Source organism: Sceloporus occidentalis, unplaced genomic scaffold (assembly GCF_023333645.1).
Source record: "Sceloporus occidentalis isolate IW3139 unplaced genomic scaffold, rSceOcc1.0.p SCAF_96, whole genome shotgun sequence".
Taxonomy (NCBI): Eukaryota; Metazoa; Chordata; class Lepidosauria; order Squamata; family Phrynosomatidae; genus Sceloporus; species Sceloporus occidentalis.
The window spans coordinates 2,217,988-2,362,166 of record NW_028317076.1 but is presented as its reverse complement, the minus strand read 5'-3'; the positions used below and the strand labels follow the sequence as shown (position 1 = coordinate 2,362,166).

General features: G+C 40.3%; 4 protein-coding genes across 7 annotated transcripts; 3 read left to right on the top strand and 1 right to left on the bottom strand.

The window, feature by feature from the left end:
* The first annotated feature begins 2,216 nt into the window (after positions 1–2,216).
* LOC149284268 (E3 ubiquitin-protein ligase TRIM32-like) lies at positions 2,217–10,414 on the top strand. Its single transcript, XM_089496962.1, has 3 exons — positions 2,217–2,273; positions 5,863–6,402; positions 10,052–10,414. The coding sequence occupies exons 1-3, from the start codon at positions 2,217–2,219 to the stop codon at positions 10,412–10,414; spliced, it is 960 nt and encodes a 319-aa protein (XP_089353088.1).
* An 811-nt stretch (positions 10,415–11,225) lies between these two features.
* Positions 11,226–17,973, top strand: LOC149284267 (protein NipSnap homolog 3A-like). Its single transcript, XM_089496961.1, has 6 exons — positions 11,226–11,234; positions 13,028–13,268; positions 13,687–13,842; positions 14,607–14,756; positions 16,572–16,658; positions 17,897–17,973. Exons 1-6 carry the CDS (start codon positions 11,226–11,228, stop codon positions 17,971–17,973), a joined length of 720 nt encoding a protein of 239 aa, XP_089353087.1.
* A 5,203-nt stretch (positions 17,974–23,176) lies between these two features.
* On the top strand, positions 23,177–29,927 carry LOC149284266 (protein NipSnap homolog 3A-like). Its single transcript, XM_089496960.1, has 6 exons — positions 23,177–23,308; positions 25,206–25,413; positions 25,614–25,769; positions 27,442–27,591; positions 28,141–28,227; positions 29,851–29,927. The coding sequence occupies exons 1-6, from the start codon at positions 23,177–23,179 to the stop codon at positions 29,925–29,927; spliced, it is 810 nt and encodes a 269-aa protein (XP_089353086.1).
* Positions 29,928–34,419: 4,492 nt separating this feature from the next.
* On the bottom strand, positions 34,420–91,447 carry LOC149284265 (phospholipid-transporting ATPase ABCA1-like). Of its 4 annotated transcripts, XM_089496950.1 has the most exons (50): positions 91,382–91,447; positions 87,358–87,451; positions 84,248–84,389; positions 83,195–83,307; positions 79,519–79,524; positions 74,732–74,853; positions 74,211–74,402; positions 70,743–70,826; positions 61,277–61,526; positions 59,905–60,044; positions 58,765–58,881; positions 56,360–56,557; positions 55,825–56,030; positions 55,333–55,509; positions 54,457–54,679; positions 53,967–54,188; positions 52,995–53,199; positions 52,710–52,823; positions 52,429–52,600; positions 52,053–52,184; positions 50,867–51,006; positions 50,489–50,626; positions 49,914–50,134; positions 48,905–48,977; positions 48,522–48,724; positions 47,921–47,969; positions 47,686–47,799; positions 47,280–47,428; positions 46,659–46,783; positions 46,232–46,330; positions 45,433–45,622; positions 45,093–45,187; positions 44,620–44,652; positions 44,299–44,404; positions 43,871–43,945; positions 43,400–43,569; positions 43,036–43,213; positions 42,750–42,865; positions 42,338–42,482; positions 41,866–41,989; positions 41,651–41,780; positions 40,851–40,971; positions 40,207–40,269; positions 39,614–39,720; positions 38,807–38,948; positions 37,278–37,412; positions 36,878–36,981; positions 36,606–36,698; positions 35,288–35,531; positions 34,420–34,554 (listed from the first exon to the last, which is right to left on the bottom strand). In XM_089496950.1, the coding sequence occupies exons 1-50, from the start codon at positions 91,445–91,447 to the stop codon at positions 34,420–34,422; spliced, it is 6,792 nt and encodes a 2,263-aa protein (XP_089353076.1). The 4 variants fall into 4 exon arrangements, with proteins under 4 accessions (XP_089353076.1, XP_089353074.1, XP_089353075.1 ...); XM_089496948.1 differs by lacking the exon at positions 79,519–79,524 and having other exon boundaries at positions 83,174–83,307; XM_089496949.1 differs by lacking the exon at positions 79,519–79,524 and having other exon boundaries at positions 74,732–74,856; positions 83,183–83,307.
* Between the last annotated feature and the right edge of the window lie 52,732 nt (positions 91,448–144,179).

The following is a 144,179-nucleotide window of genomic DNA, read 5'->3' as shown; positions in this document are numbered from 1 at the left end:
AACATTCCTTTGCAATTTCTGTGTTGAAATTTAATCGCATCTCAGTAACTGATTGGACAGATGGTGGCAAAATACACATTGTTGGTGGGGATTGGAGGATGAATGCTGTCCTCAAGACCAACGTTATAGATGGACCTGAGCATTACTGACTAAACCACACTTGGAGATACATACTGCCAGGTTTGTTGGGTGTGTCTATTTACCACATGCACAGTCTAGTAGAATGCATGATCCAGCTACACAAAGCCTTCTTTGGGGTCTACCTGTAGGAGAGGAGTTTCAACACTGTATACCAATGCGACCTGTGGAGGGATCATACATACTGTCTTAGCCTACATGCAAATATGATTTCCCCAAAAATGTTGCCCCAATGTTTCCATTGGAATGGAAATTAGACCTGTGTTCCGAGTATATTACAGAGGCGGGGTGTGTGGAAAGTTCATGTGTTTCACATAATTACATAATTTATATGCTGTGACCTGCAATGCAATTAAAATTTTAAGATTCCAATTGATTAGATCTGTAAGCTATGATTCTCTCAAAAAAGAGTTTTGTATTCTTGAGGGTTATTAATGAAAGCACATTTGGTTTAGAGTTAAAAAATGATGGCCTTGTTCTGTATGTATATGCTGTTTACTAAAACTGCATTAATAAAAAATAATGTAAATGAAAAAAACATTGCGTTATCATGCATGATGGAGGGACCACATCAGATATCAAGTGTTGCCAAAGAGCGCATGTAAAGTGCTGCCCTGATGTACAGTATATGGGATGTATAAGTGAGAAAATCTGTGCGTTTCTACATTACACTTATGCACTGATCAGCAGCATTGGAAATGTATATTTGTCCTGGAAAAAAAACAAATGTGGTCGCTCTTGCTAAAGATTGGATTCAGACCTTCTACTTGTGGTTGTGGCATACAGCCACCAGGAGTCACCACTGCTCATAGTATGATTCAGGTTTTTTTCAGACATCCCTATGATTATTATGCTTGCATTTCTAATAAAGGCATACTGCTCCTAAATTAACAGCCTTTGAAATATCTTCACCCGTATATGAAGTAATGAAGAAACATAAGATATTCCGTACATTTTCATGTGATACATACCTTGCTTTACTCACTACCTTCAATAAAAGATTGCAGGTATTTTCATAATAATAACATAACATTTTATGTTATGGTAGAGCTAATGAATTGAATAAAAGCTTAACAATAATACTAAAATTAGCAATATGTCAAAGAAAAGTAACATGAACAGACCTCAGAGATACCGGTATAGTGTATTCCACGCTCTCATTTATGGAGTGACACATCCACTCATGAATTGAAACATAGTATTTATGTTTATATGTAGTATGTATATCTAGTACATATTCAGTGTGCCCCTCTTTGTATGAAATTATAAGAATTACTAGACAATGTAAAACCATTTCTTCACAACAATATCGCTGAGCATGTTAACAGGCAACAACCAGACTTTGACTTATTATCCTCCAGTAAAAAATAAAAAAGGACTTCAGCTGAATGAACAGCAATTAATACAAATAATTGATGGTTGACATTGCCGGCAGTAAGTCACAATACATTATAGGTTTCCCGGGAGCCTTGTCTTGACGGTAACACAAACAGCTAGCTGCTACTCTGTCACTGGGGAGAAGGTGTGTAACCTGTATTGGAGCCGAGCAGATTAAATATCCTCATATATATCAGCACTGAGGAGAACTACTCCCTCGAAAATCATCCCATGGTAACGGCCAATACATAAAACACTCCAAGTCGCAGCTCTTCAAGGCTCACTTCAGAAGCTCCAAACCATCACAAGTCATTGACAAACATTTGGGGTTAATCTGATGATATCACAATAGGTGAGTAAAATAACCGCATACACATCTTTATATACGTTTATCCCGCTTGCAAATGCATGAGCAATTCTGCAGATCCTGACACACGCTATACTTACTGCCAGTCAGCTCCAGGAGGCTCTGGAGCTGCAGCTTCTCCATAACGTCAATCATTTATTATTTTTTATATTATTTTTATATGTGTTCTTTAGTGAGGCTGTTTGGGGCATCATAATGCTATCTTCATGCACAGATCACACATTTTCGTGAGCATGCTTTTTAAATATCATACAATTGTGTGTATATGATAATCAATGAAATGTGTCATTTCTCATTACTGCTTTCATTGAGGAAGTTGAACTCCATTAAAATCATGCTAGATTCCTATTATTTACAGGATCTGGATGAGGAAGAGGTACGGATTCTCTTTGTAATGAGTGTTTGTGCTTTGTATGGGACTGCTTTATTATTTACTGTATGAGTAGTAAATGTGGACTCTTCACTGCTGCTTTTAATAGAATGCTATGTTAAGCTACATATAGCCATAAATTTAAAACATATAAACTAAGCCTAATGCTGGATTTATATCTCAGAATCCCCTTGGTATAACTAATAAAATACTTTGGAATGTCACCTTGCTAAAAATACATACTTTTGTTTATAGGGGCGCAACTCCCAGAATACCACATTTAAAAAAAATCTTGTTTACAAACAGCGATGCGCATCATGCATATTTATCCCTATAAGTGCCAAAAGAAATTAAAATATCAGGCATATGTGGTGTTTTCAAAATCAGGACAAATACTAACCACACTTTTTTTGCATTTGCACTGCATATATATATATATATATATATATATATATATATATATATATATATATATATATATATATTATAGGTGAACTTATTTCCTTTTTTCCCAAATTTTCCCCACATTTTTATATATTTTTCATACTAAATTATACTTTATATATAATTATTAATTCAAATGAAGCCTATGTGTGCTGAAAAAAACAATATATAATGTGTGGGGGTGCACTAAATGAGTTAGTAGGAAATCAGAGTCGAATAAAGTCAAGCAAAAGCACAAAAAATGCTCTGGTCATTTAGTGCAAACATGGAAAAAAAACAAACCCAAAAAAGGGAAAACGTTCATGAAAGGATTAAAGAAAAAATATGATAGAGCAGTCCTGGAAAGACTGTTTGTAGCAATAATTAGGGGGTAACAAAGTAACTGAGTTTCAGATTGCCTGTGGCATCAAGAATCCTCAAGCTGAATCCAAGTTTTATAATCAAATGTTTTTCACTCTCGTTATGGTTCATACCTGTCAAAAAAGGTATTCATTACTAAAAGTATTAATTATTGACAGTTACTTTAAATATAAATTCAGTTGGTATGACTTAAAACCCCGCCCACAATGACATCTATCACAGCTAGCCTAGTGCTACATCATCAGCTTTGTGATGTCATCAGAAGCTAGTGTGTTTACCAGCTGACATAGGTAGACCAGTGATTTGCTCTGAGGAGCAGGCGATTGTGAAGATGTGGAATACAGAGTTTGACACCCCGCTGTTCTCTCTCTTTGCGTTTGTATGCGTTTGCATTACCATTATATATTGCATTATATCCATCTTTGCACCAGAAAAAGAAGATGAAGCTCATAGTGACATCTTTTCTCTGGCCATCAAGAATTATGTTTCTAATATTCATAATTCATTGCTGCAAATGGAAAATGACCACAGGGCTGCCCTGTCCCATCTGCAAAAAAGAATATCGGCTCTGGAACACAGAATGACATCTGGAGGTGACACTAATGAACATCAGGATTCCAGAAGCGCACCTACCAAACATGTTTTTCCTCAGGAAGATGAGATCAAGAAACTCAAGGCAGTGATTTTGGATCAGAACAAGGAGAAGGAGGTATTAGAACATTCCCTGGAGGAGATGAGAGAAAGACTGTTCCACCTGGAGGAAAACATGGATTCTAAAGATAACATCATACAAACCCTGACAGAAAAACTTCACCGGACGGAAGAAGCTTCTTCAGGGCTGCGTAAGATGGTGAGCAGTCTTAATTTTGAGCTCTCCAACACTGCAAAGGATGCAGACTTTTTGGGTGAAGCCAACACTCAACTAAATGGCCAGTTACTTCGCTGCAGACAGGAGATTCAGGATCTCACTGTCAAGCTGGAAGATTATGAGGATGCCTTTAAAACCATGGAGGTTGAACGTGAAACATTAATTGTTTGTGATGGACAAGTCATGGGGGGAGCTACTCCAAAAATGGAAACTTCTAAAATGAAAGTCATTGTGACCGAAATAAGACACACAAAGTGAAAGACCAATGGAGTGCACTGTGAACCTCTGACTGATGAAGTGGTTGATCTTGGGCATCAGTTTATCATATAGAAAGACCTCACCCACAACAAGACATTGCAGTCTCAACACCTAATCTGCAAACATCAGCTTTTTGATGGACTGTCTTTAATCATTGTAAATAAAGCTTAGAAATAGAGCATTTTGTATTTGTAGTTATTTATATTTTACAATAAGCAAGCGTTTTTATTTATTGCTCTATAAAGTGTAAGAGTCTCTATATTTGTTTACAGCCTCTCCACATTTATTGGATTAATTACTACACTATAATATTTGTCTTGTCACTATAGTCACTATATCTTCTCCAATGTACCCACACTAGTAAATTTACAGTAAAATTCTGCAGTAAAATAAACTATTAATTAGACTTGTGTATTCGTATTTGACGAACATGAAAACGAGCAAGAAGGGTGCGTTTTCATTGTTCAGCCCGAATACCGAAGAAACGAAGATGGCGGCGGCAAAACTTATACAAGGACGAAGACACACAACCCGAAGAATCTTCGTGTTCGTCTTTGTTTACTAATCTCCCTGTGTACACGAATATTCCCCAAACCGAACGCAGGAACAAGCAAATATATTCGTGGAATTGGACAATTTTGTTCCCCAAGTTAAAATGTTGTCAGCACACTTACATATATTTAATGCTTGTCCCTTTCACATGCTGATTGATTAGAGTGAAACAAGTAAGGAAAAACTCCCACAGGTTGTTGGACCCGTCAATCACAGCCATGACCATCAACGAGACCACCTCTAGTTTTTTTGGCTACATCTACGTATTAATCATTTATATGTACCCTCCTACACACAGTCCCTCCCACTTTACCTCATCCACCAGTACCAATACGTCTTGTAATAGACCCAAAACGTCTTGAAATGAAGGCGGCTACGCATTGCAACAAATGGACAAATCCTGACCGACTTTTGCCACCTTCGCAATTTTTTTCATCAGTTTTGTCAGAGATCGCCTTTCTTATCGGAGATTCAGACGAATGAATGAAACAGGCAATTTTCAATGCACAAGTGTAATAATTAGGAGGGGTGCCCACTAGGGTGACCACATGTCCCAGATTGCTCTGTTTGTGTTACTGTGTTTGTGTGACTGTGTGTGTAATGTCTGGTAATAATCCTCTGAATCTGATCATGCCTGGTTAGAGGGGTTAACATGCTATATCTACTCATGTCTGTAATGATTGTATGTATATTATTAAATCTGAAATCAACATGGTTCCCAAGCCTTCTTAATAATTAATATATATAGTATATGTAAATCAGTGTGTATGTGAGATATATATACATATATAATATAAAATGTATTTTATGTGTATGTGATGGTGTGCATATGTGAATCAGTGTATGATTCAGTGTGTCCCTGAATGGCAGAAAAAAAAATGTGGTCACCCTAGTGCCCACGTGGTTTTGGTCATATAGTGTATATGTACTGCAGAGATCACCGCTCCTAGATATAATAAGCTACAATACCTTGTACAGAGTTGCTATTGTTCTATGCATGATGTAAAAATACAGGGGTGGGAATGGGTCATAATTAAGTAAGGTATGGAGTAATATAGTCGTTTTTGGTCCCCTGAAAGTCAAATTACTTTTCCTTGAACACTTTTTTTCTTTTTCTGCTTCTTCTAGAAGGCCATGCATGAATTTAACAAGGATTGGAAACTTTCTGGGATACAAAGACTATTTTACAATAGTTTAGTGAAGCAGGTAGGAGGTTTCGGCTCAGAAGTTGGGAAATTCATATGGCCCACGGGTGTGACAAACACCTTGGAAGGTGATCTTGCCATTAAAGATACTGGCAATCAACAAATTCAGATTTTCTCTCTAGATGGATACCATAAGCAAACATTTTCTTATGGCTCAGAATCTACGAAGCACCTTGGAGATGTGGCATGCACTCAAGAAGGACTTTTTTTAGTGTCTGATGGTTCTAAAGGTATAAAAGTGTTCTCTAAGGAAGGGGAAATGATCCACCTACTCAAGTCATCAAAGGCAGACTGGAAACATTCCTATGGACTTTCTGTGTTGAAATCTAATCGTATTGCAGTAACTGATTGGACAGATGGTGGCAAAATACACATTGTTGGTGTAGATTGGAGGATGAATGCCGTCCTCAAGACTAACGTTATAGATGGACTCCAAAGACCTGAGCATGTTGCTGTGACTGAGGTATTTGCCAGTGAATAACATAACAATGTACATTACTGACTGATCCACATTGGGAGATACATACTTGCCAAATTAATTTTTGTGTTTGTTAAACGTGCACACAAACCCACCTATGTAGGTATGGGTCAACTGGAATTCACATAAAAACTCAGCATTAAATTACAGGCATAAATCACAGGTTGCACAACCCAAAGCCAGCCCTGGGTCCACACTGTCCACATAAAACCTGAGAAGCACCAAGATAACACACATAGGACTCAAACACTCCTGGATGAGTCAACTTTATCCCCAAACAGGTTGTCTTATGCCATCACCCTGCTTGTGCCATCTTTGCCTTTCCACAAATCAATTATACATCTATGACAGTCACTCACTAATTCACACTTTCATCCCCTCCCCCTCTCACTATCTACCCCCTTTCTCATGTTCTACTCCCTCTCCCTGCCTTCTCACTTTCTACCCCCTCTCCCTCCCTTCTCACTATCTACCCCCTCTCCTCACCTTCTCATTATCTACCCCCTCTCCTCACCTTCTCATTATCTACCCTCTCCCCCCTTTGTAGTTCATTTACCTTCCAGAAGTCCTGCGGTGGGAGCGCAAGGCCTCTGTCTCCCTGCTCTGCGACCAAGCTAGAGTCCTTGTGAAGGAGACTAAGGGGGCGCCGAGCGGTTGCTGAAAACTTGAGCGACCGCTCGGCGCCCCTCTCTCTTCTACGGGTAACGAAAAATGAATTCCGGGACAATGCATCCGGGACATGTGGTCACCCTACTCTGGGCATGTGTTCTAGGACTGCCATTAAATGGTGGTCATCTGAAGTAAAAAAAAAGGAGGATGGATAGGTTGATTTTAGTCGATAATTGATAAGGAGTTGAACTTAGGGTGTCTATACCTAGGCCATTGAGGTAGAACAATGAGGAGGTGTACAGGTATAATGCTTTGTGCATTAACACAAACTTATTAGACTGAGCCTTTCTGTTTAGTTTAAATGTGCCTTTAGATCAGTTCTAGGTGCAGGCTGTGAAAGACACATATGGAATAGGAAAATAGGTAGAAAGTGAAGATTTGTACAAGAAGAAGATGACTGGTGGTTATGTTTAAGGATTGTGAGCTTTGTTAAAGCTTACAATTAGGCAATCAAGGTGAAAGCAAATCGATCGAGAATAGGAATGGGGAATAAAGATAAACCTGCAAGTGACATTTTATTGAGACTGTAGAGGGCACAGAGGAAAAACTAGGACATTTAAGGCCGGTATATGGTAATCACCATTAACAATGAAGAATGGATGATTTTAGAATTTTGGCTGTTCTTGTGTCTGTGTAGCAGCATGTGAGTTAAGATCTAGACGTCACAGTATGATCATGATCCAGGAGAGAAGAGAGGGTAAGGCTAGGTTTCCACTTGGTTTTTTTTAGCTAAAAACGCCCATAATAACGCCAATAGCGCCACCTGGCGTTTTTTTAGTGAAAAAACGCAGAAGCCAGATGTTAGCTGTTCTTCAATAGGAAATCGCACAATGCCATATCCACTTGGCGTTTTTCTGTTTGGCGTTTTTTCAGTCCTCTTTGGCGTTTTTCTGCTTTTTTGGGCTCTGTGGCAGTTTTTCAAAATCGCAGCATGTTGACACTCTGGCGTTTTTTGCAAGGAAATCTTGGCGTTTTTCTCCAATAGAAGTCTATGGGAGAGAAAAAACGCCATGAAAAAGCCATGTGGGTTTATTGCCTTGGCGTTTTTTATGGCGTTTTTTCCACAGTTACAATGCAGAGGATGGACCCAGTATCTGTGTGTCCTACGAGAAATAGGCTGGAAACAAACAGTTTCACACAAAACAAAGTTCATATTGAATTCTACACCATTTGGAACAAACATGCCATTACAAACAAACATACGCGACGCATCAACTGGATCCTGCGTGCCAAAAGCAACAGCAAACAATTTGCACCATCATTTGGGGCCAATCTTCCTAGAGGAGCAGACATTCGGAATAAAGCAGGCCTTGCAAACCACAGAAAAGTGACAAAAGGGTCCGCCGGGGCGTTTAAGTAGAACTCTACCAAGTAAATGACATCAGGGGGCAGATACTTGCCATTTATCCTAATCCCTTTTAGCTGGGTGAAACTTCTAACTTGTAAAGGCTGGAAAAACTGCCTAAGGTCAAAAAAAGCAATTTCCACAGAAACGCTAAAACGCCAGAAAAAACTCCAGAAAAAAACGCCAAAACGCAGGAAAATGCAGTGGCAGTTTTCTTGGCGTTTTTCATCAAGAAAAAAAACGCAGGACAAAAACCCAAGTGGAAACCTAGCCTAAAGGTAACACAGCATGTGAAACAGTAGAAGCTGCTTGGTATTTTGTAGGGACATCCCGACGATTATTATGCTTGCACTTCTAATGGGGTCTAATATAGGCTGACTACTACTAAATTAACAATTAACAGCCTTTGAAATAGCTTCACCTGACTCAGAGATTAGGCAATGGTTAATTGCACAAACCTTACTGCTGTTTTACTGGCAGGCATTACCACACATCATACAATTAATTTTCATAGCTTAATGACTACATACTTTTATGGAAATCACATCTCTCGGAAATAGAGGTAGTGGGGTATTTATCAGAAGTTATTTTGTTACTTGAGATTACTGTAAATAAATATGAATATTCTGCCACCTACTGGGGGAACAATTATTTTGCACATGTCACTGGAATTAAACACAACAAAATACAGGACAGACTCATATAATATAAAATCCAAAATTAAATGGACTTAAAATTGCTAGAAAAATATTGTTATTTATTATATTTTATTTATATAGTGCCAACAATTTATGCAGCGCTTAATACAATACATAAATTCAAGGGGTATGACAAGACGAGAATTGACTAAGACAAACCGATACATTAGGTGGAGAGAGCCCTGCTCGCAAGCTTACAATCTTGAGGAAATGGGGTGACAAACATAAGGCACAGAGAAAGGGTGAGAGGTGTGGGGTTGTAACAGTGACAGTTCTAGCACCTAAAATGGTTCTTCTCTGAAGAAGTGATTCCAGAGATATGGGGCAGCCCGAGTGAAATCTTGTAGATGGGAAAATGAAGAGGTGATGCATGAGAGTATCATTCAATTATTTTAAAGGGAAACTCCCAACAAAGATTGTATAACTGGTATCAGATAGAAATATGGTTTCTTTTTTTAAACAGTTCCAGTGTACAGTTTTTCGATATCTATATTAGTTATATATGTATCCTGGCTCAGTACCATCCTGCCTTTTGGTAAATAATAGAATGGTTCAGTCTTAATTACACATGCTGACCAATGAAACTGTACGGAGGAACAGATTTCAATGTAAAACAGGACTTCATTAGCATTGCCATAAATAAATCACCCTCATGTGGTGTTTGAGCAGGAAACCCCATCAAATAACTCGACTTACAACAAATGCAGATAAAGTAAAGTTATTTGGAGCAAAATAAAATAAAACCAAAATTTTAGTCAGGGCTACAAAAATCTCCTATAATCCAAAAACACTATGCATGAACTTTATACTACAGTTTGGTGGCTAGTCCAAGTTGGGTGCAGTAATTATAAATGTGGATGTTTAGTGATTCCAGGATTGAGAGAATTGATTTACAATGCCGTAAAACAAATTTCTTTTGCAGAATGAAGATTTGCTGGTCACAGAGGGGCAGCTGTTTGGACGAAATGCAGGCTGCTGTGTTAAGATTATTGACAGTGAACGAGCACTTAAGAAGACCATAGGTCCTACGTATGGGGACCACTACAGCTTTATGAACCCATCAGGAATCTGCGTGGATACAAGTGGCAATTTTTTTGTAGCAGACAAAGGGAAGAACAACGTCACCCTCTTTAGTCGGGACTCATCCTTATCAGCGCAGGTAGTGACCCAAGACTTGGAGGGACCTAGTGGGATCACTGTAACAAAGAATGGACTTCTTGTTGTGACTGACTGTTATCACCACTGTGTAAAAATGTATAAATACAGACAGGAATTCATGTATTAAAATTATACAAAGAACATACGGTTCTCCACAGCAGAAAGGATCTAACATATTTTATAAAATGCTAAATCATTTGATGACATTGTAACATGCCTTTATAACACTCCCCCAATGGCAGGTTCACTTTAAAATATAAAGGATACATATCCAGTATTAGACCTTCAGCTATGAATATATTTTTATAACAAGTAGAAGTATTGGCGTCCAGAGATAACTGGGCCTGCAGAGGCACAATTTCCTTGTTCCACACATAGTTCATCATGGAAGATGTCCAAGCTTGTACTTTGCTCCCATTGAATTATAATTAGTGTAAAATCATGGATGAGGATGTGGAGTTATATGTATGCTTACTTGGTGGAATTGGTTTAATTGCGGGTAGTTTTAAATCTATAATTAAAAATATATTAAGCTAGTTAATATTAAGTGATCAGTTAAATAGTCATGGTTAGGAGCCCAGAATGTTACGCTGAGATGACATAAAAAAATAATAATGGCAGGAATCTTATATAAACCATCAAGATTAATTAATAATCATAACTCCCAAATGCCTATTTTTAGAAAGGACAGAATATGTGTGCATGATAATATTGTGGTTCTACAGCCCTAAAGGTCAAAATGTGTATATAAACTGCAATGTGTTTGTAACAAATTGTGTGAATAAAATATATGATATATGTATCTTTTTCTAAATGTCTTGCTTAATGACAAGTACAGGTAATATTTTGTCACAAAAACAACATAAAAAGTCTCAATAAAGCCCTACCCATACCTGTTAAAACAAAAGTGTCCCTCTTTGGCCATTTCAAATGTTGGAATGTTGCAGGTGAGTCGACTCTTAAATATAAATATGGAAACATAGGCCAAGTGCTTCTTATCTGTTGTTACAATATATCAAGTCTGTCCATTTTTCCACAATAAAGACTCAGACCTTCATTAGTCCTTGATCTTGTCTTAGATGCACAATAGCTTTATGCCTACCCACAGATGTTTAAATTCACTACTGGGACGCTGTTCTATTTATCTACCACTCTCTCAGTAAGGTAATACAAATGCCATATACAGGATCAGCTAAGCCTTTGTGGTGGAGAAGATCGCTGGCGTTTCAACTGAAGATAACTCATTTTTGTCCCACATAATCACACTTCACTGACAAGATTTCCTCAGTTTTCCTCCATTCGAGCGTCTATCACGACCAACCAGTTACACACCAGAACCATTACAGCAGATAACCAGATTCACACAGTTAATGGTCTACCTTTACATATGTGGTTATAGAGGAAGTTAAAAGACCCATGCAAAGGTTGCACCCCATTTTGTTTTATAAATATTCAGAAAATACAGAGAGTTGACAGCTATGCTTTTTTATAGCATGGTGCCACTTTTGGGTTGCATGATACAGACTACCCGCCCCTTAATTTCACTTCCAGTGGTTTGCCCTAAGGGGGAGGAGGCTGCCCCGGCAGGTAGGATATTTAGTCTGTGCAGCAGCCGACACTGAGCCCTGCGACAGTCACTCACTGATCTGGGTGATCACTGCTATAAACCAAGGTAGCAGCTGACCTGCGCAAAGGGTTAACCGATCTCAACATGATGGCCACTTTAAGGTGCCTTTTTCCAAGGGGCAGGCTGTGTGTACCAGATGCTTCTACCAGGACAAAGCTGCCGGCATGCACACAGGTGAGATTCATGTAGCAAAAGACTTACATGTTCTGTATAGAGTTTTTGATCATTTTATCTTACAATCTAATACATTGACAGAGTCCGCCGTTGAGCTCTATAAGGATAGTAGATATTAACTATTTAGTAACCATCTCACCTGTGTCCTATATGTCATGTTGTTGTATAAGAATGGATACATTTGGTGCCACATTAACACTTTTTATGCTACTACACATATAATAGTATGAATAGTAGAATAATAATTTAAAGCCAGTTTATCAAAGGCTCACTTATTCCTTCTTTTATGTTCATAATATCCAACGATCATATACATACCAACGATGTATGTGCAGCTCTCTGCACACTATATGGATTATGTATGGCAAGACATTATGGCACAAAGTTGTAAAAGTGGAGCTACGGGTCCATTCCATTGGTTGCTATGGTATTTGGATCACATTGCACAAAAACTGCTTTTTAGACGTAGTATCCATGTCTAGAATGTCTGACTATGTATGCCCTGACTATTATAGAGGTAAATATTTATTCTTAAATGTCAATATCTTATTCCGTCTGCACCTAACTGTCTTTATGTATATGTACCTACGTTTGGAAGTTATGGTCCACTTGCATACACTGATCTGCTGTTGCCATAGAAACTGGAAAATATTCTTTAAAGTTTCTATGTTGTTTTTTATCTCATTAAACCTTAAGGGAAAAGACAAATGACAATGAAAAAATGTCTGGAGCACACCTTTAAAGCCATACTGACATCATTCCTTACTGTAGACAACAGGTATCATCATCATCTGTCGATGGAGACAATTCTGTGTTTAGTGTTCTTATAAATCTTAAATAAACACAGCTGCTAAATAAAGAATTGCTCTAATTTAGTCCAAGTTTGTCCAAGTGCTTTGGTGTTGTTGAGATGCTAATGACTTGTTTCCTTACCCCAAGGTCATCTGCACAAGTGCTGTACTACTTGTGCTCTTTTGTGACTGTTTTGCGACTGGCCACTACCAGGCAGACACGACTTTCTATGAATTTCGCACATATACCGTCAAACCATCGATGATGCCCGAGTTCATGAGGCTTGCTAATGAGAACATCTACAGTCGCACTAGGCACTCAGAGCTGATTGGCTACTTCACTATGGAGTTAGGAGGCCTTAATAAGGTGTTGCACATCTGGAAATATGGTATGCATAATTATAATGTGCCTGAGGATCTATCTACTTCGTTTATTTCTAAAGTAATGAGTCTTAAGATGATGATCATCTTTATATGTTGCCAACGTCTTTGGTGGATTTAAAAAAAAAAACACATTATTTTGTGGCAAATTCATCTAATTTGCCATTAGCTTGGTGGGTCACACTTTTTTAAATCTAGGAGCAATTCTATATTAGTTTTAAGATGGAACACTGCCACCTCCTTGAGTTAAAAAAAAGCACACGCTTTCAATAAACTTGCTTTGAGCATTAACCATAAAACTATCTAAATCCATGAAAACCACCTGGGCATTAATGCTCTGGTAAGAGGTAGATTTCTGTACAGTATAACTAAATGCAAATCCTGCACACTGTAAAGTGTTTTGTTTTCGGTTTTTCTTTGCTGAAGACAATTTTACAGAACGGGCAACAGTTCGGGAAAACATTTCTCAAGATGCTGATTTCATGAACTATACTGCTATAGCAGCGCCAATGGTAGACGAACAGTACAATGAAATTGCATACTTATTACCGTGGTGCAAACTACGTCAGCCTGAAAAACAAGGTGAGTGAGTAGTATTGTGACCTGCTGGGCTCACCCAAAAATATATGGACCTTTTGAAAATCCTAGGAACCCAAATTGGCAGGGTGTGTCATTCTGTGATCTCATCTTAGTTTCCCCCAAGCAGGTGTCAAAGTACTTTCAGTTTGAATTTCCTCATATGGGCTTGGTGATATAGTCATGACATAGTTTCCCCAACTGTTACATAACATTGTACATCAGATTTGCATCAGATTTGCATGGAAGCACAGTGGGAGCTGTATTTCCAAATAGAGCTGGATCATATTCAAGGCATCCTAGGCACTGGTGTAGGGCCTGGAGTGCTTAGGGTAGACAACAATTTATATAATGCATATATTGATTGATTTCTTGGGAGTTGGTCGATCTGCCGAGGAGGTTCTGTGTGTGTGTGAGTGATCTACCACCAGTTCAGGCCCCTTATATTGTGTAAATCTGACCTTCTGAACCAAATTCCCTTTGAAGTCATTTGCAACACAACTGGGTAATACTTGGGAATGTAGCTATGAAATTGTGATTTCATAAGCACTGTTTGGAACCTTAGATAATTTCACTAGGAAATGAATAGTTGCCAAAAGGAACAGGCTAAGTTGGTTGAATTCCAGATCAACCCTAAATATTTCTGCTGGCCCACATCAGTCTACCGATATATGTAAAGATGTCTCTATATTTAGGTCCTCTGCAACATACACTTTTAATTTACTATCATAATAATTATATGAAAAACCTTTTTTCCTTTTTTTTGATAGGGGTTTATGAATTGGTGACCTTTCAGCTGAAGCCTGGAGGACTGGCCATTTGGGGGGATGCATTCAGAGCCGCCATCTCTGCTTATGTAAATACCAGCTACAATGAACTTGTTGGTGTCTTCAACACGGAGTATGGATCACTAAACCAAGGTAGTAACCTCTGCTACATTTTTTTGTAAAATGAACTCTATGGAGATGCAAATATGTGAATTTGTCTTGCAAAAAAAAGGGAGGGAGAGGGGGTAGATAGTGAGAAAGGGGGAGGGGTAGATAGTAAGCAAGGGGGAGAGGGGGTAGATAGAAAGAGGGTAGTACGGATATTGAAATAAAGATGAATTGCGTGAATGAGTGAGAGAATTAATGAATTAATGTGTGGATGAGTTGTGAGAATGAGGGAGAGTATGAATTAATGTATGGATGAATTGTGTGAATGAGTGAGAGAATGAATGAATTAATGTGTGGATGAATTGTCTGAATGAGTGAGAGTATGAATTAATGTGTGGAAGAGAATTAATGACTTTGTGAGAATGCATTAATGAATATGTGTAAATTATTTGTGTAAATGAGTAAGAGAATACATGATTGTGTGAATGAATTATGTGAATGAAAACATCATAGATGTATAAATTATTTGTGGGAAGACAAAGGTAGCACAAGCAGGGTGTTTGAGCCCTGGGGACCAAGATGGCACAGGCAGGGTGTTTATGGGACAAAGTTGACTCATGCTGGGCTGTTTACGGACAAAGATGGCAAGTCCTATGTGTGTTATCTGGGTGCTGATTAGGTTCTATGTGGCCAGTGTGGACGCCAGGGATGACTTTGAGGTGTGCAACCTGTGATTGATGCCTGTAATTTAGGGTTTTATCTATACCTTTAATGCTGAATTTGTAGGTGATTTCCAATTGATCTATACCTGCAAAGTTGGGTTTATGTGTTATTCTGTTGATTCATATCTGCTATGCTATGTTTCCTTACATTATTTATGTATACCTGCAAATACAGGTATTCAGTTGATCAATACCTGCTATGCTATTTCCATGTATTTATTTGATCTATACCCTCAGTGCTGAGTTTACATGTAATTTCCAGTTGATCTATACCTGCAATGTTGGGCTTGTGTGTTCTGTTTATCTATACCTGCAATGCTATTATTATTATTTATTATTATTTATTGTTTTATATAGCGCCATCAAGTTCCGTAGTGCTGAATGCTATGTTTCCATACATTATTAATGTACACCTGCAAATACAGGATTTGTGTTTCTGATTATATTACTTCAGTGCCGAGTTCACATGTGAGTTTCAATTGATCTATACATGCAAAGCTGGGTTTGTGTGCTAATGTGTAGATCTCTACCTGCTATGCTATCATACATTATTTATGTATACCTGCAAATATAAGGTTTGTATCGCTTATTCAGTTGATCTATACATCCAAGTGCTGTTTTATGTGTTCTTTATTTGATCTATACCTATTTTTTGGTGCGGGAGTGGAGGGAGTGATTGCATGCTAGGGAGCGTGAGGCTGGGCCCAAGGAAATGCTTACGTAGGGTCCAATCTTTTCAATATAAAATGTATTGGCAGCAGGGTCTAATATTAAATAAACTGCCAGTTCAGCTGTTACTTTAAAATCATATTTCAATCATAGTCTTTACTTCACAAAAAGTACATATTATGTAGTTAAAAATGCATGTCTAAAGCGCATATATATATATATATATATATATATATATATATATATACATATATACACACACATATACACACACCTGTGTGTGATCTCATGCGCTTCATAGTGTGTCCCTGATTGGCAGAAATAAAATGCGGTCACCCTAGTATGAATACATTAGGAAAGGATGCCTCTGACCCATATAGCTTACAGTCTAAGCGTGATTACAGTCTAAGTGTTAGAATGCTTATTACAGGGTACACATATTCAATGTTTTAATGTTTGTTTTTACAAGTCCATGTTTTATGGTGGTACGAGAATGAAGACAGTCGCGCCGCTGGAAGACGTCTATCTTATGAAGATGCAAGGGTGGCTGCAGCGGGTGAGTTAATGCCAGTTGCTTATATATGTTTTTGGTTCTTGTCACATGGACAAATGTTTATGCACGTTGCAATAAAAGGGTGTACCTTCATTATGTTTCATAAGGATTTTACTGTTTCCATCCTCAATGAACTTTACACAGTTGCACTGGATAAGTGTATTTTATGGAATCTGGTGGTCTTCTGTGAGATTATGCCAGGTAACTCAGATGGCAGTATTCATTAGAAAGGCAGTAATTTGGGGTTAAATATATCTGCCAACACCCTTCTAATGGAGGAAAAGTTAAAAATCCTGGTTTACTATACGTATTCCAGATTATGTGAACTAAAGAGGGATTGGGATACAAGGATTGTCTGTTTAAGCCATGAGAGAGAGTGAAATCAGAACTGGAATCTCTGTAAACCAGACTAGGTAGTTGCAGGAGAATAAAGGGGGCATGGTGTAAAAGACAGGTGCACCTATTGTGCCACTACCGGATTCATTTTATAACAGTCTATTCCCATTTGTTACTATACTCCACACAGTTTTAATCTTTGTTCAGTCTGCAAAGCTTTTAATTTTGTTTTTGATACCTCTTTTAATGTGTTTGGTGGAACGAGTAGGTTTTCATTTTTAGAAGTGTCTGAGGTATTTATTGGACTCTTAGTGGTACTGCAATTTTTTGCGCTAGGTGGTCTTTCAGAAAGCAGCAGGGGATCTGCGATCTCACGTGACTTTTCTCTCACCTTGTTCCTGACTACTAGCAAAGGGTAGCCACTCAGACCCAGGGAAGAGCAAAGTATCCTCCAGTATGAGTGAAAAGGCTTGTAGAAGCAATTGGTCTATATGGGGTATTTACTGAAATACATGTCATAAATCCTGTTGGGATCTACCTCCACTCGTGTCTTGAATGGAACCACTCAATATGGCTGTGAAAAGAGATTTGTGTACACATCCGGTGTTCCTCCTAGTCCATCTGCTCCCCAAGTCTCTGACTCCATTGGCATATAACAGCTGTGGCGAGTATAAAAATATAGGAATGCTCTGCATTCACCCCTCAACCCCACCTAGTTTAGCAGCTAAATTCACAGATTGTGCAATTTACCTGGAAAGCTAGACTATTAATATAAATGCAGAACTTGTTCAATCTGGTTCTTAAATAACAGGTAAGATTAAAAGACAGAGTTTTACATGTGCAGCAACTCAGGTATTGTTTTTTGTATATTTGTTGACTAAATTTCCTAATTTCCTTCATTTCAGTGAAAGAAAGCGTGAGATTCCTGGTGTCCCAGAAGAATGTGCTCCTACAGCCCACGGCATTCTCCCCCCTCAAATAACACCAGGGCAGTCTCTCTCTGGATACCAGCACCATATGTTGGGACTCCTAAAGCCTGACTATTAAATTGAATAATATATATATTAATATTCTGTAATTTTTTTCAATGTAAACTTTTTTCTGTCATCCAACGATCGTTATTTATTAAGATACAGTGCCTTTAAGACTGCGCTTCTCTATTAAGTAAATATACACGGCTGAGTATGCAGCCACTGCATTGTTGTTATAGTAGTACGTATCCGCAACAATAGTATGAAGTGTTAACCTCTCCCGCAAACTCCCTCTTCAGTGAATGGATCCCAAAGATCAACACCTTCTTTAAAGATCCAACCAAACAATGCCTGACGCTCATATAATTACTCTTGACAACTCCTGTGTGATTTCTTGTTGGGTTAAAAACTACACATAATTGTAGTAGTAACAAATTTGGATTACCGCACAGATGCAGTAGCTTATTATTATGTTTTATTTATAAATCAACAATTTTGTATTGTAAGAAGCGACTGGTAAATTGTTGGTGTTATATAAATAATAATAATAATTAACAGAAGGGGTGTAGAGAGAGAGAGTGCCGTGGATTAAGGTAGGAGTTGTAGCAGTGGCTTCACAAAGGGGAGATGCAGAGTGTCATGTAAAGAAGTTAAGCCTAGGCGCAGCATTTTGTATAAATTGCAGAGGAGTGAGTTGAGGTATGTCCACCAAAAGGGTGTTGGAATAATTGAGACGGGAGATAATAAGTTTGGTGGCTTCTCGGGTGAGGAAAAAGCACGTATGAGATTACCGAGAGTACGGGTAGAGATAAAAGGAGGGAAAATAATTACTTCAGTTTTCGAGAGATAAGATTTCAGGTAGCGTGGGGACATTCAAGCAGATATTGCAGTCAAGCAGTTGGTAATGCGGGACATGAGAGAAGGAGAGAGATCAGGGAAAGACAGATTTGAGTGTATATCAGTAAAAAAAAACAGACTGACCTTTGAGGGATGCTATCATAAAGTAGAAGATCACAAGCCTGAGAAAGTAAAATAGAATTATAAGAAAGATATGACAAGATACAAGAGAGAGCTGTTTCTCATATACCCATAGAAGAAAGCGAGTCAACAAGGTAGCGGTTCAACAGTATAAAAAGCCGTAAAGAGATCCAGGAGTTTTAGCAGGGAGAAGGGACCTTTGACAGTGAACAAGTCATTGGATTCTTTTGTTAGAGGCGTCACTTTCAGTAGAGTGAAGGGGTGGGAAACCAAACTGAACAATACTGAAGAGGAAATTAGAGGAGAGGATGTTAGGAGGTAAGCGATTGAACACAATCCACTCAAGCAACTTAGAGGCTAAAGGGAGGAGAGAAGATAGTAGTCAGAGAAGTGGGGTAAAGGGTACAAGTCAGCTATGTTGGTGCCCTCTCCTGGTACATGGCTTGATGTGTAATTTGATCAATCAGTTGAGTCTATTAAGTAAAACAGCACAGAGGTGGGGCCTTAGAGCAGAATTATGGAAAGATGGAGGCATGTGTTCCAGGCTTCATGAGAGCTGTATGAGAGTGTTACATGTACTTTTAGAGTGGATGAGGGCAGAGAGAGGGCAGAGAGTAGCATCATACTATGTGATTTTTATGTTTCTTCATTAGCAACAGAGATTAATTCATGCAAATAAAATTACATTTGTTGTTATCTGAGTGTTCGTTTTCCCCTAGAAAACTGCGTGCTACCTTTACTTTATAGGGCTACTACTGAAGACGGGAAGGCCATTATTAGGCTTTGTATTTAATATTTCACTATTGACTTCCACAAGCCGTGCCATGGATACTACTTTAGTTCCTCTGTTTTAAAGGTGCTGCTCCACCTACTCTGGTGAAGAATAGGGCACGGCCCTAGGGGAAGATGCCCTTGGTCATGCTAAGGGCTGCTTCCTACATGAATACTCAACTAACCAGAGTTTTCATTAAACACAGTTTAAAACAATCATGGTTAGGATCCAACCCAATCTAAAACTGATACATTTTAAAATTAGCATCATTAATAATGTCTCTTTAATTACAAAAGTTATTGGCTCTTAGCTTAGAATGTAGTTTAAAATATCCTCACGCCAACACTTGATGTTGTGAACTCAAAAATCAGTGTATAATGCAATGTAATTTATGCTATAAAATGTTTCTTTGGTCAGGGCATTTCATAAAACCATGATAAAGTGTCATGTAGATGTATTATTTGGGTTAGAATAATAGATCCACTATATGGACTGAAGTATTGGGACACCTGACCATTACACTAACAAGGACTTTTATCACATTTCATTCAAAATAGACATTCATTTGTAGTTGGTCCCCCTTTGCAGCTATGAGTTTCCACTATACTGGGAAGACTTTCCAAAATATTTTGGAGTGTTTCTGTTGGAATTTTAGCCCATTCATCCAGCAGAACATTTGTGAGGTCAGGGACTGATGTTGAATGGCCCACACAGAGCCCTGACTGTCCAAGTTCTTCCACTCCAAACTCATCCAACCATGTCTTGCTTAGTGCACTGGGGCACAGTCATCCTGGAATAAACAAGGGCCTTCCCCAAACGGTTCCCACAAAGTTGAAAGCGTAGCATTGTCTAAAATCTCTTGGTCTGTCTCCTTCACCATACCCAAACATTTTGGACGCTTTGTGTGAGCAGTTAGGGCAAGGGCCTTATCTATCCCTGCATGACATGTCAGGCACTGGCCCACTGGGCATTTGATCAGACTCATCTCCTGCAATGCAAAAAGGGGCATGGAAAGAGAGAAACGCATAGAGAGAATTCTAATGAATCAACCTATGTATTTGAATGCAAAACACATGAACTGCAACCTTCTCTGGAGTGGCACCCTTGGATAAAAAGATGTAGGCATGTGCCTTGCATGCCTTATTTCAAACATGACCATGTAAATTTGGCCAACTCAAAAGCCAACACACCAAGAATTTAAAGAGCCACATCAACCATCACATACATATGACAGTTCCTAACTCCCTTTCCGTTTCTGCAGGCATTTGGCAGAATCCTCCCATATGTATTTCCACCTCCCCTATTTAATTTCCACGCGAGTGATGTGTCAACCAAGTCTAGCACTGACTTGGAGAACCCCTGTGTGCATGGATGGAAAGTGCCACCATTGCTTTCAACGTATTGGCTAAAATAGTCACACCACATAGGAGGGCAGCGGCAGGGCTGCTGTTGTTAAACTGACCTGTGTAACTAAAGTCATCCTACTCCTTCTGGGAGCCTTACTGAGTTATCAGTAGATAGCAGTCACAGAAAATGTCTAAAGCATTAGCCCTCTGGGCCCAGCACCTGTAACCAGATCATTTCCAGCACTGGGACTGTATGTATCCACCAGTGCTGCTGGGGTAGAAGCGGTGACTACAATGCACTGCATTCCCACTAAACCACTAACCAATACCAATTTAAATAAATAGTAGCCCCTGGGCGCCATTTTCCTTTATAAATAATTCTAAAATACGGAAAGAGAGTCCCCACTTCCGTTTACAATGCCAGTTTATGCAATTCCATGGAACAGTCCGCGCTCCCCCTCACTTTCACTTTCAGTTGGTTTGCTCTGAGGGGGGGAGGTGGCTGCCCTGGCTGTAGTCGGTGGGGCAGAGGACGTTGACCTCTGTGACTGTCACTCGCTGATCTGGGACCGCAAACATTCTCACTTAGTAAATGATCGACCGTCTGCGTTAACGGTAAAGAGAGTGCACGGAAATCACTGCCATAAGCCAAGGTAGCAGCTGACCTGCGCAAAGGGCTAGCTGATCTCAACATGATGGCCACTTTAAGGTGCCTTTTTCCAAGGGGCAGGCTGTGTGTACCAGATGCTTTTACCCGGGCAAAGCTGCCGGCATGCACACAGGTGAGCTTCATGTAGCAAAAGACTCACGTGTTCTGTATACGATGTCACAATATTAACCAAAGAAGCTTGAATCATACGATCTGAAGGGTGATCAATTGTGTCTTAATGTTAATTGACAGAGTCCACTGCTATAAGGATAGCAGATATTAACTATTTAGTAACCATCTGTGTCCTATATATCATGGTGTCATAGAAGAATGTAGTGGCACATTAACACCTTTAGGGATGCATTTACACTGTCCTCACCTGTTACACAGTTACATACTTCATAAGGTTAAAAAAAGACCTAAGTCCATCAAGTTCAACCCTTCTACCTAACCTTCCTTCTCTTGATCCAAAAGAAGGCAAAAACCCCTAATTAAGCTACTAAGAATTCTGTCATCAGGGGGAAAAAAATCCTTCTTGACTCCAAGAAGCAATCGGATTTCTCCTTGGATCAAGGAGCTCTGAAATATTAATCTTACTCTATTTATAGCCCTATATGTTGTTTCTGTATGCCACCTTGTTATGTTATATACTAACGGTCTACCTTTTATACAGAGCTAGGGAATCTGATGGCGCTATATATATAAAACAAATAATAATATATGAAAGCATTTTTATTTCTTGTTATGATAAACGTGGGGCAATAGATCCGTTTCATTGGTTGCTGTGTGGTTTTCCCAGTATATAACTGTATTTATATGCCCTGGCATAAGTAGACAGATCTCATTCAGTGTGCACCTATATGACTTTATGTATAGATCCAGGTTTCATTATTTGGGCATCCCAAGTTATGGTCCACCTCAACCCAGTGTATTTAAGCGTCCTCCCGTCTATTTTCTAAAATAGAGTAGAGATACAAATAAACATAACTCACTTTCTATGTAAATTCATGTAGATGTTCTACCTTCTGAGGTCTTTAGCTAACTGTCATAAAATATAGAATGGATCCAATAAATTGTAGGTAAGTTGTGGTTTTTTTTCTACATATTTTAATAACTTTAACATTTGTAATTAAGTGCAGTGGTTTAAACAGAATTCATAGTACTGTTAAATACCCCCCCCAAATTCCCAGAATTATTATTATTATTATTATTATTTTATATGTGATCCTATTCATACCTTGCAGGGGATGCACAGTTGCTGCATGGACTGGTAGGTTGGTGCCATTGAAACTGGAAAAGCTTCTTAAAAGTGTCTTTGTTTTTTATATGATTTAAACCTCCAGGAAAGAAAAATTAAATGACAATAAAAAGAAGATGACAGACCAGCTAAGGTTTATTTGTATAAGCGAATAGAGCGTGTGATCAAACTTTTGTGCAACTGGGACAGCACCTTTAAAAAAAACGAGAAAATGATCAGCTATTACCTATGGAGGAACATTCAGCAGGACTGTGGGAACCAAATAGGCGTTATATTCTATACTGTGATGGTATCGTGTCTTGAGCTTAGTCCTGACCATCGAGGTGAATACATTGGGAGCAGCGTGTGTGCGTGAGCAGAGGACAACTGCTGCCGACTAAGAGCTGGTGGCCATCAGGAAAGTGAAGGAGCAGTGTTTTATTAAAAAGCTGCTTAGCATTCACTGAAGGTATCGGTAATGAAAAATAAGTTTGCTTTACCAATACTTGAAAAATACTGGCCATGATTCTCCCTTGTATTATGCAGTCATCTTGCCCATTATAACAAGACTTGATCTCTACTCACCTTGCAAACTCATGATTTCATTAATAAACCTTAATTAGCTGGTAAGCTTGCGAGCAGGGCCCTCCTCATCTAATATATTCTTAAGGGGGATGAAGGCATGGGGCGGACATTGTTAAGGGAAAGGCCAGCAAGAGGTTAGAGCAGATTATGTGGTGGGAAGGAGATGTGAAGAGAGAAAGAAGCAGGGGAAGAAGAGGGAAAGAGGGTCAAGGAAGAGAAAAGGAGCAAAGAGAGACAGTTGGGAGGAAGAAGTGGGGAGAGAGAGAAAAATGGGAAGGGGGGAGAATGAGAAGGATGAAGAGAAAAGGAAGCAATGAGAGAGAGAGAAAAAGAGTTTTGGCCACGTAAGTTCAATGATGCAGCCTAGGCTCCAAACAACCTCATCAACAACAAATTTATACTGAGGTACTTGCCGCTTAGTAAATTCTTAGTTCCTTCCCCCGCAAAAATTTATAAAAAGCCAATTACCAGCTCTCCTACTTTTGCACAGTTAGAAGCAGCCAATCGCTTACATGAAAGCAGACTTTCTGCGCGGGCGAACCAGTGCTAGATGTGTGCTGCTGAGCAGGAGATGCATTCGGCGGAACGCATCTACAAAACAAAATGGCAAAGGAGAGGACGAATATGTACAGAGGATCAATAAAAATGCTCAAATATAAGGTGACACTATGACCAGGGCCGGCCTTAGGGGTGTGCGACCTGTGCGGCTGCACAGGGCGCCATGGCAACAGGGGCGCCGTCTGGGACTTAAATTAAAACATTGTTTTTTTTGTAACTTTATTTAACATCCTCCATGTTAAATAAAGTTTTTTTAACTTTATTTAACATGGAGGATGTTAAATAAAGTTAAACAAAAAGAAAACGGTGTTTTCATTTAAGTCCCGGGCAGGGGTGCCGAGCGGATGCTCATGAAGTTTTCAGCAACTGCTTGGCGCCCCTCACTCTCCGTGACTCCGTCGCGGTGCCGGCGTTTCGTGCTGAGCGCCGGAATTATTCTGGCGCTCAGCTGTGAAGCGTTCACCGCGGCAGACCGTGAAAATGGACGCCTCCCGCTCCCACCGCAGGACTCCGGCAACAAGGTAAGTAAGGATAGGGAGAGCTAGTAGAAAGTGATAAGGGGCGGGGGGGGGAGATAGTGATAAGGGGCAGGGGGGGAAATAGTGAGAGGGGGGCAGGGGGGGAAGGCAGTGAGAAGGGGCAGAGGGGGGAGATTTTTTTCCTTTCTTTTTTTTGGGATGGGGGGGGCCAGAGGAGTAGTACGCACAGGGCGCCAGAACACTTAAGACCGGCTCTGACTATGATTTCTGGAGTGTTCCTGTAAAGCCATACTGACCTCATTTCCCACTTTGGGCAACATCATTGTCTTGAGTCAGCTGAGACTATTCTGTGTGTGTCTTTCTTTTTTTCTTCTTTTTATTTTAAATAATCATCTTTAAGAAAATGGTCTAATAGGTCACATTGGATATTAAACTAGAAATGTTACATTGAAATTCATGGTAAGTCAAGATGATGTCTGACCATCTTTTCTTTGCTTGTGAAGTGTTCTGGTGTTATTGCCAGTGACTTAATTTTCCTTACCCTACATCTGTACAAGTGTTTTATTACTTCAACTCTTTTGTGCATTAAGTCTTCTTTCTTTCTTTCTTTCTTTCTTTCTTTCCTTATTTACCCTTTAGGCTAGAGCAGCGTTTGCAACAGGTCCACGCCAGACAGACACCACGTTCTATGAATTTCGCACATACACCATCAAACCATCGATGATGTCCGAGTTCATGAAGCTTACTAATGAGAAAATCCACAATCGCATCAAGCACTCTGAGCTGATTGGCTACTTCACTATGGAGTTAGGAGGCCTTAACAAGGTGTTCCACATCTGGAAATATGGTATGAAAACTTAGAATGTTAAGGTATACTTCTTTTATCTCTAATGTAATCAACCATAAGCTGATGATCATCCTTACACGTTGCTTTCTTCCTTTCATTTTTAATTTTGGATTGTTATTTCGGAATCATGTAATTAGCATTTAGCTCTTGCATTTTTTAAAGTGTTTTGTTTTCGTTTTTTCCTTTTTTTATTGCTGAAGACAATTTTACGCAACGAACAACAGTTCGGGCAAACCTTTCTCAAGACGCTGATTTTATGAACTATATTGCTAAAGCCTTTCCAATGCTAGACAAACAGGACAATGAAATTGCATACTTGGTGCCGTGGTGCAAGTTACAGAAGCCAGAAAAACCAGGTGAGTGGAATTCCATTTCAAAGTAACATCACATGCTCTATAGTCTTCATACTTTTACGGTAAGAAAACAGGGAGAGGACCTGTCTACTCCACTTTACTCACTACGGTGTATTGCGAAATACCGGGCGGAAAATAGTTTCTTTTAAATTCTCTGGGAAAGCAGTTTGGCATTGTGTCACTCTTTGTCTAGTTGACCTCAGATGAGGTCTGCCCAAGTGGCGGAGATACTTACTTACTTACGTTACAGTTTTAATTTCCTTATGACTACCGAAACACAGAAATGACTGAATACGTATCTGTGGAATAGTTCCCCGTCTATTGCAGAACTACAGCCCTTGCAATGCTTGGCTAGGCTTTTACCATCTTATGTTCATGGGAGCACAGTGGGAATTGTAGTTCCACATAGTTAATGTACAAGGCAACCCAGGCACTGCTGCATGGCCTTAGGTACATACATAATTTTCTTAATTGTGCTTGGGAGTTGGCACCCCCATTATGTATAAGGAACCTGGGCAGTCATTTGAGGGTTCCATGTGTGTGACAGAGACCTACCACCAGTGTAGGCCCCTTACACAAACACCATGTCAGCCTAGGAGAAGAAGCCTTTTGGGCTTTTGATAAATCACCATAAATCTTAATAGAGGGGTACCCCAAATTGAATACATTGTCCTGGACCCCATGTTGTGTTAATCTGGCTCTGGTTCAACAACGTCTGCTAAAATGATATTTCTTGCAATATTCTGCCTCATGCTTTTTATGGGTCCTTTTCAAATATATTCCAAACGCAAGGATTAAAAATTATTAAATGACTGACTTTAATATTTCTAAACCAGCATGTTCAATTTCTTAGCATCCAATGGAACTGACCAATAAACTGCAATATTTAATTTGTTACTATGGTGATAAGACCTTTTCCATCTGGCCTATTTCATACATAACCCCAAGTTATGAAATAGAGTTAGCGTGAAGCACATCACTTTCCTTGCATGAGGGCTGTGGATAGACCTCTTGTTTTTTACCTCTTGGTTTTGTTGAAGTGGTTCTAATTCCCATTATCTAGTTTTTTGTTTGATGGAAGCTGTACAACCTTCCAAATGAACATCATGTCAGAGTAACTACTCCTAATGTCATTAACCCCACAAATGTATACACACTCTTTTTCCTTGTTTGTTTTTTTTCTTCCATTCATATATGCATTATCCTTTGGGGTGCGAACATTTTGTGTTGGTGAAAATTTGCCAAGTCGACCTCTGAAATGATACTTTTAGGATGTTTGTAAAATAGTATGTATCAGCTAGTCTTAAAAGTATAAAGGGACCATTATCATCTTGGACACAAGCCACCGGCCTGGGTGGCTGGACTTAGGGAAACGCTCGTCAAAGCAGTAAGATTCCTAATGTGTTAATCTGAGCCCCTGAGCCAAATTCCATTTAAAGTCATTAGTGACACAACTAGGTAATAGTTGGGGAATGTTGGGACTTTAGCTAAATTAACCCAAAATCCAACAAGTCAGTTGATTTCTAGAGCCGTTCTACATATTTCCACTGACCCTAAATCAGAGTCATCATTTTATATCTCCAGCTGTAGACTAAGTCCAGGACCTCTGCAACATTCCTCCTGTATTCTCCACTAACCATTTGCTATCGTAATAATGTGATTCTTTTTTTTACAGGGGTTTATGAATTAGTGACCTTTCAGTTTATGCCTGGGGGACCTGCTGTTTGGGGGGATGCATTCAGAGCCGCCATCTCCACTCATGTAAATACCGGCTACACTAAACTTGTTGGCGTTTTCAATACGGAATATGGATTGCTCAACCAAGGTAGTAGCCCGTAGAAATTGTTTTTCTTTGTATCCTGAACATTATTTGTTTTTGTTTCTCTGTTACTTTTAGTGTAAGCCTGAAGAAAAAATACTGCACAAAAAAGGAATAAAAATATAGGTGGATTTGGCTTGTAATAGCAAAGTTAGAACAAACTAAATGCACATTGAAAATACACAAGAAATAAAAAGAAAATCTATATAAACACAAAATAAAGACATTGAGGCTCTTTCTCAAGGCAGGTTATATAAGAGTATATAATATATTATGTATTGGTAGCTAAGAAATGTATTTAGCACACTACCGTTTACAGTACAATAAAAGGTACAAAAAGTAATTTTTGATACAATAGATATAAAACATATTAAAGGGTACTCTCCAATGTTAAAACATGTATTTTTGAATTGAGAAAAAAAATATTATGTTTAAATGTCTGGAATCAGATCTCCAGACCAAGTAGTTGCAGGGGGATAAGAGATGTAAAGGAGGGCATTGTGCAGAAGTAATATATTTTATGTTTAAATGTTTTTTTATTTTATTTTATGCAAGTCCATGTTCTGTGGTGGAATGAGAATGCAGACAGTCGCGCTGCTGGAAGGCATCTAGCTCATGAAGATGCAAGGGTGGTTGCAGCGGGTGAGTTAATGCCAGTTTCATGTAGATGGACTGTTTTTGATTCTCTCTTAGATCTCACAAAGAATCGCATAGGTAGTTATTAAAGAGTGTTGAAGCCATGTGTACCTAAATCACATTATTTTTTTAAAATGATTTTTACTTTTCTCATCATGAATGAGCTGCTGTAACTGAACTTTATATAACTTGTACTGGATACATCGAATTGTGCCAAGAAACTGCAAGGCCGACAAGAATATGCCCCATACTATCCCACCCTGCAGTATATGTATATAGCCGTATATTTGCAACTTTATCTGGATTGTCTGCTTAAGGCGTGAGAGTGAATAGAATCAGACCTGGCATACCTGTAACTAGATAGTTGTAGAAGAGTCAAGGAGGTGAATTGGGCATGGTGCAAAAGACCGTTCCACCAGTACTGGATTCATTTTGCAATGCCCTGTTCCCATTTGTTACTATATTCATCACAGTTTTACCCTTTGCTTTGTTTGCAAAGCCTTTCATGTTGCCTTTATTACTTTTAATGTGTATAGTGGAAACAAAAGTTTGTTCTTAGGGGTGTCTGGATTGTTAATCAGACTCTTGGTTGTATTGCGATCCATGTAGAACCATCGCTAGATGGTCTTTCAGAAACCAGCAGAGGATCTGGGATCTCACGTGACTTTCCCCTCAACTACCTTTCAGGTTTCAGTGTTTGCAGATGGCACAAAATTAAGTAGGGTAATAAAGGCTGAACTAGATGTGTCTTCACTGCAAAAGGATTTGGATAAATTGGGTAACTGGGGTGATAAATGGCACATGAGATTCAATGTAGACAAATGTAAAATTATGCATTTTGGACATAATAATTAAAATGCAACATATTTAACTGGTGTTTCCTTGGGGAAATCTACTAATCTAAAAGATTTGGGCGTAATTGTATAAAATAGACTTAGCACTAGTGCACAGTGCCAGCTAGCGGCTGCAAAGGCAAATAAGATATTGGCATGTATTAAAAGGAGTATTGACTCACAGGAGAAGATATTATTCTGCCTCTTTACAGGTCCATGGTAAGACTTAACCTTGAATTTGAATTCAGAGGAGTGCCACAAAACTAATAAGGGTAATGGGAAGTTATGAAGAAAGGCTAGAAAAGTTAAATTTGTACACATTAGAGAAACGGCATCTTAGAGGGGATATGATGTTATATAAATATGTACAGGGCCCATTCAAAGGGCTCTCTAAAGACCTGTTCATTAATAGATCATTACAAAGGACAAGAGGTCACCCGCTAAGACTTGAAGAAAAGAGATTTAGTCTACAACAGTGGAGGGGATTTTTTTTTACAGTAAGGACAATTAAAGTATAGAATTCACTACCTAAAGAGGTGGTGCTAGCAAATACATTAGATACCTTTAAAAGGGGCCTGGATACTTTTTTAATGAAGCAGAACATAGAGAGCTTTGTATAAAGGAATTAATATTCATGTATGAAGGAATTAATATTTATTTAGTGCCTAGTACATCCGTACTAATTCAGGAAACAGGAGGAAGTTCTGTTCTACTGCCCGACATGATGGGTTTGTTTGAACCTTATATTGTCTCTTATGATCTGACAATTGTTTTTCTATTTTTCTTCTTGTTTCAGTGAGAGAAAGCGTAAGATTCCTGGTGTCCCAGAAGAATGTGCTTCTACTTCCCACAGCATTCTCGCCCCTGAAATAACACAAGGGCGGTCTCGGCTAGACACCGGCGCCGTATGCCTGAGCTCCTAAGGCCTGAGCGCTGAATTGAGAAATATAGATCTGTAATGCTTTTTCAATGTATGCCTTACATTCATGAGATCGAAAGATGGCTATTTATTAAGATACAGTGCCTTTAAGACTGAGCTTGCGATTACTTCATAATCTGTGCTGTAGTGAAGGTTTGTTACCCCTATAACACTATATGTATTTCTTTTACTCAGCAGAAAACCCCGCAGCAGTTGTGAAGTGTAACTACATATACTATTGTAGTGGCAACAAATTTGCACTTCTGCACAGACAATACAGTAACTGCATACCCAACCATTCACGCTCTTTACTTGTCTTGTGCGAAGTTTGTGCTTCATTTGTTCTATCAACACTGGTTAGCAATGTACCAAATAAAAATAGATTTGTAGTGGTTTGAGATGTTCATTTTTTTTCCACCAAAATGTGTTACAAGTGAGTTGAGCTCATACCTGAAAACTACGTAGTCTTCATGACCTGGAGAGTCTTACCTCATGCTTCATATAGGAACGGGTTTCAGATGGTTCCCGGTTTGGAGGAAAGGAGATGGAGGGTTGATGCAATGGGGCAAAGCCAAACTGCAATCTCTCCTCCCTGACAAAAAGCACTGCTGGTAATTAGCTGTGTTGCAAATCCAGGGAGTATGCAGCGGATGGCTAAAATGAAAGTCCATTGCTATAAGAAGGGCTCAACTGGATAGTTAAAGAAAAACTCCTGCCATCATATCTACTTTTTTCCTAATCAGGGTCTTATAATTGGGCAAATACGCAGGTGTCCTCGCAGGTAGGGTATCTGTGTTTAGGGTTAGCTCCTCTTGGGTATACACCTATTTTTGGTATGCGCTACCTTCAACTTGATTATTTGAGGAAAATAGCCCAGCGAAACAATTGTCGCGTGTCAATGCTTAAATAAAAATATAGAGGTTTATTAAAAAAAAAAAAAAAAAGTTGGCAGGAGAGTCATTGTTTCATTATACGTTATGAAGGACCATCCTCGGCAAGTTTCTCCTGTAAGGGTTCAACATAATTCAATCCAAAGCCATAACTGCTGTGGGGAAAGAAGGGCAGCTGTCCCAGTGCCTCTTTTCCCTTCTGCAAAGTAATTGTAGTCTTCGTAGATGGGGCTGTATGGGACAATAGAATTTTCTTTCAAAAGACAGGAGCTGCAGTTATTTCCGACTTGGTCAAACATTCTGTGGAGAGGAAAATGTCCCTAAATGGTATACCAGCCTCGTAGGAAAATAATAAAACAGTCTAGAAATGTTAAGATCGAGCAAGACAATTTAAATCCGTAAATAATCATAGGCCATCTTTCATAGTGCCACCGAGGAGGATATATTCATATCACATTCCCTTTGACACCCACCTAAAAAAATGCATTTTAAGTTGGCTGAAAAAGCAAAACAATCCAGTTTGTAGAAGTTTAGTCATTCTGTCAGATTATTTATGTTCCTTTATTACATTAGTCATCGTTATAAATACATCTACAAAAATATACCATGTTAAACACATACCAGACAAGCCAGATTTGGTGTCACAAATTTTATTTACGTGACATAATACAAGGAAATTAACATAGATCTATGCTATACATTTTTAATACTTAAAACAGTTAATGACAATACAAATTTTTTTTTCAGTCACAGAAATTTGAACTGAAGGATTTAACTTAGAACGTTACTGTAAAACCATTTTTTTTTTTTATTATACATTTTCTGTCTAGTCTTTGAAATAATAATGGGTATTCCAGTGCAAAATTAGATCCCATTATAGACAGCATAAAGTGCTTGGAATGAAGAACCACAATGCATGACAACATCACATCATATGGGAGAAATGTTATGTCTGTAACAAAGAGAGACAAGATTTACAAACAGAAGCAACCATTTATAATGCTTTCCTCCAGGCTACCGCCATGGGGTGTGACACAAAATTGTCCGTTGGCATATACATAGTGGCATAAGAGTGTCTGATTGCTTCTCGCTGGGAATAAGCAGTAAGATTATGGGTACATATCAGTGGTTCTTGAAGAAATCACCATTTGTTATCAACAAAAAAGGTAGATTAGTTGGGACAAGCAAAGGACATTTTACCAAACTGCTGGCTGTGAGACGTAACTGGATAACGTTTGGTTCAAGAACATAGAAACCACAGGTTCAAAAAAGACCTACTATATGTGCGCATCCACAAAAAGTGGTCTGTGTAAAAACTGTCTTGTGATTGTAATATGTAACAACAGTCCATTATAAAGGATGAGCTTGTTAAAAGCTAATGGAAAACGTGACCTGAACTATACAGCCATCAGTTAACTTAGGCACATTTTGGATAACACGGTTTTTCAAAGTCCGACTTCACTGAAAGAATGTGTTCATTTTTCAATGGCATTTTGTCAGTCCCTACGATAATCATATTTGGACACTTTTGTAGTAAGAAGACCAGAAGATGTGGGCCTACGTGTTTGCATAGACTATGGCAAAAGAACTATATTCAAATGACAAAAATAATCTTAATTGCATTGATAAGTATAAAAAAAAGGTTCCTGCAGCATTTTGTTGAGGGTTTAGGAGGTCAAAGATTATGGACTATGCAAGTGCGGGGACTAATACCTTCCTTCTGACCAATTTGTAACAGCAAGTAGGCTGAGGCAAATGGGCCAGGATTCTGTCTACGTGATTTCAAAAGTTGCTCTTACTGATTGCAGCCAAAAAGCTACAATCATTGCACATAATAGTGATTCATAAATATTCCCTGAAACGCGTCAACTGTATCTCCTTTTCCCCCTGACAGAGGCAGTAAACAAATCATTGAGACAAAAGGAAGGAGAGAGACTTATAAAGTCGTGACCATTTTTTAATGTGACTTGTATTAAGCTAGTTTGTATCTGGTTTTGGTTGGATCCCCAACTTTTGTGGTATAGTTTTTTTGTTTTACGAACAGCACCATAAGATAGATTCATTTAAACGTATCCGTCAATGTCCACATATAGCGTATATATGTTCTGTATTAAGTGCAGATCTGAAAACACGCAGCACGAGAGGGGTATTAGTATGCATGGTGAGTAAGGCTTCAAACAACATATATTATGAGTAGCTAATTGTAGCAAAACCCATCAGCAAGACATAATGCCAACTCATCACAGAAAAGACTAGAAATGCCAACGGGGCACAAAGTCAATTGCTTTTAAATTCCTCCAGAAATTCAAAGAAATTAAATATGCACTAAATATGGAACACTAGTTTTGGCTTGTCACCGAGGTGGCAACCTAGTAGGCCTTGGCTGTTCAGTGAGTGAGTGATATGGAAAATGTCACACATCCCTTGGTAACTAATTGTACTCATATGCAGTAGTCTTAGTATTTATTACCCCTGACTTGGCTGAACATTTGTGCACGGTAAGCGTAGTAGTAATCCCTTTCCAGGAAGATCCGTAACGCACCAAGAAATTTCCTCACATTGTGGCAAAACCCTGGCCGATGTAATGGTAATGAGAATACACAAATGATCCTTGAGGTTAAACCAAAGGTACACACTCTTAATAATAACAAAAAGCCATCCCGAGTATGTACGGTATGTAACAATATGACTAAAAACCTACTTTTTAAACGGCTGGCAATACAAAATATTTGTATTAAATATGGTATTCAATGTTGAATCTAAGAACGGAACTCAAACCAAGATTTCCCTTTTCCGCCACTTTTGGCATTTTTAGGCACCAAACCTGTTTTACTTAAATGCTGAGTACGTTCTGTTTGCATCTTAAAACTTTACGGTCCTACTAGTCAGCAAGCACTAACTTGCTTACATTCCGATTTTATTGCTGTAAATGTGTGCCCTGTAATCCTTTGCTACAACACATAGCATAGAAATGATATCCATGGCTAACAGGAGAAGTGAATGCGCCTGCTACCGAAAAATGAACTGTGCATGACATCACCAGAGCATTAAAGCTAGTCCTTCAGTTCTGGGCACACCGAGTTTGGCATTCCTGTTCACAATGTACATGTCAATTTGAAAGGAAAAAAGTTAATAATAAATAGTCACTGGTCATAGTGTGTCAGTGGTAAAATGGTTTGCGATCCCAAAAATACAAAATGAACAATACAAAAAAAAACTAAAAATTATATGTAATAGCTAAGGTGTCAAGCCCACAAAAGGAATGAACCTGTGGGTGCAACACTACAGATTCACATTGTCGTACTGTTGGCGTCTCAGTTCAAGCATCCAACCTGAGCATAGTACAACAAGGCAGTACAAGAGGCACGGCCTCTGTCATGGAATTCTGTCTGTCACTGCATTGGTTTGCATTGCATTGAGTGGTAGCACTGTGTTGTCCAGTATACGATGCCCCTTTGGGCAGGTCCTGGAGATTGGACTCCTTGGCATTCATGTTTCATCTACAGCCATGAGTGCCTTTTCATTCAAATCCTCTTAGATTCTCCATATAGGCTGATCACACGTAGCTTTCTTTTACCTTCTCGTCCTGTAGAAACGATGTTAGGAGAGCAACATCTACAACAGTCTGGTTTTTGTGCAATGACATGGAGAGATCGTCATCGCTTTGGTCCTTGGCAAAGTTAACAAATACCTAGAAAGAAAAAAAAAAAAAGAAAGTCCTATGTTACTATTTTGGTGCATGCCTTGTAAAAAAACATGTTTTCCTGTTGATTTTTACTTTTCTGTAAATGTTAACATATATACCCAATATGTATGCGTGTTTTTATACGGATATTATATACAAACGGGGTAGATTATAAAGAGGCTTCAAGGACACCATTATTTTTAGCTCTGAAAGCAAGCCGCTGTAAGATGCGACAGAAATAGTGTACCAATGACTTAACTCATCCAGGTCTCTAAAATCTCTCTCTTTACACAGCAAGTTGAAATCTATACAGTACGTATGTATATACATCCAGGGAGAGTATAGTATAATATTTACTATGCTTTCTCCTGTGTATTTTGGGTCCCTGGAGTGGAGTATGCAGAAAAGCAGAGTGGGTCGGTTCTCCATCCCACTAACAGGGTGTCTGGCCCATATTTTCTAAGGTGCTTGGTAAATTGTTTGGGGCCACCTGTGGCCTAATAAGGGCTATAAAGAGCAGGTTAAGCATAATGCCAGAACGAGTCGTCTGTGATAGATAGATAGATAGATAGATAGATAGATAGATATTACATGAGCTGTCATTAGAATGTAAAGTTGCAGAGCATCTTATATCCAACATCATGTATTATGTCATCCAATTTTTTTATGCTTGAGCTATGTAGTTCCAACACATATTAACATGTAAACCATTCTTAAAGCAATATACAAATAAACATACTTGGTCAAGAGTGGTCTGAGAGACGGAGTAATCTTCAATATGAAGTCTTTTTTTGTTCTTGGAGAGCGTGCTGAATATCCTGGCCAGGGAGGACTGTGAGGAGGGGAGCTGGTACTGTAGCATTCCTCTATGCTTTTCCTTTAACACGCTACCTGGAAAAGCCTGGCTAAAGAAATCTTCTACAGGCTTCAGGTCTGGGTTGGAGCCTGATACACGTAATACTATGGTATAGCCATCTCCAAACCTGTAAGTAAAAGAGGTCATCTTACTATCAGGCAATCTTCAGGAGTGCAAGGCATCTTCTGTGATTATTGGTGTTTTTACTACACATCTAAACTTATTGACCTTCATTTTATATTGGCTAGTATCAAAAAGAAAATGAGTGGCATTTCAACCAATAAACATGATCACTCTAACCGCATTCATATCATTTATTATTATTTTATTGTCATGATCTTTTATTTATATAGCACCAACAATTTACGCAGCACTTAATTGTGAACGTTTTTGACTTTCAGGCAGTCCTAAACATATTTGAAACCTGCCGTATGATGGTATGAGAGCATGCTTTTAAAAGACATCACTACCAGAATACAAACCGACAGTTCTTCAAGTTGATGAACTTAATATTTTATTTGTAAATTTTACATTGAGTGGATTATGTCTTGGTTTCACTTCACCAAAATTACTAACACTCTCGAATCTGCTAAAAACAAAAAAAAGTTTCCTCTCCTTGCTCATGGATCTCTTTACAGCCATTGACACAGTTGACCACCTCTTTCTCCTGCACACCCTTAATTCTCATGGCATCCATGACATGGTTTTCTTCCGGCTAAAATCCTACATTTATTGGAAAGCTAAACTAACTATTGGATTCCATTGCCCAATCTACGCAGATGACATGCTAATCTACGTTTCCTCTCCCATACACCCTTTTAACCTGCCTCCCTACTAAGTGGCTTTCCATTTCCCTCCCAAACACGCCAGTCGACTAGCTCCCAATACCATCCAGAATAAAAAGTAACTTTAAATGAGAAACATACAAACTATCCTCCTAATATCCACCAACGGCATCCTGAAAAGAAACCATCGGGTCTCCACCTTCTACTCGACTGACTTCTCCACATGACCCTCGCTACAATCAAATCACCCTTGCCTTCTGTCTAATTCCTCCCTGTAACCAATTGTAAACTCTCAACGATTATTACTTCTAACTTCTATACCGTATAGCACTGACTTTCCCCAACACTATTTTGTTTCGAAGCACCTTATGCTGACTGAGAAATCAGGGAATCAGGGAAAATGAAAAAATAATTACTTGTTCTTTAGATGCTGGACACTTCCAAGACACCTGAACCTCCCATTAACCATGATGGCCATTCTTGTGCAAAGAGCTTCACATTCTTCCATACTGTTTGGGAAAAAGCATGAATATGTTAAAAAATGAAATAAAATGTCCTGCAATGTAGAAAATACTGCATGGTTACTTTATCAATACAATATACACATCTGTAAGCAGCCATTTTTTTTAAGTAAAACATAGGATCCCAATTAAGCCTGGGAATGAGTAGCATGGTATCTAGTACTTACCTGTGGGACGTGAGAACAACTGATCTCCCTTCTTTAATAACACTTAAAGCGCAGTTCCACAGGAAGCGTCTAGCTTTGGGATCCATGCCCGTTGTAGGCTCATCCTATGGTTAGAAAGACATGTGTCAACGTTTCTACGATGGTTTCTATCACCAAGTAATTTTTTTTTTGATATTTGCAAAACTGTTAAACGATAATTAAGACATATTAACACAGTAACTATTAGAACCATTGCCCTGTGCACCCACCATCATATCCATGTAGCTATTTTGGTCTCAAGATCTCTTTAAGTCACTAATTCCACCGCAACCACTATAATAATGCCAAATATTTTATGGTGACATTTACAACTTATTCCGAATCAAAATAGAAACCACTGAGGTAAATTCTAATTATTTACCAGGAAAACCACGGGAGGCCCCCCGATGAGGGCCATGGCTGTAGATAGTTTGCGCCGGTTTCCCCCGCTGTAGTTTCCGGCACGCCTTTCGGCATATTTTACTAGGCCCAGTTTGCGCACTGCCCATTCGGCAACCTAAGCATGGGGAACAAGGAGCCAATGGTCTTGAAATTAATTACATATAATACATAAATCTCTGCTGAACAAATAAACATCTAAGACATGCAATGACTAGAAAATAACAAAGTGTTTTGTTCTCTCTTTCAAATAAGTGTTTATATCCACCTGTTGCACCTAACCAGATTACCCAGATTGTGCTATATAATACAAATTATCTTATTTTAAATGTGCATAATAAAGAAATGATATAATATCTTATGTTCAAATGTAAACTGTTACGTGAGAAGAGGTGCACCACAAACAAAACATTATTGACCCCTCACAGCTGGAGAGTTCAAAGGTTTTACTAGCCAGAGAAGTAGCCAAACAATTGGGGTTTCATAGCAGACCGGGTTTCCCTAAGAGTTTCCAGGGCTCCCTTAACGGTTTATGAAGGAACATGCTGAGATCATGTACATGAGGAAGGCTGGTAAGCAAGGGCACTGTGGGCCCTCGTAAGTGTGGTATCCAGGCAAGAACCCAACTTGCCCCTGTCTAAGGGCGGCCCTGATAGCAGGCCTAATATTGCTGTCTGCAAAGACTACAAAACTTTAGAACTCCAAATATGCACCATCTGGCCTCAAACATTACGTCCAGGATGGTAGATCCTATACATTTTTGTATTGATCTCTACCACATACGGCAGAAAGTTATTCTACTTATCTGCCACCCTCTCAGCAAGTATTTACCTATGAATATCTGTACATCAATATCTATAACTGCTAAAAGCTTTAAGACATTACTATGGGTCATACAAAGAAAGGGCATCTACAATGTGCAAATGAAAAGACATTATTAAATGTAATGTGACACAATGCCAAACTCTAAAGATGTAAGATCTAGAACATGGCATCACTTTCTCCCAGGACTAAGGAAACAGCTTATTGTTATAACAGCTGCCTCATAGGATTCTAGCTTCTCAGCATCTTTTAGGAGTTTAAACTTTTGCTATGATGCAAAAAAAGTTAATGTGGAAAGTTTCATTTATATGTATACATAGGTTTAAATAAGGTGGGTTTTTGGAAGGCAATTACAGGTGTAGATATAGGTGGCCAAAGTACACTGTCCAAGGTATGTGAAACATACATGTTACTTGACTGTAATGATCACAGCAGTGAAGAAAACAGTTAGCCCCTAACAGTACAAAACTCCCAAAAAGATCACTATTGTCTAGAGCCAATTCTTGGTCTTTCTACTCGAGCCATACATTGTATCGTGTTTCACTAAACAAGCATTACTACATTGTGTGTTATTGACAGCCCTGTCCAATTAAAAAAATCAATTGGATGTGCCTAGAGCTAAATCTGTTACTCAAAAGCCATAAAATATATTTTACAAGTATCCAGGAGGACAGTGAAAAATGATTTTACCTTGCAAACCTCTCTCTCAGGAACCCCACGTAAGAGAGCATAGAACTCCAAGTGTTCCCTTCCCGTCAAAAGCTCATTGATGGCATCAAACTGAGGACAGTATCCCATGTTCTGATGGACTTCTTGCATGTTCGACAAGATACTGTGAATCAAAATTACTCATAAGCACATTTTCTCAGAAAATAATTTCTATTCACGCTCTTTATTTGAAATATGAAATACCCCACATCTGTCTAACTGGTGTGGATATTTGTCACACAATTTAGAAGGGTAGTATGCAATGTATATATGGAAGAATTAATACATTTCACACTGTCAGCTATCTTTTCAGTGGCAGAAAGTGTGGCAGGCAGCTGGGAGTAAATGGAGACGCATACTACACTAGACAAGTCTAAGGGAAGGGTAGTTTCCTTAGAGTGTAATATCTGTGGATGTATGAGAACATATCAGGGCTAGATCTAAGTAACAGGCACAGTCACAAGCACCACAAAGAAAAAGAAATAAATAAATATATATATATATATATATATATATATAGCACTAAACACTGGAACACACAGTTCCTCTCTGTGTAGTTCATGATCTTAAAATAACAGTTTAAACCATGTGATGAAGCTACAAGATGCGATATCCCATATACAGCTCAAGAGAAAAATATCCAAGGTAATTTCCTATTGATACGTGACAAAGCAAGAACAGCAACAAGGCATTTTCTCAACAGTGTTACTTCCTTGCTTATGTCCACTTCATGACCATCCACGTACTGGTACTATATCACTGAAATGTATGGAAATGTTTATTACTAACCTGTGTCCATTAAGGAAGGCTTCTCCAGAAGTCACATCAGTGTCTCCCGTAAGCATCTTAAATGTGGTGGTTTTGCCTGCACCGTTGACTCCAAGCAGCCCAAAGCACTATAAACAATGACCAGACTCCAGGTAAGCATATTGGATAATTTAATACATAATAAAACCACATAGTATATTATAGTATTATTTAATATATACGTGTGGTTTCTGTAACTGACAGAAGCAATACTTTCTCTGCAGAATTTATCATTTAAAAAACAACAGTAATAAAGTGATTTACAAGATTGACCAAAATCTCATTTTGGAATATTTGACTTGTGCTCAAACAAGGATATCCTAACATTCTAACATCTTGGTAGACCATGGTATATACACCAATGTCATAAACTATCTATTTGGGTGGACCTATTATTAGCGATGAAATAAAAAAAAAAAGAATATGTTTTTGAATTCAGTTAATTTTGTATTTTTCGGCACAGTATGCAAGAGATGGGTAACTGTTTACTTAACATATAACTGTAAACATTTGAATCTTACTGACACCAAACAGGCCAAAAATGTAATTTGTCACAGTAGATATGTTTTAATTACCTCTCCGGGAGGGATGCCCACACACACTCTATCCACAGCTGGCTTCCTCTTCATTCTATAGATCTGGAAAATGAAGAAATCTACACTTAAAATACGGAATCTTTCTGTTTTACATCCGCTCACAATGTTAAGAACTATTTAACCACTCTGTTATGGAAACCCTTTTGAAATATAATCTACAACGGATAATGGATACTATGGCAGATCCTCGCGCAGTCGACTGCTTGTTGAAGGTAGTGGAACTGTAACCTGTAAAATGCTGCCTGTAAAAATGTATTTTTAACGTAATCCGTAAGAGCATAGTATAGCATGTGAATCCAGCTCCCCAGATATTTTACGTTTCTATAATTCTCTCCTTAATAAAACTAAAACTCAACAAATGTATCCAAAGTGAATACCTGCCAATTTGTCTATGATATGTAGTGCATGTTTATGGGAGTGGCAAAGCATTGCCCGCTCTTCTGGCATACAAAAGGTTAACATTCCTTAAGGTTTGACAGTTTCCAGAAAGCAACAGGTTAAAACAGACAGAAGACTTTGAAGCAGGTGGTAGCCTTCCACGGTTTATGCCTGGGGTTACACATGGATAGCACATGAGTGTAAGATAGCACCAACTAGGTCTACAGGTATGAACAGGTCCTCACCTTAGTAAGCCCTTTCATTTCCAAGATGTCATTCCGACCGCCCTCATTTAATATTCTCTGTCGCTCTCTTGCCACGTCCTCATCCTCGTCTATCAGAGGAGGGAGCTTTGAACTCACCGGTCTTGAGAAAAGATGAATGGAATGATAATTTATATGACTTGCAGGTATTATCATACTATTCTAAGACACTGTAGAATGACATATAAAGCCACTATTGCCTCCGGCCTTTCCTGTACATGATTGAGAACGCCAAGTCAACAGGCACATGTGCAGCGTGCAATACTAAACTATAATCAATATTGTATGTCAAGGCTTTTTTTTTTTTCATAAAATGGAAAATGTGGCCACCCTTTCTGCGAAGTAGAAACAAATTCCATAACATGTAAAGCTTTTGAGACTGTTTAGGTATAATGGCTCACTTTTTTGTAATTCTTTTTTATTTGTTATTGTATTTATGGTGAAAATGAATCCTTAGATCACCTCCACATTTCTTCAAAGCTATTTAAGGCATCTAAATTCAGTACTTTTGTTCACATAAATCAATCAGTGATGTGGGTCATAATTAATATACAGGTTCAGCAGATATAGATGGTGAACAATTCTATTGGCAAAAAATAATCTAGAACTAATTGTAACAGTGACATATGGGAAGTTGCAACCCAAATTTTAGAATGCAACAATGCATGCAATCACTAATTGGTGCAAACATTCCCTGTTAATATTTTCTGGTTGTCAGCATCTAACCCATAAAATGCTTGCAAACAGCAACCCGTGTTGGTTGTGCTGGGAAGTACACCTACCTCGGTTTAATGAAAAAACGGTATTGTATCAGCAGGGTGATTACAAAAAATACCACACCCTCCACAGCCATTGCAAAAAGATTCCGTCCAACAAGATCCCAGGACATGGGAGAGACAAAGCGGTTTTCTCCTGTACCAAAACCCAAAAAACATGATTAGGGGTATGCACGAGCTGGGATTCCTGGGAGGATGGATACATTAAGAACATCCCTTACCAAATCTTTCCAGGGCATTGGCCATAGCCTGATTTTTCACCATATCAATGAGTCCTCGACCCAGACAGAAGTGAGGGAAGATCAGGAGAACGGACTTCAGAATATCATTAATGTTGTTTAATTTCTAATAAAAAAAACAGCTATAATTAGTCAATTGCAAGAATCACAAAGAGAATGCTATTTTGTTTTCTTCTTGAATAAAAGTAACTACAATTAAAACTCTATGTACATAAGCATTACATTCAAGCCTGCAGTTGGCCCAGAAGAAGAGATTTCCAACTGTGCCTCAAAAATTTTAAGAGCTTTGTCTTGATTTCTTCAAAAGGCAATCTGATTTCTCACTGGATCAACAAGCTATAGCTAAGCATGTCATTGTAACTTGTTATATCCCGTTAAATTTTTCTTTGCTAAACAATGATCCAGTCCAAAGTTAAAGGCATCAATGATCTATTGTAATCAAGCACATCCTTACGTTGTTGGTGAACAGTTCCAGTACAAAAGTGGCCACACTGCCATTGATTCCAATGAACAAGTTTACACTGGTGAGCACCACATAAGCTGTGCTGGGGATCTTGAATATGAAGGAAGCTGGGTACATGAGAGGAGTGATGGACCACCTATGAGAACAAAATCAACCACATTTAGAAACAAGGTTCTATTTTTTTTAAAACGTTTGCACTGTTTTGGTCTTGTTTTGTATCTGACTGTTGCAGTACGTATGTGTAATAATACGCAAACTAGTTTTAAATGTAAATCTTTCTGGCACATTGCTGCTATTATGTTAACACCTCCTGCCAAGACGGCTGTTTATACATGGACCTATAGAAATGGTAAAGCAGATGAAGTGTATTGTGTGCTGTGCCAGATACCTATATGTGACTTACCCATATAATAAAAGCAGGAGAGCCAGCACAGGTAAATTTGAAGAAGAGACGTAGGAGTCTTGCTGGAAGCAGATGAATATAATGATGACCAAAGTCGCCGGTACTATGTAGTTACACTGGGGGAAAAAATAGTATCATAATAAATTAATTTGTAACTTTTTTGTTACCATGGATAACAGGTAAAATACCAATAATTTTCTTTGGAGAGATATATGTATCGAGGAGAGGGTTTTAAAATATGTTTACTCGTTTAGAATCAAAAGCTTTATCTGTAATAGTTTCTCACCATATCCCAGACAAAGTTGGCCAGCCAGTAGATAACTGGCTTCACACCGCTGATACACTGCATATGCTTCGCTTTGGACACTCTCTCCTGGATCAGGAAAACCACAAAGCTAGCTGGCACAAACGACATGGCGAATATCACGCAGATGGAAACCAAGACATCCACAGATGTAGTCATCCTAAAGATATGCATGTTATACATATATATATATTTAAGAAACACCATTTTCTACCAAATATTAGTTATTCTTTCCTATTTGCAGCAATACTTTGACATATGACAGCCTTGATTAACTTTGTCACCACAAATCCCCAATTAAAATGTCCCAGAAGGTACAGAAACCATCCTTAAATATGCTACTCACAATGCAACTTCGGATAACTGTTCTTTGGTAAGGTTAAGGGGGTGATTAAAGGCAGTGATTCCATATGTGGCCGGATCCTCGCCCTGGCGTATGTTGGAACGAAGAATAGCGTTGTTCATCACATTGAGGAAAGAACCAATAGCATGCCAGCCCTTGTTATTGAACCAGACCTGGAAAGAAAAAAAACACAGTACATCTGCCTTAATATTGTCACCAGCTACAATCTGCAAAGGCGACATACATTCCAGATGACCCAGGTGACACTTAGATATACAATCCTAACTGGTTATATTCTTGTATTAGATGGATTTGACAGCTCTGCATTATTACACTTTCTCTCTTATAAATGACAATATATACGTGTCTCCTTGCTCCAAGAAAACTTGGAGGTAACTATAGACCAGACCAAAATTAAGGTTATATTCCAGGTGAAGAATAACAACAAAATCAAGTGAGGCCAAATGAAAATACCTTGACATTATCTTTCGCATCCAGGCCCTTCATGAAAGTCCCAAAACTGTCAAGAAAACGATTAATGGCACCATCCTGAAATGAATATAAAAATGCACGGCCTTATGTATGGAAAAACAAAGGTATACACTTACATGGGAAATCACTATTAGACACCCTAGTTTTGTTAGCTCAGTCACAAATCTAGCTTCAATACAAGGAACCTGTTGAAAGGCAACTACTGTAAATTTTAAATGTAAAGCTCTGCATGCTAAATGCATCTGTATTATAGACAGCCAGTAAATTATACCTATGCTCAAATCAATAATGAGGCAACTTCCCCATAAGAGTTTTACACTAAAAGTTGTATGTCCTTAGTTGAAATGTATATCTTGGCACATGGCAACTATAACATATCCCCTAGTCAACAAAGGCACCTTGGTGTATACCTCAGTCAACTTCAGGTGCTTCTTGATGTGATCAATGGAAGCCATAATCTCTTCACTTGGAGGCATTGCTGGGGAACTGCTTGCACCAAGCGAGAAGCCTCCATACCTGAGGGAGACCAAAGAACAGGGAAATTGCGTTAAATAAAGCAAGAATATTCGTACAAATGTCTTTTACCATGTTCCATTTAAATACACACTGACAAATCCAGCAGAACCACTCAGTATATACTATATACCTGGCTCCATATTTATATGTATATTTTTCCAGTACCATACAACATTCCCACAAACATAAAACAATGAAACTGTTAGATTTCTTACCTAAATTCATTTACCCAGATTTTGTTTTTCAAGCTAAAGGAAAAGGACATAATATTGGTTATCAGCTTCATAAAAAAAAACTACATATTAAATTGACATTAACTATGCCTTATAACAGTTATGCAATATAGATAGCATAGTAAACACTCTTTTACTCCTGGGCCTCAACAAAGTATAATGGTGTAGCTTCTATTAATTTTAAAACTTTTAAGAAAAAGAAAGTGACAAATAAAGATAACACAAACTCAAAAAAGGTAAAAAAAAACGGGAAGGGCATGGATAACTGGCCCATTGATGGCTTTGTTAGATATGATATAGGGAATTGTTATTAAATGGTAGCTCTGGTATGCTCTGTAATTTAAAAAAGATTTTCAGTTATAGATGCACTCCAATCCTATGTAAACATTGGAGTAAATATAACAGAAATACCACTACATCTATTATTTCCATTTAACATATCATTTCAAACTTGCCTTTTTCCAATGATCTGTGCATACGTTTTTACAAGATAGTCCGAAATATTTCTACCCGTCAGATTCTGCAAGATGTCCGAAGTGTTTTGCTTCCTCTGTTTAGGAAAAGATAAAGAAAAAAATGCGACTGAGTTCACATTGACCACTGCAGCAAAGGCAACGTAGTACAGATCTGGCCCAATCTGGTGAGGCGACTAAAAATGTGATCTTCTGGCTGTACTGTATATTTACTGACTACACAATTGATGTAAAAGCACCTTGCTAAATTAGTGCAAGTAATTGTTATTTGGACATACTGTATACTTAGCAAATAATAAAGCAGCGCTATATGAAGCAGTACCTGCAGGGGCGGTAGCCCTCCAGCCCCAGGAGGACAGTCTGGAAGCATCTTCTTTATCCTGTCATTACTGCACTCGCAAGATGGCGAAGGGTTCTCCATTGACCAGTTGCCGTATTGGAACATCTCCTCCACCGATTTTGAGACAAATTGCGTGCTCCATTCTTCTTCTCCATCTGAGCAGCTGACACCTCTGTGTGGGAAGAGAAGTGAAATTATACATGTTTTTGTATTCACTAATTCACATTTCAGTATATGTTTTCTCCCACAAGGTTTCCTTATTTAATTTATAGCAATTAACAGTTCTTTAAAGAGTCACACCGAGACCTGTTTGTTTTAACCCCAGACTTTGCCATTTACGTTTTGTTTTTTTGTTTGTTTAATTTTGGTTTAGTATTTCAGGATATTTCAGGATTTGCTGAAATTTTGGGCCAGGGAACCTGATAACGACACTATGAGTGAATTTGCTAATCCCGGCGTATTCAAACGTTTCTGTTTAAATAAATATCAAACAAGAATGATAAAGTGCATGTATAAAGCTATGATGTTACCACCTCACAAAAAAACTAGGCAAAATGGAACTAGTGTGACTAGTTGTATTAATTATATAATAGCAAATACTATTTTTTTTTTTTATAATAAGGTACTAAGCAAGTAAGAATAACAAGGTCTCTCCCTCCCTTGGTTCTACTATATAACAAGCCTGCATCAGACACATCCCTTGAAGCAGGTGGTTGTGCCTGGCTTACAGATAGTTAATCACTACACCTGAAATAAGGTGCCGTCAATGTCTGACACTTACGGAACAGAATATCCTTCCATGCAAGCCGTTCCAAAGCCTGGCTTATCAGTCAGGGCTCGCAAGAGCGCTTGGGTGCCGGCATCATCTGGAGCATCATTGCTGCGAGCAATGCAAGCACAGACAATATATCAGTCAAGTGAACAGCGGCATTGTTTCACAGTTATTCACAAATACTATAATGTAATGCAAAGCGTGATATAAGTAGTATTCATTTTTTACGTGGACAGTGCAATGTCATTAGAAAGCCTGAAACAGGAAGTCGCAGCTCATAAAAGAGGAAGTAGTTGTTTACAAACGGAAAGTTGAAGCAGGAAGTAGATATTTTTTTTCTAGACATATCGGTTCTTTGGTTGGAAATACGACAACATAACTCATACAATAAGACACTGTTGTATACTCATTTCTGTGTGGGCCTATCTTTTCATACCTGATAAACGTGTACTGCTCATCATACATCCAGGGCTGAAGCTCAAGGCTGGGGTACTTGCCAAAGGGAGGCACAATAAGGCTGAACAAGAGTGCAATAAGGACAAAAACAGCCGGCAGCACAATCTGAAAGACACAGATCAGTGTGTTTTTACAGAGGGCCTAACTACGGTGTCCTGGGAACTCTCCGGGTTTGACCTGCAGTCTCACAGGGTCTCTGGTTCAGTCCCTGATCTCTAGTCAGAGAAGCGGAAATGTGGCCACACAAACTTCCTCCAACACCATTCCCACTGCTCCCTTTTACTAACATACTTCTGTAGCTCATGTGAAGTCTTTACTAAAACTGAGCTCATCCACTTGGACCAAAAGGAGAAAACACAAGAGTTTGTTTTAATGAATGATAAGGACAAAAACAAACACGGAATCAGTGGCTTGACACAAATTACTACACACACTTAAACAGGAGATTTCTGATGATTTTGTTTGTACATCTTTTAAAGAGAACTCCAGCTACGAAGAGCAGATTGACATGAATCCTTCTGTTTGTGCTCAATGAACTTATATGTAGACATGGAGATATGGCTGCAGGCATGGAAAGTTCTCGAATGTTTCTTTTATTTACCTGAGCAAAGAATCCCTTTCTGCTGCGCTTGGCATAAAGCAGCCTTTTCCAGAGTAAAGCTGCAAACTGCTGCCTCACTAAATTCCAGCTCTTGACCCGATAGGAACCTTTGCCATCTATACCACTTAGAAAATCTGTCTCCCGTGACTCTGAAGAGAGAGAACACGATCAATAAATGTTTTGGGATGAGGGACAACATGTTGACCAGGACCACATTATTTTTGTAGGTCCCATCAAGCAGATGACAGCAAATGGCTGTAAAACAATTTGTAAAACAGGGCTTCTTACAAACAGTTTCATTATTTGTATAAATATGTATGTATATATGTGTGTGTGTGTGTGTAACTGTGGTTGCCTACACTTTATTTTAGTGAAAAGGTTGGTTTTCAAGTTTGAGGAATAATACCTGGGTCAATATCAGAATCGTTGGCTTCAAGTGGATCGTCTTCTGTGAAGGGTCGCAGGCAGCTTTGATGATCTCCAAAAGCGTACCTTTTTCTCCGAGCTGGCAGTGTCCCATCTGTGATCATGAAGATGAAATGTAGCAATGCCATCTTACAAGTTCAAATTAAGCATGTGAAACACCTAGCAAGACTAGAAATACCATGATCAGGATGAGGAGATTAGGAGAAGCAAGTTACCTGAAGTGTCAGCATCCACACCGGTCTCATCAGCTACTTTTAGGAATATCTAAAAAAAAACAAAAAATACATTTGTATAAACAATAAAACCAATTAGTTCCACTGTTCTAGTTAAACAAGTATTCTTTCTGAAATAGTGCAAAAGGGAACGTGGGACAGATGTATAGCGGAAATTAAAATTGTATCACGTTATCAACCCACACTCGCATGCAAATTACTTTGAAGCTCATTTACATACAAGTTAGTCTTAAATACTAAACTTAAAACATATGTTTTCTCTTTCTCTAATTTAAATCATTATGTATGTACCACATTTTACAAAGATGCTAGCTTGATTCCTAAGTAAAAGCCACCCACTTTCAATGTATACATAAATGTATATGATATATTATTGCTTGCTGTCACCAACAATACTTTAATGAAAAAAATATATTTTAAAGACACACTATAATTATTGCATACATTCTCAATATTTCTCCTAATTACGTACCTAATTATAGGATAAATACTGAAAGCACTATATTGAATAGCATCTGTTTTTAGATATTGTGGTTTCCCATAAAGATCTAGCAGAGGTATATGTTAAACACAAGGCACACACCTCTTCCAATGTGGTGTCTGCAATACCGTAGCTGGAAATACCCAAATCAAAGAGACGGTCGTCGATTTCATGAAATAGTTCCACGAAAGCCCCTTCTTTGGCAGCTTCATAGGGCAACACGTAGGTCAACTCATGCCCAATATCCTCCACTAGTCGAGCCTCAGGCACATGCTTATTGATTAGGTTGGATATGGCAGAGACGTCTAGAAGAATGACATAATATACACGTAAGGATGTGAGGATTATACATTTTTTTACTCTCCTTAGGCATGCCAAATGCAGTTACATATTAGATTCACACAATATAATACATAGAAGCGGAAGGTAAGGGAGCTATTTTTTCTTGCAAAACAAATTCCTGAGATTTCAGTGATATATTTTACCTATTGTTAAGGTGTCACTTTCATGGTCGCTGCCCAAGCCGGCATCAGAGCTGCTCTGAGATACACTATCCTCCTGCAAGAAAGACACACATGATGATGTAGCGATAATTCGGATTAGTGAGAAACATCACACCAATGCGGGCGTTCAACAAAAAAGAGAGAGAAAAGAGAGGAACACACAGATTAATCAAAACATGTTTATAGTATGGACAGAAAGTGTAAGGGTTAATTTCCAATCTGGAAATGAGCCTTGTAAATAGAAAGCCCTCCCACAACTCATTGAATGAAATCAGCTGAAACCCTGACTGTGGGCAACTTGTCAGCTGATTCTGACCTTAGCATCATCATCAGGACCTAGGACAACAGTGGCGGTGATTACGAGAAGGATCAACTGAACACATGAACGGAATCAAGGGTTAGGATTAAGGTTAGGAAAGGAACTGGTGAGTGATAATTACCCTATCCTTCGCTGCTCTCTTCCGGCCCGCCGTTTGTTTGTTATGTTTAGTAATCACCTCCTCTGTGGTCCCCGCTCCTGATGTTGCTGCTAGCATCGGGCTCTGCTGTAGTTTGCGAGCAGGAGCTGGCCTGCCGTTTTCCTGCCCACAAATGACGGGGTACCGTCATCCCAAACGTTAACTTTAAATTAGTGTGAATAAAGCCTCTATTTGGGAATAAGTGGCCATGTCCCAAATCTGAATCTCCTAAATAGCATAGTTGTTGTTATGCAATAAGACAACATAATGCATTAATGGAGCTCATTTGCTAAGTAATGTAGTATTATATACTCGTACCAATACATTTTTAGACTTATTATCACATATAAACAGCTTTAAGATGAAAAATGATAAACTTTAAAAACCAAGAACACAGTTGAAATATGAACCCTGGCCATACCTGCCATTATATGTGCATGCCAAATAATTGTCATAGTAGTGTCCATGGATTAAAAGAGGTTTTTCTAGAGATGCACTGACACACGTAGTATGGCACAAAGGGCGGAACATACCTTTTTAATATAAGACATAGTGCTGCTGCTGTTCCTGCAGGAGCTCAGCGATGAGTCTGAGTCCCTCTTGACCAAAGTGAGGTAATAACCTGTCCCGAGCTGGTTCTTGAGGAACAGAGAGGAGCCCACGCAGCACAGCTTGCCATGGGAGATGATGGCAATTCGATCACCAAGGATGTCAGCCTCATCCATGTGATGTGTGGAAAGGATGATGGTCCTTCCTGTGGAGAATTATTCAGAACATTAAGTGCCACATACATACATACTCCTAGCAATGACTATGTCATGAAACACTTAAGACTTTATGCCGTGAAACAAAATGATAACACACTAAACTTTCCTACCAATATTTATCTGATCAGTATAACAAAAATAAAGTAGATACTAAAAAGGGCACTGTAAGCTATCAACAACTAGCTATATCTTTTATGTGTTACTGTCTGTAATGTATCATTTCAGCTATGTCTCCATTTCTTCTCCATTTCAGTTGGTGAGCTGTCATATCATGACTGTCGGGTTTTAGACTATGCAAGATGTAAATCAGGGCCAACAGCAGAGCTATTCTGTTTCATTACCTTGTCTGTATTTAAGGAGCAATTCCCAAATGCCTCTGCGAGAATAAGGATCAACTCCCGCAGTGGGTTCATCAAGAATGATAACCTTTGATCCACCCACAAAGGCCAGTGCCACCGAGAGCTTCCTCTGCATACCACCTGCAAAAACAAATGTCAGGCTCGGTTAATGGGGCAAGACCAGCCTTGGCATTACAAATTACGTAACTTTTATTGATACATATAATGCTTGGGAGCCTAGGCCAATCATGCAATACCAGCTAAGGAAGGATGATAATGTGCTGACCTAGGCTGGTGATCTAATGTTGTCTGATACTACAACAAAGACAAAACAGTGAGGTGTGGAAATTTTTTTGACCTAAACACCACCAAGTACAGTACCTGACAGCTGGCTTGTCTTGGCATTCTTCTTATTTGGAAGACCAACATCAATAATCATCTGCTCCATCTCTGCTTTCACCTTCTCCACTGAGAGCCCTTTAAGGCGTGCATAGAACCAGATGTGCTCTTCAACCGTCAGCCTGGAGGCAAGCAGTTATAAACATTCATCAGGAGAAATCTCCTATAGCCTCGCTGCGGTCATACAGACACTTCTACCATAACAAATGTTTAGGATAGCAAGCCAATGTTACAGTGCAAATAAAGCAAGCTAGAAACACAAATTTACAAATCTACAAACAGTGTCCATTTTAGCATCTACCCTCCCTGACATGATGTTACTAAAGCAGAGTTTTCTCATGGGGATGTGGGACATTATAAAAGGAAATGGTTAAGTATAGTATAGACAGACTACATCACCCACAATGCTCAACATCGAGTCTTACGTTCCAATTATTGAACTGAATTTACATATATAATACTTTGATGTATGGACACATTGTAAAAATCTGAATAAGTTTTTGCTTTCAGCCAATGGGAAAAAAACAATAAAAAAAACAACTAATAAGCATATGAGGAGGTGAAACATGTAGACAATGAAAAAAGACCAAGGACGGATTGAGTTTGAGTTTTTACATCAAGAAAAATTGGCAGACTAGATGGGCAAATTCTATGTTTCTGTATGTTATTTAGGCTGTTTCTGTGAAAATGGCTTTACATGCTTCCAGTATTTGATCTGGAAAGATTCTACGAAAGCTCTATTCCTTGTGACATGCACAACAAAGATCTAAATAACTCTCACTTTTAAAAAAAATGTAATGTGTGTTCCATTTCTTTGTTATGCCAATACTCAAACATACCGGAGAGACAAATTAATAAATCCATGTGTATTTGAATATAGATTTTTTTGGCTATATACCACCAATCGTAGCAGCATATGTCACAGTCATGGCCTACGATTTAAGGGTTTTGTTATTAAGATGTGTATCAACATGGATTTGTATTTGTATACTGGCACATAATCTATTTATTCACTGAAGTAGATATATTAATTTAGCACATGATGACTATATGCTAAAGCAGACTCTTTCCTTTTACACAATCATCACTCCAATGGCACCCATATAATATATTTTTAGTATGTTGTATTTAAAAGTTTTATGGTTAATAAGTGTGCTGCATTACTCACATGTCGAAAAGTACATTGTGCTGGGGACAGACTCCTAAATTCTGCCGGATGGAGCTGAGCTCGGAGCGGATGTCTTTACCCATGATGTAAGCTGTACCCATAGTTGGTGGAAACAAGCCCGTTAATATGGACCTAAAAACAGGAGGTGAAAATCTTTTCACAAACATATAAAATGTTGCATTGTTCCACTTTCCTTACAATCATTCTAGATTCAACTTTGTACATAACCACAAAAGTCTTGAGCCTAACCATGTTCTCATTGCATATGTTAAGCAAACAGGGAAACCCAGGCCTACTGTGCCTGTGTGCTATTCTTTTTAAATGTTACTGAATATGACAAAATCGATTTGAGATCTGAAAAAAAGCACAATCTTACATGGTGGTTGTTTTTCCAGCTCCGTTATGACCAAGAAAAGATGTGATTTGGCCTTCATAGAAGCTCAGTGTGAGTCCATCCACTGCCACTTTTTTGCCATTTCGGTAAATCTTCACAAGGTTCTGAATGGAAACCCCAAGAGGAAGATGGCTGGGTTCCTCTTCCATGCAAACTGGGATAGGGGGCAACACAGAGGGGGATCAGACCCTTTATAAAATAATGTCCATACACAAACAATATGCTACTGTAGATAAAATAATTCTCAGTATAGAGACACCTACCCTCAGGTGATCGCTTCTGCATGGACTGAGGGTGGGTGCCCATTGTGGGTTCTTCTCCACACCAATAAGACTTTGTGAACGGGAAGTACCACGCTCTGGGAATCCCAAACTGACCTGATCAGAGGTCAAAAAGTAACAAGTTTTAACACAAAAATTCCAAACTCATACTTTGAGATCCAGAAGTAGATATTAGCACTGAACCATCCATTACTTAGTAACAATTACAAAGGAGAAAATCCCTCTAGTAGCTGTAACGGTTATCTGTATCTGGTTTTCCTTTGTTACCTGGGAAGACAGCTTCAATGTACCATGTCATGATCCCATACAGGAGGGTGTCAAAAAGCATCATGAAGGCTGATGTTGTGAGGTTATAACCATCTTCTTCTAGAGGGCTTTCTAAGAGGTTGTCCCACTGTGCCCCAACACCTTGCTCCTCAAAGAGTGCAAAAAATTCACAGCCAAATCCAAAGGCAACTGGGGATAAGAAGCTCTGCAAATACAGAATATCATTTTTAAAATACAGAATAAATGATATTGTACACAATCTTCAAGCCACCTTATCCCACAAACAAGAAAATAATAAAAAATGCCATTATACCAACACTAGCACATAAACATAGTGGACCAGAACATTACATTTTTATTTGGTTGTATTCTTGTACATATTTGTATTTTTTAAAAAATATATTTGAATAAATAAAACAAGCAACTAACATATGTTTGTGCTTTTAAGTAAATATCTGTTGAAATGTGCAAATGTACTGTAAATAGAACCATAGAAATTGATGGCAGATTGCAACCATTCGGCCCATCTAGTCTGCCTGGTTATTTTTTGCTGCTTTAAAGACTTAATCAGTCATTGGGGATGATTTAGGATACCCTTATGCCTACCCCATGTATGTTCATATTTACTTACTGTGTTAACATCTACCACTTCTTCTGGGACGCTGTTCCACTTATCTATCACCCTATCAGTAAAGTTAATTTTCATTACATTACATCTAAGTCTCTGACCATCTAGTTTTAAATTACAAATTCTTTTTCTAGCATTCCTCATTGTAAATAAACTCCCCTACTGTACTTTGTTAAACCTCTTTAATTATGTAAATTAATGCCTAGGTTATATTATACATGGATGCCTTTCCCAAGCATGTAGTAATAAAAAAACAACGTAAGATACATCAATTCAGGCTTTTTCCTGTTAAGTGGCGTTAATAATTTCACGGAAAACGGAAAGCAGAACAAATTTCCTCTTACAGCAAATATCTTGAGTGGGAAGCCGACGTAGTCCTGCCAGGCAACACACAGTACATACGGAAGATAGAGTGTAAAGTAGATGATTCCACCACAGGCTGCAGCCAGGTTAGCTCTGGAGAATATGGTGCTTATCAGGAAGCATTGTGAAATGGTCACCACCGCAAAGACGGACAAAAACACAAAGACCACGCTTGGGTCGCTGTATGGCAGCAGATTGCCCATCTATAAAAAAACAAGCAGTTATAGTGCAGTTGGTATCAAGCAACAGGCCTAATTGCCTACAAGGTCACAAAGATGGGATGAGCAGAGGGCAACAGATGCCTATTGTCTACGGCATAGTACATTGGAAATTAAACATGTCATTAAAAATGTCTTTAACCATTGCTATATGCAACGGGAGTTTAGGTGTTGCTAGATAACTGGATATGCCAATCGTCAATATGACAAATTACTTCTATATATATGCATCAATGTACAGTATCTGGATTACCTTTAGGATCAACACCAGAAGGCCAGCACTCATAAGTAACGGAATAAGACTGCTGATAAACCAACTCAGCCAAAGGATGCCATTGTCCAGGCCCATAATCCTCATGGTCTCCTTGAGACGAGCCTCCTTCTCATACACAATCCCTTTTATGATCACAGCAACGGAATAAATCCAAGCCAAAGTCATAAACAGTGGCAGTGATCGGCTCATGACCCGTAGAAATCTAAAGCCAACAGAACAGATTAAGTGCCAAAGACCGTGTTTAATATTGACTACATACGAGAAGAATGTTGTGCATACTACAATGCAAAAAAAATAACTAAAAATGTATAACTATATAATTCTGTACACACATCCATAACGAAGTTATGTATAAAACATATTCTTTTGCGAAATATAACACGTCTACTCACATCAGCAACCTATTTAATGCTCCTGATGACCAATGGACATTCCATTAGTTACTTTGGCAAAAAGTTTTCATTCCTATTACCTAAGTTGCAGAAGGCCCTCTAATATTCCATAAATAATAATAACAGAGATATCTGTCCTGTCAGTGACATAGGTTTTTATAACTATGATGTTCTCTAGGTGCTATATCCAGCTACATTGACATTTCTGAATACAATTTGCATGTTTTGTTCTTTTACAGCGTTTATAAAGCCCCTTTAAACATGCTAAGTAAAGCCTACCCGCAACTACAATGCTAAGGGGCGTCCTGCCCAGTACCCAACACACAATTCATTCAGGGAGCTGACAGTGGTGCATTTACTAATGCTTATGGTACTGGTTCACACCAGCAAACCCAAGCTCTGCTCTTATTGTGTCACATTTTTATTCGGTGAAAAAATGGTTAATTACAGCGCTTTTACTCACATGTCATCTACATAGCATGGATACGGCATCTGTTGTACATAGACTCCAGTCCTCTTCTCAGTGCCTGTTTGAACTCTAATGATAGCCTGCTCGATAACATCTTGGAGATAAGCAAAACCTCCCCATACATAGCGCATGTCTTCAAATGGATCAGCTCGGGGACCAGGGTCCCAGTAACTGAAAATAAAGAAGTTTGTAGTTATCAAATGTTTACCATTAGTGCTATGTTTTATCAATTCTTTCCCTATTTCTTAAACAATTTAGACACATTTGCACCATTTGATTTTTTTTACATTTGATTTGTGAAATAATATACAAAGGTTAGAAGCCCCTACTTGTCAAAACCTCGAATGGTTACAAAGGTAGGTAAGAGTTTTTAATTTATTTAACTAAACAGAATCACAGCTTGTGTTACTATTGTAAATTATGCTTGAATCCTCTGATCTCAGTGCTGTAAAGCAGAAATGATCATTAAAGGTCTAGAGCTCTCACCTGTCTTTGATCTTATTGGTTCGCTCCACGTTATCAATGTCCATTCTGATCTTATATTTAACATGGTGAGGGAGATCTGTGCCATTGTTAGGAACATCTACGAAGACAACACCTGCCCAGAATTTCCTCTCATTCAGAAGCTTCGTGGATTTGGCAATGAGACTGTCTTCAGAATCCACTGGTTCCAATTTGTCCAAATTGACACACTGGAAATGTGCAATATTAGCATATATGTATAATAGTCTGTGTAACAGATAGCAAGTACATTCCAAACAGATGTTCCAGGCTGAAACCACTGTATATTTACCAATAATCTAAATTATATTACCAAGAATATAAAGCAGAACATGTTTATACCTTTGTTACACACTGAACATGTAATAAGAAACTGATGGGTGTTTAATGGAATAAGGAGACAGTGAGCTAGTGCTTAATTCATGCATTGTGGATGCATGCTGCAAAACATAGCTTGTAGCCTCATGCAGGCGAATACATATAAAGACATTTTATGGGCAAACTGTGGCCCTAAACCTACCTCCATAAATCTTGACATGGTTAAGACAACACGGTCTGTCTCATTGAGGGCCTCCCTCCAGGTATAATAGGACCCACTCTCAGCTGTCACATTTCTTGGCTGTTTGGCCAGGAACCTTGAGATATCCTCTGCCGTCCACCCAGTCGAATTAAGTTGACGATCCAAGAAGTGCTTGCTTCCTTTATTGGTTAACAAAGTCTGTATGATAGAATCATCTGAAAGTTACCTAGGTTCTTAGAATATGGAATCATATTTCTACTCAAACAATCTTGTACAACCTTCCAAATGAAGAACACATTCCCAAAGCTTTCAGATCATCCTCACTTTTGCTTCCTGTGGTTAATGTATGTCCCTGTTTCAGTTTGCACATTAATTTACATAAACATCTTTAATAGATGCAGAAATAAAAAGCTGTACCAAAGTTGTCATCAACAACTACACATACAAAAAGGAATAATAATGCTTAGCTTGTCTGTTTTAAATATGTAACCTTGACAATAGTAAAACAATGAAAACTCAAAAATAAAATACCGTATTTGCTCGATTATAAGACGACCCTGATTATAAGACGACCCCCCAAAATCTGAATATTAACTTAGGAAAAAAAGAAAAAGCCTGAATATAAGACGACCCTAAAGGAAAAAAGTTTTACCAGTAAATGTTAATTCATGTAAACTATTTTTTTTAATAAAAGCTATGATTGAGAAAAAATTTTTTTATTTGTTTTTATTTCTTGTATTTTCCAACCTGTCCCCCAGTTACGCACATCTGCCCCCAGGCTTGCCACTCCAATATGGCACTGTGGCCCATGATATGCCCTTTAACCCTCTATATGCCACTGTGCCCCATGGTATGCCTTTTGACCCCCTATGTGCCACTCTGCCTCCAGAAATGCCTTATACCCCTATATGCCACTCTGCCTCCAGAAATGCCTTATACCCCTATATCCCATTCTGGCATTTAGGGGGTTAAAATGCATATTATGGGGCAGAGTGGCATATAGGGAGGTATAAGGCATTTCAGGAGGCAGAGTGGCATTAAGGGAGTTAAAAGGCATTGTATAGAGCACTCTGCCTCCAGAAATGCCTTATACCCCTATATGCCACTCTGGCATTTAGGGGGTTAAAATGCATATTATGGGGCAGAGTGGCATATAGGTGTATAAGGCATTTCAGGAGGCAGAGTGCTCTATTAAATGCCCCCTTAACGCCACTCCAGAAATGCCCTATGCCCCCATTTAACACACACACACACACACACCCTATACCCCCATTTAACTAACACACACACACACACACACTCTCCCCTCCCCTCCCCTCTCAGCCCTCTCTTACCGGTGCTTCCAGCCGGGGCAGCGGGTTGACGTCGCCTTCTGCTGCAGCCGGAAGGAGGTGGAGTTGGCAGCGGGGGTTTGTATCCGTCCGTCGCGTATACTTTCCCCGGCTGTCAGAGATCAGAGTTCCCCGCACCGGTGCGGGGAACTCTGATCTCTGACAGTCGGGGAAGGTTTGCGCGACGGACGCAGACAACCCCCGCTGCTAGCCACACCTCCTTCCGGCTGCAGCGGACGTTGTCTACGCGGATCGCGTAGACGTCAACCCGCTGCCCCGGCAATACAGCAGGAAGCACCGGTAAGTGTGTGTATGATGGGGGGGGGTGAGACAGGAGGATCCAGGTCCCCTGCAGCGGTGCGGGGGATCTGGATCTTAGTCTCCTAATCAGACTCTATTTGAGGTCTGATTAGAAGACGACCCCGATTAGAAGACGAGGGGTATTTTTCAGAGCATTTGCTCTGAAAAAAACCTCGTCTTATAATCGAGCAAATACGGTAAATAAAAAACAGACACCCATCCGCATGTGACACATAAGGAATGTGCGGTGGAAAGTTACAGCTGCTAAACTATTGAAAAACATTGTTGGTACAAAATAAAATGATTTTTCCAAGTATAAAAAGTACAGGTATGGAAAATAATATAAAAACAAACCATTGACATGTGTAAACTTTTTATGTTATTATGGCAATTTAAATCCAAAATTTTATAGTTACCCACAACTAGGCCTGGAGTGGCCATTGGCAAGTCACTGTCGAGACTGTGCCCAATGGTGCCTGCCACATGCCTTTACTGCAGCGTGTAAGGCAGATTCCATACTTTATTACTTATCCAACTTCTGGAAACTCACAGAAGAAATATAAGGTTGTGCAACTGACCAATTTTCATCCCCACTCTGGCCCTGGGCATAGTCCTATCATGTAGGGAAACTAGGTGGTCGCTCCCGCATTGAGCTGGTAGGTTATTTCTTATGTTGGTGTGTTGAAATTCTTAGGTTTATAAATAGATATATGGCTTTATATCATATAGATAGTGAGGCATTAAAAGCAGCCACAGAAGGTTTCAAACACTAACCCGGATAAGATCCACCTCTTCGCTGTCTTCCATGAACTTTTTGATCTGAGGACGAATTTCTTCCCACATTGCACCAAGATCCTGGAACACGCTGAATTCCTGGAACGTTTTGTTGACCTGACAGAGAGCCATATACTTTAAATATGAATCACTTACACACTAGTACTCAGGTAACAGATTAGTTATGCATTCCACGCTACTTCCTTCATTCCAAAATGAAACTCCAACTTTAAAAAGTAATGTAATAACTAGGAAAGCTGGGCTAAGGTGCGAGTTGCCAATAGGTACCAAATAAGGATCCTTAGGCCACCACACTTCATTCTCAATCCAAGACCAGCAGCCAGGATGGACAACCCTATAATGTTTGCCATGGCATCTGGCGGGGTGAGACAAACTTCTTTACAGATCTTGTGCAGGTTTGTGCTTCTGAATTCAAATGGGTTTTGAGACCAAAAAAAGGCACAATTGTGACTTTTTATTTACGAAATGTGAATTTTCACTTATCTTCCATCTTCATTAAATATAATGCTGTATAATGATTGGCATAGATTTATAGTACAATAAAGTAGCAATAAGGTACACCTTTCTTAAATTAATAAACAGTCACGACAAAGATCGTACATGTATGGGCTCACAATGCATTTTCCTTATGGGGTTTAAGGACAACCCGTTGTACTTAAGGGGTTAACTTAGCACAGACACAGTTTCATACATAAGTTCCATAGTTAACATAGCTCTGGCTCTCATCAGAGAGCTTTCATCAGCGCCAAATGCAGGTTTGTAGTCTCTTATTTGTTCCAAATGTATTATTGACTTTATCCCTGCAGTGCTATGGGCTCCATTCTAGTGCACCTTAAAAGGTTTTAAAAGCAAAAATGCAGATTATTAAGTATTTTTTGTCTAAAGTACATACATACAAGGAAATACATATTGCGGGCTAGTGCAAAATGAAACATAAAGAAAGCCTGTCACCGTAAATGTATTTCTCCCGATGCACAACACGAATAAACATGTTATCACTTTAGTAGATTATGCTCTGGAAAACTGCCACATGCGGAGAAACAGTTGTTGGATTGTACAAGAACTGATCATGCCTAATGAATAAAAGATGGCCAAAGCGAGACTCTTGAAGGTTCTTACCTCGGCCATTAGCATCTGCGTGGCTGGGGTGCTGGGGGTATAAAGGATTTTGCCTACGAGTAAAGGCTTCAGAGCTCTCCAGATCATTCTGTACAGTGTGCTGGACTCCAGGGTCATCATCAACTCATTGCAATAAGGAGCTAGAGGAACAAAAATGCATTGTAAGAGAACTGTAGGTCCGATAGAAATTCTTACATTTTCCGTTAGCCCAAAAAACTTCAATAAGTTGTTATTTGAGGCTCTGGTAGGCTGGGCAAAACTTTTGTTAATGAGACCCCTCTTCTGCCTTACCCTACATTCTGAAACAGGATCAAACCAGGGCACTATTTTTTGGAACTGTATTTATCCACTGGATAAAAAATGGCCTCTTATAGCAACATAAACTATACTATATGCACTGTCCCTTCTAGAACTAATTTTAGCAAGGCAATGCAAAGCTGATCTCCTATTTTTATAGTTACAACCCAGTCCTTTTTAGGGACAAAGGTAAAACACAGGGGCCCTTGTGAGCAACCAGGGAATCTAACCCTATGCAAAGCTGATCCACAGGCCAAAAACCAAGTTAGCTGGTAGCTTTTGTCTTACAAATTAACCCCTTGGCAATTCCAGCCTTACGTAGAGTAATAAGTTGTCACAATACACCTTTTGTATTACTTCATGAAATCAAAACCCTATCCCCCTGCAGCGAACAGTGCTAATTATGTTATTCATACAACGGCAAAGATTATAAACAGATTTTCTTTTTAAATTTGAATTCCAGTTAGCCAAAGAGACTTGTTTCAACACATGTTTCTGCACCACAATACACAATACATTCATACTTTATATTACTGGCTTGTACAGTCAACATAAGACTTCTAACCTGGGTAAAGAAAGCAAATGGATTGATTTATTCACGAGTGCCAATCTGGTCATAATAATAACAGAGCTTGCAGAAAATCAAGAAGAGGGGTTTCGGTATAGACTGCATGCTACTGGCTGTGGTGGCAACACTCTTTGGTATAGTTACCCTCCAAGCTGGATATATATCATAGGTTAAGAATACGCTATTTGAAGTAAATGTGACCCTTACTAAATAAACCCATTCAGTTCATAATTAGAATGGAACTGGAACAGAAAACAATGTATGTTTAATAAAGTCTGTAGTCAAATATGAAGTGATTACTAACAAATGATTGGGCATTATAAACAAGTTTAAGTGTGTGTAAGTGTAGGAAGCTTTAAACACTTTTTTGAAACATATATCAAGGACACGACATAGTGAAATAAAGATTAATCAGTCACTTAGTACAGCTATAGGACATCATCTAACCTACCACCTTACGGCAATAATAAGCAAGGGATCATAAGATATCTTGAATTATTCACATACTTGTGGAATTGTCATATGTGACTTGTGATTCTTCCTCGGTCCCGTTCCCTTCGTCTCCTCCAAATAATGCCTTGTAGTTGTTATCCTCGTACCAGTTGAGAGATTTGATCTTTAGTCCTCCACCCTCAGGGTGTCCACACACAATACGAGACACCGCCTGGTACAATAAGGTTGGTGAAGATGTGGAATTTCCACTGGTGAGGAACATCACTTCCTGCCTCATGTCTGCCCAACTTTTCTTGGTTGTAACCTAAAAGGGTGTATGAATAATATCAGCTTAAATCTTTATGTTATCATTAGAAGATCATATATGATGGGATGACCACTTTTACTGGCATTTAATTATTTATTTCATTACTTCAGTGTCACTGTGCACTTTTAATATGTGTGTGATTGCTTAAAGGTGCTCTTCCACATACAAAACTTATACTACAAAATCTGCTTGAATACCCAAATCCTTCCCAAAAGATAATTCTCAATTTTCCAAGTAAAATTTTTTATCGTAACATGTACTTGTCTCGTGGCCAATGAGGGAGATATGAAATGGAGACCGTAATTAGATCAGGCAAGAGCAATATAAAAACTCTACATATCTACCCTTTTGGATTGTGTTATTGTGCCATTGGGTTTTTAATTTATTTTGTAGAATCATGGAATCTGTAGTTGTGCAATGGATGAGCCTTCTTTATTAAAGATTTTTGTGAATGCATAACATACACTCACGTATTGCTCTTTTTTCAGTTAATGTATTACGCTATGGGTCTGTTTTATTTTTTTCCTATGTGACATGTGCCACTTTTTGATGATGACTTATCTAATGGATACTGATTTATTTTTTTTTATTAAACTGTCAAAAGAATGACTATAATGAGAATCTGCTAAAGTTTGTTTCATATACCAGAGAGTGCAATTATTTCTTTCAATCTATTTTCTTTCATGGTGGAGCAACACCAGGAAACACTTAATATAACTAAAACACACTTTTTTTTTTTTTAAACATGTTTATTGAAGTCGACAGCAATACGGCGAATGGCGTAAAAGAGAAACAAACAGCCAGTCATGAAATAGCCATCATGGTCCATACGAGAATACAAAAGACAGCAAAAAGGGTAAAAGCCCTCATGATACAGCATTAAGAGATGGTACATACAAATACGACTGGCACGGCAAACATGTATACAGCACTAAAATATAAAGAAAACGGAATAAACAATAGTCGACAGTATTTTCCGGATTTTTGGTTGTTGGTGATCCGGTGAGCGCTCGTGCAGAACGTCAGAGCTGTCAAGCGGCGCCAAAAGCGCCGAAAGACAGCGAGTGCGATGGCATAGGCACTGTAGAAACAGCAAATAGCAGCCACAGGGAGGGGGAGGGGAAGGAGGGCAAAAGACAGGGAGGGAGCAGGGAAGAAGAAAAGAGAAAAAAAAAAAAAAAAACAAGTTCCCAACAGGACAGACCGCACACCAGCGCCGAGTCAAAGAGACACCAGCGGCAAAACAGAGCTCCCCTGGGAGACGGCAGCAATCCAGGGGTCCCAGATATCGGAGAAACTCTGCATCTCATCATGTAACATAGTAACATAGTTCATAAGGTTGAAAAAAGACCAAAGTCCATCAAGTTCAACCTATATACATATTGTGTCCCTACTGTGTTGATCCAGAGGAAGGCAAAAAACCCTTATGAAGCAGATGCCAATTGCCCCATACCAGGGGGAAAATTCCTTCCCGACTCCAAATATGGCAATCAGAATAAATCCCTGGATCAACGTTCTGTCCCTATTAATCTAATATCCATAACTTGTAATATTATTGCTTTCAAGAAACACGTCCAGGCTCCTTTTGAACTCTTTTATTGAGTTTACCATCACCACTTCCTCTGGCAGAGAGTTCCATAATCTCACCGCTCTTACTGTAAAGAACCCCCGTCTGTGCTGGTGTAGAAACCTTCTTTCCTCCAGCCGTAGAGGATGTCCCCTTGTTATAGATACAGTCCTGGGTATAAATAGGTCCTGGGAGTGATCTCTGTACTGTCCCCTTATATATTTATACATAGTTATTAAGTCCCCCCTAAGCCGTCTTTTTTCCAAACTAAATAACCCCAATTCTGATAATCTTTCTGGGTACTGTAGTCCTCCCATTCCCCTTATTACTCTGGTTGCCCGTCTTTGAACCCTCTCCAGCTCCACTATGTAGTTTAGCCGTAATCCTTTCCATAGAGATGATATGCCAAATATTGGAATGAATTTCAGCATCTGTTGGAAGGACTCCCTTCCACCTCCTGGCCACGGCTTGTTTAATAGCTGCACAGATCCGATGAACCAGTTTACGCCCAGGTACAGACAGCTGCCGCGTCGACACATCCATGTTCAGCAGAGCCGTCTGGGGGGAAGCAGTCACCGGAGTGCCCAATGCCGTCGAGATATCCCGGAAAAACCTAGACCAGATAGACAGGACAAGCGGACAGGACCACCAGGCGTGAAGATAAGTGCCCACCTCTCCACAGTGGCGAAAACATTTGGCGTCAGATGCAGGGCAGAGCTTAGAAAGCCGCACCGGTGAGAGATACCAGTGAGCAATAACCTTATATGACCGCTCTCGGATAACGGTGTTAACAGTAATGCGATGTGTGTTAGTCGCCGCTCTACACCAATCATCGTCCTCAAAGGTTTGTTGCAGGGCCTCATGCCAGCGTGCCTGATACGACGGGGGGTGTGCGTATGTCCTGGTCAGGAGGTAGGAGTAATGAAAGGAGACAGAGCCCCGTAGTCTGCGGCGGGTGAGAAATCTTTGTTCAAAGGGGGTCAGCTCGGAGACCCCGGCGTCACGCAGGAGAGTGAGCACAAAATGTCTGATTTGTAGGTATCGAAACCTCTCGGATTGGGGGATGCGGTTGTGGTCGAGCATCTCCTCAAACGAAAGCATGCGCCCCCGTCGCACCAAGGCCCCCAACCTACACAGGCCCGCCTCAAGCCACCACCGAAATCGTCGTGTATCCACACCCTCCGGGAAGAGGGGGTTGAAGAACAAAGGGGTCAGTTGGGATACACGGCCCCGTAGCTGATATTTAAATCTAGCCTTTCTCCAGAGAGAGTAGGACGTCTGCATTGTAGAAAGAAGCGGAGAGCCCGGCAACCGATCATGGTCAAGCCATAGGCATAACTGGAGCTGACGGTCAGGTAGGCAGGCGCGTTCGATGTCAATCCAGGGCAGCGTGCCAGCCGGAGAAGACTCCAGCTGCGAGAGTCTGGCGGACAAATAATAAAGGTGAAGGCATGGAACTGCCAAACCGCCCCGCTCCTTAGGTAGGTACATCGTGTGCCGGTTGATCCTAGCCCGCCTGCCATTCCAAATGTACTGGAAGATGCACGATTGGAACGAGTCAACGTCGCTGGCGTTGACAGCAATCGGCAGGGCGCGAAATAAATACAATAGACGTGGCAGCGCATTCATTTTGACCGCATAGATCCGGCCCAGCCAGGAAATGCGGTACTGCGACCACTGCCGAAGGTCCTGGCGTAGCAGCGACAGGAGCGGAGGGTAGTTCGCAGCGTATAGCGTCTGGGGGCTGTTGGTGAGGTGAATGCCCAAATATTTAAGCGACGACGGTTGCCACTGGAACGGGAAGGTCGCGGCAATAGTCCGTTGCGTCTCAGCAGCTAAATTGATGTTTAAGGCCTCACATTTTGCAGCGTTGATCTTGTAACCCGAAATCTGAGAGAACTCGGTCAAGACCGAGTACAGGTTTGGCAGAGAGACAAGTGGACGAGATAGAGTCAGGAGTATATCGTCCGCGAAGAGTCCCAGTTTATATTGCTGACCATGAACCTCAACACCGGTGATATCGGGGTGCTGGCGGATAGCCAACGCCAAAGGCTCCAAGCAGAGAGCGAACAAGAGGGGAGAAAGTGGGCACCCCTGTCTCGTGCCATTGAGTATGTCGAAGGTTCGAGATTCACAGCCCATCAGCGCAACCGAGGCCGTCGGACCAGCATAGAGAGCACGGATACCTTGCAAAATATTACCGCGGAAGCCGAACCAGCTCAGGGTCTCCCACATGTAAGCCCAGTCTATTCTGTCGAACGCCTTTTCGGCGTCGAGGGCCAACAGCATGGCCGGTTGGTGGGTGAGCGATGCCAGGTCAATCAGGTCGACCGTGCGCCGGATATTATCAGGTGCTTCCCGGTGTGGAATAAAGCCGACTTGGTCAGGGTGGACGATGGAGGCAATGACTTTGCCCAGGCGAGTGGCCAGAACCTTAGCGTAGAGCTTGATATCCGCGTTAATGAGCGAGATGGGCCTGTAACTACCGCAGCTAGAGGGGTCTTTTCCATCTTTATGGATAACAATAATTTTAGCTTGCAACAGTTCAGGCTTGGGAACAGAGCCCCCCAGGAAGGAATTGAAGAGTCGTAGCAGCTGCGGCAGAAGTTGATATTTAAACTTCTTATAGTAGGAGCCCGGGAGTCCATCCGGCCCTGGCGCCTTGGCCGGCTTGACACTGGAGATGGCAGCGAGTAGCTCATCCTCCGAGATCTCTTGATTCAAAAAGTCAACTTGCTGGTCAGAGAGTTTCGGGGCGGGCAGCGAGTCAAGGAATCGGCGAATGGAAGCGCTCCCGGAGCGGTTTCCGGGGGCCTTGTTGCCGTCATACAGAGTGCCGTAAAATAGAGCAAATTGTTGAGCAATGTCTTTAGGTGACACCCAGGGAGTGTTGCTAGAATCAATGATCTTATGGATATTCTGCGACTTCCTTTGGGCACGTAACCGGCGCGCCAACATGGCATCGGGCTTATTAGCGGACTCAAAGAATTTTTGCTTGGTATGGTTCAAGGAGTGTAGAACGTCATTGCTAAAAAGGACATTTAGCTCGCCACGCAGTTGGACAATTTCCCGGTGAACACTGGGGTCTAGCGTCCGCTTGTGGACCTGTTCTAGTGAGGAGAGTTTAGCGGTGAGGGAGTCTATGGCTTGGCGTCGCAACTTCTTCTTTCTAGCCGCAATTCGGAGGAACGAGCCACGAACAAAGGCCTTATGGGTAACCCAAAGGAGCTGCGGGTCGGTGCCCGGAATGTCATTGAAGCGATGAAACTCAGTGATGTCGGAGACTACCTCGGCCAGCACCCCCGGGTCCGTAAGCAGGAATTCGTCGAGACGCCAGGTGCGCGTGCCCGGCGTCCAGTCCCTAGGGCAGAAGGAACACTCCACCGCGCCGTGATCGGACCAGGAGATAGGGTGAATCCGCGAAGCATGTGCCGCTGGGGCCAGGGTCTGACCAAGGAAAATGTAATCTATCCTCGAGTAGGAGTTGTGAGGGTGAGAGAAGAAGGTGAAGTCCAGAGCCTTGAGGTGATGAAGCCGCCAAATATCCACGATCGCCGCTGTTTTAGCAAAGTCTCTGAGTTGCTTAGAGGCCGGAGAAGAGGTCTGCCGCAAAGCCGGACCCTTCCGGTCAACGAAGGCATCCCAATAAGTGTTAAAATCGCCCCCTACTATAATCATGTGGTTACGAAACGGGAGGAGTAGATCCGAGAGCCGATGAAAAAAGGAGGCTGACTGAGTCGACGGGGCGTAAACATTGAGAATGACTGCAGGTGTAGTATGTAAAAGTCCCGACAAAAGGAGGTAACGACCCCACTTGTCACGCAAAACGTCCTCACATTGGAAACCCATCGAGGTTCTCAGGAATGTACTAACGCCGTTTTTACGCTTAGTAGGATGTGTAGCATGGTAGTGGACTCCAAAGGATCTGTTCCAGTATGTGGGCAAGGAGGCCTTACGAAGATGCGTCTCCTGTAGCAGGACAACATCGGCATGCAGCTTCTGATAGTATCGCATAGCTTGTCGTCGCTTCTGAGGGGAGTTGAGGCCCCGTACATTGTGGGTAATTATCTTAAGTTGATCCGGCGGCATGGGCACTCACAGAAAAAAGCAGTCGGGACCGGAGAGCGAAGGCGACGAGTGTCCAAGGGAACACACAAAAAAAAAAATATATAAAAAAAAAAAAAGAAAGGGGAGGGACGGACAGAAGGACAAAGGGAAAAACACCAAGGAAATATGCCATAATCATGTAATGATACACAGACGCGTAACAGCATAGGCATAGAAACGTACAAAATAAGGCACAAGTGAGATAGAGAATCACATTGTGGACACAAGGTCCATGGAAACTACAGCCCTGAACCCTGACTAAACCTCCCACCAGGAACTTCCCGGGGGAAGAGCCATCAGGCTGTAACTCGACCAGTAACGGTCGCACGGGGGTAGAAGATAGCACTACCATCAAGGTGGATACTCCGCCCCAGCGGTGGACATTCACCCATAGATGCTAAAACAGAAACTATCAACAAATAAAACAATAATACAAGTGTAAACAGCCTGCTGCCCAGGCACCAAGTGGAACGCAGAAAAAAAAAAAAAAAAAAAAAAAAAAAGCCTATGTGTGGGGTGTACAGGAGCCCCCCAGTGGACTAGGTGATAAATGCCATGGGATGGGCATAGAAGGCTCAGGAGAGCAGACGGGGCCCAGGCGGCAAGCATCGCCGTGTGCAGCGGTGGGCAGAGTGGGGGAGCCGAGTGTGCGAGAACGGATGGAGAGGGCAAATAAGAATACAAGGAAATAAATAAATAAATAACGACACCCCCAGCTTGCAATGGGCTGCCGGATAAGAGGGCACTTGTGCAGCTTGAGACGGCCCGGAGCGAGCCGGCGGCTCCCGGCTGGCAGGGCACGGAAGTGGGGGGAATTTAAAAAAAAAATAAATAAATAAAAAAAAAAGGGGAAAAAAGCTGTGTGTGTGGTGTACAGGAGCCCCCCAGTGGACTGGGCGAAAAATGCCACGGGATGGGCATAGACGGCTCAGAAGAGCAGACGAAGCCCAGGCGGCAAGCATCGCCGTGTGCAGCGGTGGGCAGAGTGGGGGAGCCGTGTGTGCGGGAACGGACAGAGGGGCAAATAAGAAAACAAAAATAAATAAGTAATGACACCCCCAGCTTGCAGTAGGCCGCCTACTAATAAGAGGGCGCATGTGCAGCGTGAGACGGCCTGGCGCGAGATGGCCATGTGTGTAGCGTATAGGAGCCATGGGAAGGGCACAGAAGGCGCAGGAGAGCAGACGAGGCCCAGGCGGCAGACAGCGCCGCGTATCGGTGTCCAGCGGTGGGCAGAGTGGGGGGCCGTGTGTGCAAGAACGGATAGAGAAGGGCAAATAAGAGAAGCAAATAAATAAACAAAAAAAAATGACACCCTCATTGTGCAAAAGACTGCCGGAAAAGAGGGCGCTTGTGTAGTGTGCGTGTGCAATGAGGAAAGGGCAAGTAGACTGCCCGCTTAGCAGCTCAGGCCCGGCAGGGACGGCCTGGCGCGAGATGGCGTCCCCCGGCTGACAGGGCCCGGAAGTGGGGGAGAAAAAGAAAAAAGAAAGAAAAAAAAAAGAAAAAAAAAGAAAACAACACCACATCCACCGTAAACCTCGCAGTACGGGTACCAGAGGCACGGCCTAACGGGCAACAGGCAGAGTAAAAACAGGCAAAATAAATCAGAACAGGAGAAATAAAAAGTCTGAGACGAGACATCTCACGGTGGCGTCGAATGAAGAGAGTCCTCACGGAGGGGTACCCGCTGGAACCTCCTGCCAATCCCCCGGGTCGGGGACATCCGGGCTCCGTCTGCTGCGTTTCCGGCCCAAACATAACGGAGGTAGAGCCAGGGCCTTGAGAAAGTCCTCGGCCTCCGAAAGGGACCGCAAAGATCCTTGCCTGTCCCCAGCGTGGACTTGTAAGGCGAACGGAAACCTCCAGCGATACGCAACGGAATGCGCCCGAAGATGATCCGTGAGGGGTTTGAGAAGCTTGCGGCGCTGCAGGGTCCTGGGAGAGAGGTCAGCATACACCTGGATCTCAAAATTGTCGAGCGTGAGCGTAGTTAATCTCGCCGCCTTCATAACTTCTTCCTTGATGTTGTAGTCGTGCAGCCTCACGATGACATCCCTGGGTTTTTCAGCAGGGCCTGGTCGAGGGCGCAAGGCCCTATGGATCCTGTCCACCAGGAACACCTCCTGGGCAGACTGCGGAAGGAGTTGGCGGAGCAGCAAACGGAGCACCTCGTTCAGATCCAGGTAGGTCTCAGGTATCCCCCGCAGCCGAAAGTTGGAGCGCCGTGATCTATTCTCCAGATCCTCCTGAGCGTCCTGGAGTGCAAGAACCTCTTGCTGCAGGGAGTCGATGTCGCCAGCCATCTTGCGTTTGTCGCGCTGTAGGGTGGCGTGGGACCGCTCCAGCGTGTCAGTGCGAGCGCCGATGTCCTGGATATCGCGCTTCAGGTCGCCGAGTTCAGCGTGAATGTGGTCCATCAGATCCCTCTTTACCGAGCGCACAAGGTCTTTGATGTCGGCAATGTCCTGCTTAGTACAGGCCTGCGTCGCCATATCGGGTAGAGGCCTCGAGTCGTCTTCTTGAGGAGACACGGGAGGTTCAGGAGTCGTGGGCTTTTTGGGAAACAAATCCTGTACTGACTTCTGCTTGGAGGACTTGCGGGGCCTCCCGGACATTCTCCCGTCACAGACAGCTGCAAAGGGGCGATGTAGGGTGAGGATGTGCGCCAATTTACAGCATTTGTTAGGGCTGAGTGGAGGAGCAAAAGCTCTACGCGTCCATCTTGGGTCGTGGCTCACCCCGCCCCCCTAAAACACACTTTTTAATTCTGTCATATAAAATGCGAACATTAAAATGTTCACATAATAAAACTTAATTGCAGATCCGCAATGTAAAAATCCGTTTACTTTAAAGATGTCACCACTTTATCTCTGTAAAAGTCATTGCATGTTACTGCGATAGTAAAGAGTCATTTCCCGTTGTTCTCAGTCTATTGACGAGAAAATGTTGCAGGGCTATGTGTTGGCCCAGACACAAACAGTACACAGTGTTCCGTACAATAGAAAGAAAAGTCTGAGGTCTTTTTCTCCAGAGTACGCGTTAACGCCTACTCTGGGATGGCTGCCAATTTCTTGTTCCTGAAGTCATTTAGCCACATCAGCAAGATAGGAATCACATTTTTTCCATTTCTATACTCGCTGGCCTAGACATGGGAGCAGTGCAGTATGAAGAAAGCAGCTGCAATAAGATCCCACGGTATATACAAGTCAGACAAGTACACGCAAGACTCTGATAATCATTAAAATGTACTACACAAAATACAATTACTTTGTACAATCATACATAAATAAGATGGGGTTCCTCAACAGAAAAGCGGATTCAAAAGCAGATGCAGTGTTGGTGAAGCCTATGATTTAATGTACTGTAAGCATAAAAGATACAAACTGTATAATTAAGAAATGATACGCAACATAAAGGTATCACCAAGCTTGTATTATTATAGTTCAAGTAACAGACATTATGATCTACTATTGCTTATTTAAGACAGCCACTAAGTGGCACTGCAGCAGCTCTTTAAGAACGTTCCTATTACTTACCTCTCGTGCAAGTTGGCCCAAGCTTTCTAGCAAGTTTTCTGTTACTTCTTTCAATATAGGGAAGGAATTTGACGACATCTCTTTCTATATTTGTGGAAATCAAAAGAAAACATTGGTCACTTTGAAGGTGCACCATAATTCTGTTTCACTGAAATAAACCCTTCAATTTAGGTTGTGGAAAGGTCATAATTAGTTCCAACATGCTATTTTTGTACATGGAGTTCCATAGTGTCACGGTCTTGCAGCTCACTGTGGCATTGATATTTAAATGCTGTTCTTGACTCCATCAGACCCTGTCATGTTTTATTTACTCGGCTGGGGTTTCATGGGCATTACTGGAGTGCCCCAAAACTACCAAAAGCACATACCACATCAACTTTTATATCACATTAACACTCCCCCTCCTGATCCTTCTTTACCATTACATTTCCCCTCTCCTCTCTCCACCATCCACAAATAACATCCACACAGGTTAACATCCCCCCCCCTCCTGTACATAACCCCTCAATCTCCATGAAATCAAACTGAGTTTGTTTTGTTACCCCTTGGACACTGGGGAAAAAAATCCCAAACAATTTGGCATCAGCTATATGATTTTTGGAACCATTTTTGTTACCCCTGATAATTCAAAGTCGCAGCTGTGAGCTAATTTTATTTCATCGTTATGTAATCCTCGTACACCCAAATGCTGTGTATTTTTAAGACACGGATTTGGAACAATGGTGATCTGTGCGTTCCCAAAGACATGTAGTTCCCCATGCCTTTGGAAAACTGCTTTATTGTCGCTTGGTACATGAACAAAGACTCTGAAAGCCTTGAACGACTGAATAACTCCATAAAAATGCAAAACGTCCCCATCCAAACAATACTCTTGTGTGTACAAAAGTTATGTCATAGGTCTTGTGACCCTTCTTTGTCAAATGTTGAACACAACAATATAACTGCAAATGATTTCTATTGCAGAAAATGTGCCATCAACTCCTTAAAAATACGCATTCATCGAAGACATAAAATGGAAATGCAATTATACTCATTTTAACAACTACAGTGCTCAGAATGTTTATGGTTTCTCAGAATATTCCCAATGGAATTCTGGGTAACATGTGAAAAGTAACTGGTTTAACAGAACCCTCTGTCAAATAATAGTTTTTTTTCTCTTAACCTGTTCTTTTGTGACTACTATAAAAAAATACTCAGTAAGTTGTATAGCCCTAAAATTAACATTTCCTAAGAACAACTATAAAGAGGGTGATTTATAATCATGTGGCATGAGCAAAAACAGAGGGTTGGACTAGAAATGTTGTAATTATGGCGACCAGCTGGTTATGAGTGACTGCACGTTACGTTTTTATGCTGTCACAGCATGGGGCAAAGCATATCCAGCTGGCGGCCGCTCTATGCCAGAATCCATGAGTATGGAGCTCAGTTGGCCAATGACCCACTGTGCCAGATGGCCAGTCCAAGCTTGCATCCATTTCAGGAATGCACAAAGGCTGGTAACCAAATTTTCGAGTGCCCACTGAAAGATCAGCTGTTGAATTTGGCCAAGTTGGGCAAACTGGATATCCCAAGCGCCTATTCACTGAAAAGTGTGAAAGAAAACACACTAGAAGATCTCAGGCATACAAGAGCATGTTCCAAATATGAAAACATTTTCTTTATACCATAGTCCTACCTTCTGCTCACTGACTGCCTTATTAAACAAAGCCCCACTTTCATTTTGCCAGTAAGTTTTTATGTAGAATAATGTTCTATCCCATTTAGGAGAGAGGTGGCTGAGCAGTAACAAATAAGCTGGTTTTAAAAATGGTAACATCGTGAAAAGCCTTTATCACATAACACTTATGCTGCAGTTATCACAGTTACTTTTCCACTATTTCCTTTTTTGTATTTTTCCATACGGCAGCAAAAGATAAACCACACAAGGTGGTGCTCTGTTTCCCAGCTTCTGGATTTGACTAGTTTGACACCAGTCAGCTTGTTCTGCGATCTATGTTGTTGCAAAAATAAATTGCAGCTGATCTGTACATTTAGATTTTAGGTTCATTTTTCCCGAGGCTTGTAAAAAACAAAAGTCAGCATTAAAGTAATAGAATGAAACCTGCAATACCTTGAAAACCACACTACATGGATATAACTGCTCTGCTGTGTGATTAAATATAATAAAAAGGTATTTAATATCGCAATTCTTTTAAAAAAAAGATTTACACTACTGGATTAACACAGCTATGGGATAAGAGTGTCTCATAAATTTACACTCAATTTATGTTTCATTCTCTGCTAGATTATTTTCATATGATCATTAGTTCATATTATTATTTATTTGTTACCCAAAATTAATTTAATTGACATCTTCACATCATATTAAACATTTATTTACTATTGTAAAACAATCCATGGCCCAGCATAGTGTGCTTCCAGTATTCAGCTCCCCCACATTATTATTTTTTAGTTTTATTTATTTCGGCAGAAGAATCTGTAGCGCTATGGCAATATGGGCAAAATGCAAAATAAGCAATATCCTTAATAAAACACAGCATATACACTGGTTTAGAACGAGAAGAAGAGCTTACATTGTGTTAGGAAATTGAGGTGGATTTAGACAGATATAATCCTGTTTTGGGTCTAAATGGCTGTCTTATAACATGTCATGGCACATTAATTAATGCAAGGTGTCAACATTGCACAAAAATAACTTCAAGTGTGTCTGCCAATAAATATTTACAGAATTCATTCACACGAGCTATTATTAAGGGCATCTTATATATCAATACAATACTTAAAGCAGCATGCTGTATTGAATAAGTTCCAATAGAGTCTATAGGTCACACAGGAAAGGAGATCTTTTTGGAAACTGTAACTATTATGGCATTTTTTGTCACTTTTAATGTATTACTGTGCCTTTCGCTTCCTGCCTGGCATGCTGCCCACTAAATAACTAGGGCAGTATTAATTTAATGAACTCAACACGATGAGATGTGTCAGTAGATGGGGAGCTGCTGGGAGGAAGCCATGCACCTGGCGCTAGCATATATTCCACCAACCGAAGCTTATCTTACACTTACACTCTGCATGTTGACCGAAGGACAGAACTGAACCCTCTCTGCTACGCCTTATCACCGTGCTGAAGTACTGTTAATCTATGTGACCTTGGAAACACGCTCACAGTCTCTCTGCTCTCCCAGTTTCACCCCTTCTTCGCCTTAACCTAATGTAACATCACCGTGATCATCTGCAGATATCTTAGTTCTATCTGCAGATATCAACTATGCCATACCCATGATGACCCATTTTACAAATGCACTGTACCGAAAGTCAAACCTTTTTCTTGCAAAACTAAACACGATGTTTCCTTTAAAAACAAAAATTTCAGGCCATTTGTATTTGTACGTTAATAGGCATATTGTATTGACTACTGCCCATTCTGAATATGTCTGAGCAAACAACTCGAGCATATTGTTCACTTACTGTAATGGGCTTGAGAAGGTCAATATTGGAACGGAATTCCTGCTCCAAGAGATTAAGCTTCTCTTCAGGAAGGGCACAGATAACTGCTTGGCTGAGATTTGCCACATCCTCGTTGTGAATGGTCACATATTCTGCCAACCTGGAGCTATTACACAGATCCTTTAAATGTATTTGAAACCCAGACACCAAGACCTAAAATAAATGAACCATATGGGTTAAGTACAATGTGTCTCAAAGCAAAAACTTAAATGGTTACAACTGTGTGTATATATTTGATTAGGTACAGGCCAGTCAGGAGTGCCCCAATGGAACATAGTCTTGAGGCCTAAAGGCCAATCCAAAGTATTGTCCACCATTTGTAGCATATTTATTTGAAAATGACCATTGTTGGCTTTAGCATATTTTAGCATTTTTATTTAATTTCAAACAATCTATTACTACCAGACTATGGAAATTTCCCACTATGTTGAATTTCAGTTCAAAGGGTTTGGGAAATCTATGGCATTACTGTATAGTCCTACCTGCTCCAACTTGAGATTGGCATTCATTATCTCTTCTACCACGATGGAAGGCATACTAATGTTGTGCTGAAGAAACGTTGTGAATTTCTCATCATCCATTAGAAAATCTCGTAGTTTCAAACCTGGCCACAAAAAGAGACGCATTTGTCTACTTAGTGAACGCAATCATTAAGCACATATAGACTAAACAACACAGTACACCACTCTGTATTTCAAGAACACAAAAGATGGTGAATTTTATTCAAACCAGTATTTATATAAAGCAGACAACTGCACTGTGCTACTGGAAATGTAACTACAAAACAATGAGTGGGTTGTTTAGTTTGGCGCATGCTAAGACAGCTTTTCAATTTTGTCATGGGTTGACTCGGTCTAGCCATAAGGCCTAATTCAACCTTAGAGACCGACCAAACTCTCAAGGTTTTTACTACAATTAAAAAATATTTTGCATTAAATGACTTTAAGAATAAACTGACTGTTAGTGGCAGTAACATGCAGTACAAGTGTGAGTTTGGATATTTCAAATCTTTTTGAACATCACTAATGTGGCAAAGAAGCATCTCTATCAAAAACAAAAACCCCAAAAAACTTTTTTCCATCTTGGAAGTAATATCCAGGTTACTGGCGGTCAACTGCCTTCTTAACATTTCTGTTGTGCCAATTTTCCTGAGGCCTTTTTGGCTCACATGAGATAAAAGAGATTTGGAAAAGAAGAGGAGAGAGAATAAGGTCACTTTAGGGCAATAGCACAGCTTGCTTGAGTAGAGTGGTTTTTTACGGGCTGGTGCACATGTATGTCATCACACACAATACTCTTCCCATGCTCTCTAGCATAAATTCATAGAGCACAGTGTTGATTCCTATTTTAGGGAATTGGTAGTTTCCAAAAGGAGGTAAAAGCACAGCTCCCATCACTCTTGGCTAGGCCGAGATGTTGTAGTTCGACACTGGATGGCAAGAAGAGATACAGTGGACTCACTTATATGTTCACTAACACATCAGTTTCTTGATCCAAGCAGAGATCTGACTGCCATTCTGGGGTAAAGAAGGATTTTTCTTCTTTTGGATCATCAGGAATTAACAGATATGGGAAAGGCTGAATTTGATGGATGCATTTCTTTTTTTTTTCAGCCTATGTAACTATGTAGGTGATGAAACCTACTAAACACTTAAGCTGTGTATCTGACCAATAAAGACTTGTCTAGTAGACCATGTCAAAAATTCACAAGCAATTCACACATTTTCTTACAAGCTTTTTGGAGTGCAATATCCGTAACGGTACTGGATAGGGTTGTCGCTTAGTCAATATTAGCTGTAGTAGTAAATAGTTTTTATATACGCAATGAACCACATTTTACAATGATATCAGTAGGTAACTGTACTAAGAGTTTTTGGAGATGATGTTCTGGAGCCCAGTATACTTTTCAGACAAGATATTTGTTGGTCTCTTCTTCCAATGTAATTGTTCCCCTTTAGCAGGAATGTGTCATGCATACTTTCCATATAACGTGTCACAGAAAAGATCTACAGCCAAGACGTTTGCTCAGATCCTTGTAACCTAAAACTGGACCTTATTTTTGTGCTTTGCTACTGACATTCCTCCCTGAGATGTTAACTCATCTGTAAGGTCTACACAGGCTGCTTAGTGAAGCAAACTATTTTAAAGGAACCTTCAACTTGTCAACATAATACATATGCTTTCCAAGTAACCCGATCTGAAGTGATCCGTGGCAATAACAACCACTAGGACATAACATTTTCACCAATAACCTGATGATGTCTCATCCAACACAAGGAATCTGCTTACATGAAAGGTTGCTGAATGTAATACAATAACACATTCTTCATCAATTCCGTGTCCATAGTATCAATTGAATATATCATTATCTTTTATTTATGTAGCACCAACAAATTAAGCACTGCTTCTTACAAAACATATGACTAAAATAATTCCATGTATTGTTTTTCATCGAACATCACATAATTACAACTTTCTATGGAACCCAGTGACAGATTGCAGCCATTCTTGGGTGCGCTCCAGTTTGAAGCCTTATTGAATGCTGCAAGAAGCTAGCCTCTCAGGACAGCTAAAAAGTAGATAAAGCTCTATCATCTAAGGTACTATCATCTTAAATCCATTATTCCATGATACTGCCATCACATAATTATTACTTTTTGATAAATGTTTTACCTCAGATATACTGTACAGTTTTATCTCAGATATCCACTAATGAGATCTTTAGAATCAGGTAGAACACCTGTGAGACTTCGATGAAACTGTTATGAGGTCATTCTGATGTTATTCACAGCAGAACAACCCACAACTATAAATTGTGGTAGGTTAAAGTACACATAAGAGTTAGACTTTACCATTTTGAACACGGACTACGAACAGCTTCTGATAAACATTTTTTTTTTTGCCCCTAGGTAAGGAAGAGACCAAATATCCTTTTTTCCAGAAAATAGGGTTTGACAACTGCCAGCTTCAAAGGTCACACCACTACACAAAAAGCTGGAACACTTGCCTGCTATGACACATTTCTGGCCCAATGCTGTACAATGTCTACAGGAGTGGGGCCTCTTATTTTGTCATACAATCGCAATTCTTCTGGGAAACGAGAAATAAGTCAAACACCAACAACAATTGCATCATTTATATAAACTAATAGTTGCCATAGCTTGCAGTGTATAGAGGGAACATATTGCAGAGTGACAAACAAGCACAAAGGGCACACAGAAAATTCCTTTGCTCAACATCTGGCAAGCATAGTGGTTATGGGCCTTCCCATTCCCTGAAATTAAAACATACTGTTTTTTTAAGTAACAGTTTTACTATTGCGTGAAGACTTCTGAACCTAGCAGTTTATGGTTTGCATCAATGCTTTGATGCAGAAGGGAGGTAAACCATACATAGTGCCACCTAAATTGTCTGAATATAAACTAAAGATAAACCACATATTCACATTAAAACCAAACTGTGTGGTCCAATGCCATTTTCTGTTTTGCCTTTCACGTGCGGTTCAAAAATGGAGTGTTTCGTTTCTCACATAGAAACCTAAATAAAGATCACGCTAGATAAACATAGAAACATTGTGGATTTGGGGAATTCAAAGAAAAGTAAAGTACATTTAATTGGTTTCTAAAAAAACCAAGGCTTTATACTACTTAAGTACCTATAAAGTAGTGAAAATCAGTTTTTAAAGGAGCAGTAAATATACAGTATGTATATATACTAATCTTGAGAAAACAAACCATACACCGAGTGTCTTTGAATGACAGGTGGGCTCGTTCTGCCTAATAACAATTAACCTGTCTTGCCTGATCCAATTGGGAACAGTGTTGTATTTATCTGATCCTTTGATCAATCTGTGATTCTTGAACCTTGAAAAAAATTACTTCATTTATTAAAGGCTTGCCAATGAAACTCTTCACCTACACTGCTGACCATGTTTTCTCAGTTCTAAAACTGGGTGTCTGCAAATGCATTAATCACGGCTCATTCCACAATTAACAAGATGGTTCTAGAGGATTATATTTTACACCACCATGCTGTCAGCTACTTTATATTTCTTCAAAATAGATGCACTTCTTTATGGTTCAGTATAGTGATGCCTCTTGGGGATGACCTATGTGATACTAGTCAGTAGCTGTGAGCTGTGAAGGGAAGCCCCAGATATAAAAAAAATGGCCAAGCTTTAGTTTATTCACTAAGGCGAGCTGGGAAAGATATAGGCTTTTCAAAAAAAAACAAACAACAACTTTATTTTCTGCAATACAAAGAAGCTGTAATAAAACAGCAATTTGAGATCGGTTACAACTAGCATAAAACATTTCCCCTGGAGAAGTTTTGCCTTGCATTCCACCAGCTCCTCTAAGGCTCTTTCCATGTTTCATATTTCAAAGCATATAAAACAGTTACTATAAAGACAGCACTCGTGGAGTTTCACCACCATTCCACGTGGTGTCTCTTGGAATACTTGCTAAAGCAACTATGTAATAATATAACCTTTTCAGTTCCAAAGATGAGAGGTATCAGTTATTTTTAGTATCCAACATTATTCAACCTTGACTTGAACTGAGCAAGTCTGAAGATTAGGCAACCATTTTTCATCTGGTTTGCTCGCTCTGAATGCACAGGTCTTAGTAATGGGCATATGAATTAGTAAAAACACAAGCCAAAGAAAGCAAGAGCTCTATGGATTTGCTTCATGTATTAACAATACCTAAGAAATTGTTTGGCCTGGCCTTACAAATTTTACCTCCTCCATCTCAGGCACATTCAATACTCACTTAGGTATGTAATTTTATGCTTGCTTGGTAAAAACTATACTATACAACATGGGGAAATATGCTTTTACCACAATATTCAAGAAAAGTCGCTTCATCTTAAACAATGAATGGGCAACTGAACCACAAGATACTATGATTATAGCTATTACGTACTGATATGATTTAGGACACTCCTATAGACAACTAAAAGTGAGGTGGTGTTTTAGCGACCAAGGGTTTCGTGCAAACAATCAATTCGTCCTGTGCGTATCTTCGTAACTTGAATATAAGAGAGGACATGTTAAGACACGCGTTAACAGATATAGATCGCTGACAATAAGAAATGTTGAAATGATGTGCTTTTAGAACATTAGAAACCAGCTGATACAGTTGTTAGAATTAGTGTTTTTCCAACTTTGTCCTAATGACTTTCAACACCGTGTTTGATTTCGAAACAGCTCAAGAAATGTTCAATAAATGCAGAACTGAAACTGATTTAATGCTGATTGCTATGTGACTGCTTTCTTATTTATATGGATACATTTCACCCACAAAAAGCTTTGTATTTCAATTATTTTATTACACCAATGGTGAGGTAAGTGAAGTCCCAAGTAAGTGGCTGAATTCTAAAGTTAAGATTGGACTTTCATAAAAAAGTACAGATATTCCGATCTGATAATTAACCTGCTTCACAGAAACTTGTGCACCTATAGATAATAAACTTCCAATCCAGTTCATTTTAATCTACTCTACTCCACGGTTTTTATTAAAGGGACTTCTCGCTTACTAAGGTTTTCATGTTCCATGTTATTTATTGCAACACGTTTGCAAGTCAGATGTCTGTTAACATATCCTAGGCTTCTCCCTTACTGGTTAAGTGTAGAAGAGCTGCCTTGGATATACCGTATTTTCCCGATTATAAGACGACCCTGATTATAAGACGACCCCCCAAAATCTGAATATTAACTTAGGAAAAAAAGAAAAAGCCTGAATATAAGACGACACTAAAGGAAAAAAGTTTTACCAGTAAATGTTAATTCATGCAAACTATTTTTTTAAATAAAAGCTATGATTGAGAAAAATATTTTTTTTGTTCTGGGGAACTCTGATCTCTGACAGTCGGGAAAGGTATGCGCGAAGGACGCAGACAACCCCCGCTGCTAGCCACACCTCCTTCCGGCTGCGGCGGACGTTGTCTACGCGGATCGCGTAGACGTCAACCCGCTGCCCCGGCAATACAGCAGGAAGCATCGGTAACTGTGTGTGTGCGGGGGGGGGGGGGCAGGAGGATCCAGGTCCCCTGCAGCGGTGCGGGGGATCTGGATCTTAGTCTCATAATCAGACCTCTATTTGAGGTCTGATTATAAGACGACCCCAATTTTGCTCCGAAAAAAACCTTGTCTTATAATCGAGCAAATACGGTATGTGTTACATATCTACCAAAGTATGAATTAATGGACGTGCAGCGATCTGTTCCAGGAAGGCGTCTTACCGAATTAAAAAATTGCACATTCAAGATTGACGTGACCTTTTAGTGCCGCAAGAGTACACGTGTCAGTTTACTCAAAGTGCCTTCAGGTCGTTACATTCTTAAGAAACCCGCAGTGACCTCAGTATGTTTCATGCTATGAAGGCCAAGGCAAAACGAATGATATGGGACATTTACAAGCATGCAAGTTTGCTATTATCAACTGGAAAGGATAAGAAGAGATAGGGGAAGCACTTTTTGGCCAACTTAGGCTGGGATAATTATGATTCGGCAATCACTTCAGAATCTCCAGCTAGTGATAAACTGAAGGCAAATTCCACTAATGACTGCTTACTAATCGTTTCTCCAGCATCTGCTCGTGTTGGTTGCTCATGTTTATTCTTACTGGTAACATATCTAACAAAAGAAGCAGTTATTCAATAAATCACATTTAAAGGTGGACAAATTATTTTGAGGGTGTTTCAAATGTGACTTTAGAGGGAGCCAGTAAGAGGAAAAAAAACACTGTCTTGTCATTAATAATCATATTTTTTGCCTACAAGTAATTACACAAATTAAGTCAACAATATACCTGCGTTTATTTTAAAGAAGAATCTGGTTGCCAGCTTGAAGTTAAAATTATTGTTCCTCCTTCTTTGAAAAAAGATAGCTTTTTAGTGTGTTTTTTCCCATTTCTTTTTCTATCAGCAGCTGGTGAACTTGATGGGTCTGTTTTCAATTTTAATGACAACTTAGCTCTGGAAAGGACCAGTTCTAATATTGATTAAAGCCATCGAAACTTATCTTTAATGTAGATCATTATTCATGTGTGACAACCAAGCACCAAGTATAACATAAAAATCTAACATTTTTGCTGAACTCTCATTGATCTGTCTTGATCTGTAATCAATGCCACGGGCACATCTATCCCAAGTCATAACAATCCTCACATAAACAGCAGTTTGAAAAATATGAGAAATGATTTCTATTTTTTTTTAAATATGTTTTTTCTCACTGCATTTTGTGGGAAGGTTGACATTCAATTCCTTGTAATAGATTTATGTCTGGCGTAATGTGACTAAAAGATCTGTGAAACATAGGGACGTCTGGTACATTAACTAGGCCATAATGTTGTTTAGAGGAAAAATTCTCTGCTTATAGGTTAATCGATCTCCTTATAACCCTTTAAGTCCCAGGGTGGTGTGCATTGCTAAGCACTGCATACACATCAGTCACCAGGGGGTTAAGAAAACTTCATACAGGCTGTTGCAGCATAGAGAGTGATCACAACGTATACAGCTGAGTATCTGTGAACTACACTCTTCCTGATAGCCCTTTGCTCTGGACAGACTGTACAGTATGTACGTATCGCTGGTAAAATTACAATTGTTGATAAAAATGCTGACCTTAACCAGTCACAAGTTGATTAATAACGAGCTACGGAGCAGATACCAGTCCAGTGTCAAGTGGAATGGTAAATGGAAAAAACATGAAATTGTCTCTTTTTTCATACAAACCTTTAAAACTAAGAACACAGAATGCAGAATTTTTTTTTTAAATGGGGGCAGAATTCAATAGTATGTAGGTACTGCCTACAGTGCATTTTGAGAATACACCTTACAAATATACATTAAATGTATGGATCTAAACTATTAGAATAATATCAATAATTGATGATTTTTGGGGGCAGTCTTGTAAAGCAGGGGTACAGCCATACAAAGGAGATGCAGGATTTATGCCAACGTCTGACCACTCTATCCACACGACATGCATATACCCTGTATGCGTGGGATTTACTCAATAATAAGCATTATCATTGCTTGATGTATATTTTGCCATAGTACTGATCACCCAGACTTAGGACTTCAGCCTCAACCCAAAATAATAAAAAACAAAACACAAATCTCCAGTAAAACCAGAGCTTGTAAGTTAGCGTTAAATAAGAGAACATAATTGCAATGTTCATCTTGCCAAGTCGAATGCTGGCCTCTGCACCATGCAATCATAGACCATCCAACGATATATTTCTATTTCTGCATGACGTAAACATGATATATTGCACTGCAAATCAAGAGTCATCAAGACACGAGAAGGTATCAGCAACGCCTTAAAGACACATTCATGAGGCCTCACTGCTGCTTATCAAAGGTTCAAGTGAAAGAAGAAGAAGTAAACATGTACCGCAAACTATCTCACACTTTGATGGCTTTGGTATCCGTGAATATAATCAGTGTTCCAAGGCAGGGCACAATGCCGAATCCTAATCCTACAAACCGGAGGTACCATCCACTAAAACGCAAACCATACCTTCATTCATTATCAACATATTGTCTTTAGTCCTGGATTGCTAGCTCTCTAACCATTAGAAATAGTTGGTGTTCAGCAGGGGAATGTTACCATTCCTCTGCATATTATTCATCTAGAACACCAGTTTCTTTTCTGGTTTTCATTATTTGACTATATTTTTTTTAGAACTATTATAGTACTGAGAGACATCTGGATATTTCCGGCAAAGAATATATACGCCTGTATACAGCAATATGTCTATTCACAAATAAAAATATTGAAAGACTACAAATCTACATCTACAAACAGACATTAAATATTGATTGTCATTAGCGGCATTATGAATATTGTTTGGCATGTCACATGTGATCCAACCCCTTTAAATGGGACATTACAAGATCTGCATAGACAATGGGAACAATCAAGTAAAAATGATTTACCTGTGCCCCGAAATGTATGTAGGTTTCCCAGGAAACTTTGCATGTCTTCCACAGTGGTGTCCTTTTGACTGTAGAGCAACAACTGCCTTGCATCGGAGAACAAACGGGAGACTCTGGAAGATAAAGTCACAACTATGTTTTTTCTGCCTCTTTGAATTGTGTCATCTCATTCACAGTTTTAGCCAAAGCAATATACGGCGACATATTCTGGCCCAGGCTGACCAGGTCTAGGGAGGCAAAGCCACGGTGCCCCCCGCCGCACAACAGACCCTCATTTGGGTAATCAACATACCTGGGAATTTTCTAAATGAGCTGACCCTTGAAATATTAATCATTTAATAGCCAGTACTGAAGATTCTATGTAGTGACTGCCCAAATACTGGTCCTCATGGGAAGTTGTCATTATTTAAAGATACACTTAAGTCACCTGCATTCAAGCAGAGATATCAACCATAACATACTGGGTGCAAAAGGGCCAACTGGGAGTCTTAGATATGTTCACAGCAGTGTAGAATAGGAAGGGGTGAGCTTCAGGCTGTTTGACTCGGATAACCTGTCTAATCACCCGGAGATTGGAGCAAAAACCCTGAGACACTGTGAGCCTTTAAGTCAAAGAGTTCCAGGATATGATGTCATAATCTTAACGCTCCACATGGAGGGCTGCAGTTGCGGAGGGGGCACCTGTCCCTAGGTCTGATCAGAGCAGCGCCCAAGTAAATACACCATATTGCACACATAATAAGATGAGGAAAGTTTTTACATGTGGTCTTAAAACCATAGCAACCAGTGGACCATTCCTACTGAATAAACTATTCCTTTGGTTGCAATGATGATAAGCGTGCCTTTTAATGCCTGCCCTTTATTAGTTTTATGATGTAGGTATTTAGTTTTACTAGAGTACAATTTTTTTCCCTTAACAAGAGCAATTACATTTGCTAGATTATATTTCACTGAACTAGATATATTGTGATAGCTACTGAGGCTTGCTTTATCAGAGATGCACTGAACTTTGCAACACAATAAGCTGGGAATCGAGTACTATCATTAACTCACATGGACCTATTGAAGTTTCCAACCTCTCCAGGAGTTTCCCCTGGCGTTGGGTAGCGGAAACACGGATTGTTGGCGTTGCAGATGATGCCCTGTACCCATGGTAATGTTCCTGCAGACGGCATCGCCTTGTTTGGAAAATGACCTGTTAATAGAGACAATATTATGAACACACAATTCATACGATAAAAAAAGTTAACATTCAGCAAAATTGCTGAAAAGTACAAAAAAACCCCCACAATTTTGAAGCTTATGTGTTGCAGAACAATAGTGTATTACACAGAGGCTAATAAAACTCAACATGCAGACCAAATTAAGCTGAATTTAAATGCTAACTCGATTGTTCAGAAGTGGACTTATCACCACAGCGATCAATGGAAAGGTCCAGCTGCCTGCACCATTCCTTTGGTTGCTATGGTGATAAAATCGCTTTTGAAACCTTGCACCAGAATGCAGATCTATAGTTTAAACTAAAGGCATTAGCTAGTGTTTGTGTTTGTTGAATAGTGGGCTTGAATGTAGATGTCAACACAAAAGACTCTGGGTTTTGCAGCGCACTAGGCCAGAGATACTCTGCCCTTTGTTTACATATGAGAAAATATTGTTTTGCAGATTCACTTTGAATAGTTATCCAAGAACTATCGACCTTGGGTTTGAAGAGATCCACAACGCAGCATAATCAATTGCTATAACCTCGAGAGAGCCAATGGGAAGTACAATACAAGTTCTGGCACTTTAAGGGTTATTTAAAAAAAAAAAAACCCACATCATATATCTTGTTTCTACCCGACAAAGCGTGTGATACGCATATAAGCCCCTTTCAATGTTTAAGATAATGTCAACAAAAGCTCCATATTGACACAGATACCCACTGAAAGCCATGCATCGTCTTGCTCAGCACACATTTATAGGCTGATTATACTCCCTGACATGTTTAAAAAGTAATGAAAATGTTCCATGTTGGAGCCTCTCACAAGCCATGTAAATGTTGGCTATTAAGCAACATTACTTTTTTCTCTGCAAACAGCAGATACCAGCTGAGTAAACAGGTCAGGGTGACTGACAACCGATAAAACAAACTCACATACAACTGGAAACAAAGTTATTAGAAGAACCAGTCACTGCGCTTTGTTAGGAAACTATTGTACGTGGGGCAAAACAAAGTCCAGTAATGTAGAGTCCGAGTTAATGAGGGAGGGTATTCACAAAACTCTACAAATTCCCATTGTATATGATGGCGCAATATAAAGCATAAAATAATAATAAAATAGAAAACAGATAAGGAGCTTATTTTTGAAATCCAGCTTTAGCACTGACTCTACAGAGCTGCCTATTCCGTATGACAGATATCATTTGGATTTTCAAACACTTCATCCGAAATATTAAAACACCTGTAGAACCAAAATGGTTCAATATATCCGCGGCTGTCTTGCTTGAAAAATAACATGCATAACTCAGAAGCTTCCCTGATCAGGTCTAAATACGTACCGTACCTGGAATAGTCTACGGCAAACTTTCTATTATGACTGCATGGCTATGGTATCTAACCGGCATACCTGGGTTTACATCACATTAATAGCTTAACGATACCAGCAGAAAGATTTGGGTGCTACGTGCAACCCTGCATCGAATACGTTTTATGGAGTCATCTCTTAACCGATTCCATGCTGAAAACCTGATAAGGTGTCCTACTTGGCAACCAAAAATTAATGGCGACATTAAATGACATTAGGTGGATAGTAATGGAAATGATTCCTGGAAGTGGTGGCATGTAGGTTCTTCCCAAATAAAGTAAACAGTGCTGACTCTGGCGCAATGCATGTGGCCATAGAAGATAATAGCTCACTCTGGGTCACAATGTTACAGAGTGCTTGGGAGCCTTTCAAGGTTTTTTTGCTTCCCGATGCCAGAGTCAACAGGAAACTGAAATCTGTACTGTACAAACTGGGAGAACATCCACAGGCCACGCTTGTTGATGCAATAACGGCTCTATAAGAATAAATGTACTTTAACCCCTCATGTGCTAATGTCACCAAGCTGGAACGGAATACTAAGCTGTGGCCCCGTATAACAGTATGTTATCATACCCACAGTATATGTTAAAGTTGAGCAACACAAAAATCCAATCATGACTTCTGCTAAAACGTACAAAATCTGTAAATTATTATTATGAAAAAGTAATACCCTGTACAACCCTATTTTTTTTTTGTAGACCACGTCTGTCACATAATAAATTAATCAACAGCATGCCGTTAACCTAGTAAAGTGTTAAAGAAAAATTCTGTTGAGAATTAAGGCAGCTAGCAGATGTTTCATATTGAAGTGCTCACTAAGCCCAGGAATACTTTAAAGATTAAATCCAGATGCCTTCATATTCTGTGTTACTTACTGAAGGGGCTTGAATGCATGACATTACATTCCTTCATGATTTACTAGGTTTTTAGTAGTTTGTCCATTAAAAATGCAGTAACTTTACCCTAAATTGTAACCAGTCAAATGCTTTGTTGTCCCAAATATAGTTGATGTTGACTGTGTTTAATACTTATGACCCTCTGCTCTGCACATTACACATACTTTTATGATACGTACATATTTCTTGTTTTTGTTAAAATATGGAAATATTAGTCGCTAGCATCTATTTCATGCTGATTTATATTTATATATATATATATATATATATATATATATATATATATATATATATGAGGCACAGATCTAGTTTATTAAAGTCTGGTAATCTCCCCTACTGGGACCTCAAGGAAGGACTGAGCGATATGATCTCATGACCTTATTGGCCGAGCCATGAAGACCCAGCAGCCAATTAAACCTCTTCCGTAACCAACTGTGTCAATGCAGAATTAGTTTTATTACATCCCCTAACAACTGTTTAACTGAAATGAAGGGGAAAAGAAACATAGCATTGTCAAAAACATTTCATATCAGTCCAGAAACCTTTAACCGCACTGTTATATCTCAGTTTACAGTCTGTGCTACATGGTGTGTAGCAAAACATGACTACGCCAGCAAAGCCTGCCAACATCATCAAGGATACTAGTGAAAGCCTGGTGTATATGGATGAAGTTAAAAGTACGGGAGTTTGCTCATGTACTTACATTCATGTTGCTCGTAGGGAGGATAAGAAAGTCGCACGGAGATCAGGATAAAGAAAATGAAGAGAGGCCATGCGATTTCCACCAGAAGTTGCAGCTGAAATCACAAAACAAAAATGTGAAAAAATTATATTAGCAATCTAATTACTGAAATAGTTAAAAGTCGGAATACAAAGAGGAATCACTAAACTCAGAGGAGCCCCCCTACTCTTTATCCAGTTCCAAGAACTTCATCCCGTTCCCTGTGTGAAGGTTAAATTAACTTAGTCTGATCTCTCTAGGGGACTATTGGAGAAAAATAAAAGCTGTTTTTCACAAGCAGGGTCCATGCCAACCGAGGATCAGGCCATTTCATTACATTGCTTTTCCTTGCTTAAGATCTCCAAGAAACCGAAAGAAACCCCGCAAAAATGTCTTATATCGCATCACTCAGAAGCATAAATTTCATGGATGTCCAGAGTTTCAAGAGCAGCTGGCAACTCAGCGATCCCTTTCATAATACACTGCTTCATAATTGCAAGAAGTGTTCTTGGAGAGCTTGCTAGGGTTTTACAGTTTCTCTAATTAGGGTGTAATGAAACAATTAATATTTCATGTTTATTACTGAAGAACCTGCTGTGTGTCACCAAGAATGTGTTGCAGCCCAAAGGGACATGAGTGCGACAAAATTACCTTATGGCTTTTAAATTAGATTACCTCTAAATGATGCTTAATTATAGCTAAAAAAATCATCTCCAATTATAGTGGAGATTTCTATATCTTCTAGCTACTGCCCATATAAGATAAGAGCAGCCATCTTGTTTATTCAAATGTAGATTGTATGACTGCTTTCCCTGTTGCAAACATTTCCAGAACTTTTTTACAAGCAATGGTATGGTAACTGTTGTGATTTCCGGGCTTCCTCAGTTGCTAAAAAAAACCAAAACAAGATGGCCACTTTTGTTGGTTGCAGAAGACTCCTCTTTCATAGAACTTAACACGGCCAATATTTTATATATATTATTTTAAGACATTGTTTTACAATTATTTGACGACAATGATCAATGACTGGAATTCTTTAAGAAACCTGTCCATTCTAAACTAACAACCTTAGCGTCTGGCACAGTGTCTCCTACTGCAACGTCCCACTCCTTTAGAGAATTTATGTCTCCGTCTTTCCAACCACCATGCGATTGTATCCATAAAAAAAATATAGTAACTTTGTAAACAATGCCTGTTTGAAGGAACTTTTATCTTAATATTTTTGGGGGGGCAATGCACCTTTTATTGATTTGTCTCTTAACTACTAAAAGGCCTATCACTGAGAAATTGAGCTCATAAATGTCATGGTTAGCAGAAATTTTAGAGACACGTGTATCCTCAGAAATGTTAGAAGTTGCCTTTATCTCACCCATAATGAAAAACACAAAAAAAGACAAAATGTATTTTCTATTGTTAATCTTAGTTTAAAGATTTTTATATCATCCTGTCCTAATTTGTGCCAAATTTTCTTCGCTGATAAAGAGTTTTCACAACCTTTTCACATGTCACCAAGACAGACAGCCTGATGGGGTTAATAACCACTGATCTCTGGGAAAGGGGGTAGGCTAGCTAAACGAGGGTTGGGAGGATTTGAAGAAAATATTAAAGGGGGAGCTCCCATGGAAAACAAATACTAAACATCACAATGATTTGAAAAACTTGAAGAAGAGTCAAATTTGAAATTAGAAGAAGAGTTGGGTCCATATTGTGGGGTATGACGTAATCTTACATTATAAGGCTGGTTTGCATTGTTATTTTGATGTGTGCGTAGTCAATGAATGTATGCACTTTACACTGTGTTAATAACTTTAGACCATTTTTATCCAGATTGTTTCTTTCAAGGAGGGAGTTTTAGGGTAAGGATGGCGTGAGGTTTCAAAGGTGCTCTACAACGTGAAGTAGCTAAGGAACTTTATCTATACCCTTGTCATGAGAATATGAGCTTTGACCCTTTTCATAGAAATTCATTAATAGCTAGAATTCTTCATATACTCTGTTTAAACTAAGATTATTACCTGAAAATGTATTTACACAGTAAAAAAACAAAATCCCCAGGAGGTTGGATGTTAGGAAACACACACTGCTCCTAAATTGTCAAGTTGATTAATCCTGTATTTCTGATACTAAGTTACTCAGTATATAATAAGGTCAATATAAAGCATACTGAGTCATGAAGTCATAACAGCAGTTCTAGCTATCATTATTGAAAATGCACATGGTTGGGAGAGCTCTAAAACAGAACTCTAAAATGAATGTTATCCTGCACAGTGTAATTTTCCTATAAACCACTCAGTTCTCTAATCTTGAGCATGCCCAAAGCATGAATATCAAGTATTATTAGCTGTACATACTATGGACATTATGGATAAAGGCACCAAAAGTTACCTTATTACCAATGGTGATATCCAATGGGAATGAGCCATCAGCAGAAACATCCTACTAGTTCTGGGGTGTCCAACCTGCGGCCCTCCATGTAGCCCTGCAGCAGCTGGAGGGCCGCAGGTTGGACACCCCTGTTAGTTGATGTGGTAAGAAGACTTTTCAAACACTTTTTCAAACTTTGCACCAGAATTACTTTTTATACATAACACTCTAATAATATAAAAAGATATAATATAAAAAGAAAAAGATATAGCTATTTTGGCTAATTCATGATATAACAACATTTTAGACACAATTAGATAAACTTAAACAAGTGCTAGGGAAAGGGAAATATGGTAACATATTTATTGTTACAACGTGTGGTAGATGCCTTCAACGGACAGGGAAGGGATAAAAGGTTCTGAAAATGATAGACATGAACGTTTCTACTGGCCAATCTATTCTAGAGGACAATGTACTGTGTAGAAAAATCCACACACGTACATATATATTGCATTATGCTGACTGTATGCTCCTTCTTAATGTATTCATAAGTACCGTATGTACTCTGATCAAACAACAAAATGTCTACAGACTACTGTACATGTGAAATGACTGCACTTACTCGTCTTTTACTATACTGTAAAGCACGAAGTGAGAAAAGCATATCCAGAAAGAGAAGAAGTGCTAGGACCTAGACTAAAAGTAGAGGCTTAGAGGTTAAGATTTAATCTAAGTAAGATTTATTTACTGAGAGGATGGTAGTACAACTGCGTTCCAGCAGAAGTGGTTAACGCAGTAAGGGAATTTAAACATGCATGGGGTAGGCATATGGCTATCCTGAATCTAAACCAGGATCCAAATAAGATTTGAGGTTTTACAGCAGGAAGTAAAATGGGCCAGTTCGCTGTTATCTCTAGTCAGATTCAATGTTTTTATGGCTGACAGGTACATTTTATCTAAGACGCTGAGAGAAAGCACAATTGATATATGTGTAACTTGCACTCTCTGAAATATGTACAGCAAAAAGAAACGAAAATGCTACTGGTATTGGAAAGGTCTCTGGTGAAACTACCGTATGTGGTTACATCTAAATCTCACATTCCAAGAATACCTGGAAATGCCTCAGTCTTTCTCTGTCTTCTGAACACATAATATGGTTTATTAGTTTAGTTAAGTGTGTGATCATTTTGGAAGGGACGATGATTCCTATCAAAATTATAAGTCATTTGATAAAGGCTATACATCTAAATAAGAATTTGAGCTTATTTGGTGGACTCATGCCACAAAGCTCAACAGTTCTGAGACTGAGCATCCAAGCAAATTTGCCCAAGTGTGCTCACTGGGGTGTCAATATACTACATTTATTACAAAAAGCCATTTCCATTGTGTGATGACCCATATGAAGAACACAATCAAGTACACACATATTACAGTGCAGTATGTGTTTCCCACGTGCATCAATGATTGGCGCATGCACCCACAGTTATACAATTCCTAACTTTTCACAAAACACATCACACGTTCTCAAAGTGTGGCTTAATTTTAAATTAAGAATAAACATGTTAGTAGCCTGTGATCTACTTATGGCAAATCAGTCCTAAACACTTATTATCTTAATAGCTGGAGGAAAAAGTCCACTTACTGTCTGTCTTCTTCTGTAGGTGAAGTTCTTCCACAGCAGCAGTCCCAGTTGCGCACTGTAAGTCATCTTCTCCCTGGGAGCACAAACTGCTTCACCTCTGCAGCTGAGGCAGAAGTCGTAGCAGTACTAGGGATTTTGAGTTGTTCATTAACTGCAACAGAGTCAGAAAGGGATAATGTCATATAGCTTGCAAGGGCAGGAGGAAATCTCTACTTGCGATACAGGAAGAATCACACCAAGTAAACAGGAGGTCTCGTGAAAGGCAATAGCCATACCTGCCAATATGAACTTGTCCACAGGTTACTTAATTGTTACAAAGATCACAGAGCTATGTACAAAACAGTTAGATAAACCTGACATCAGGTAAGAGAGTCTAAATCTAGTGCTAGAGGCATGGAATAGTTCCAATAGAGGCTAATGCAGCAAGCAAACTGTCAAGACTCTACGACAGCTGGTCTTTCCTGACTATAGGTTATATGTACCGTAAATACATGACACGTGAACCAAAGGCTCTATTCACCAAACCTGGGCTTTTTTAGACTACTATTCATGCTTCAGGGCAGTTCAGCAGAGCCTCTCTAATTAATATTGTTTAACATAGACAAAACATTAATTGTATTAATTGAAACTATCACATGCTATTTAAATACCATTACAGCTGTCCATGAGTGGTGATCTGGCTATTGTACCTCTTTCTGAGTTTTGTCTAAAGGCTGTCTTGTACAGCGGGCAATTACTTTCAAGGAATCCATGTATAAAGTGGATATAGAGGCAAAGGTGATTATTGTTAACCTTGTTTGCATGTGCCTACCCAGAATCCCTTGTGGTTGTGTAAGCACCATGAGATTTCTGAGGGAAAAACAAGCCTTCTGGCTTGTCTGGTGTGTGTAGATGGGTGTTTAATAATACTTCTATTTATGCTATTTAAATAATCATACGCAGAGCTAATTTTAAAATCCCTCTAATTTTCTATGGCAATACCTAATTGTCACATGACAATTGGGTGATCTTTGCAACAGTTATAAATAAGGAAAACAATGTAATGGTTAAATAATTATTTCAAGGAAAGGCTGGACCATTCAATTGTTTTAGTAATAATGACGCTGTCAGGAACCAATTTTTCGCTGCCTGAACCATGGCTTTTTTAATACCTGTGGTGTTTACATCTGCAACCACTAGTGGCCACCCTCCACCCTCTGGAGCACTCAGAACTCAGGTGTGCCTTGTTACCTGGGTTGAGCCCTAGTCTACATCCAGCTGGGCCTTATTACCTGGATTACCCTGCCTTTATGAACCTGCCCTGCCCTTTAGTCAGGGCCTTTGTATTGAAGTCTATGGACCTTCCTGCTGTGGCTCTGCACCTGTGCTGTTCCTGGTTCCCTGCTTTTGTGTCCTTCCAAGTGGACTCCCTGCTATTGTGTCCTTCCAAGTGGACTCCCTGCTATTGTGTCCTTCCAAGTGGACTCCCTGCTATTGTGTCCTTCCAAGTGGACTCCCTGCTATTGTGTCCTTCCAAGTGGACTCCCTGCTACTGTGTCCTTCCAAGTGGACTCCCTGCTACTGTGTCCTTCCAAGTGGACTCCCTGCTACTGTGTCCTTCCAAGTGGACTCCCTGCTACTGTGTCCTTCCAAGTGGACTCCCTGCTACTGTGTCCTTCCAAGTGGACTCCCTGCTACTGTGTCCTTCCAAGTGGACTCCTTGCTACTGTGTCCTTCCAAGTGGGCTGTGTGCCTTTCGTACCCTTCCAAGCGGGCTGTGTGCCTTTCGTACCCTTCCAAGCGGGCTGTGTGCCTTTTGTACCCTTCCAAGCGGGCTGTGTGCCTTTTGTACCCTTCCAAGCGGGCTGTGTGCCTTTTGTACCCTTCCAAGCGGGCTGTGTGCCTTTTGTACCCTTCCAAGCGGGCTGTGTGCCTTTTGTACCCTTCCAAGCGGGCTGTGTGCCTTTTGTGCCCTTCCAAGCGGGCTCTCTGTCTGTCGTGCCCTTCCAAGCGGGCTCCCTGCCAAAAGACTTATTACCTGTATTTTATTTTGCCATACGTCCGGTTACTTGCTTAGACTATTACCCTTATTTGCTGGTTCTGTTATATACATAAAATACACTGCATTACCTGGATTTTTGTTGGTAGTGTCTTTGTTTGCATAATCATGCACCCTGGGTTACATACTGAACCCCAAGTATCCCCTGCGCATGGGCTCCTACCCGACCTGATCACCCGAGTCCTGACAGAATACAAAGGCCCTCACAAGGAGTCAGCGGGGTTACTTTCAGTCATCAAAATGATAGGAGAATGCTTGCTTGAACTGTGCAAATCATTAATGCAAATCTGGGACTCCAACTCCAATCACTCTCATGAAGACCATTCACCTACACCTGCTACATCACCTGAGAAATCCAACAAGCCTGTTACCAGTGTTAAAAAGGAATCTCCTAGGAAATCTAGGAAACGTGAACCCCTTACCACAACCGAATTACAACAAAGGCGTGATGAGGAATCTTGCTTTTACTGTGGCAAAAAGGGACACTGGATCACCCAATGTCCTCTGAAACCTCTTAAACCCTCTGTACCGATTGAGCAGTCTACGTCACAACCACAGAGCTCTGCTAAAAGGGGAAGTAGCTTTATTCCCCAGGATAGTGAACCCATGGAGTATATACCAACCCTGGTGATTCCTGGTGCTTCTCAAACTCCGGTGGATGTCCAGCTGAAGCCTGATGATTGTTCTGTGATGGAATGCAGCGTCTGTGATCCTACAGTCTGTGGCAGTGTGGGTTGCTCCCATATGGATGAACTTCCTATTGCTTTCTGTTCAGCCGTGATTGCAACTCCTATCACTGCTACCTCAGCAAAGTGTGATACACCAGAGACTACCATAGCCCCTAGTATCACCTCTGGACTGATAGCAAAGATACATGACCCTATTCCATCTCTGAGGAAGAAGGGGCCTTCCATCAGTGCTTCCCATACCAAGCCTGCTTCTCCCGTTTTGACCCAGTGCAGTTCTGGTACTACCCCCCTGCTCCCAGTAGTGCCCTGGGTACAGGGCAGCTATGTGACCCCTGGTACATGGAAAGAGAAAGCACTGAATCATACCTTCTCATCAACTTCTTCAGCATCCAGTCCTAATTTGACCTACGATTGCACCACAGATAACCTTTCCTTTGATTGTGTTATTACCTCTAATGGCAATATAATCAGAAAGGAAGACCTGGAGATCTGTGAACAAGCTTTACCGAAAAAGAAGAAGAAGAAGAAGAAGAAGAAATCACGTTAAGTACACCCTTCTGCTCAGTTTATTAAAGGTTTACAGATTTTGTTCAGTCTGTTCGCGTTCAGTGACCGCTCCTTGGGGAGGGGGTACTGTCAGGAACCAATTTTTCGCTGCCTGAACCATGGCTTTTTTAATACCTGTGGTGTTTACATCTGCAACCACTAGTGGCCACCCTCCACCCTCTGGAGCACTCAGAACTCAGGTGTGCCTTGTTACCTGGGTTGAGCCCTAGTCTACATCCAGCTGGGCCTTATTACCTGGATTACCCTGCCTTTATGAACCTGCCCTGCCCTTTAGTCAGGGCCTTTGTATTGAAGTCTATGGACCTTCCTGCTGTGGCTCTGCACCTGTGCTGTTCCTGGTTCCCTGCTTTTGTGTCCTTCCAAGTGGACTCCCTGCTATTGTGTCCTTCCAAGTGGACTCCCTGCTATTGTGTCCTTCCAAGTGGACTCCCTGCTATTGTGTCCTTCCAAGTGGACTCCCTGCTATTGTGTCCTTCCAAGTGAACTCCCTGCTACTGTGTCCTTCCAAGTGGACTCCCTGCTACTGTGTCCTTCCAAGTGGACTCCCTGCTACTGTGTCCTTCCAAGTGGACTCCCTGCTACTGTGTCCTTCCAAGTGGACTCCCTGCTACTGTGTCCTTCCAAGTGGACTCCTTGCTACTGTGTCCTTCCAAGTGGGCTGTGTGCCTTTCGTACCCTTCCAAGCGGGCTGTGTGCCTTTCGTACCCTTCCAAGCGGGCTGTGTGCCTTTCGTACCCTTCCAAGCGGGCTGTGTGCCTTTCGTACCCTTCCAAGCGGGCTGTGTGCCTTTTGTACCCTTCCAAGCGGGCTGTGTGCCTTTTGTACCCTTCCAAGCGGGCTGTGTGCCTTTTGTGCCCTTCCAAGCGGGCTCTCTGTCTGTCGTGCCCTTCCAAGCGGGCTCCCTGCCAAAAGACTTATTACCTGTATTTTATTTTGCCATACGTCCGGTTACTTGCTTAGACTATTACCCTTATTTGCTGGTTCTGTTATATACATAAAATACACTGCATTACCTGGATTTTTGTTGGTAGTGTCTTTGTTTGCATAATCATGCACCCTGGGTTACATACTGAACCCCAAGTATCCCCTGCGCATGGGCTCCTACCCGACCTGATCACCCGAGTCCTGACAGACGCTAATGCTGCATTTTCCCACAAATATGTTCAAGTCAAGCAAAAAAATTCTAAAAATCACTATTTGCAGTTCACATAGGAACAAAGGATTCTCAATACAACCCTGGATCTGTTATATTCACGTTCTAACAAGTCTACTTACCGTATTGGCTCGGATATAGGACGCGCCCGTATATAGGCCGCACCCTAAAAGTTTGGTGCTTTTTTAAAGAAAAGGTTTTTTTCTTTAAAAAAGCACCAAAAAAACATGCTGCCACTCTGTCGTCGTCCCCCCCCCCGAGATATGCTGCCACTCTCCCGCCCCAAGATATGCTGCCACTGTCCTCCACCCCCACCAGATATGCTGCCACTGTCCTCCTCCTCCTCCCCCCCAAGATATGCTGCCACTGTCCTCCTCCCCCCCCGAGATATGCTGCCACTGTCCCCCCCCCCCGAGATATGACTCAGCGGATGTGCCGGCACCGGAAGTTGTATACGCGTATTGCGTAGATGTCCCCCGCTGGCCCCGCAAGACACCTGGGAGGCGCTAGACCCCGAATATAGGCCGCACCCCCACTTTAAAGACTTAAAGTGGGGGGGAAAAGTGCGGCCTATATTCGAGCCAATACGGTAATTTGTTGATGAAACATCTTTTTATGTTGAAACATAATAAGAAAATAATAGCTATTAACACTAAACACAGTTCAGGTACTACTAACAAGTAAAGACCCATGTTTCTCCATCAAAAAGGTATAAGTTCACATTCTTGAATGCCACCTCGTGGATAATACCTCAGCCCTACATGAAAGGGAACATTTTAAGGCTGCTCCTTAGTAAGGAACCCCTAGTTGAATGAACAACTACCTGAGAAAATAGGTTTCAAATATTCCACCACATATTTTGCACAGCGCTAGAGTTCTTAAATCCGTTTACACAAGTCCTCTAAATAACAGACATGCCTTCCACAAATCTATGTAAATACAGAATACGACTTTATCAATAAGACTCCTTTCAAAACACACTGAGAAAACAGGTTGGAGTATTCGTTCATCAAGCAATGTAAAAAGGACCTTTGATCAAGACATCTGCCCCTTCAAATATCAAACAGACCTTAACAGTACAACACTTAACAAGTCGTTCTTTGAAATCACCAATACAGACTTCCACATACGAGGTCCTCTTGGTGCCATCAGAGAACAGATAGCATTGTAGAAGAAATTTGAACTCTATAAAGTAGTTAAAAATAAGAGCAATTTTGTATTCCGTACCTTTGATTGTCTGGTAGTGTCATACGGTCTATTCTCACTGCAAATGCAAGAGCCAAGTTTAAGATTTTTCAGCTTCTTGGGTCTGCAATCCTTGCAAGTAAGAACTTGTAAGATGACTTAACCAGTGCTGTATGTAACAAGGCACCTGCTTCAGATTCAGTTTTCATTCAATCAGAAAAGGGTGTGCGGTGTGCATCTTTATTTAAATTGACTCTAGGCTTAGATTGATCTTGGTCAGTATTACAGCAAAGACTGTGTTGGCACAGGGTTGCCATCCAATGCCGAGGTTGATACATTTAGTTTAACACTTCTTTCAGGTAAACGGACACTCCAGCCACCATACGCACTTTCATGCATATGAAAAGTCCCTAAACATTTTAATGATGTCCCCCTTGCAAATGCATTTGTCCCTTTCCCCACCCCCATCCTGCTGTGCAGGAATCTTGGCATACCATATACTTATTGTGAGTCAGATCGTCACAGGGGGTCCAATGAGACCCCCTGTGTACATATGTGGAAAGCACCCCCATTTATTTTAATTAGAGCACTTACCTGCCACTTATTGGCTGCTACAAGAAGCAAATGTCAAGATTCACCAGACTATAGAGTGAATCCTTAAAAAAAGAAGAATGAAAAAAAAGGCTTTAATATGTTTTTAATACGGATTCCTCTTTTGTGAATAATTAAGTGGTAAAGGTTGCACTGTTATTGTTTAGCTATGTGTTTCTTCTTCCTCGTTTTCAGATATTCCTACGAATTATCGAATGTGGCAAATTTGGTTTAAATTAACAACTTTTAAGAATCCAAATGCACAACCCTACTCAGCTAAAACAATCCGTAATGTGTATTAACAATTTTATCTTACAAGACTCCAAGAAAAGGGGATCTTCACAGGAGGACCACGAGAAATAAAGAAAATGTGCATAAAATGCACCGATTACGCCATTATAGAAAACTCACGCATTCTATAGTTTAAACCAACAAAGGTAGCCTCATTATTGAGCTGTGAGAGTTAGCAAATGGATTTTTGTGTCATATTTCCAGATTCCCATTATAAATGTCTACATCAACAGGCCAAAGATATGAAATAGCATGCTATACCTATTGGGTAACCATTCAAGCCATTAAAGATTTCACCCTATATTTGGCTTTCCATCAATAGTCTGAAAATCTGCAACATATCTGAGTACTTGAACATAGATCAATCTGTTTCCACTGTATCTCAAATTACTAATGTGTATGTAATAGAAAAGTACATCTAGCAGGTATGTGTTTTTTTTCTCCGCAACAAGATAAGATAAAGCCACGATACTTTAAAAAATGTGGCATGTTCTTCTAGAAACAGCAAAATTTGAGTTTTCCAGGCATATATCACACTGATCTGAAACATGAAGCAGCATTCTTTATACTAAAAGCCTTAGGGGGGCAATGCACTGACTTGCAGTAGTAGAAGTCAAACTTCAAATTTCATAGATTTTATTACTTACAGTAATAGGCAGCCTCTGGGACGCCAGCAGCTGTAGAATATGAATTTGACCTCTGAGCGTATAAATTTAAGAACCTGGAGAAACAGAGAGGGTGCTACATCTGTCCTCAACTGTACCCATTGCTTTTGGTTCAGAAGTGAATGTGATGGGAAGACTCATTAAACCAGGTTGTGTTAAGCAGCTCCAGAAGGGCGAGATTATAGGTCTCAAGTACTATACGTACTCTGAAAACCAGGAGTAGCAAAAGTATTTATGGGAAGACAACGGCGACAAAGCTTGTGGAAGTCGACATTCCATATGGACAATTCAGTCATCCAATAGCTACAGAAGAAAGACCCTGTGCACTTAGGTATTAAAAGTAAAACAATGTTCAAAGCAACTCATATAATATTAAAGCGCTGAAGAATATATCTCTAGATTGTAAGCTCCTTTGAGCAGGGCCCTCCTAACCTGTTGTTTCTGTAAGTCAAATTGTTATTTTACATACTACTTATGTCCTGTCTACCCATTGTACAGCGCTACGGAATTCGATGGCGCTATATAAAACAATAAATAATAATAGTCATTACTATTCTATAAATGTTCATAGTCCTATCAAATAAAACCCAGCAAAATAACATTTAGGTTGATATACATTTATAAAACAACTGTGTTTTGTAACCTTAAAATGCACTTTTATCTTTTAGCTAAATGGCAGCAAAGCACAAGTTAAGAGTCCATTTTTGTCACTTTTAGAAAAACTCTCATCAATGCTTTTATTCCTGGAAATTACTCTTTTTAACCAGCTTTTTCATTTATATAAATTTATTTTTGATATTGCTGGTCGATTGAACCAATGAACGTCTCATTGATCAGATTATTATGTATATATGCATTTATAACCAGCTCAATTGGCTGTTAATGGCCAGCATACATTTTTAGGCCAACACAGAGGGGCAGAGTCCATATTACCTTTGTAGTCTATAGGGCCATGTGGTCCCAAAGCTACCTCCTACGAATGAGGTCTATATTGCAGTAGTGTAACTGGTCTGTGAAATGATCGTATGTGATATTAAAATATTGTAGGGGAAAAAAAAGAATGGGATAGTAAGTATACTATAGTCCATAAAGTAATATGTCATCTCTGCTGCCACTAAAGACCTTCTACAGCCCTGAAATGTCACAGTGCCATTTTAATGCAAGTAGCATAAAAAACCCAACGTTAACACTGGGTAACGCAAGCCATGCTGGAAGTGACCCTGTAAGAATACGCACACTTTTTGGAGCGTATGAGTGATTGTTGCATAAGATCCATTATCACTCATCTTTGATTATAAGGGGACAGGTGTTCAAAGACTATAAATTGATTGATTGTGTTATCTTGTGTATGCTGAAAGTTTACAACTTTCTGGATTAACACAGATAGAGTTTGTATGGGAATTAACCCGAATAAATAATTCTATGAACTAGGAACTTGTTGTTCGCATTTCACAGAATGAAAGGAAACAGAAAGAAATATCAGAATATATATGTTCATTTATGCAGCTCTATATTTTATGGTGCAACTACCATGTTTCTCATTTAAATGCTAGCCTTATATTAACAAGGTTGCTAAATATTAAATCAGCAAAAAAAAAAAGCAAAACAGCAAATATCATGATAAAAATATAAAAATAATGTAAAAAAGGTAAATAGTAGAAAGTACATTTTGGAGGTACAGAACTCATTAACAGTTTGGTGACAAGAGCATCTTTCCTAAGAACTGTTGAAATTTTAGTCTAATATGAGGAGCGAGGGATTGAGATAGTTAGACACAGGAACCAGTCAGAACCAGAATGCAAGATAATTATCCCCCTCCAAATCCAGCACTACTTACCGCTGAATCTGTGCTAATATAAGTACTGATCTCAAGTAGCACTTTTTGTATGTGTTCTTGTGCTCACATACACCATTACCATAGGTATAACCTTGCTGCATTGTTAGATCCTGCATACTTAGGTTTTCCTCACAAATGCTGAACTGACAATATTCCTGGCCATTCTGTCATACTATCTCCGGTAAACAGTGAAGATCGATACCGTTCTATAGTCACAAACATGATACAAGTCCTCATTTTTCTATCTCGGGATACTCATCTTACTGAGCAATAAACATGAGCTACACTAATCAATACGTGTGCTCTTAAGCATTGTCTGGAGATTGCTGTGTTTGCCATTCAACGCTCTCTGGTTCCTCATGCTGTTTCTCATAGTTTTTTGGTGAGAGAAAGCTTCACATTATAACATATAAGGCCTTCGACCAACCATGGAAGCCTAAATTCTTTAAAGGCATCATTTTGGGCTTAAAAATACCAAGAATACTCCTCAAATGTACCAAAATAGTAAGAGATACAACACTGAACTGCAAGATTCAAAGCAAATTCAGGGTTTTCTGAGGTACACCCTAATGCTCAAAGAGGTTAAAGGCAAACCCCAGTCATACTATACATAATAATTGTTTTATTCAGGCAAATTTATAATTCCCTCTATATATTTGCTCTTTTCCCAGGCCCCAGCTATTTGCCTTGCAGAAGATGTGTTTCCATTAAACGGACCTCCTTCTCAGAATCGCATATATGCAAGAAATGTGTTGCTAAGCAGCACCGATTGTTGGCTGGAGGGTTCTAGGGGGTCTAAAGAGACCAACACTCCCAGAAACTTTCCTAAATGCGGATTGCAGAGCGGGCAGTATTCTGCAGCACTAGAGCCGCGTCAATTTAGAAAGGTCATTTTCGCATTAGGTTGGGCTCAACAGGTCCTAAAATAATAATAAATCACCCTCCCAACCAAGCCGCTAAATGATGAACCTTAATCACGATAAATAAACGCCGCTTATAAATGCTGCCAGGAAGTTTTGAAGTGTACAATGGATTGCTCCCGATAACCTTTGCCTTTAACAGAGTGGAGGAGAACACAATCTAAAGAGAATCAAACTTTGGACTCTGTCGCCACAGAGCTAATACTTTAGTGCAAAAACATAGCGGGGATTAATATTTTAAGACCGGGGATGTGAAGGAAAGGTTTGTTAAAACTTTCTTAATTGAACAGTTATTGGAGTGCAATTCTGAACACTGCATCATGAGGACAAATTTTGATATTCCAAAAAGCAATTAACCAAAGCAATGTATTGGCAGCCATACAGATTATACATTATGAATTTATGGGAATAAGATGAATTCCTAAAACAAACATATGTTTCAATTTACATCTGTAGGTGGCAGGCTACAACACTGCATAATTAACCGATCATTGCGTCAACAATAAGTTTGCTTGAAATATGGCTCATAATACATAAAAGGCATGCAATAAAATGATTATTGCTAAACTGGTATATACTTTTTAGTGGCATTCTTGCACTTCAATTTTCACAATGTGGCTCAGGCATCCACACTACAAACCAGGGGCAATGTATCCAGCAATGTATCGGAGTGCTGCCCTACTTAAAGGGGAGATCTGGTCTGCAAGCCGCACTCTGTAGACCACATAAAATGCAGTGATTTTTGAGCTAAAACCACATTATAAATTGAAAAAACTATTTAAGATTAATGTCCTGTTGGTTCCAATGAACTGTCTGTGAACATATGGTTCCTGCTGCTTCCTTGTTCCATAACACTGGACCCAAAGGCTGTTATGCTGCATTGCATTTTATTGGCATGTGCAGGGTTCCAGGGGCCTTCAATGTCGAACCCACCAGACGTGCACATACAATAAAAAATATCTACATGGGTACAAGGTTTAGCAGCCACTAAAAATACCTGGGCCTAGTGGATTTGCTCAGTCTGTTGCCAGGGTTCCCTCTCATACAGACATTGTCAATCCTCCTTTGGTGGTCGGTACACTTGATATGTCTAGATAAATGGAGGAACTTACTCTTCACATGTACGGCTTTGTCAATCACGTGTCAAAATGGCTTTGTAGGACAGGCTGAATTCCGTGGTCACAGAGTAATGTCTGATTGGGGCTGCTTTTTGGCATTGGTGGGAATACCCTCTTAATGTACAACTACCAGGCAGAACAGGTACCAGCTTTCCCCCCCAATAGCGCTTTATTAGCAGAGCGGACATCACCACCTGTTCATTGCTTACCTATATTGCAGTTATGCAGAACCTTTTGCCCAGTTTAAACACTGAGTTTGCCATGTTATGAAAACTGAATGCTTGCGAAAATTAACTAAGGCCCTAACCAACTTCATCTGGTACAATGACACGTGACTCAGTCAGAATGTTATTCCTGGGTTATAAAAGCTTTACAATATTCAATTATAAATATACTTATATATCCCCAGAGACGCCATCATCAAGAAAATGTTAGAGAATGCAAACGTGTACAGCATGGATGGGTTCAACTCTGGTAATAGAAACTATTTTGAACATCTGAGTTATGTTTCCTTGGGGTGATATTTCAGGTATTCTGGAATGTGCGGTGCGATGACAAATTGGAATAAAACATGCATCATAAATTGCAGTGCTAAATTGTGTTGTACAGCTCATAATAGCATCATAGGGGTAGTTTCCTGAAGCTTACAAAAAAAAAATAAAAAAAAAAATATATATATATATATATATGTGCAATATTTCCCAAAAAACAAATGTTGTCAATCAAACAATGGTGACAAATGCATTTTAAAGTACAGTTAATGGATGTTTTGTTAATAATAGTACATATTTTTCAGAAATGGAGTGATGCATCCGATCCGTTTATGGGCCAGTTAAAGACAGAAAATGGTGTTATTTGCTTCTCCTAATGAATGCATCCGGTGGCGAGACATTTTCAGAAATACCGGAATGTTTATAATGTTTTAATGATCTATAAATCTCTTGATCGATGTATCTCAAAGCAATCTGATGGTAGTGACAGCTTTCAAGGACTAGATGGGACTGTGTTTATATTTAGAGAAATCTGATGCCCCTAAGTATTTAGAATCATTTTAATAGCCAGTGTGTAAATACGATCAGCTGAAATTTGGCAGACGTTTCTGCGGTATGCTACCGATGTCACAGTGTACAGGACAATGCAGACAAAGCACTCCACAGATCCTAACCAGGCTCATTTTCATTCTAGACCCTCTAGTTCTGGAGAAAAATAGGGAAAACAGAATTTTCAGTGCCAAGCAGTAAAAGTAAAGCAAACAGCAAGAATGTTTTTGCCGCTTTGTACCAGAAAATATTTTTACATACAATTTTTCAAGTGATTCTATATTATTTTTAACTGAACCATTGATTTGTATGTATTCAGCATGGCTGTAAGTACAATCCAGCGTCCAAGCCAGACATAGCACAAAGCACCATTGTATGAATTCTCTGCCAAGGCATTGAAGAAAGGAGACCAGAATGCCCGGGCATATCACTTGCAAACTATGTAGGTATGGCAACTATTGTGTACAAGCATAAAAGGACACCAATACCATTTTGAAGCCTCATATCTTGAAACAATGCCAATAAAAAAATGCAGATTGTTTTCCATAACCACCCACACAAAATGTGAAGATTCAGAAGAACCAAACAATTTGCACAGCCAACAGTGCTAAACTTTCAATGGAGGGGGACGTGTTTGGGTCTGAAGCTTCATTTTGTGAACAATAATGTCTTAGTTAGAGTGAAAATACCAAAAAATAAAGTTGGTTTAAGCTTACTTGAACTACATATGACAATAAGGAGAAATTACACATTTAATATGCATACATCTTTTGAATATGTGTTATACATCTACACTAGAATGTCGACCATCAAGTACTCCAGGTGTAGGTTTTCTCCAGCGGCCTCACGATCGCTACCTATTCTTACACGATCCAGAAAAACGTGCCCTGTCCGTCACACTAATAAACTATGGTTTAAACCAATGTATTTTGGTTTTCCACTGCATGCCTTGCTCAAACTGGAAACTCTTCTCCAGTCTCCTATGCAACGCTATACTAAGACATCAAAGACATACAAGTTGAAAGCCTTAGTACGCTCACTGTATATTTATAAAAACAACAGCAAATGCTAAATATTGTAACAGTGATTTAACAGAAAGCTGATAACAACACACTTCAATTAAAGATCAAAAGCCCTTCATAAATAATATATGTACACGAAAAAATCTTCTATCAAAACCTTAATGGAGAAACTAAAAAATGCTAAATCAATACCCAAATCAACACTTTCTTACTAGCAAATATAAACAGGCCAATGGCTTTCTACTAGAAAACAAAAATGTATATTTTTGAACACCAGCTCATAAGAATAACGTTCTTCTATTTGTCTGTTTCTGTGTGTCATGTCCACTTTCAAGACGAGGTTTCATGGAGGCAAAACACATTGAGTGTCACTTTACATGCCAGAACTTTGCCGCATGTAGGGCAAGAAGTGGAGATGGCCCAAAAAAGCAACCACAAGCCATAGGTCTAAGAGGTGTTCTTTAGGGACATGTGTGATTTTACGCATATTTGCGGGTTAATAAATACTGCTTTAAAAGGAAGCCAAATATTTAGTTGCCCTCTGATCTCTCTTTTTTAACTTATAAATCAGTTATGGCCATACACAATTGTGGAAAATCATTTAGCTTTTATTGATTCTATATCATATGTGGATTGTATAGTGTTTTGTAGTCACATAATGTTTATATATGAAGGACATGTAAATTGTACTATAGCTTGCGATTAGTTTTATATTTAACCTGTTCTTCAAGGAACTGCTGCCAGACTACAGACTATGTCTTGCTTAGTAGCTACTGTAAACTGTGTTTTTATGATAATGGCTTTGCTATAGATTTAATGTTCACATTAATGTTGCAGAGCTGCCTCTAGGTTTTCTGAATAATTGGAAAATAATAAGAAAAGGCATTTTAGATTGATACTCAATTAGTTAAAACTGCACCTCGATGGTTAAACATTCCTCTTTAAAATTCTAATGTCATTTCTGTTGACTTCAGCCAAGATGTCATGGTGTGTTTACCAAATCCATGACCTTGTCATCGTGACTGTCCACAGATTTTTTTTTCTTAGTACATTAGTATATTGTAAACACCTTTAACCCATTCTAGCTGGTTATTATTTCAAATATATTTAAGCCTTGATCTTTTTCCAAGGGATATTTTCATTTTGTTTTAAAAATCAGTTCAATACGTAAACCCAAAAACCACCTTTGCCTTGTACAACTATGAGATCACTTACAAGACATGTACCGATCCACAAGGGTGAACGTTTTGTTTTAGTTAACAAATGCCTAAAAACCATTAACCATACTGTAGAGCTTACAAATCACATTACGTTAAAAAATAATTCCACAGAAACAACTTAAAAGCATTCCCACAATTGTATGTAAAATGCTGAGTCTATTATGGAATGTGTGTTGAGATAATGGGGATACAATCCTAATAAATCTTAGAAACAGAAAAACATTCCAATAACCTCTAGGGTTTCCTTCGCTTTTGAAAAACATCCTCTCTGTCTGAGTTGTTAAGGGACAATGGAAATTATGTTGCTGATACTCTGCATTTAGCTTTCTATGTCCATCTTTATGTAGACTTGAAAATTCCTGGTACTACACAGTATTTATTTATTGTAAACATTTTACCCCCAATATTGTGGTCATCATAGGACATAACTGTTCATTGCTACGTGCTATTCCCCTTGGATATCTGCTCTTCATTATTAAAATTAAAACAAATTTCCCCTTTAAATTTGAAAATGATATTCAAAAAGGGATTTAAACAAATAACAACCAGCTCGCTTTGCAATGAATTAACAAACAGGATTACAATCCGGTCCAAACCCTGCAATTCAATTTCATGCTGACTATAAATAAGATTCACCTACATAGTCCTTGGTGTTCGATCATTTGTTAATCACTTTGTAGAGTGACGGTTTGATTCATTCTGTCAGATGCAAAGTAGGAGCAAAAACATTACAGTGCTATTATGCCGTAAAAAATGGTCTCGCAGGATGCAATGGAAGCATTGGATTTATTATACAGCATTCACTTTTTCAGCCATCATTGTTATTTGTTTTTCATATGTTCAATACTAAAAGCACAAGTGGATATTCAACTAGAATTATCTTTTTTACTTAACCTTTTTAATAACTGGACCTCTACACAGTATATATATATATATATATATATATATATATATATATATATATATATATATATATATATATATGTAAATTAATATTATTATTATTTTGTTGTTATTCAGTTTGTTTCGTAAACCAAGGAGAAAAGTGTATCGGTCGAAAAGCATCCATAGTTGGATATTTAGGCTTATGGTACATTATTATTATTATACTTAATTTATAAAGCGCCGACAGATTCCGCAGCGCTGTACAAAGAAAATGATACAGATAACGACAAGTACAATACAGCAACTGACATACAGATACAAGAGGAATGAAGGGCCCTGTTCCCGCAATCTAGGTACAGTGTCAGAATCTCGCACATCTACCGCAAGACATCAGTTACATATGACGAGGTGCCATCGGTTAATATTGACGAGGTGCCATCGGTAGCAGCTATGCATTTTCAAAAACTGCAGTTAACTAGCCCACTGAATGTCTTCAGCATTACCAAACATAGGGCATATAGAACATTTTTAAATATAATATAATGTTACTAGTCGAAACGGTTGTATGACAAAGCCACTGTGGCCCTTCACGTGAATTTTTCTGTAATTCTTGTTTTGTGTGAGCACAGATTAATGCATGAAAGGTTACTAACGTTCATTCTGGGACTCCTTCTTTCAGTATTTCTCAACAGCTCCAACGCCTGGTCAAAACGGAAAGTAGCAGGACTGAGTAATAGAAATCAGCCGCTCCGCTGTGAGCTGCCATCCAAAGCAATGCAAGGTTGTGTTACAATGCAAGACTGCATTACCATCATAGACTTTTTCCAACCAAGCAAACTATTTTAAAGCCAATAAATGTGCATATGCAGACAAATATATATATATATATATATTACTTAAAAATCTAAGAACCCATAATTGAAATCTTAATAGCACTGCCTGTCGACATTAATGCAGCGGTGTGCACACATCTGTACAATGACCTAAATCAATATGAACAATGACGTCATGCATGAACTAGACATTATGTATACTTAATATATGAAAGCATTATCTTAAGCATATATTCCAATACTAATTTCACAATGTGATTTGTTTACCACCTATGAATTTTCCAACCAAGCGATAAATTATAAAACACTAGTATAATTAGTACATGATTACTAGTATCACCAGTGTATGATGGCACATACTCCTGCAAAAACAAGTAATAAATCATTGAAGAACACATCAGCCCTGAACACAACCAGGTCTGGATACAGCAGATGGGATAAGTCACAAATAAAGCAATGTTATTCAACCTGAACAACTGCTCTCAAGTAAATACTTGTGCCTGTCCAAGCACATCAAATCTACACAAAAGATATGATACCAGCTGGAAATCGAATAGACTAGGGGCCAGTTCCCCTGTCCCCTCTATACAGCACTCCAGACTGTGACAAAGGGACCTTTAACTAACATGTAAACAGGTCCCAGCAGCTGCTCAGATGGTGAGAGCAGATCAAGAGACGACCTTGATTTTAACAGTGGACACAGTACAGAATTCATGAAACAAACAATAAGAAACTCAAGTCAAGGGTTGGGGTGGGGGGTGCTGTAATGTGCTGTTTTATCTTCCAAATACCAGAACATAAAAATACATTTAAAAAAAAATTATATAATGACTAAAACCAGATGCTGACTTTAAAGCTAATACACCGAAAATAATAGATGGTCCTACCTGTATATATGTATACAGTATATATGTACACTGTTTTCATCAGTGTTCCAGAAAAACAAAACAATACACTGATCAAGACAAAACAATGGAGTAAGAGGCAAAGAAATCTCAAATGAAAAATGTAGGTCAATGAAGTGCATCTTACCTTTGCCCCCAATCGGTGGCTAAAGCTGGTAGAATTGCCCCGGCTGGATGTTATTGGTATAGATCCCTGCTGCCAACGGTGCGACTTACACAACTTATTTACGCGTATACATGGATGTGTGTGTTTTCCAGCGCGGACAGGGCAGATCTGATGCTTTTCCTTGGTGTGCAGTGTGTGTATATGTTTTGTCAGCCTCCTCGGCACAATATCTCCCCCTCTCAGCCTTGGAGAGAGAGAGAGAAAAAAAAGTCTTATGGTTTTTAACCCGGAGTTCCTTTTATAGATAGAGAGGCTGAGCCGTACGGAGGAGGTTATTATCGGTCACAGCGATCCTGCTGCCTTCTGTTTATATGCTGTAGTCATTTACTGAAAGCACGTGTATGGAGGCCCCTCCTCTTAAGAGGGCCATATGTTCCGTGGATACCCTATGGATTCTTGGTGTGCAGTGCACTGCCAGTAGCTGCAATGGCTTGTTTACTAGATAGACAGGATAATCATGCTAGATGGGTGGGGGGGTTTCATATACGCACTTCTTGGGCCATTAAAGGGTTAAAAATAAGAAATTACTTACACTGCTGTACATTGTTGGATGTATGGATTGCTAGAATGATTATAGACTTAGTGTCATGCATATCAAGTCATCCTTGGGGCAGAAAGATCAACTAATAAATACATTTTAATTTTTTTTTTTTTTAATAAGATAAAATAATACAATAACTATTTTGTAGGGGTTTAGATAAAAATGCAATGGATGTAGGGAGTCTGAAATTTTACTTTTGATTAGCTTACATGTCAGTAGTCAGTATGTCTTTTTGGAAGGTCTGTGGGGCATTAAATTCTCCTTTACTTCCCTATATGCATTGGCACGATTTGGTGAGAAAAAGGCTATTTTGCTGAGCGTAGAAAAACGTAATTCATAACTTCCATGGGGCAAGAGGGGCATGAGTATTTGAACTGCCCAGTGGCAATGCCCGGGTACCCACTTCAGCTTCCACGAGTGGGACAGGACTGTGCCCCAAGCGTCAAGACACAACTGTGCCCTGGGCGTCAAGAGCCATATTCCTGGCTGTTTCAGCTCAACTCAGATCACCTGCAGGTTACAGTTTATGAATAAACCCTTACATGGCAGCTCTCTCGTTTGTGCTTTTGGGTATTATATGTGTGATGTTGTTCCAGTCTGAATTTTGTCCCTCTTAGAGCCTGACTGCTCTACTTAATTGCCACTTGCCTCATGTTATGTTATACTTTATTGAAACCCATACCATTCAAACGTTCCGCTACATAACTTGCTATCAGAAGGTTACAAACTCTGTGTAAAGACTTTCCTTCCTGCCTGTACCCATACCCCCTAAAACAAAGTTGTCCTCCTTGACTATTGGAAATGTTGGGAGATAACCTGCCCCTCTGGGAATATTGGGTAGTATGTGTTTATCACAGTGTTTTCTGTTCTTAAACACCACAGTTATGTGTTTGTTGTCTCAATGGTGTTATAAATAGTGTTTTTAAAATACATTATTCTTCTAAATGTGTTACCATGGGCGGATGTTGGTTGAGGGGCTCGGGGGTTAATGTCCCCACCAAGAGAGACAGCAGTGTGTTCCCGGGGATAGGGATAGGGATAAAGAGGTAAGTCTAGAGTAAGTGCCCCAAGAAAAAGGAAGGTGTTCAGCTTGGTCACATAATGTTGCGCTGCGTGACCCTGCGCACTTAGTTTGAGCTGCATTAAGGACAGGCTGAGGCTTCACCTAGGAAACTGAGTTGTGCATGAGTTTAGGTGTGTTAGTCTGCGTGTTTGGGTATGTTAGTGCATGTATGTGTCTGGGTATGTTAGGGAGTTTATGGGTGTGTTAGTGTGTATATAGATATGTGTGTGTGTTTGTTAGTACAGTTGTCTGTGTGTGTGTATCTGTGTATGTTAGTGTGTGTGTTAGTGCTGAGTGCCTGGTTGTGTTAGTGTGAGTGTTTGGATGAGTGTGTTAGTATGGGTTTCTGTGTGCATGTGTATTAGCATGAGTTTATGTGTGTTAGTGTCTGAGTGTGTACATTAGTGTGAGTGTCTGGGCATGTTAGTGAGAATGTCTGAGTGTGTTAGCATGTGTCTGGTTGTGTTTGTGTTACTGTGTGTCTTAATATTAGTCTGTGTTAGTCTCCTTTCAAGATCTGGCTCTGGGTCCACCGCTGTTATTCAGTTAAATACATAGCTATTATTAAGTCATAAAATCAGGTAAAATGTCTTGGAAGAGACCCTTAGCGAGGCCTCTAACTACATCCCCCAAAAGTAAAAGTCCCCCCTTCGACCACTTAAAATATTGGGAGGGATGTTAACTTCTGATGGATCCTAACATCCTGTTGTTGTCAGATTCTATATGTTACAGTTTTAGCATGCATGAGAACTCACGCCAAAACAAACAATCCTCATACCGAACACGTTTGTTTCAGCAAACATAAACTGGTTTTGCTTAAAGGGACACTCCAGCTATCATATGCTGGTTCACATAAGACATCCAGGGGTCTAATGAGACCCATTGCATGCATTTCAAAGAAACAACCCAAAAGTGATGTGAAAACAGGAATGTAAATGGGGAGATGTAACTTCACCTACATCTTTAAACTCATGTCTCAGCACTAAGATGTTTGGACTCTTGTATGAAATCAGCCAGACTCCCAAAGTAAGCTAATTTTTAACAATCCCAAGATAACACCTGCTGTCCTTAAACCACCATAGACACCTGTATATGACTCAACTACATATAATCATTCATGTCATAACAACCCATAAATTACAGATATGCACATGCATGTAAATTCATGTGTGGCACATCGAAATGTTCACTGTATGTTTACTAGCTAAAATAGACAATAAAAAAATGATAGAGTATCAATTGTAATTGAATCAGTAACAGCCTCAAACCTGTGCTAAACTTAATAAAATGCAGCACAAAAAGCCTCATTATGCACAGCTGAATGTCCATAGCCTTCAATCATTTGTTGTTAATGTAAAAAGGTGCCTCATAATAACTTCTGCCAGAAACACTTTTCGAAGAACATAGGTTGTTGCCATTAAAACGTCTTAAACGTTTCTGGATAGTTTTTATTAATGAAACCTTCAGAATAAAGAATAATGCCACACTGGTCCCCCACCAGGGACCAGTTGTTTTGGATTATGCAACAAGTGATCTTTATGTGTCTCTTACTCCAAGACTGAAGCTTCAACACTAAACCCTCAAGCAATCCATATTGAGCCCCACTCACTCAGTTCCATATAGGTATGTTCTAAGGTCTGTTGGTTTATATAGATGTCCACTTGTGGAGTTACCGATTAGGTCCTACAACAAAAAAGTATGTTCCTCTGTTTTTTGGTATTCATGGGAACTGCACCCAGTGCCAACCAATGAGGACTGGCGGCAAGCCTATCCAATAGTGCTAAGCAAATCTAAAATATATTTTATGCTATCAAAAATTAAACACAGCTATTACAAGCAGTCTAAATATTTAGATATATCTAGTCTCAATGATAACTGCTCACGTTTATTCAAACATTTACTTGGCACTAAAATAAATATACTGTAAATTAGATTGGTATAAGTAAAAAAAGTTAGGAAGAAATAGAATGAAATATAAATAGTGAGAAAACATAAAGACAAATGGCTACTCTAGTTGTTTTTAGTTTATTTGTATATGAATTTGATTTGTTTATTCATTGTTATTTTGCCCATTTTAGATGTTAATATTGTAGACATACTCAAAGCAGTCCTTCTGTGTTATAATGGTAAGTGTAAATATATTATGCTTTACCAGGTAGTTCTTGTACTGACACATATATTTATGTATCTGTGTATGTATATGTATCTGCATATTATAGCTCTTCTACATTATAACTTTACTGTACTTAAAGGACCCCTACGCACACCTCCAAAAAGTTTTCTTTTTGGCTCCACTGTCCCTATCATGGGCCAGTTGTGGAAATTCTATGATCTCATCGGATGGTCCAAGTGAGCTTTAACGTCAATGACCTCCACTGTAGCTCCCACATGGCCTCCTCATGATGGACTAAGGCTGAGCATTGTGAGGGGCTCCTCTGGTAAAATGGGTGGGTGGCTGAGCCTCTGGCTGGGCTTACCTCTTGCCATATCCCCTAAAGAAGTTTTGGTTAAGAGAAGAAGAGTAGTTAAGGTGCAAAGTAGTAAAAATTGAGCAGAAGTACTTACCTATACTGCTACTCAATGCAACCGTGCATATATATACATTAAAATGGTGCGGGATTATTCTGATTGCCGTGCCTATAGCACCAGTTTTACTAGCTTTTCTCTTTAATATTTCTATACTTAGCAAACAGCTATCCAGCTTTGAAGTTGGACAGACACAAAGGATAACTAGCGGTTAATTAACAGTCCCTGCAAATCTGCATGCAGAATGTACTGGGTAATTGAAGTGCTCATGCGCCGTATCAAATGTAGACTGTCCCAATAATCCTGTCGAATCTGGGTGGTAATCATAGACTCTAGAATAACAAAGAGTGACTACTCTTGTACTCCATCTCAGTTTAATACACTTCCTTTGTTATATATCTAGTGGTTGTTTATTTTTACTACCAGTTATTCTAAGGCTCACATACACTATACTGCATGGACACCTGACCATTGCACCAATGAAGAGGCTTGGCTAGCAATCTCTTTTCCAGTTTATCCCAAAGGTGTTCGATGGGCTTGAGGAATGGGGCTCTGTGCGGGCCGGTCAAGTTCTTCAAACATCAAACTACATCAAACTCATGCAACCATGTCTTTATAGACCTTGCTTTCTGCACTGGGGCACAGTCATGCTGGAACAGAAAAGGACCTATTCCCAAACTGTTGCCACAAAGTTGAAAGCATAGTATTGTCCAAACTGTCTTGGGATGCTGAAGGGGACATACCTTCTTGTCTAATATCTTGTGGAAAACCTTCCCAGAACCGTGGAAGCTGTTATAGCTGCAAAGGGTGGACCAACTACATAATAATGTCTATGTATTTAGAATGCTATGTCATAAATGTCCCTGTTGGTATAATGGTCGGGTGTCCCAATACTTTTGTCCATATAGTGTACATATTTGAAAAATACATATCATGTGGAATAAATCCAGGCAGTCACAGAATAGAAATTATAACCAAATGTCTCTTACCAGCTTGACCCATACATATATGCAAACATGCCACCTGATGGCAGGCGTACGTACTGGTATTGAAATCTACATAAACCCTCTGCTTTTCTCAATATGTGCTAAGTCTCATGGTTACTTAAGAGTTTAACAATTTTTAAGTAGTATAACATGATAATGTTTCTTTTGTAACAAAATACAACTCTGTGTTTGGTTTGGAAGCATTTGAGTTGACTCCACACTCGTGGGCTGCCCTAGGGTTGCTAGAATCTAAGTCTGATATGCCTCCAACAACCCCCTCCTGCATGCAGGTATTTTCCTGGTTGACCTTGCTTGCACTACACAATACAGTAGACACCTGGTGATGTACATAGATGTATCCCTGCTACTGCTTATACTAAAAGATCTAATGGTGCTACCCTTACTTAGAACTACAGATCTACAAACTGGCAAATCCATCCTGAATGTCATTGCTCATATATGCAGCGACACCAGGCATCATTAAATGAGGTTAAAAGAGGCCCTCATTATAACATCATACCATAAATTAACATGACCTAATGTCTCAGGATAGTTTTAGATGTTTATGCATATAAAGTTTATGCATAAAGGAGATGTAGCTGTTTTGAATGTAATATTCTTTAAATATACATTTACCCAACTATAATACTTTATAATGGAGGTTTTAAGCAAACTTGCGCTTTGTTAACTTAGAAACAGACACAAAAATACACACACAACATCTGCTACCAGATGCTCTTGTAACTCATTTACAGAGTCTGGAAGGATATTGGTTAAGGTGGTAAAATGGGATCAGCTTCTCTATTTACTAATCTGATAAGAGATGAGGGATGTGGACGGTAATAAATTACTTCCATAATCACTCTACAACTCCAGGATGCCGTAATCTACAACTCATTTTAATTTTCAACACTGCCTAATGGCCATTATCACTTAGCACCTCACATGTCATGTCTACTGTATCTAAACACCTGTCTTTTTTTCTGCATTTCTGTTAATTTTAACTATAAGATAATTTATATTAAATCAGTAACATACTTCAAAAAGTAAAATAAAACCAGTATAGCATGTGAAAACTTGTAAAACCTGTAATACTTATAACATAGGACTAAGACTAGGTTTTATTAAGAAATATTGCTTTAACTTAGGCCATGCAAGTTCTTGGCTTTTTAGTGCTCAATGTTCTTCTTAAAAAATGTCATTACACAATTTGGGTTTCTGGATTCCTCTAAAAGAAAAACCTGGAAATCTACCTGTATGGAATTCTAAACTGTGTCTACAGTCTAGGAACAGAGAAAGTCAAGATGGTGTCATCCATTTTGTTCCTTGGAATCCTTACCAATTGTTTAATTACTTAATTGGGAAAGGCATTTCTTAATCGGAAAGTGTTTGCACCCTAATGAGAGGTAATGTACTGCCAACCCAAATGTATGTGTAGGCGGTCTTTTGTATCCCATAGACAGTGGTGTATTCTAGCCCACAAAGTGCTACAAAGTACCCAGTCCGGGCAGGGCAATCATTTATGCTACAATACTCAACGTGTAAGTAGAAGACAGATGCTTGTGGTATAATATCATACCTTGCACGTGATATATTGGCCTCCAGTCAGGTTCAGTGCTGGCTTGGTGAACACATGTACCTTGTTTACTCTCAGACAGAAAGTCCTGACCTGCCCAATGGTAAAGTCAACCCAGAATTGACAACCTTCATGGGCCTCATCAGTGGGGTGGAGTTTTTTATCCCTCTAGGCACAATTTAACAATTACATATTTAGGTCTATATATGGACTCACCTTTACATCTAGACCCCAAAAAATACCCCAAAGGGTGAAATCAAACACAAAAAGATTTGGGAGCAAATCAGCTGACAAGAGACAGCCACTTAATAGCCCAACAACCCTAGACATGTGTTTCTGGGAAGGAAATTGCAATTCAGTTCTGGCCCTGAGATTAGACTGATATGTCAATGGAAATCTTTCCTCTGTAACGCCACAAGTGAGCTAAAACTTGAGACACTTGAGAGAGGGGATACACCATAGGGCAAGATATTAAGCAGATGCCTGTTTAATGTAATGTTTAATTTAATGTTTAATGGTTTGATTAAGCAAGCTGAGAGAATATATTTGCATGAAACATTACTAAGAGTTATGGAATCTCCTATAAAAGAGACCCAGTGGATAAAACAGTATGACTGGAAGCAATACTCTGGGGCCTATTGAGTTAAGGGAGTCATGCTTAGCAATATGGTTAAAACCTGCATTAAACCCAGATTATGAGGAAGATCTCCCAAGCTGTTATGAAGTGGTCTGCGTAATTTTTGTTCTCCTTGGAAATCTAAGATGAATAAAAAACAGGATCTTATACTAAGCAACAATAACGCCTGACTGTACAGTGTTATCCTTATTACTATAACTCAATATATCACAAGGCTCAACCTTACTAAGAGGGAAGGGTTGTTACTAGTGGGTGACTATCCTTTTTTTTTTTTTTTGGTAGAACCAATTCTGCATAGATTCCTGTGATCTCTGTTAGTGTTCTTAAGAGGTTAGCTGCCAACAGCTGGTGGCTAGAATATCATTTACTCAGTGGCTGCTCTTAGATACTCTTATCTCTTTGCTTCTTAGGGTCTCCAACACTATTTGATATTTTTGTATTGAAGAGGAAGTCATAGAAGCTGCCTTGATAGTTAAACACATGAAGATACCATAGCTTACTGAAATAGATGTGTAAACATTCCTTTTGAAATCTCACTTATTTAAAACCCTTAATCATGCAACAGTTTGGATCATTAGTATCTTCTGCCAAGTGGTTGGACCTGAAATTTCCTTTGCAAGAAAAAACCAAAAAACCAAATACACTTTGCCTTCTCCTGAAAATTATCAATGAGATGTGTTTGGTACCTGTCTAGGCACACTGAGCAAGAGGTGCATGTCCGGATTGCCCAGAACTTTTCGAGAAAGTGCCATAGAGTTATACAAAAATGCAAATATGTTTGAGGTAACTTCAACCAAGACCAGCCAAACCCTAAGATCTTTCCTTTCCATGATAGAGCTGCGTAAAGATGTGTAATTCACAGATTGGGCAGTTAGACTGGCTGTTGCTCTAATAGTCAAATGAAGGACAGAGTGAAGAAGACAAGTAAATATATAAAGTTGCAAGAAAATAGTAAGTGAACCCTTTGGAATTTCCTGTTTTTTTCCTGGACCAAAAACAATTCAGACAACGAATTTGTTTGGGAAAATCGGGGGGCTCTTACATTTGGAAACAAAATTTGTTGTCATTTACCCTCACCCTCTCTCACACTCTCATTCACGCCTGGAAGCTCTGCCCTTTTGCCAAAATGTTGTCTGCTGCGTTATGTCTAAGTGTCATTAGTATAATGCTCTCGTTAATTCTTTCATACGAGACAGGGACACCGAAGCGGTCATCAGAGAAGGTAGAAAGACATACAGAGAGAGTGTGAAGGAGAATGAATGAGAGGGTGTGCCTGGAGGCGCCGTCCTTTTGCAGATTTTTACCAGGAGGCAATGTCCAATTGTTCACAAAGAAGAAGATGAAGAAAGAAAACCTTTTGGAGCAGCAGATAAAAAAAAAAGTGTGTGGCCACCCTACATTCAGGTTTTTAGCTCAAAACCCTGAACATGTTTTCTACAAATGTTTTTGTTTTAACCCTCTGAAACCCCTTTGTTGTGCTAAGGCTGTGATGTGTGTTTATCCATCGAAATGAATCACCACAGCCCCTTTATTCACCGTTGCCCTTTTAAGAAATCATTCCTCTGTGCCGCACAGGAGCGCTCTCTAACGCAACTCATGTAGGGAAATGTAGTTCAGAAATCCTTTGCTATTTCTTCCTGCCCAGCAGCACCTGAATTACATTTCCCAGCCCAATAATGAAATATCTGTACAATCCCTCATGTGGGTTTAATAAATTATGAGCTTTTAGTTTTGCCTGCTTTATCCGACAGCAGCTTGTGTCAGGAAATGACATTGCTTTTCACGTCTGTCTTTATCCGGAGAGACATAAACTTTGAAAAATAAGTCAGCACTCCCTCTCCAATGAAAACCATATCTCTGTACAATTTGTAGTTAGCAAACTAACTGAAGGACACAGGCACATAGTGTAACCGTACAATGACTTAATTGTGTACAACTTACCATTTATTAAAATGAATTACACTTCTGTACCCCTGCAAGTCTAACTCCCGTTTTCCCCCCAAATAGATCCTCTGAGAATGTGCCAATGTTGCAGTCTTTATATTTAGAGGGGCACTCCAGCCATCATTTGCAGTTCATTGAATGGCAAATTCTGGAGGAATTCTGTAGTATCCCCAAATACATTTACTTTCCTCAGCTCCTAGGTTTTCATGCGACGTGTTCGACCGAACATATCTACTTCTGCTTGTGCTTGCATGATATACTTACAGCTAGGCAGCTCCAGCTATGTTAGCTTTCAGCAGCCAATCAGTGCCAACAATGGGACATCGTTCAACACCACTGGAGCTGCAGCTTCTCCCAAAGGTAATAAAAAATAGGTTTAAAGTACTTAAATATGCATAGTTTGCTGGTAAGGTTGACTGCGACACTAGACTAGACTGTTTAGTTTTCTTTCTTGTAATACTTTGATTATTTTTGGTAAAGTTGAATAGGCCATGGCTAGGTAGTGTTGTAAACACTAATTGCTTGGCATGTGTGTCAGCCAACACCTGCACACCTCCTATTTCTGGTTTGATTTGGGGGTAACCTGATAAATGCCTCCAGTGGGAAAAGGCCTTTTTTCTCATCTACTTTTTACATGATTGCCCAAACCCCAAGACATTGTAGTCCCAGGAGGAAAGAATGCCCTATGATAAGAAAGTCACAGATCTCCAAGGCTTGCTTTACCAGTTACAGCCTTATGGATTGGAAAGGCTGGCACCCTTCAGCCCAGTGGGCAAGTCCAGCAAAACAGCTGCCAAATTAGCTTTTCAAAACATTTTCTAGAAACACACTCGAGTCTTCCCCGAAAAACATTTACCCCAAATAGTTTGTGTTGTTTCTTCTGCCAAAACCAAGAGATAATCCACCTATACTGAACAACATATGTTTCTTAAGAAGCAGATGTAAATATGAACTCAAGGCTTAATATGGTTGTCTAACCATGTTTACCGTCTTTCAATTTGAACGGTAATTGGATTGTTTACAGTTGTATCATATATTACCTATTGCATGAGCATAGCAAACAAAACATCTCCTCTAGAAAGAAACACCAAGAACTGTTTGGATAAATGATTTATACACGTATACTGCTACATCACCTTTAGTAAAAGTATAAATACCAAAGAGCTGATCGGTGCACGTAAACACACTTTCTGAATCAATGCCAGTTTCATTCTGTGTATAGGTAGGCTTGCCTGTTGTTTAACAGATTCTTTTACATTTCATGGCATTTACTTCCGACCAATGCAAGGAATGCCTTTGGAATTGTTACTGCTATCTAGAATAAAGTAGTTCGGCACATACAGTGCTCTGTGGTTTAACCTTTTAGCTGATGTAACCAATTTAAATGCTAGTACACACCAGAATAGCTTCAGAAATATTTGGAAATCAATAATCACGAAAAAAATAAATAAAATATAAAATATATATATATATATATATAAAATAAATATGAACTATGTATTAATCCCTTAATGATTTTTGACAGAACTAAAGGTGACATGGCAGGAGCTAAATATATTCTCAGCTAAATCACATGTATTTAACTTTGATAAACCAGTTGGGATGCTGAGATATCATTAAATCAGAGTAGGACATAAAGTTGTCGGCTCCATTAGAGGCAGGGGATATTGTTTTATATAGCGCCATCAACATAAATGTATACTTCTTCCCTTATATGTTGTAGCACATGCAGGGTTGGTCCATTGGAGGTCCAAATCGCCAAAGTTCTGATGGGTGAGTAGGCATTCTTTATTACGGTTTCATATTTGATATACCGTAACAGAAATGCAACTTTAGACAGTATTGTGTTGCGCACTGCCATCTTTTGTGGTCTCCATTATTTATAGTATTGTCTAGGGGAACTTCTTGCACCTTATTAGACAATATGCATTTAACCCTTTTAATATCATATAATAATAACTTAAAATGTAACTAAGGGATAAATGTATCTAAAGGCTGTTTTGGGGAAAAGTGGGAAAAAGTTGAGCAATCATCATAGAAACCAATGAAATGCCCCTTCTCACTGGTTCACAGTACTTTGCCCAATCAGTTATTCTACATCGTGCAAACAAAAGTGTTAATACAATTCGGTGCTCAAGAGAAGAGGGTGAATAGCTTTGCCTTTGGTTTAGCTTTGCATCTAAATAAACCCTAGCTACAGACTCATAACATTCTTGTTCTTTGAACGATAGTAACCTCGGCAAAAGAGGAAGAGAATGTACGCGAACCACGGGGCTGTTATTAGGAGGAGTAGGGGCATCTACTTAAGGTGTAGTTTTTAACTGTGTAGGAGCTACTTTTTATAACTTGTTTAGCTTTACTTTTATTGCAGTAATCACTTTCTTTGTTTTTGTGAACAAATGACCATGGTACCAAGCAGCATATAAACAGTTTTACAGTATAAAGCAACAGATAGGAAGAGGTGTTGCCACACAGTCTACCGGCAAACCTGGAAGGGTGCCCAGGTGAACCTATGAGCTTTCAGTCTGTGTCTGCTAGTAAAGTTTACAAAGAGATACAACACAGGAGCACAGATAAGCAGCTATGATCTCATATCACAGGAAGGCAAATATATATTAGTTTCTTATGGAATTAATGCAAAAGTCTTGTGAAATAATGGAAAAGTCCTTTTTGGTCAATTTGGGGGAGAGTTAAATAGCTTGTTAAAAAAACAAAAACTATGGTAGCCAAGAGCAGAATTGCAATGGATCCTATTTTTTTTTTGGCTGTGCTGGGTGGCATCGGGTAGAATTCATTCACCCTTTAATGAAACCGATTTAAACTACAGTTCACATACCTCTGGGTAGCAGCAAGGCCGGCCCAAGGCAAAATGCCGCCTGGGGCGAATTTTAAAATGCCGCCCCCCCCCTTATCTACCCTTCCTCTCCCTCTGTGCCTGCCGCCCCCCCCCATTATCTACCCTTCCCCACCCCCACCCCTTGTATTTACCTTGCTTTCAGCAGTCCTGCGGCGAGTCTCCCTGTTCGGCACTCAGCATTACAAGCCGGCACCGAGACCGAACAGGGAGACTCGCCGCAGAGGAGAGAGAGGGGCGCCGAGCGGGTACTGACAGCTTGGTAAGCGAAAACCACTCGGCGCCCCTTTCTCTCTCTCTTTCGCTTAAAAAAAAAAAAAAAAGGGCTTGGGGCGGCAAATTGTCGCCCCTTCAAAATTGCCGCCTGGAGCGGTTGCCCCACTCGGCTCCATTTTCGGGCCGGCCCTGGGTAGCAGTCATCAACACATGGCCTACAGTGTGAGAAAATGTGTCCATCTTTAGGTGGACAATCCAGCAGACCTACGTGAAGAACTTCAAATATAGGGGCTATGTATAATGTGATGTTCCTGTTCATATAGCTTCACGTTTATGGGAGGACTGGCACCATTCAGCCCACGTGACAAGAGTCCCAATAAATATAGATGAGGGCAACAATGCTCAACGCATACAGTCCAATCGAGCCCTATATAAATATGCTTAAAAGAAGAACAGAAAGGATCTTGTAAGGGTGTAAATGCTGCCTAAACCTTTGTTACACTACATACCCTGAAGGCTATATGTGAAATTGCAAATTTAACATACAGAAAAAATCACTTTGAACATCACATTGTATTTATTGAGTGCCAGCAGATTTGTTAGTGCTATTACAATAACTACCGGAATTTTATTTTTATGTAATCTCTGAATATAATAGGGCATTTGTCTATAATTACCACATGCTAAAACAAAGAGGAATATAACAAATAAGAAAAATACAGTCATAATAAAACATGCCCTTAATGCATCTATATAGCTTGTTTTATTTGTAAAGGAAACATCAGGTTAAAAGAAGCAATGGGTGGCCGATCAAAAGGATAATGGGACACTAATCCAAAAACTTGATATCCGGGCCAGCAAGCAAGCAGGCACCAGGCAGGCAAGCATATGTTTGCGAGCAGTGGATGGGCAGTTGTATTGTGGCACTGAGCAGCTACATCACCAAGCCTGTGAACGCTAGTAACCTCCCCATCAGCTGGAGAAGTAGGTGAAAGGTAATTTGATGTCAGCAGCAGCTGCGTGTTCAGGCAGATCATGTGAGACATTACACAACAGCTTCCTCATTGGCTGCCGAGACAGCCAAAGAAAAAGGGCACTTTGCAGACGTTAAAAAAAACAAAAAAAAACTATTGAAACAAGGCTTTGTTAAAAAAAGAAAACATTGTCAGCGCCTCTTCGTTTAACATGGAGAGGAGATTATATTTTTTGTCACTTTTGCTCTGTAGTAGGATCATCTGCATTTATATACGTTGTGCTTTTTGTTAGAAAAACAAATCTGTTTTAAAGCTCACCTGTGCCGTGGGCTTCGATGCTGAACCCAGCCACAATGGGGGGAAAAAGCACAGAGAATACATTTATCTGAAACACAGCTGTTATTAATATTATTGTTATTAAAAATAATAACCGTTTCACACAAATGCATAATCTGTGATTTCCCCCCATATTATTATTAATAATATTAATATATCTTTTTTACTGTATACATTCAAGGGGTTTGACAAAACTAGACTGACAGACTAAGACAAACCAATACATTAGGTAAAGAGGGCCCTGCTCGCAAGCTTACAATCAATGACTTTCTTCTCCAACTCCTGAAACATAATGGGCATCGTTGCTCTTTTACGCATTTGCTTTAGCAGGTTATTATATTGCTACACCATTAAATTAGTTTTGTAAGAAAACACTGCAAATTTGTCAAGAATTCCCTTTTTTTTTTGTTAGAAATGCTACCACTTAAATCTTTCCTCTGAAGACCCTAAAGCCTCCTCTGTGAATGTTGCTTGCATCATTCATAAACATTAGCTTTTAAAGGGACGGCGTTATTCGAAATGTGTTTTACATTATGAATATGTATGCAAAATTCAAATCCTGTAAAATGTGTTTTCACTTTGGGCAAATATACCTTATATATATATAGCTTTTCTTCTGGGATCCAGGACACTGCACGGATGGAATAGACATGATGGAGACATCTGCATGTGCTACAGGCACAGTCTATAATGACGAAGGGTTAAAAGGAGTTATAAGAAGCATTGAATAAAAGCAGTTTGGTTGCAGGCATTCTTCTGCATACAGAAAGCCAGCCCACTCTGTTCTCTGCCTAGGACACATAGTGATACCCTCGTTCTTTGACCGACAGTAACCTCAGCAAAGCGGGAAGGAATAGAACGAGCAGAAATGAAAAGACACGGCATTACAATATCCCTTATGTAACAGTGTCTTTTAACTGTTTGACGACAAAAGGGTATTATCTCAGTCGGAATATTTTTTAGGCACGAACATGTTAATCCGTAAGGGTGACAGAACCATACAATGACCTACTTGGCTGGAGATATTTTTATGACTTAAATTGAGCTTTTAAATTAAAATATATTGCTTAGCTCCTGTGGGCCACAAGAGGTTAACACTAAATGTATTATAAACTGAATGTGTTTTGTTTAAGTTCTTTTTGTGTGTTACATTATAGTTGAGACGGGGACCCTCTTAGAAAGAGTATCGCTGTCTGTCGCCCCTTTATTGTTGTTGGACAGAAACCACATTCTATATTAGCCTGATAAGCTGATATATGTGTTACCAGGTCTGGACTGGCCATCTGGGACACCAAGCCACATACTTACCCCTTCAGCTGTAGATCGGATGGATATGCACAGGCACACGCTGCCAGACTGTGACAACGCACCAGCAGGGCTGTTTAGTGATCCCAGACCAGCCCTGTATGTTATATTTAGACCTGCAACCTTTCTAAATGGCTTCGCCCAAGACATGTCAATATAACTGAAATAACAACAGGCAAAAACCACCATCATTAACCACATAGCTCTAGACCCAATACTTGTTAGCGCTAAAATACAGCCTTAACTTAAGTTCTGTATACTTCTAGGCTGTACTTAAAACACGCATGTAGAATTTTTATGGATTAAATTTTAAATCGCCGATCTGGCGAACCTAAACAATCTTGTACATTTCCTATGGAAAACCACAGGAAACATTGTTTTAAATTGAAAGAAGTGCATTACCCAAGAAACGTGGAAGTAATTACTAAGGGTGCGTTAGTAAACACGGATTAATTAGACACACTAGAACAGAGGTCTCTTGTCTGGAAGCCGTTGCTGGCAGACTAACTGTAACGATTAGGAATGGAATATGTGCAGCAGATGGCAATGCCAGTCAAGTTTATAAGGAACTACATCCACTGTGAAGGGCAACAGATGATGCTGACACTTTAAATGGAAACGGCTCCAGTTTAAAATTTGCAGGAGGAAATATATTGCAATGGCAGGGAGCAGCGAGAGAATGGTTTGACGCAGTGAATGTTGCTAGCAGAGAGTGGAAAGAAGTAATTATAAGATAAATTAAAGGTTAGCTTCACAACTTTAGTATGAGAAAATTATTTTTTACATTTACCTATTACTTGCTCTTGCATGTCATTCTGTATAATTGTTTTAGAAATATTTAGTTTAAAAGTCTATCTCATGGAAGCTGATATCACTGGCCTAGCTAGTTGTATTGAATAACTGCCCTGGCATGAAGCTCCCTCTTTTCCACATCCCACCCTTAGAAAGAATGATTAAACCAATCACTATGAATCAGTAACTTAACAACAGGTTGGAGATAACTAAACGGGGAGCGATAATCAAAAACATGAAATTAAGATGGCTGCTTGGATGATATAACACAAGATGTGTATGTAATAATTTTAGAATGTTTATTTAAATGCAGTTCGAACTTTTTGTGTGAGCTGCAGCTCAGCTGCTCAGCTGCCTCTCTACTCAGTGGCTGGAGCCTCCCTGCGAGATGTACAGTTAGGACGCCCAAGCTCCTCCTACAGTAACACACTTATATACACACTAACATATTTGCATACGCACTGTATAATACTGCTCCCTCAATTTTAGCTGTGGGAAATGATGTCATATCCTTGTGTTTGACATGAGGAAAAACAACCAAAAGCACCGGCCTAGCGGGTGGTGGAGCTGGTGTTCAGGTTCCGTTTAATGTAGATTCAGGGCGGCCTGGGGGATAATTGCCCCCCGGCCCAGCCCGCCCTGAATCTACATTAAACGGCCGCGCGGCCGCCCATTTAAGCGGCCGATTCGGCCACACCAGGGCCGTCTTTAACGCCCGCAGCATCCGCGGTAGGCCGGCAGAACTGGCCGGCACACCGAAATACCATTGCAGCCGATGTGGCTGTGACTCTTATAGCGGCCATCGTGTCTTACGGCCGCTTTAAGAGTCACAGCCACATCGGCTGCAATGGTTAATCATTAAGTGGCCTTAAGACACGCTGGCCGCTTTAAAATCATTAAGCGGCCAGCGTGCCTGCACAGTGCCGCCCTGTGTCCTGTGTGACTCCACCCCCTTGAGCGGCACGTCACATCGTCAATGTGATGGGCCGCTCAAGGGGGCGGAGTCACACGGAACAGCTCCCCGTGACAGCTAGAACAACAGGGTGGTTGGGGCACCACATAAATCAATACACAAAGGTAGGGGGTGGGGGGCTGGGTTCAAATTACATGGGTCAGTCATTAACAATGCAAAGGGGGGCATCAATACACAAGGGAGGGGGCTGGCTGGGGACATCACATAAATCAATACACAAGGGTGTTGGGGCATAATGTACAAAGGGGGCTGGCTGTGGGCACAAAGCCACATGGGGCAATACACAAGGGGCAAAATGTACAAAGGGGTCTGGCTGGGGGCACAAATCCACATGGGGCAATACACAAGGGTGTGGGGGGAAATACATTAAAACCAAAGGGGGGGCTGGCTGGGCATCAATACACAAGGGGGAAAAACAAACAAACAACAAACCATTGTGGAAAGCATTTTGGATGTGGGTGTCAGTGTCGCAGAGCCTGTCCTGGTGTGTGTGTGTGTTTGGATATCGGTGTGGCAGAGCCTGTCCTGGTGTGTGTGTTTGGGTGTCGGTGTGGCAAAGCCTGTCCTGGTGTGTGTGTGTTTGGGTGTCGGTGTGGCAGAGCTTGTACTGGTTTGTGTTTGGGTGTCGGTGTTGCAGAGCTTGTACTGGTGTCAGGGCAGGCTGTTTGGGGACAAAATTGGCTCACCCTGGGCTGTTTTTGGACAAAGTTGGCTCACTCTGGACTGTAATTTGTTAATGTTATCTTGGTGCTGGTCAGGTTCTATGTGGGCAGTGTGGACACCAGGGCTGGCTTTGGGGGTGTGCATCCTGTGATCTATGCCTGTAATTTAGGGGGTTTTATCTATACCTTTAATGCTTAGTTGTTATGTGATTTCCAGTTGATCTGTACCTGCAAAGCTGGGTTTGTGTGTTATTCTGCTATGCTATGTTTGCATACATTATTTATGTATACCTGCAAATACAGAGTTTGTATTTCTTATTCAGTTGATCTATACATGCACGTGCTGTTTACATGTGTTGTTTATTTGATCTATACCTGAACTACCGGGAGTAAGTAAAACAGAGGTGTGGCTTAGTGAATGAGGGACAAAGGGACTCTGGGGATAATTACAGGCAGGGGCCCAAGGAAATGCCTAGGGTCCAATTTTTCCATATTTAAATTTTATTTTGTTACAAAGATTAGCTGTTTTTTAATGTATTAAACATCATTTTTTTTAATCAGGAAAAGATGGGCATGTATAGTGGGCTGATTCGGTGGTGCAACGGGCCACTTGACTAGACTTGCCCCCCAGGCCTTAGGCTGCCAGCCCTCCCCTGCTGGTGTTGGATGCCCATGGGGGACTCCTTTACACTAATGTCTGTACTACTGTTGGGTCATGTAATTCATGTTAGGTGATCCTGTTGGGCGCTTCAGTTACTGGTACAGGTGCAGACAAAAAGTATAATAATAACAGGAAGAAATGGGGTTTTATCTAAAAAACAAAACTGAAAGCCATGTCTCGCCACAAGTGCTAGTATCCACAACAGAGATCGAAGAAGGGTATGAGCATATTCTGGTTTAAAATAAATACAACCAAAAATGATGGAGCGCATACACATAAGGGAAGAAAACAAAAACAAAACAAATAGTGTAATATTGTAAAAAAGTAGGTATAATAAAATGTGTTTTTAAAACACATTTTATTATACCTACTTTTTTACAATATTACACTTTGTTTTGTTTTTTGTTTTCTTCCCTTATGTGTATGCGCTCCATCATTTTTGGTTGACTTCTGTATACACTTCGAGGAAGAGTGTTGTTTGGTAGCTGCTCGCATTTTGGGAAATATTTGATTTTTTATTGTTATTCATATTCACGTGGTTTCTTGGTTTTTTATTTGCGTTTAAAATAAATACAGTTAGATTGGTGGATGGGGAGGGCTTCTTATAAATATTGCTGCCCCTATATATAAATGAATGTTTAAACATACTCTGGTTTATAAAAATCCCTTGGTCAGTAGAGTCTTGTGATCTGTTTTGCCTTTCACACATACAGCATGTTGCGGTTTGATCAGGTGATACAGTTGTTTACTGCTTATGTGCATTTTGGTTGAGAATGCTAGTTTTGTGCATTAAGTCAAGAGCATTACATTACTCCACACATTAATATACAGAACAAATGTTCTGTATTTCTAATTACAATCCAAGTGTTCATACTATTTAAATATCCAAACCATTTATCATTGTACATTTTAAATGATGTTCTTTTGATGAAGCAAACAGGTTTTTTTTTTCTTCAAAGCAATATTGCATGTCAATATTAGCAGCTATTCATATTAAGTGTTCCAAGACGTGAAATCTCGGGTTATTTGTTATTTCTTTGTTTGCAGGAAAAAAAGACTGTATTTGTTGGTGGAACTAGAGCTACCCCCTCTCTCTTGAGCACTATGTGAATCGATAGCATTAGCTATTGATCTGTGTGAGAATAAGACATAAGTTGCACTATAAACATGATGGGATGCACCATAAGATTAATAAAAAATAACTCATAATGTTCAATATCAGTAAAACAAAATAGGAGCCATGGCTGTCTTTTATCCTCTTCGAATTTCCTACAAATATCATACTTTCATATCCCATGAATTAAAGTCATGGGCGTCCGGAGGGGGGCACTTGCCTCTCCCCTATAAATTCAAAGAAGCCCACTGGAGGAGCAGCAGTGGAGGGAGAAACTAGACTTGGGCACCAGGGGGCTCTTCGTGTTCGTGTTCGTGCTCGTCTTCGGGGAAAAAAAAATCTTCGTATTCCGCGAATATTCGCCTGTTCCTGTCTTCTCTTCGGACATTCTTCGTGTTCGTTTTTTCTTCGTTTTTCGGGGTCAATACGGGGTTAACGCGTACCGCAGCAGCTCTGGTGCCAGGAGTTTAAATGTCCGTATGAGCAACTCTATTGGTCGTCAGCAGGAGGCTCGTCTGCCATTAGTTGATGGCAGACGAGCCCCCTGCTGGCGACCAATAGGGTCGCTCGTACAGACTGTTAAACTCCTGGTGCCGTAACTTGTCCGGCAGATACCATTGGTCTCCCTGTTCTATCATTTATTAACTGATAGAATAGGGAGACCAGTGGGATCTGCAGGGTAAGTTGCAGCATTGGGGTTTTAAAAGTCTTTTAAAACCGCAACGCTGCAAATTACCCGGCACATCCCACAGGTCTCCCTGTTCTATCAGTTAAATGTCCGTACAAGCGACCAATTAAGCCGTTTGTACGGACATTTAACTGATAGAACAGGGAGACCTTTGCAACAGACTTTTAGGCTCTTGGTGCACTTGTTGCACCTTAAGGGGTTAAGGGGCCGTGCGAGTGAACCTATTGGTCGCTTGCACGGCCCTTTAACCTATGGATTTCCGCTCCCGTTATCTAACGCAGCATCGAAGGGGTTAACGAGAGCGGAAATCCATAGGTTCGCTGTCAGGGGTTACAAAGGCCGTGCGAGTGAGCCTATTGGTCACCTGCAGCTCCCTGTAGGCGACCAATAGGCTCATTCGCACAGCCCTGTAACCCGTGACAGCGAACCTGCGGATTTCCACTTCCTTGAACTGCCACGATGTCGCGATGCCAAGGTAAGTTAGAAGGGGGGGAGACTGGTAGACGAAGACGATCACGAACATCTTCGTGGTGTGTGTCTTCGTCTTCCCCTACGTTTTACCGCCACTGTCTTCTCTTCGGGGTGTCTTCGGAACGAACACGAAAACGCACTCTTCGTGTTCGTTTTCATGTTCGCCCGAAGACGAATGCACAAGTCTAGGAGAAACAGCACGCTGTTTCGGGTACATTAACCAGACATAGACAACAGAAGAACACTTGGTAGTCAGTGAAGTACAGCAAAAAAAGCTTTTATTTCATTTTGTACACCACCTGCTGTCTGTGTGGTTGGGTCTGCTCTCTTCCTCTACCTGTAGCTGGTTTCCTCCCTTCACTCTAGCATCTGATCCTTCACAGGCACAGAGTCTCAGCCTGGGCAGAGACACAGTTTGCATGCTGCAGAAACAAGGTAGTTTATTTGAATCATGAATTGCAGCTGGGGTTAGTTAACACTCCAGCTGATGAGGCTACATTCCCCATGACTCTTAGCCAGTCTGGTATGTTAAGCATTCAACAACTATATACCAAAGGTTAGTTACCAGGTATGGATATCAACCATAACAGCAAAAGCAAAAAGCACCCTATATATGACCGCAGCAGTGTAGAATAGCAATAAGTCAGTTCTAGACTATGTGACCTGAGAATCTGCCCCTTCACCAAGAGCCTGAGAATGGGGCCAAAACACTAAGGCTCGGGGTTAAACCCTGAAAGTCCCCAGGTATGCTTACTATGCCTTGATAGGCAGGAAACCAGCAACCATCTAATTTTAAGGCAAGACAGGAGGCTTCCTATTTTGCATTACTTCCTTTACTGACACCAACAGCAGCAAAGAAAGAGTTAAGAAAACAAACGTAGTAACCAATAGAAACACAGCATGAGCCAGGTATATAAACCCTTAGCCAACCCTCTTTCTTTGCTGCTCACCAACGGCTAGTCAGGTCAGTGTACCTTTTGTTGGGAGTTCTCATCGCCCGTTTTTTCCTTCATACCTAGTGTAATTGATCTTGTGTGCCTATTTATTTATTTATTTATTTCCGCTGCCCTTTTCGTGTTCGTTATTAGCCCCTTGTCTCCCTCTCTCGGCGTTTGTCTCTCATTTTAGGACCGGATTCTTTTCCTCGGTCTCCGTTTCCCCTCCCCTGCCTGGGGGGGGGATTTATTGCCTCTTCGGTTCCCTTACCTTTTCCGTAGCCCCGGTTCCTTGCCGGCTGCTCCGGTCTCGCGGTTTCTTTCTCCTGCGTGCGGCGGCATTCTGGCCGCCTCTCTCTTGTCCTTCATTCGACTTCGATCGGGTCTCCTTGTCCCTGCGGCGAGATCCCGCCTCGCGAGATCTCGCCGCCATTTTGGTGACTCTTTTCGCGCGTTCGGCGGCCATCTTTTGTTTGGCGCCGGATATCGCTTGTTCTCGGTCGCCATTTTGCTCCTCCCGGCAGTTCTCACTTTACTCCTGCATCTCTGCCGGCGTGCACGCTCGTTTTGCCTCCGTTTCTCCTCGGTGAGATTGTATGGTCCCTGCCTTTAGGTGGTTTTCGGGTTTACTTCTCAGATACCTGCCTGAGCCTCTGTGCTATTTCGGTTACGTTTCATCACAGGCTGAGCCCCTGTACTATTGTCACCGCTGATTTACCAGGCTGAGCCCCTGTTTATTTTTCTGCTATATCCTGACTGTGGTTGGTTGGATTGTTTGGTGTGCACACCTATCCTCTATTCATACTAGGTGTCATTTTTATTTGCTGGTCGGTCATTACATTATAATTATGTCTCAGGATAACCTCCCTTCTCAAGAGACCTTTATGGCCTGGCTGGAGGCTAAATTCTCTAGCTCCATGGATGCCTTTATGTCTAAGATGGCGGCTAATTTTCCCCAGGGTTCTAATCCTGTGTCAGCTGACCCAGTTACGGTCCCCTCGGATTCTGACTCGGATAAGTCAGAGGAGGGACAGGCCAATGTTAAACGTCCTTGGAAGGGCTCCAGCGTGTCCGCTGGTAAAGGCAAAGGCCCCGCCAAGCGCCCTAAATTATCTGAGGCTCCCCATACCTCTGGCCTCAGGCTACCTGGCGAGGATAGTTCGCGTAAGGAGCCGTTATCCATTATAGATGAGTGGCGGGCTGATTCTTCCAATGAATCTGATGCCTCTTTGAATCTGGGTTCGTCCAGAGATCTAGACTCACGCGTCATTCGTGAGTACCTGGTGGATGAGCCCCACCCGACCGACCTCCAACACACCTCAGGTGGTTCTGTTTCGCAACACGTGGCGGCCTCAGCCACGGACCTCCCGGTTTTGGATCCTACTGGATCATCCCTTTACGATCCCAACTCCATGCGTCATCCCAGGGCCACCGAATGGACCCCACCTGAACATATCGCTTTATACATACACAAATGGTTGCGTAAATCCCTGCCGAAAGAAGCGCGCAACAAACTTAGGGCTGAGTGCCCGCGCCCCTCCATTCCGGACAAAGTAGCGCTTACACCAGAGTTCGACCCGAAGGTGGTCGCTCTTCTGGCGGCCAATAAGAGAGACCCTAGAAAGGGTCTGGAACAGGGCTTGAAAACTACCCAGGATAAATTGTTGGACCTGGTTGGTCCAGTTACGCAGATCCTGTCATTGGCAGATAAAGCCTTCCTTCAGTCTACTCCTCTGGATCCAAAAACCATTAGAGACTGGGCGCTTAGAGTGGTATGTCTCCTGGGTAATGCCAATGTGGCCATCGCGACTGAACGGCGTAAAGCAGCCTTGCTTCGAATGGATCCCCGCCTGGCGGAGCTTGGTGCCACTGATCTGGGGGCAGCTGCGAATGGTTTGCTCTTCGGGGACGCCTTCGTGAAGGAGCTGAACCGCCATGTGTCCCTCCTCACGTCTTGGAACAAGGCCAAGCTGTCGATGCGGAAGGTTTTCCAAGCGGGGCCTCGTTTTTCCGGCAGGGCTGGACGACCGCGGGGCCGGGTCGCCAGCCGCTCCTCGTCCCAAGGCTCCCGCCAGTTTTTCCAAAGCTACTCGTCCTTCCGGACCCCCTTCCAGCAGAGACCTTTCGTCCAGCGTGGAGCCCCTAGAGGCAGAGGCACTTCCGGCTACTCCAGAGGTCGCTCCGGATTCGGTAAGTCAGGTTTCTGTTTACCCTTCTTCCCTTCCTCGGGTCGGGGGCCGGATCTCCCTTTTTTCCCACAATTGGGGCTTGATTTCTTCAGACCCGTGGATCCTCCAGACGGTCCGGGGTTTTCAGATCGATTTTGTTTGTCCTCCCGTCCAGTCCCATATTCCACTTCCACGCCGCAGGTCGGCACCCGATCAAGCCTTAGTGGAAAAGGAACTTCGCGCGTTGCGAGACAAGGGGGCTATCCAAAGGGCTCAGGGTCCCATCGGTTTCCTCAGTTCGATCTTTCTGGTGCGCAAGCGTTCCGGGGAGTTTCGCCCGGTTATCAATCTTCGGGCTCTCAACGCCTTTGTGGTCTACCGCCACTTCAAAATGGAGGGCATTCATCTCCTTCGGGATCTCATGAAGGAGGGCGACTGGTTCACCAGGCTGGACCTCACGGACGCTTACCTGTCTGTCCCGATCCACCCAGATCACCGTCGTTTTCTTCAGTTTCGCTGGGGCGGAAACGTCTGGCAGTTCAAGGCTCTGCCTTTCGGTCTCAGTTCAGCCCCTTGGTGCTTTACCAAGTTACTCAAGCCGGTGATGGCCCTCTTTCGCTCCAGGGGCATCCGGTGTATCGTCTACCTAGACGACATCCTCCTCTTCTCCAACTGCAGAGAGACTCTCCTTTCTCACACAGACTTCGCTGTTCATACCCTTCACCAGCTAGGCTTTATTGTCAACGAGCTCAAGTCCGAGCTGTCTCCGACCCAGCGTATAGTTTTCTTGGGCTTCGAGATAGATTCCAGGGAGGCCGTTCTTCGGCTCCCCAGGTCCAAGGTCGTGGCCATTCGGAAGGAGATCCGTTCTCTCCTCCGCAAAGATTCCTGTTCCCTTCGGCTCCTCGCTCGAGTAGTAGGTCTCCTATCGGCGTCGATTCAGGCGATCTTCCCGGCTCCTCTTCACTACCGGGCCCTTCAGCGCCTCAAGGCGCGTCATCTTCGACAGCTCCCGTCCTACGATCAGTCGGTTCGCTTGACTCTCGAGGTCCGTCAGGAACTCCAGTGGTGGCTTTGTCACATGGAGGCTTGGAATGGTCGGGCGATTTTCGGGTCTCAGCCGGACTTTGTTCTCGAGTCCGACGCCAGCCTTCTTGGCTGGGGGGCCGCGTCCGATTCGGCTGCAACCGGAGGTCTCTGGTCTCTCGAAGAGCGCACTCTGCACATCAATTGTCTGGAGCTGATTGCGGGCTCCTTTGCAATCAGAAGTCTGGCCAGGGATCGTTCCAACTGTTGTCTCCTTCTCCGCATGGACAACGTCTCTGCGGTCCGGTACATCAACCGGTTGGGGGGCGTGCGCTCAAAGTTCCTTACCGAGGTGACGAAAGAGATTTTCGATTTTTGCCTGGCCCGCAATATCTCTTTGCAGGCGGAGTATCTCCCGGGTCCGGAGAATTTGCTGGCGGACTGGTTCTCCAGACATTGGAGGGACGCGAGCGATTGGCGTCTTCACCGCCAGGTCTTCCTCTCACTCCAACGGTCGCGGGGTCCTTTTCAGCTGGATCTTTTCGCTTCTCGCACAAATCGCCAAACGGCGGCTTTCTTCAGCTGGCTTCCGGATCCGGAGGCCACGGCGACGGACGCATTCGCTCAACGCTGGCCGACTTCCGGCGCCTACGCATTCCCTCCTTTCGCTCTCATTCCCCGAGTCATTCTTCACCTTCGCCGAGCGGGGACCTCTCTGGTCCTGGTGACTCCTCTTTGTCACTCGCAGCCATGGTTCCCAGCTCTGCTGGAGATGTCGATCCTCGACCCCCTGGCTCTCCCCTCCCCCCCGTCTCTCCTTGTCGGTCCGGAGGGTCAATTTCACCCCCTGGTTCTGGAGAGGCGTTTGCTGCTCGTGGCTTGGACGATCTCGGGGGACCCGGAACAGGCTCGGGTCTATCGGAGGCGGCTCAATCCCTGCTCCGCGACTCTTGGGCTCCAGGCACGCGAAAGTCTTACGGGTCGGCTTGGCGCAGCTGGGCTGCTTGGTGCTTGGGACGACGTGTGGATCCCCATTCGGCCTCTCTAGGCTATGTCTTGAACTTTTTAGCTGAGCTTTTCGCTGCGGGTAAATCGTACCGCACGATCAATGTCTTTCGGTCCGCTATCTCTTTCGGTCATGTTGGTTTCGCGGGCGAGTCTGTCGGCAGGGCTCCCCTTGTCTGCCGTCTTTTGCGTGGAGTTCGGCTCTCCCGTCCTCCGGCTCCTCGCTACGACTCCTTATGGGATGTCGCTGTAGTTCTGGATTTCCTCCGGAACTGGCCAGACAATGATTCCCTTTCTCTGCGGCAGTTATCCGCGAAACTTACCACCCTCTTGTGTCTCTTGTCGTTCCGTAGGGTGTCTGATGTGCGGGCGTTTGATTCTCATCATGTCTCCTTTTCCCCCGAGGGCGTCTTTTTCAGGGTGTTTCGGAGGACTAAGTCTTTATCCTCCTCTGTGTCTTATCCTTACCTCTTGGATGATCCTCGGCTTTGTGTGGCCAGGTGCGTTCGCTCTTACCTTTCTCGCACGGTTCCTGTTCGTCCTCCTTCGGTCTCCCAGCTTCTTATTTCTTATGTTAAGCCTTTTCGAGCAGTTTCTTCTCCTACGTTGGCCAGATGGGTTCGCTGGCTTCTTTCCTTGGCTGGGGTCGAGCCTTCTTTCGGGGCTCATTCCGTTAGGGGCGCGGCAGCATCCGGTGCTCTCCGTGCTGGGGGGTCTCTGGGGGATATCTTGAGGGCGGCAGATTGGTCTCGGGCCGCTACCTTCAGGGCTTTTTACTTTCGGCCTGTGTCTTCGGCGGCGGTTGCGCTTGTGTCTGGCGTTAAAACTGCAAAATAGGAAGCCTCCTGTCTTGCCTTAAAATTGGAAATTATTCTAGTCTTGATGCCTGAATAATTGTAATTTTAATAAAGACAGGAGGCGAGTATTTTCCCCCCTCTCCCTGTCCCCTTTTAGGTTTTCTTTTTGGGGTGAGTATTGGTTAGGTCTGATTTTTTGTTTCGTTATGGTTGTATTCCCCTTTCTTCCGGTATATTGCCTTTGGGACTGTTTTTCTTGTAAGGGGTTTTGTCCTTCTGGATTTGCTGCGGTTTGCTGTCATGTGTCTCTTTTTTCTTTCAGCGTGAATCCTGTTTCTGGCGGTCTCTGTTCGGTTGCTCACTTCGGGACGTGTTTTCCGGTTTGGACTGTCCTTGATTTTGGAGTCCTGTTCCGGTTCCGGTTCCTGCCCCGGTTGGGCTGCACTGATGTTGACTTCCGGCTGTTGTTGGTTCCTGGTTCGTGGTTCGCAGTCCATCAAGAGGAAGAAGGGGGTTGGCTAAGGGTTTATATACCTGGCTCATGCTGTGTTTCTATTGGTTACTACGTTTGTTTTCTTAACTCTTTCTTTGCTGCTGTTGGTGTCAGTAAAGGAAGTAATGCAAAATACTCGCCTCCTGTCTTTATTAAAATTACAATTATTCAGGCATCAAGACTAGAATAATTTCCAATTATATAGACACCAAAATTGTGAGCTGGTATGGAGGCGCCGCCATGATATTCTTCCCTCTGTTAGCAGCAGGTACATGCAAAAGGGATATGCTGAAAATATATTGTGTCACTAGAACAAGCTAGAGATTGTGACCAATTCTATAACAATGGTGCATTACACGTGCATCGGCATTACTTATGTAATTATATTAATTCACACATGTTCATTCATGCAGGTAAACCTACACAACACTGCTGCCCAGTGCAATCTAGTGATCTCTAAGGGACAGAATGTGACCAAATTATATACTGACACCGTGTAGTCCTTTCATGTGACAAAGCAAAACATGGGGCATGGAGACAAGAGTTCAAAAAAGGGGTTCTATCTCAATAATCGTATTGGGCATAAGTGGTATATTGTATAACTGCAGTAATGTTCGGCTAACAGGTTTACCATAATGGGAGATACAGTCCAGAGAAGATGGAATGCCAAAGATTACCTAATTTGTTTTTGTTTTTTTTAGATTTGCTATACAATTAGACTATATATTAGAGACTACTTAGAAACTACTAAACCTATGACTTAAAGCAATTTTAACCCTTATTATATATTTCACTTCAAGGGACACTCCAGCCATCAACAGTTGTGTGGTCCCTTTAAATGTGTGTGTCATCCCTTTTGCAAATATATGTGAGAATTCTGCTTAATCGCCCCTTATGCATTTTTACCTTTGGTACTTTTACAAAAAGGCAGACAGAGCTCTACGTGAGGCCTGGACAGCAGAGCTAATACCAAGTAAAAGCAGACGAAGAAAGAAGACAGAAGTAGAAGACAGAAGTAGAAGACAGAGGGTGTGAGAGAGTGAGTAAGAGTGTGAGAGAGCATGAGTGGGACTGTGATAAGGCTTCGATAAGAGTGAGTGAGAGTGTGGGTGTTTTTACATTTGAAAGTGTGTGGGGGGCTGGGGTACCAAATATAGGATCTGCTCCGGCTGCCAAGTACTCTACGTATGCCCCTGCTTTAAGGTACTTTTTATGTTCACGTAGTGTGCAGCTGGGCATATCCAGCCACTGGATCACCAGTCTGGGCCTGCCGTGCAGATGTGTTTGGGAAAACATACCTCCGTGAACGTCATATGGTTACCGCCAGTCAGCTCCAGCTTTAGCTTTGGAAATGCTGCGAGGTCAGTTCAGACCACTGTGCACAACATACAACGAATCAGTGTCAAGAATTGGTAGCTCATGCAGGAGGAGGGTAGCTTTAGGTGCTTTATTTTTTTCATTTTGGAAGAAGGCATGTTAAAGTACTTACAGAGTACGGTAATGTGTATTCTTCTATAGTGGTGGTGTCAGGAATATTAAACTATGACTTTAAATGTGCATGGTTGTAAAGGGAGACAATTACAAACACACATTATTCCTAAATTCTTAGCTGTGTGCTTTGCACAAAGTATGAACTAATAGATCTCCCACACAGAATAAACCAGGCATGAATGAAAAATACCTGGACAACTGGGCCCCAGAGAGCATCCTTCTGGCATGTTTTGCAAGACAAAGCCTGGCATGTAGCCAAAATGACTGGCATCATGTGCTTATGTGTAGGAGTCAGTGAATGAACTCTAGTAACCTCCCTTGCATCCTCAGAAGTAGGTGAAAGGTAACCTGATATCAGCAACTATAAACAGCCACAACCCCCGCATTGCAGCTACAATGTACTGCTTGCACTGATGGGAGAAAAAATACATGTCCACAGTGGCAAAAAATAATCCATTGCTGGATTTACACATCAGCAAACTCTAGATGTTTAGATTCCCTGAATAAATACTTAAGTCTCTTGGTTTATAGCCAAATATAAAGCAACATATGTTAGCTTCGCTGATCTCTGTTTACCAACAATTGGTTCATCCCTCAAAAGTGACAAACTGAAAATGCCAAAGTGGTGCAGGGTCTCTAAAGACTGGTGCGGGGTGTGAGTTGACCTTCTGGCTTGTACAATCCCTTTGAAGACGTCAGTGGTTCCCCTGTTTGGAGGGGAGCAAGAAGATATGGCCCTGCTTTGGTTTTACCAGGAAGGGAAGGAGCTACATATCCCATCAGGAAGTGTATTCCCAGAAGAAGATTGAGGACCCGATGTTACTCTGTGGCACTTCAATTTCACAAACACCATCTTCACTGACATGATTAAACACGACACCTCAGGCTTTTATCTTAAACCACATCCCTTATGTTCCCTGGCAACTACTCCTAATGGATCTCCCAAGGCAGCAGGGTTCATGAGTAGGCAGTACCAAGCAAGCATAGAAATTGGCAAGGCTTGAGGCTTCTTGTGGACACAAATTATAGTAAATGGAGTAGTAAATAATAAATTAGATGACTCTTCCCTCTGATGACATGCATGCAAGTTTTGGTCAACTTACCCAATTGTGTTAATACATTGCCTGGTTAAGGCTACATTACATTGATAAGAAGATGATAGTGTTGTTTAGTCCAGCTTTACTAAAATATTTCTAAATGGAATACTGTTCAGAATATATTATATAGTCATTTACATAGAAACAATTATATTCTACATCACTTTACATGACAAGTAGTGTAGCACATAACAATTAGCACTTACAGAAACAAAAGGTGAGTAGGACCCTATTCAAATGAGCTTACAATCTAGCTATAGATACGATAAAAATTTAATACATCATATACCAGTGCACCCTGTGCTGACACAAGCAACAGTGATACACTGTTCAGAGAAGGATACAATGTACCTTATTAACACCCCACAACCCTCATTCTGGAAAGAAACCACTCTTTCCAACCTCTTTTGAGATCCCTAGGCCAGGGATCTTTCCATATAACATTCGCTATAATCAAATCGTGCCTGTCCAAGCACTGCCCTCTTCTTCTGTGTGTTCCTGTTATTGATAATTTTGTATACTGTCAATTTAAATATTTGTGTCAATTTTTTTTGTCTCTCATTGTAATGCTGCTTCAGAATGTTCTGGTGTTCTATAAATAAAATGAAATAATAATTATAACAATGATGCGTTAGAACAAGACCTTTTTCATTATGGGTTCCATAAAACTGCTTAAATGTCATAGTGGGAAAACTAAGTAGATCAAGAAGGTACCATGCACCACAGCTAACATTAAACCCTCATTTTGACATAATACTTTACATCTGCTTGATGAATGTAAAAATGAACTTATCTGTGGAATGTACAGTATAAATATATACCGTATTGGCTCGAATATAGGCCGCACTTTTTTCCCCCACTTTAAGTCTTTAAAGTGGGGGTGCGGCCTATATTCGGGGTCTAGCGCCCGACGCCCAGGACATGCAGTCCCGGGCGCCGGGCAAGGTTAGGATACAGATCCCCCGCAGCGGTGCAGGGGACCTGCATCCTACTCCCCGATACGCTCAGACAGCCTCCCCTGCCAGCACTTTCCACGGGGGGGCACGGGAGGTTGTCTAAGCGCATCGTGCAAATGGTCATCGGCTGCGGAGCCAGTGACCGTCCGCACGATGCGTTTTACCTCTGCCCCCAAGACTTACCAGAGGAGACTCCCGGGTGTCTTGCGGGGCCGGCGGGGGACATCTATGCAATACGCGTACACAACTTCCGGTGCCAGGGGGGGGCAGAGTGGCAGCATATCTCGGGGGGGGGAGGAGGACAGTGGCAGCATATCTCGAGGGGGGAGGAGGACAGTGGCAGCATATCTCGGGGGGGAGGAGGACAGTGGCAGCATATCTCGGGGGGGGGAGACAGAGTGGCAGCATATCTCAGGGGGGGGAGACAGAGTGGCAGCATGTTTTTTTGGTGCTTTTTTAAAGAAAAAAACTTTTTCTTTAAAAAAGCACCAAACTTTTAGGGTGCGGCCTATATACGGGGGCGGCCTATATCCGAGCCAATACGGTACTTGGTTGCCCAACAGCAGGTCTGTTTATCATATGCTAAATGCTCCTTGTATGATGACCTTTTCACGTGCATCTGCAAACGGTCTATAAAATGAAAATCTCTATATTTATTATATTATTTATAATATATAGATATAGCACTACACTGGTCACCTTAAATATAAATGTAAAGACGATTTAGGAAATGTTTATGGAATTTACTTTTGTATTTATACTACAGTCACTGATGGGTGTTTAAGGCTCTAGGTCTAGGTCAATATGACATAGTTGGCACCAACAGTAATGACCACTGTCTGCCTGTCTGCATAGATCTCCTGAACTAATATGAACTACTGGACAGGAGTCAGTGACCTGATTTCATAGTCTGAACTATATTGTTCACTGATGATGACCCATGAATAATCTCATGACCCAAACCACATTTTGTTTTGTTTCGGCTGTTGCAAAACACATATTGCTTTCTGTAATCTGTATTATGTGGTTATACTAATTAAAATGATGCTCATAGGAATACTTTGCAGTATGTTTCAGTTTAAATGTTTTATTTTTATATTATTCAGAGTTTTTTTTACCATTATAAAGAGAATGTGCTTTCTTTTCTCTATGAAGGCCCATAGGTGAGATATAGTAAAAGAACAAGAAATAAACCAGCCTTTCAATCAATAACACATATGCACAAGGCACATGTTTAAAGAGATTTATTTCCAATTTTATTATTCCTCTAATTATGCTTTTGCATCTGCCTCACTTTTAGTCCTCACCCTTTTATAGGGGGGGGGGTTAACATCCATAGATATGTTTAACCCTTTAAGTACCGGGGGATGTATGAATACATGCTATATCAACAGGCAGATGGACTTGCAACGTCTAATCCCCAGTGGTTTATGAGTGCTGGTAAACTAATCTACCAATGAATTAGCTAAGAGTACACAGGTATTTTTATTGATTTTGGCAACTGTGGAAACTGGGAGATATTCTGATCTGTTGGTTCCATACAGAAATCCCTTCCTTTGTTTTAGCATATATTGGTGATTAGTCACTGACCTAATGAGCAACATTCTTTTACCCTTGACTGTCCTATAGTATTTGATGTGAAATACGAGGCATCCCTTGTATTGTGTGAGAGGTCAAACAAAATGTAAGATTGCCAAGGTACTTGGAGGCAAGGGCTGCCAGTTGGCTGAGTAGCCCTTCTTTTGGGGGCCTAAAGAGTGCTACCACATTTAAGATAAGTGGTTGGCATAACTGGGTCCTCATATTGACATCCAGGTATCTCAAATGTAGTTATCACTGAAAGTATTAAACCAGGACAGGTGGTCTAAAGAAAGGAGTTTCGAGAAATATTCCACCAGTGGGGGACTGTCTTGAGCCTGCACAGCCTTCATAGTAGTGAACTGTCCCAGTAGCATGTCCTTTTGACAGGAGTTTTGGGATATAGCATCATTTCCTAGCATTCAGTTGAATGGTAATTGGCTGTAGAAATAGGTGCAGAGGGTGCTGTGCTGGTACAGGACTAAGGCAGTGCCCAACATAAGCACACCACTATTATGATCTATGTATACTGTATATACCTAGCCCTAATATTATGACTAAATACAGATGATTTTTCTCCCCTGACAAAGCGCATGTCAGGAGTAATCCCTCTATTACTTGTTACAGGACTACTATGGTTACTCACTCTGGATAATCTGATTATCACGCTAATCACCGAATCATATAATTATGTTGACAGCTAAATGAATGGCTGAAATTTTAGGTGACAAAGAGTGTTAAAAGGTTATCTATTATCTATTAATTTGAAAAACACAGAAATAAAATTCCAAATCACAATGGATACGTACATTTTAATAACACTGTGGGAAAACGCTGGATAGAGGTGTTGATTTTATGTTGTACTTAAGGGCTGTTCTTCTCAGTAATATAATCCCTTCAATTTTATAACCTAGATGTTTCTAATGGTATGTGAGGATCCACTTACATCTATGTCCATCTGACACAGAAACTATAGATAGTAACTGTCAAAGCTGACTGTAAGCACACTATGCTACTGTTTCCGAAAGAAATAGAAATAGTAATAATAAAAAGAGATAAAAAATAAGCGTTAAAAAAAATTGTACCTCTCCCACTAGAAATCTAAAATTAAAAATTCATTACCTCAACCCAATAATAACTGACAATAATAACTATTGTAGTATGTAAGGGAAAATGTTGGCCCTACAAAACATTAAAAACCTATATATGTGGAGTATTATTGTGCTTGGGGGGAGTGTTCCTGAGAATAAGTTGTGTTTTCTTCAACAATAGCACCTAAACTGTCAATAACAGCTTAACTAAAAATTAATGTTTCAAAACATTATTTATGCTGAATGATGAACTATACATTATATAGACAAGTATTGGGACACCTAACCATTACACCAACAGGGACTTGTTTCATTCTAAATACATAGATGTTAATATGTAGTTGGTCCCCACTTTTCAGCTATAACAGCTTCCATTCTTCTGGGAAGGCTTTCCACAATATTTTGTTTCTATGGGATTTTTTGCCCATTCATCCAGTAGAGCATTTGTGAGGTCAGGCACTGATGTTGGACCTGAAGGCCTGGATCGCACTCTCCGTTCCGGTTCATACCAAAACTGTTCAACGAGGTTGAGGTCAGGGTCCTGTGCAGGCCAGTCAAGTTCTTTCACACAACCTCATCCAACCCGAGGAGTATTAGTATTTAAAATAATAGCTTATACTACTTTAACGGTAGTATAATTGCTTCCCATTTATAAATGTATCCTTTCATAAAAAAGAATGATAGCCGATCATTAACAATATCCAGACAATCTTCCTCCAGACACCCATTGATCAGATTTACAATGTGTGTCTACTGTATGTTTTGACTCTGAATGGAAATAGAAATGTTCCAGACTTAGTCAGAAATAATGACTTGTTATTGTTGGTAAAACATGTCATAATAAATACAACAAGAATGCTAAGCCACACAAGGACTGATACATAATTTTGTTTACATTTATCATTCATAATTATAGAATTCTCAGGTGATAGTCTAAGAGATTCTGTAATACAAAATTTATGATTAATTTACAGTTGTAGCACCACCAAAGATTTAATGGATCTTAAACTAATATAGCCATTGAAAATACATGCTGCTTCTGTTGGAAAATACAAATAAAAGGGCAAACTGGATGGACCAAATAGCTGTTAAACATACAAGTCTGTATTCCTTTGGCCAGACCTGCTGCTTAAAAAGAGCCTAGTAAGCAATCAACATTCGCCTCCTCAGCTCAGTCTTGAGGCTTTCACCAACACACAAAAATCAGCAGGGGCCCGTGTGATTGCTCATGAGAGCAATCACAAACGTCATAATTAGATACATGGTCCCTCTAAAGAGTTCCCAGAGGGTCATTCCAGGTACTGCAGCCAACCATGCTGTTCAAATGAGGCCAGCTCATCACTATGCAATCAGTAAAATAAAAAAAACCAAACCTAAAAATAAAAACTAAAAATGAAAAACCCCAGTGTTGTCAACCTAAAGGAAATCATCCAGTTCCAAGTAAAAAAAAAAGTAAAATTTATTTTTTATGTTTATTTTTATGTGGAAGTCCTAAAATTGGCACTCTATTTCCCAGAAACCCTGACATGGAAATTATTAAATGACCACCATTCAAAATGCCCAGGGATGTCTAGTTTTCAAAAATACATGGTTTGATGGAGGAAAATTCAACTGGCAGACTTTAAATAGGACTTGGGAGGCAGGATGGCATTGAAAAATGTATCCCCAAACTAACCAAACAAACCTATACAAAGATGCTAACACTTTACTCTGGAGATGTTGCTGAACACATATTGGCCGTAACATATACCAGGAGGGGTAAATTGAAACCTGAAATACAATGTGTGTGAAAAAAAACACACAAAAATATGCTACTGCAAAGTTTGACAAAGGCTAGTGGTGGAATTAGTGCATGAAAAGTGCTAATTCCAGCATTTGAAATACCCTGGGATGTCTAGTTTTCAAAAGTATATGTATTGGTGGTGGTAAATTGAATTGGCTGGCTTCAGACATTTCAGGAACACCAGTTATCAAAATTCCAAATTTAATTGTGCATGTCCTAAAGGTGGGCTTTTAGCCCCCACAAAACCCAACAAATCCATGTATGTGTGGTATCACTGTACTAGTCAGATGTTGCTGAACACATTTTGGACATGGTTGTTCGGCAGTAGCATATATCAGGAACCCTAAATCTATACCTAAAGTACAATGAGTGTGAAAAAACAAACAAAATAAATTACTACTACTCCAAGCTTAGACAAAGGCTGGTGGTAAAATTACAATACCAGCTTTTGAAATCTCTTGAGGTATCTAGTTAAACAAAATATATGGTTTGATGAGGATAAACTGTTTGAGATGTCTCAAACAGGACATGGGCACTGGACGACCAAATTTGAAAAGAATGAATTTGCAATACCAATATGCTTCTTAAAAAAGCAAAAGCATAAAAACATTGGCTATTTCTAAACTCAGGACAAAAATTAGAATCTATTTAGCAGGTTTTTTCATTAGCTTTTGTAGATGGGTAAAGAAACTAATTCATTTAATTAAAAAAACATACAATTACAGCTAAACACAAACACTGCAGATATATAAAAAGCCATTGTTGTGAAGGGTACAAAATTTAAGAGAGCTCTGTCCTTAAGTTTTAGGGTTAAGCATTTTTTCTCAGTTGGAACAGGAATTTTAAACATAATGAATTAATAACCCCAGTATAAAACCTTTTCTAACAAATGCAGTAATAGCAGTCATCATCAAATTCAATTCTTCATCCCATT

What these genes read in the sequence shown, in the direction of transcription:
- LOC149284265 (XM_089496948.1), bottom strand. Translation starts at nt 91,447, where the DNA reads ATGACTTACAGTGCGCAACTGGGACTGCTGCTGTGGAAGAACTTCACC. An exon ending in ACCAATAAGATCAAAGACAG is followed by an intron (nt 55,510 to 55,824) that starts GTGAGAGCTCTA and finishes CTTTATTTTCAG; the next exon opens with TTACTGGGACCCTGGTCCCC. An exon ending in AAGTGACACCTTAACAATAG is followed by an intron (nt 48,725 to 48,904) that starts GTAAAATATATC and finishes TCATTCTTCTAG; the next exon opens with ACGTCTCTGCCATATCCAAC.
- LOC149284267 (XM_089496961.1), top strand. An exon ending in GTTGCACATCTGGAAATATG is followed by an intron (nt 13,269 to 13,686) that starts GTATGCATAATT and finishes TCTTTGCTGAAG; the next exon opens with ACAATTTTACAGAACGGGCA. An exon ending in GTATGGATCACTAAACCAAG is followed by an intron (nt 14,757 to 16,571) that starts GTAGTAACCTCT and finishes TGTTTTTACAAG; the next exon opens with TCCATGTTTTATGGTGGTAC.
- LOC149284268 (XM_089496962.1), top strand. Translation starts at nt 2,217, where the DNA reads ATGCTAGATTCCTATTATTTACAGGATCTGGATGAGGAAGAGGTACGG. An exon ending in AAGAGGTACGGATTCTCTTT is followed by an intron (nt 2,274 to 5,862) that starts GTAATGAGTGTT and finishes TGCTTCTTCTAG; the next exon opens with AAGGCCATGCATGAATTTAA. An exon ending in AGCATGTTGCTGTGACTGAG is followed by an intron (nt 6,403 to 10,051) that starts GTATTTGCCAGT and finishes TTTCTTTTGCAG; the next exon opens with AATGAAGATTTGCTGGTCAC.
- LOC149284266 (XM_089496960.1), top strand. Translation starts at nt 23,177, where the DNA reads ATGATCAGCTATTACCTATGGAGGAACATTCAGCAGGACTGTGGGAAC. An exon ending in GTTCCACATCTGGAAATATG is followed by an intron (nt 25,414 to 25,613) that starts GTATGAAAACTT and finishes TTATTGCTGAAG; the next exon opens with ACAATTTTACGCAACGAACA. An exon ending in TGCAAGGGTGGTTGCAGCGG is followed by an intron (nt 28,228 to 29,850) that starts GTGAGTTAATGC and finishes TTCTTGTTTCAG; the next exon opens with TGAGAGAAAGCGTAAGATTC.